At 49.0% G+C, this 131,340-nt stretch overlaps 4 protein-coding genes and 1 pseudogene across 11 annotated transcripts; 2 read left to right on the top strand and 3 right to left on the bottom strand.

Annotated features, from left to right (window-relative positions):
- The first annotated feature begins 213 nt into the window (after window positions 1-213).
- Window positions 214-67,983, top strand: Spen (spen family transcriptional repressor). Of its 4 annotated transcripts, none has more exons than XM_027399921.2 (15): window positions 214-518; window positions 15,060-15,380; window positions 19,834-20,310; window positions 40,649-40,809; window positions 41,458-41,658; window positions 44,802-44,953; window positions 47,680-47,805; window positions 48,183-48,296; window positions 50,287-50,400; window positions 52,476-52,576; window positions 56,632-64,645; window positions 65,234-65,734; window positions 65,879-66,076; window positions 66,343-66,501; window positions 66,870-67,983. In XM_027399921.2, exons 1-15 carry the CDS (start codon window positions 436-438, stop codon window positions 66,999-67,001), a joined length of 10,854 nt encoding a protein of 3,617 aa, XP_027255722.1. In that variant the 5' UTR covers window positions 214-435; the 3' UTR covers window positions 67,002-67,983. The 4 variants fall into 4 exon arrangements, with proteins under 4 accessions (XP_027255722.1, XP_027255723.1, XP_027255724.1 ...); XM_027399922.2 differs by having other exon boundaries at window positions 65,882-66,076; XM_027399923.2 differs by having other exon boundaries at window positions 40,652-40,809.
- On the bottom strand, window positions 20,533-20,973 carry LOC100751966 (annotated as a pseudogene).
- Window positions 67,984-68,852: 869 nt separating the features above from the next.
- On the bottom strand, window positions 68,853-91,069 carry Zbtb17 (zinc finger and BTB domain containing 17). 4 transcript variants are annotated; one of them, XM_027399927.2, is made up of 17 exons: window positions 90,920-91,055; window positions 88,668-88,783; window positions 88,434-88,520; window positions 74,281-74,487; window positions 73,443-73,631; window positions 72,824-72,964; window positions 72,438-72,560; window positions 71,771-72,015; window positions 71,546-71,688; window positions 71,160-71,460; window positions 70,787-70,874; window positions 70,565-70,681; window positions 70,363-70,483; window positions 69,998-70,128; window positions 69,515-69,724; window positions 69,317-69,406; window positions 68,853-69,237 (listed from the first exon to the last, which is right to left on the bottom strand). In XM_027399927.2, the coding sequence occupies exons 4-17, from the start codon at window positions 74,483-74,485 to the stop codon at window positions 68,954-68,956; spliced, it is 2,388 nt and encodes a 795-aa protein (XP_027255728.1). In that variant the 5' UTR covers window positions 74,486-74,487; window positions 88,434-88,520; window positions 88,668-88,783; window positions 90,920-91,055; the 3' UTR covers window positions 68,853-68,953. The 4 variants fall into 4 exon arrangements, with proteins under 4 accessions (XP_027255728.1, XP_027255727.1, XP_027255726.1 ...); XM_027399926.1 differs by lacking the exon at window positions 88,668-88,783 and having other exon boundaries at window positions 90,920-91,069; XM_027399925.2 differs by lacking the exons at window positions 88,434-88,520; window positions 88,668-88,783 and having other exon boundaries at window positions 90,920-91,054.
- Window positions 91,070-108,717: 17,648 nt separating this feature from the next.
- Hspb7 (heat shock protein family B (small) member 7) lies at window positions 108,718-111,999 on the bottom strand. Its single transcript, XM_027399920.2, has 3 exons — window positions 111,306-111,999; window positions 110,647-110,780; window positions 108,718-109,441 (listed from the first exon to the last, which is right to left on the bottom strand). Exons 1-3 carry the CDS (start codon window positions 111,499-111,501, stop codon window positions 109,262-109,264), a joined length of 510 nt encoding a protein of 169 aa, XP_027255721.1. The 5' UTR covers window positions 111,502-111,999; the 3' UTR covers window positions 108,718-109,261.
- Window positions 112,000-119,010: 7,011 nt separating this feature from the next.
- On the top strand, window positions 119,011-130,129 carry LOC100753750 (chloride channel protein ClC-Kb). Of its 2 annotated transcripts, XM_035438882.1 has the most exons (19): window positions 119,011-119,110; window positions 119,755-119,883; window positions 120,295-120,423; window positions 121,632-121,771; window positions 122,131-122,208; window positions 122,286-122,364; window positions 122,912-123,037; window positions 123,379-123,463; window positions 123,540-123,641; window positions 124,140-124,224; window positions 124,464-124,637; window positions 125,389-125,458; window positions 125,611-125,721; window positions 126,068-126,281; window positions 127,234-127,367; window positions 129,180-129,268; window positions 129,424-129,507; window positions 129,700-129,786; window positions 130,082-130,129. In XM_035438882.1, exons 1-19 carry the CDS (start codon window positions 119,011-119,013, stop codon window positions 130,127-130,129), a joined length of 2,064 nt encoding a protein of 687 aa, XP_035294773.1. The 2 variants fall into 2 exon arrangements, with proteins under 2 accessions (XP_035294773.1, XP_035294774.1); XM_035438883.1 differs by lacking the exon at window positions 120,295-120,423.
- Window positions 130,130-131,340: the final 1,211 nt, after the last annotated feature.

Below are 131,340 nucleotides of genomic sequence, written 5' to 3' on the forward strand. Positions count from 1 at the left end.
CGCGCCCTGCGCGCCGGCTGGGAGAATCTGCTCGTGGCGGGGACGCCGCGCGCGCCGCGGCAGCGGGGTGGCCAAGGCGGGCCCGCGCGCCGGTGGAGCGTCCGGCAGGCCACAGGCCGCTCCGTCGTAGTCGCGCCGCCGGGTCTCGCTCGCCCCTCTCCCGCTCCCCCGCCGCGCCCGCGCGCCGCATGCGCCGCCGGAGCGCGAGTCGGCTCGGGTGTGTGTGGCGCAGAGCGGAGCTGCGAGGCCCGAGAGTCAGAACCTGGGGAAAGGGATGGTCTCTGCACGGGGGGAGCCGGAGGAGCCCCGCGCTGCCGACGCCACCGCCGCAGCCGCCGCCGCCGCCGCCCCGGCGCCCGCCTCCCTGCGCTGACGGCCGCGTACGAAGCCGGCGAGGGGGAGCCAGCCACCGCGGTCGCCGGCTCGCCGCCCAGCATGGTCCGGGAAACCAGGCACCTCTGGGTGGGAAACTTACCGGAGAACGTGCGGGAAGAGAAGATCATCGAGCATTTCAAACGGTGAGTGACACGAGGCCCGGGGCCGCGCTGGGCTGGCACCTCGGGCGCCGCTCCGGCCCGTTGCTGGCCACGGGCGGAGCGGCGACGCGCGGCTGGCTCCGGCTTTCTGGGCGGGCGGGCGGCTGGCTGCCCGTGCGGCCACCGAGGGAGCGGCAGCGGTGGGTCCCGGGGTCGCGTCTTTGGCGCGCCGCTCCGCAGCATACCGCGGCTGGCCGCCCGGCCGGCCGCCGGGTCGGAGCGCCCGCCCGCCCGCCCGCAGAGCGGTCTGCGCGGACGCCGCAGCCGCAGCCGCGCCGGGGATCGTGCGGCACCGGGAGGTGGCAGGGACCGCTCTCCGGAGATTCGTGCAGCGAGCGAGCGGCAGAGGCTTCTGCCGTCGGCGCGGCTGGGTGGAGCGGGCTGCCCGGTGCCCGGCAGCGTCTAGATGGGCTGCCCGCGTCCCGGGGCTCGTGGGGAAGGGAGCGTGGACGCCAGGGCGCCGCGGATGCATTCCCGCGCCGCGCTGGTGACCGAGCGGTTTTTACAGTACATCTCCCACCTCCGAATTCGTTAATGAAATAGCCAAAAAGTGCAAGTCTTTAGCGACTAGTTGTGTGACTTTTCAGTTTCTCTAAATACTTTTTTTTTTGCGTGTGAAAGATAAAAATAAATGTTGCTTTTCATACGCGTTGGTAGCATTCAGCTCTTGTTGCTTGCTCCCAGAAACGTGTGTCCGGTAACTGGTGGAGGCCTCAGAATGCAACCCTACGTACAATGAGGATTTATTTATTCATACTTTGGCTCTGTGAGAAAGAACACAGCAAGTGTGCGATCGCCCGTGGAAATTAGTTTTTCCCGGTATCCAATACCCTGGGAGGTTCCAAGTTGGGCGTACTCTGGATTCCCACTATCCAGTGGGCGACGGGCATGAAACGAGGGGCTCATCCTTGTTGGAGTCGGCCTGGGGAACCGGGGTTGTGTCTCCGGGTCTGGAGCCTCTCCGAGGAGGCCTGGGAAGCAAGCGTGAGCGCCTTTCTTTGCGTCTGATGGAGGGCCATTGATTCTGTTGGCCGTTGCTGTTACCGGGGCATTAAATCTTCGCCTCCGGGGCGCGCGTGTGCGCGTGCCCGCGTGTGAAAAGGAGCCGGGCATAGTGAGGCCATTCATAACCTGCCGGGCTGCCCTCCGCAGGCCGGGGGGAGGTGCGCGCCGCCCGGGACTCCGGGTGTTTACTACGTGGTTCCTGAGATGCCGGAGACGGGGGGAGCCGGGGGACGCGGCTGGCCTCGGCGCCCCGGGATCAAGGGGGGCTGCAGCAGCTGGACCGCGAGCAGATGGGAACTTTCTCTGCCCCGGCTGCTCCACCCCTCCCTCCCTCGACCCGGGTCCCTGCCCTCTAAGGAGCACACCTCCCGTGTTGAGGAGAAAACACTTAGCGGGTTCTTTCGGAGTGGAAGCCCTCAGGGAAGGGCTCCCTTTAATCTCCCGGCGGATCGATCGCCTGTGGGTCTCTCTCTGCCTGGGAAATTGATAACGCGCCGACGTGCAAGCACGTGCATTGCCGCATTCGCTCCGCTCCCGTGTTGTGTGGTCAGACTTGACATTTCACATGATGCACATTTCAGAGACACTGCTGGCCCCGGGCTTGGAGTTTGACCCCCTGTGCCAGTCGAGGGGTAGCAGCGAGGAAGTGGTGGGCGCAGCTGTGGGAGGCGTGGAGGCGCGGCGCCGCGGTCCGGCTGGTGTGAATGACTCTCTAAGATGGCGGCCAGGACCCACTTTATGTGGGAATCGGCGGAGCCGCTCGGAATGCTCGAGAGCGAGGAGGAGGAGGAGGAGGAGGAGGAGGAGGAGGAGGCGCGCCGGGGGCTGTCTGGAGAGCCGGGAACGCCGCGCCGGCCAGCACACGGTTCACCCGCACTTTGCTGACCCTGCGTTTACAGCAGCGTGTACCTGATGTAGATAGGGCAAAGCAGATGCTCTTGGTAACAAGCGGGTTATTTGAAGCCTCTGCAGACGTGTGTCCCCGGAACTCTCACTGAAAAGGCTGCAGTTCTCACTTTCAAAGGGATGGGTTTTACTTGGGCAGTACACCTTTAATGGGTGCAGAGCACGGGAAGGTAACAGAAAGTAATCTCCCTCTCCCTCTTGACCCTGGAATCCCCAGTTCTCACGTTCCTCCACTTAGCCCCAAACAGGTACTCTCTGTTTCTGGTTTCTTGCTTGTCTTTCTGCCTACAAGAAATGTTGTAGGCGACACAGCTGTGGAGCTAAGTTAGCCAGCCTTTTATCAGTATCGTGGAATGTGTTCTGTTAAATGTGATCGCTGGTAGGAAGGAAATCAGAATTTGAATCATTGACTCGACAGGGATGAAAAGGTACTAAAATGATAGGAAAACTTAATGGCGTTCGACCTCTGTGCCTTGTAGACGTCAGAATGAGAAAATCCACGAGAAGCCTGTATTAAAACCGAACCGAGTGCCTGCTTCTACCCTTTTCCCTAGCTGATTGCAACATTAACTAATAACTGTTTTACAGGATTAAGAGGTGTATACTGGGAATACATTACATAAAACGCTCTGAAGATGAATGTTCTTTTAACAGTGGTTAGGCTTTTGCAGTAGGTATTTGGATTAAAAGGACAACAGAAAACCATGGAGGCTTAGTCAGACAGACATGGAGGCATAAATAAGGGTCTCCTTCTCAGTTTGTGTTTTGATCAGTGCTTTCACTGTAGAGGAGGTGGAGAGAAGGGTGCTGGTGTCCCTCCTCAGTGCCAAAGAAAGAACACAAGAGTTATTTTTGTTTTTGTTTTTTTAAAAGATTGGCCTTACCTTCTTGCGTATAATAAATCTTCTGTGTTCATTCTCTTTACAGCTCTCCGTATGCTGAGTTAAGAAAATTAAACGACTGTTTCTGAATAGGGTTTTAGTTAACAAAGATTCATTACAGGGCCACAATGGAAAGTCCTTTTCTTTGTATATTAGCGGAGTTGAAGCGTTGGAGGGAGGAATTACACAACAATTGGTTGCTGTCTTGTAGGAGAGAGGTGTGTGCAGAGGCGACTCCTTGAATTAGAATGAGCAAATGAATAGAGTCCCTTTAAGATCTAAACATTCTTTTTGCCTTATTTTCAGATTTAAGTAAGTCGCATATTTTTTTTTTTTCCTCATCCATCCACCCCCGGTCCTTTAGAGACAGGTTAAATATTATGTAGCTGTCTACTGAGGTGTTCCTTCTTTAAACGTTTTGTCAATGAATGAGGCGTTAAACAATTTTTTTTTCAATTTAGAATGTTTTAGCACAATGGTTTTTCTGTTAAAAGTCATTACGAATATTCAGGTGTCTTTTTGGTCACAGAATAAAATAATACCAGAGCATCTTCATCCTTACTTTCTAACAAGGATATTTTTAGATGCCATCATTTCTGTTCCTTTCTTTACTTGCAATCAGATGATTTCAGTGAAGTTACCTCTAGTTTTGAATATTGTGATTTTTGAGTATCTATATTCATGGTGGATTTATTTTTGCATATCTTAAAAGCTCAGGAAAATTCAGTTATCTTGAGATAGCAGTAAAATTAATATAGAATGCTTAACGTGTATTTTTATTTCTTGTAAAAAATGTGTGTGGTAGATTGGTGGAAAATACAGGGTTCCTTTCGAGGAGAATGTTGGCATTTGTCTTGGAGAAGGCGTTTTGGCCAGCCACCTTTGTTTCAGGCTCTTGGTTGCTTTGGGTTATACTGTTTAGTATGCTTATGAAGAGGTTTCAGGCTTGGTTTATGAGATATTTTTAGCCCTGTTAACTAACACTGATGCTTTGGAAATTTTTATGTAGAATGCTATAAAGATAGTAGCTGTGATGGGAGCAAAGCTTTTCTTTTTCTTTTTCTTTTTTGTTTTGTCAAGACAGGGTTTCTCTGTGTAGCTTTGGATCCTATCCTGGCTCTCGATCTGGAGACCAGGCTGTGCTACCAACGCCCGGCAGGAGCAAAGCTTTTCTAAGTGGTTTCCAACTTAGACTTTCCCTTAGTTTGAGGAATTAGTTAAATTTCATTTATTTCTGGCTTGGTTTATTTTTAACTTTAATTATTATTTTTGAGTCAGGGTCTTTCTCATATCGGCTTCCATGGTAGTCACCATTTGACTGTATAGCCCAGTTTGGCTTTACTCTGAATCTGAACCTGCCGGGTTCTGGGATTACAGGCCTGACCCATTAGACTCCATCATATTTTAAAAAGTATCTAAACTACTTCATGAAAACTTGAATGTCCAGTTGGAGATTACATATTTCTTTTCTGTTAATGTTATTTTTGCTCCCCATCTTTATCAGGAGTCTCACACAGGGCAAGTTCCTGCTATTGATCCCTGGGTTGAACCTCCAGCACCTGAAGGTGTAAAGGTGTGTAGCATTGGTTTGAGTTATAGTCAGCCTTTCCAGTGTTCAGAATGAACTATGAATATGAAACTTGAGTAGACACAAAATTGAGCTTCTAGATTTGGCTATTGGATGCTTTTTTTTTTAAATCATTTTTAAAACTGAAAAAAAAAATAACGTGTAGTGATGTTTTGCTTGCGATAAATCTGCACCACATGCATGTCTGGTGCCCACAGAGACCAGAAGAGGGTGTAGATCCCTGGGACTGAAATTAGAGAGGGTTATGATCTACCATGTGGGTGTTGGGAACCAGACTTCAGTCTTCTGGAAGAGTAGCAAGTGCTGAGCCATTTCTTGCATCCTTAGCTTGTGATTTTTTTGAGCCATACATACTGGTTTCCAGTGTGTGCTTTGCATATTTGAGATCCTTCTCCTCCCACATGTCCCTGTCCCTGTCCACTAAGTTAAAAGTTACAGTGTCAGAGCTTTGTGGTGCTGAATTCCTTTAGTCCCAGAGATCTGCAGACACAGGAAGCTGTCTGAGCTCTAGCACCCTGCCCTAAAAAAAAAAAAAAAAAAAAAAAAAGGCTGGCAGTGGTGATGACACAAACAAAAATTCACTGAATTTATGTTAGGGTTTTTGTCATTCTACTGTAGAGTATTTAGACACCCCATTTTTCTCCTTTCATTCTTTCTTCCTTTTTGTTTTTTTGAGACATGGTTTCTCTGTGTGGCCGTGACTGTTCTGGAACTTACTCTAGGTAGAGCAAGCTGTCCATGTACTTATAGAGATAGACCTGCCTATGCCTTGAGCACTGGAATTAAAGGCATGCATCACCACCGCCTGGTGCTTTTTTTTTTTAAAAATTGAGACAGGGTCTCTTTAATGTGCCCTTGGAAGACTCTGGTACTCAATGTATAGCCCAGGCTGGCCTCCAGGGCCTCGATTCACCTGCCTCTGCCTCACAATTGCTGAGATTAAGCCACCGGGTGGGGTTGCTTTCCGTTTTTGAGACAGGGTCTCCCTGTGGTCAGTGTGGCCTTGAATTTGCTAGTTTGAGGATGAGCTTGAATTTTGATCCTACCGCCTTCTACCTTCTGAGTGCTAGGGTAATAGGGTGACCTGTCGGGCCTGGTTTGCGTGGTTCTCAACATCAAACCTAAAGCTTTATGCAGGTCAGGCAAACAGTCTGTGAACAGAGCTACTTCTCTGACTTGAGTATTTGGATTCAATGAGTTATGATTTTAAGTATAGAAACTCCAATGTGTTTGCTTTTGAGATAGCCTCTCTATGTGGAACCAGGCTGGCTTTGAAAAGAGACCTTCCCCCCTTTCTTTACCCTCCCTCCTCCTGAGTGTTGGGATTACAGGTTTATCCACTGCACCCAGTTTGTGTATTTTCATATTTCAGGAAGTTAGAGCATTCTGAGATAATGCCTGAGTAAAAAGGCCTGTCTATCTCACTCTGTAGTCCTGTTGGCTTTGAACTCCCCATGAGTCCCTGCCTCAGCCTCCTGAATGCTGGAATTATAGGGACAGGCAAACATGTCCACCAGATGCTCTCTACTCATCCAGAGTCCTAGCCAGGAGTACTGCCTAGTCCTTTTTAGCTGTCTGGACTCTATAGTTTCCTTAAGTTTGGAGCAGTACACCTCCCCTTTAATGTGGCAAGCACTATTTTATCTCTGAGCTCTATTAGTCTATTCCTTTATTTCAGAGTTTTAAAGAACACAGATCTCCCTTCAGGATGACTGGGTCTCTCTGATTCTTCCTTATAACCAGATCAGGCCTTGCATCCTTGGAAAGAAAACCACAGAGGTGGTGGGTTCCTATCTTCAGAGTGGATCTGTGGGTGATAACCTGGCTCACCACTCACTGTTTTCTTTCTTTCTTTCTTTCTGTTTTGGAAGACCTATATTATGTACATAACTGTTTTGTTTGAATGTATGTGTGTGTACCTCATGCCTGGTGCCTGAGGAGTCAGAAGAGGGCATCAAGCCTCTCAGAACTGGAGTTACATATGGTTGTAAGCCATCATGTGGGTGCTAGGACTCGAAGCCAGATCCACAGGAGTGTTAATTGCTCTTAAGCGCTGAGCACTGCTCCATCTTTGTTCTCACTATGCTTTTGAGTTTGCCTGGCTAGGCCAGACATAGTGACACATGGCCTTTGATCCCTGCACTGGGGAGGCTGAGGCAGGCAGATCTCTGTGAGTTTGAGGCCCATCCATCTGATCTACAGAGGGAGTTCTAGGCGAGCCAGGGCTATCTAGAGAGACCCTGTCTTAAAACAAAACAACACAGAAAATTTGCCTAGCTAGGTTGGTTTCCGTGGTGTAGTCTCCAGTCTCCCCTGGTATCTGACAGGTACTTGGTGGGAGATACCTGGTATTTATTGCCTTGTAGGCTTTATTAAGTCATCCATCCAAGCAGCCTCAGTACTGGCCAGTAGCTCTTCCTTGGGTCCCATGCCACTGCAACTGCCTTCCTTGGGAGGATAAATTTGCACCCAGGGTGGACTCTAAGAGAGTCCCCAATACCCTCTCTTGGGGGGCGACTAGCTACTATATCCCTGTCATTCTTTTAAGTGTTTCAGGTATGGCAAAAGCTTATTTCTAATATTACTTTCTAACATCCCAGGTCTAGAAGATGCATTTTTTTTTTTTTTTTTTTTTTTTTTTTTTTTTGCTGTGGGTGTAGTTATGTAGAAATCAAACAATTTTAGATTTATTTATTTATTTATTTATTTTTTTAGGAGACATATTAACCAGTTTATTATAGGCCCGGCAGAGTAGGGAGACTTAAGAGAGAAGAGGAACATGGTTAATGGCTGATCGCCATGGCCGGTCGCCATAGAGAGGCAGAGAGAGCGTAAAGAGATGGAGAGAAGAGAAGAGCAGAAGCAGAGAGAAGAGTAGAGAGTGGAGAGAGAGAAGTGGAGAGCTAGATTTATTTTTAATTAGTTATAATGTGTATGTGTTTCTGTGTGGGTGTGTGCTTGTGAGTGTTGGTGCCTGTACAGGACACAGGCACCCGATTCTCTGGAGCTGGAGTTATTTGCCTGGTTGTGAGCTGCCTTCCATGGGCAGCTCAGATTGAACTTGGATCTTCCAGAATAGTATGTGTTCTTACCTGCTGAACCATCTCTCCATCCCTAGAAACTTAGATTGTTTTTCCTTCCCCACACAAGAGATTTATTGGGGAGAAACACAGAATGATGGCTATCTCTGAACAGGAAGAGAGACCAGCAGAAGAGATCAAGATCTTATGAGCTCCTAAATTCTGTGATTTTTTTTCCCTTTTTTGCAGAGCTGCATGTCACTTGTATATGCATGTATAATCATGAACATGCAGCTGTGTCTTAATTTCATTATTTGTGTGTGCTTACATATATTCACATCTGAGGTGGCAGGGTGTGCTAGTCAGAACACAGCTTGCAGCTCTTTCTTTCTACCATGGGAATTGAACTCCTGTTGACAGGCTTGGTAGCAAGCACCTTCACTCACTGAGTCGTCATACCTGTCTGTGTGCCATATAATTTAATGAGTTCACATATGTTTTTGTGTATGTATAGTGTGTCTGAGTGCAGGCCTGAGCTTGCTGCGGGGTGTGTGTTGTGTGTGTGTAGTATGTAGGTCAGAGGACAACTTTGGGAGGGTTGGTTCTCTTCCACTGTGAGATCCAGGGATCAAACTCAGATCACCAGGCATCCATAGTAAGCCCTTTTGCCCACTCATCTGTCTCAAGGAATGAGTTTTTAACCTCCCCTTGTCTGTATTTATAAATCTCTTCTGCAACAGTGAGAAACCTGACTCTCTTCCTTATATGTATAACTTTGCTCACTAGGTACTGTTCTTTGTATCTGATCTCCTAGTTACTCTGCCTCCTACTCCTGCCACTTCTGAGGACATGGCCTCTGGTGGCTCTTAGCAGTTCCTTGGAATTCAGCGTGATGAGGCCAACAAGGAAAAGAAGGTGGCATTGGAAGTTGGCAGTAACCTTTTTTTTTTTTCTTTTCTTTTTCTTTTTTTGGTTTTTCGAGACAGGGTTTCTCTGTGTAGCTTTGGAGCCTGTCTTGGCACTCACTCTGGAGACCAGGCTGGCCTCGAACTGGCAGAGATCCGCCTGCCTCTGCATCCCTAGTGCTGGGATTAAAGGCGTGCACCACCAACGCCTGGCGGCAGTAACCTTTAATTAAGGTGGACTTGGGAACAGCAATTTCGTGAAGTTTATCATACGGGGTATTTACAGCTCTGACCTTCGGAGAAACCCTGGTGAACCTTAGTCACCCCCCATTTCTTACCTTTCAGTAGGGTCTCATTCTGTAGCCAACAATGCTTTAGAACTCACTATGGAGTTGAACATGAACTCTTCTTGTTTTCCTTTATAACCTGCCCCTCCTTTGGAGACAGGGTCTCACTGTGGAGACCAGGCTGACCTAGAACCCAGAGATCCATTTGCCTCTGCCTCTGGATTAAAGGGACAAATCACAGCACCAAGAAAATGATACCATTTAAAAAAACATATGTGTTTTACTTTCTGTGTATGTTTTCCTGAATGTATGTACATGCACTGTGTGTGAGCCTGGTGCCCACAGAAGCCAGGAGATGGCACTGGAGCCCCCGGAACTGGAGTTAACAGATGGATGTGAACCATCACATGTAGTGCTGGGAACCGAACCCATGTCCTTTGGAAGAGCAGCAGATGCTCTTAACTGCTGAGTTCCAATAGACTCTTAACTTGGAGCAATTTTCTGTCTCAGTCTCCCTTAGTGCTGTTGGGGTTGTAGGCCCTTTTGTTCTGATTTGTTTTTGAGGCAGGGTGGCACAGTGTAAAAGCCTGTTCTCTCATAGACATCCACCTGCCTCTGCCTCCCAAGTGCTAGGAATTAAAGGTGTGCGCCACCTTGCTCAGCCATTACTTGCTTTTCACCAAGAAGCCATCACTCCAGCCCTTTCTAACTATTGTTTTGAAAAAGATCTCAGATGTCTCATTTCATCCATTAGTATTTCAGTACTTCCACAATGTAAGACTATTTAAAGATACCACAGTACTATTATCATTATAATTACACCAAAATGACTAACTCTTCCTTGTTTTCAAACACCAGTGACTGTTCAAAGCTATAATGTCTAAAGTACCCTTTTTTCTTAAAAAAAAAAAAAATCATTCTGCTGTGGTGCAGGTGCTGAAAGAGGTCAGAAGAGGGCGTCAGCCCCATGGGAGCTGGAGTTCCAGGGTGCCATTGTGAGTCACCTGATGTGGGTGTTGAGAACTGAACTTGGGTGCTTTTACCTGCTGAGCTATCTCACCAGCACCATGTGAACAGTTTTTCCCCCTCTCAAACCCAGAGCCTTGTGCTCCTTTGTTGAGCTGTGTTCCCTAGCCTTGTGATTGGTCTGATGTTGGGTGGGTCCTTTCCTGTAGACTTAGGGATTTTGCATTAAAATCAATCTTTGCTACTTTCCCCAAGGTTATACTACAGCCCAGTGATTTTTGTTTGCTTTGGCAGAGAGAGAACATACATCAACAAATATTTGTAAATCCTGTTCCCTCCTTCCTATCACTCCAAGGACAGGGATAGCTCATTGTATTCGCTTTTTCTGTAGAGAGACCAGGAGCCCAATATGTTGGCTCACACTTGTAACCCCAATACTCAGAGATAGAGGCAGGAAGATTGCTGCAAATTCAAGGCCAGCTTGTTCTCCATAGTGACTTCCAGGAAAGCCAGACCTGTCTGACCACTCTACTCCAAGGAAAAAGGATGAGGGCTTTCTGGTGGACTGTTGTGCTGCCTTTAGGGATGTTTTGTTTCTCAAGACAGGGTTTTTCTGTGTAGCCCTGGCTAGCCTAGAACTCACTCTAGTTTGAGACCAGGCTGGCCTCAAACTCAGAGATTTTCCTGCCTCTGCCTCCTGAGAGCTAGGATTAAAAAGTCATGAGCTACCACCATCTGACTGATTTTGAGTTTTTAACCATCTTCAGTGATTAAAATTTATAAATCAATTTCATATATAAATTAATTATACATTAGATTTCTTTTCTTTAATTTCTAGAGTTTTGTGGTTTTTGGTATTGTTTTTTAGAATTTTGTATTTCCTGTGTATGAGTGTTTTGCTGCATGTATGTATATGCCCCGTGTGTACCTGATGCCCATGGAGGACAGAAGAGGGCACCAGTCCCCTCGAACTGGAGTTACAGAAGATTGTGATCCACCACGTGAGAGCTGGGAACCAAAACCTGATTTTCTTCAAGAGAAACAAGTGCTCTGAGCCCTGTCTCCAGCTTCAGGATCTTGTTTGCAAAGGAGAAGTAAAGGTTTGCAGTGACTGGTGTGTGCACACCGGCACTCCAAGGCCTCAAGAGGCTGACAGTCATTAAATTGAAGCCAACTGGACTATTTTGGAAGATCTTGTTTCAAAAAATTAAGCAAATTCAAACAAACAAACAAAACCCTTTTGTATTGACAGACAAGAGGATCCATCCCACCTCTCATTAGATCGAAATAGGGTATCATGTAGCCTAGACAGGCTTAAACTATACGTAGCCAAGCGCAGAACGGCAGACCTTCCTGCACATATTTTTTGTTTTTTGAGATAGGGTCTTGTTGTTGCATTGCATGACCTCAAAATGGTGGCCCTTCCACCTTAGCTTTCTGAGAACTAGAATTAGAGGGAAGAGCCACTGTGCCTGACTATGTTGTGATTTTTAAACGTGGTGTGTATGTGTATGCTGGGATTTGAGCCCAGGACCTTGTGCATACTAGGCAAGCACTCTGTCATTGAGTTATACTCCCAGCGCCTCAGATGTGATCTTCTAGCTGTAGGCAAAGCAGGACTAGATGGGAAACTTGATTGTGTTATTTTCTCTAGTAGGGTGTAGTTCTGTTGTCTTGTTTGAAGAGTGACTCAAGGAGGATGGTTGTATGAGGCGGGAGGACCATGCAAATGAAGTTTGTGGTAGTTTGGTCTGTTGTGTATGAGACCAGCTTCTAAAGGCGGAGTTCACATTGTCATATGTTTCTGTTGGAAATCCAGCAATGAGGGAGGTGTTGAGAGAAATCATTCTCTTCTAACATACTGATGCTACTTAATTTGGCTTACTAGGGACTGAGCCCAGGGCCCTATGCCAGTGCAGCCAGCTTCCCGCCACTGCCCTACTGGTACTGTGGTGCGGGGTGGAGTGAGCGTCAGCTTTTCGTGGTTAATGTTGCTCTGGAACATTAGTTTCTTGTGGAACCGAGGAATTGGTTTTAGAGTATGAATTGTCTACTTTTTACCTAATAGGAAAATGTAATTTTAAATTCCATGAAACTAATGATTTTGGCTTTGTCCCCATGTGTATCAAGTCTCTAGAACATCAGTCACCTCTTTAAAAAACTATATTTCAGGCTAGGCGATGCCTCCAGCATTAGGGAGGCAGAGGTACATAGATTTCTGAGTTTGAGGACAGCCAGGGCCACACAGAGAAAGCTTATCTCAAAAAACAAAAAACAATTCAAAATTTAATTATGTGTGTGTGTGTGTGTGTGTGTGGGCATGTGCCCGTGAGTGAGTGCAGGTGCCTGTGGAGGCCAGCAGGGTCAGGGTCTCTGACACTGGTTCTAGGAATTGAGCTCAGGTCTGCTGGAAGAATAGTACATGCTTCAAACCACTGAGCCATCTTTCCAGCCCAATATACAGGCTCCATCCCCCACCTCCAGTCTCTCACATCTCCCTCATCTCTCTGTCATCAGAGATCCTGGAACTGGAGTTACAGCTGGTTGTGAGCTGCCATGTAGGTGCTGGGACCCAAATCCAGGTTGTTAGAAAAAGCCACCTGCCTGGTGCTCCTACCCACTGAACCATCTCTCTCTAGCCCCTAAAGATTTTATTTATTTATTTATTTATTTATTTATTATTTTTTGAGACAGGGTTTCTCTGTGTAGCTTTGTAGCCTATCCTGGCACTTGCTCTGGAGACCAGGCTGGCCTCGAACTCACAGTGATCCGCCTGCCTCTGCTTCCCGAGTGCTGGGATTAAAGGCATGCACCACCAAAGCCTGGCAGGACTGTTAATGTTTACTGTAGTCACTTTAGAATGTTGAAAGACTGAACGACGAGGAAACCTGACAGTATTTTGGGTAGTTTTTCATTCTGTCCTGAAAACTTAGATGATTAGTGATTAGTCAGCCCTCTGGATCTAGACAACTGTGGGCGAAAAATAGTGTGTGTAAACAAACCAAACCAAAACAAAAAACAACCCTCTGGAGGGCTGGAGATGGTTCAGTAGTTAAGAACACTGGCTTTTTTTTTTTTTTTTTTAAAGAATTTATTTTTACTTTATGTGCATTGGTGTGAGGGTGTCAGATCCCCTGGCACTGGAGTTAACAGACAATTGTGAGCTGCCATATAGGTGCTGGGAATTGGAACCCTGTCCTGGAAGACCAGCCAGTGCCCTCAACTGCTGAGCCATCTTTCCAGCCCAAAAGCACTTGCTTTTGAAGATACCCCAAATTTAACTCCCAGCAGCCTTCAGTAACTCCAGTTTCAGCCCATTGTAACCTCTGAAGGCACCAGACACACACATGGTACACATAATATGTGGGCAAATCACTCTGACACAAAATACAATAAACACAAAAGAAAAAGTTACCCCGGCTGGGAGAGGCGGCACATGTAGAGACCTGGAATCTTTAGTGGTCACAGGCCAGCTGGATAAGTACAGTAAAATATCAAGATTCCATCCTGTCCTCGACAACAGGTCCTCCTAGAGCTTAGGCTGGTCTCAACCTTGCGTGTAGCTAAGGGTGATCTTGAACTCCTGATTCTCCTGCCTCTACCTCCCTAGTATTGGGATTACAGGATCTAGATTATAGGTATGTGCCACCCCCCAGGAAATCTATTTTGTTCAAGCATTTTGTCTATTTAATTAGTGAGTTTAGCAATGCATGATAACAGAGGCCTTTAGTTCCAGCACTTGGGGAGGCAGAGGCAAGCAGATCTCTTGAGTTCAAGGCTAAGCCTGGTCAACACGAGGACACAGCTAGGACTACACAGGAGTTCCAGGACAGCTAGGGACTACACAGAGAAATCTTGACTCAAAAAGGGGGGGAAAAAGGCAAGCTTGTGCCTGCTTTCTCATAATCCCTATTAAAACACATAAAAGGCTGGGGCTGGGGCTTGGGCTATGTTGGTAAAGTGCTTGCTTAAGCACACAGAAGTTCCCAACTCTGTACAAACAGTTCATGGTCGTGGTTCACACACAGGTGCTGTGGAAGCAGGAGTACCCAGAGTTCAAGGTCATTCATTCTCCCGTCAGCTTGAGGCCAGTCTAGAATTCACGCTCTTCCCCCACCCCCAGGCATATGATACAGTTATTGGGATGGTGGGATGGCTGAGTGGGGAAAGAGGAAAGGGCTTAGCAAGCCTGACACTCTGGAGTGATCCTTGGGACCCACACCGTGGAAGGAGAAAGCCAACTCTGGGAGGGAAAGTTGCCCTTTGAAAGTTACACCACCTGCCCAGTGTAACACGTGCCTGCATAAGTACATAAAATAAACTGTCTCATGGTGAAACACACAGGCTGTTGTGAGTTTTAGAATCCAACATGTAGCCAGGCTGCCATAATTCTCAACCTTCTTGCCTGTCTCCCGAGTGTCAGGACTGTAATCATGTGCCACCACATCCCTCTTCAATGTTTTTGAACCACTTTGGTTTTACTTTAGGTTTGATAACCTTTGTTAACAATGTGAAGGTTACTGAGAACTTGCAAAACTTGTTTCCCGGAGTGTAAGACCTGTAAGCGTAAATGAGCTTCCAAAAATTGTGGGATACTGGGTGTGTGTTTTAAACGATGGCCACTTCAATAGCCATTTTGGGGCCTGGGGAGATAACTCAGTTTATTGGCTGGTGCTTGATCCCCAGCATTCTCAGAAAAGCTAGACACACCCCTGTAATCTCCTTACTGGTTCCCCTTCTAGCCAGATCAGGCTAGACACTCTATCTCAGAAAGTGAGGAGGTGGAGCCAGACTCCTGACATGGATCTCTGGCCTCCCCACACAGTGAGCATATGCTAGCAGATATTTCAACAACAAAAAGCCACTTTGTAGTTCATGACCCATACATAATGTAAATCACCTTAAAAGGAAACACCCTGGGAAGGTATTGATATACATAAATAACTTTACTTCATTTTTTTCCAGATATGGCCGTGTGGAAAGTGTCAAAATTCTCCCCAAGCGGGGGTCTGAAGGAGGAGTGGCTGCCTTTGTGGATTTTGTGGACATCAAAAGTGCACAGAAAGCTCACAACTCAGTCAACAAAATGGGAGATAGAGACCTACGCACGGATTATAATGAACCAGGCACTATTCCAAGTGCTGCTCGGGGATTGGATGATACAGTTTCCATAGCATCTCGTGGTAGAGAGGTTTCTGGGTTCAGAGGAAGTGGTGGGGGGCCTGCTTATGGCCCCCCACCATCACTTCATGCACGAGAAGGACGCTATGAACGGAGACTCGATGGGTAAGTTCCAAGGTTTCTGTAGGCAGGTATTTTGTATTTGATGTGGTGAGAAACAGAAACTCAAATTTAGGGGCCCCAGACGGATTTAAAGTTTTGGGCATTCTCAATGTTTCCTATTTTGGGTTGGAAACGGAAGTGATTTCTGTCCCAGTGGCTGGCACCTCACGGAATCGTAGAGGATATTTCCTGCAGCAGATTGGATATCTACTCCTGAGCTGACTTGGTGGAAGAGTTCCTGCAGCAGCATCAATTTTGGAGTTACCTGGCTTCTAGAAGGAAATATCCCTCCTTTTGGATATTATCAAGGCCTTCCTTGGATATATCCTTACTACCAGATGGAGCTATTTGGCTACTGGTTTTGTCTTCGGGCTATTTGGAATATTTCCGGAATTTCAAAGCCTACAGATCGTTTAGAAGCTGATAAGCACTTCCTGGTTTTCAGTACCCAAAGTCTACAAACATATTGGATTGTCACAAAATATTAGCAGATCACTGATTACACCATTTGGATACTACAAACAATACTTGAGCGTGGAGATGTGTGCACGGGTGAGGGAAAACAAAGGCAATGCTTGGTTTCTCCATTTTGGATATACTCAATTTCTGTGGAATTACACTCGATGCAATGGGGAAATAGAGATGATGGACGCTCATAAATGCTGGAATATAGCTGCTTCCTAACTGCTGGAATGTATGGGATGCTGTGATCTCAAGACTCCATTAGCCGAGGGGAAGAGGATTACTGTCTCCCTTCTTAAGGAGGTTGCCATCCTATTGAAGGAACTTTAGCTTTGAACACAGCACGATCAGTTGTGGATACAGCAGTCACATTGACTGGGCTGGATGTCTACAAAAGTGGACAGTTGTCAGCAACTTTGTTCCTCATTCTTTGGAATTGTAGAGAAATTTTCCTCGATGCCAGCTGCCTGATCGTATTTAGGGCTGCAGATTTTTATGAATGTGGATCAATTTATAATTGTCTACTATCTCAAGAAAGAAGTCTGGGGGTTTGAGAGTTACAGTTTGTCTGGGACTACTTGCTTCCTGTGGAATTATTTGTCTGGTCACTAAGATTTTTTTTCTTGTGGTTCATCTAAATATCATTTGACACCTTTGCCCACTAAGAAGGTGGATTACCCCTGTAAGAGGGGCCAAAATTGGGGAAGTTATGTTCACAATTCTCTCCCTAGATTTAATTGGGATTATAGGTCGTGTTTCCACAGTTGGAAAAGGTTGGTATGTCCTGACCTGTGTATATTAGCCCCTCTTCTAACCAAGTTACACCCTTCCTTTCCCCCACTAACTTTAGATCATTTAGTACTAATAGATGAACCCAAGACTAGCAGTTAGACCTCAGCTCTGCTTCTCTCATGCCTGCCTCTGTGTCTCCCTAATGGATAAGAATTGCACATACTTATGAAATACCAGCTGTAGCAGTAACTGTCTAGAACTGTTGCCTATTGCTTGTTATATCATTAATTATGGCTTTACCATTTAACATTTGGTAGCATGCAGAAATGGCCTATTATGATGTTTTCTTGTAGATCTCAAAGGAACCTTCTTGTTAGACATTGAAATATTCAAATTTTGGAATTGTAGTTAATGAAAAAGGAAAAATGATGTCATTTAATACACTTAAGAAGGAAATAGATTACTGATTCCCTCTCCCTTTGCCAGCTTAGTTTTTCATAATGCAGCAAAAGAAGCAAAAGTAGCCTATTGAAGTCCAGGAGGCGACTAAGCACCCAGAAACCTGACTCCAGATTCCCTCACACCCAGTGAAAGCCTGGCTCCAGGATGTGCCTCTGTCACCAGCACTAGGGAGCTGGAGGCAGGGGGACTCCTGGAGCTTATTGGCCAGCCAGCTAAGCTCAGTTTCTTAGCTCCGAGTTCAGTGAGAGAGACCCTGTCTCTAAAAATAAGGTGGAGGTTGATTGTGACATAAGGCCTTTAATCCCAGTACTGGAGGCAGAGGCAGGTCAACGTCTATGATTTCTAGGCCAGCCTGGTCTGTACAGTGAGTTCCAGATCAGTCAAGGCTACAAAATGAGAATGAAAGTAAGTTATAGAGTAGTCAAGGAAGACACCCAGTGTGTCCTCCACATGGCCTTGGGTATGTGCGGATAGACATGCACGAGCAGAAGTGTGCACACAACGTAGGATAGTGAGTGAAGACGGATGCTGAGGGGGGTACCAGGAATCTCTAGGAATGTTTCGAGAAAATGTTGACTCTTACAGAACTTTGAATCTAGCCTTGTTGGAGAGATTCTGGTAATCTTCTATGATTCTTTATTTCTTTTGATAGAAGATCTATAGAGGGCTCAGTGGTTACGAGCACTGACTGCTCTTTCAGAGGACCCGAGTTCAATTCCCAGCACCCACATGGCAGCTCACTACTGTCTGTAACTGCAGTTCCAGAGGCCCCAACACCCATGGAAAAACACCAATGCACATAAAATTGCAAAAATAAAATAAATTTTGGGGCTGGAGAGATGGCTCAAAGGTTAAGAGTACCAACTGCTCTTCCAGGGGACCTGGATATAATTCTCAGCACCCACACGGCAGCTAACAACTGTCTGTAACTCCAAAATCTGACACCCTCACTGAGACATACATGCAGGCAAAACACCAATGTATATAAAATAAAGAAAAAATAAAAAAATAAAAAATAAAGATCGATAGAGAATGAGATTTCAGAGAAGCTCCAGTGACTTGTGCCCATGCCTTGCAGAAATAGAGAGCTTAGAATTTCTTAAAAGAGTAGGGCTTTTCCTCCCTTTCTTTCTTTCTTTTTTTTTTTCCTTTTGTTGTTGTTTTGAGACAGGGTCTCACTGACCTATGCCTGCCTCCATAAAGGGCATGGGCTTCCATGCCTGGTGCCTGTCGTCTTATTAGTTACCAGATAACTGCATGTGCGCTGTCATACATGCAGTAAGTTCTGTACTCTTGGGCTGGTGACCATTCATGTCCTAACTAAAAACGTTAAGGGCACTGAGTGTGTAGCTCAGTGGCAGAACACTTACCCACATGTGCAAGGCTCTGGATTGGATGTCAGCATGCAGACAAAAACCAGTGTTAGTTAGGTCATTGCTAATAGCTGCTCCAGAGTAGCCCACAGGTGACAACATTGCCAGTTTCATCTCAGGCACCTTTGAATGAAGTCAAAGCCAAGAGAACCTATTTCCTCCAGTCATTGAGCCTATATATGAAGAAAATGAATCATGTATAAGTATATAAAAATTATATAGCGGTTGGGAGCACAAGGAGATAAATAAAACAACTTTCATTCGTAGGTAAAGTAATGCAAATTGTTATGCAACATCGAAGAATTTGATATCTTAATTGTTTTTAAGATTCCATTTTCATTTTTAAGTATAATTGTTTGGGCAATTTATATAACTTAGTAATTTATTCAGAGTACCCAAGCATCAAAAATTAAGGAGAGGCCTGATAGTGGTGGCATAGGCCTCATAGCCCTAATTCCTAGGAGAGTGAGGCAGGAGGATTGAAAGTTTAAGTCTAGCCTGGGCTGTATAGCAAGACCCTGTCTCCAAGGGAAGAAAAGTTCAGGAATAAGAAAATGTTGCATTTCATTTGTTTGATTTGTTTGGCAATCCTCCTGTAGAACGTGGGCTGTCACAGGCTTCAGTGTCTTCTCAAGGCAATAAGCAGATGTGATCTGAAAGAAACTGCAAGTAAATAAAGTCTAGTATATGCTTTATTCAGGTGAAACTGTAAAAAACGTTTAACATTATGCTGGGCCTGGTAGGTATGTTCCTGTAGTCCCTGCATTTGGGGGTAGAGGCAGGCAGATCTCTGAGTTTGAGGCCAGCCTAGTTTTACCTAGATCTAGGTCAGCCAGGGTTATGTAGTGAGACCTTGTCTATAAAAGGAAAAACAAACCCCAGATAAACAGGTCCAACAACAAACTTGCACATTAAAATCGGTATAAACTAGGCATTGTGCTTCGTGCCACATACCTGTAATCCTTGAGTTTAGGAGGTGGATACAGCATCAGAGTTCAAAGTCACCCTTATCTACACAGAGAGTTTGAGGTTAGCCTAAGCTATGAGACTGCCCCCCCCAAGAAAAATTGGTGTTTATAACACACACACACACACACACACACACACACACACACACACACACACACACACTCTTTCTCTCTCTTTTATACAAGTTGTATATATACATGTATTTATAAAGGGATCATCTGACACGCAGAACACTACTGAGGAAGGCCCAATATATAAGTAAAAAGATACAATACTCACTAGTGAAGTAAGTTTTGGAGTCAAGTAAAATGTTGAGCTTGTCAGTGCTTGCTTACTCTTAGGTTCATGCTGTGTAGAAGGGATAGGTGCAAAGACAGCTCTGAAGTGAATGTTTGCATGACTTGCTTTCAGTTTGGCTTGCCCCTTTCTGATTAAATATTTTCCCCTCCTAAATGCAGGGCTTCAGATAACAGGGAGCGTGCTTATGAACATAGTGCCTATGGACACCATGAACGGGGGACGGGAGCTTTTGATCGGACAAGACATTACGATCAGGATTACTATAGAGACCCTCGAGAGCGGACTTTACAACACGGGCTCTATTACACTTCTCGGAGTCGAAGTCCAAACCGCTTTGATGCTCATGACCCCCGCTACGAACCTAGGGCTCGGGAGCAGTTTACACTGCCCAGCGTGGTACACAGGGATATCTACAGGGACGACATTACCCGGGAGGTACGAGGCAGAAGGCCAGAGCGCAGTTACCAGCACAGCAGGAGTCGCTCGCCACATTCGTCCCAGTCTAGAAACCAGTCTCCACAGAGGCTGGCTAGCCAAGCGTCCAGACCCACCAGGTCCCCCAGCGGCAGCGGCTCTAGAAGTAGGTCCTCCAGCAGCGAGTCCATCAGCAGCAGCAGCAGCACCAGCACTGACAGGTAGGTTCAGTGGCTTGTTCACTGTTCAGCGCGCTCCCTCCTCATGTGTTCTCGAATGCGCAGGGGTCAGTGGTAATGGTTTTTTTGTTTGTTTTTCAAGACAGGGTTTCTCTGTGTAGCTTTGTAGACCAGGCTGGCCTCGAACTCACAGAGATCTGCCTGCCTCTGCTTCCCGAGTGCTGGGATCAAAGGCGTGTGACACATCTTTTTCTTTTTTCTTTCTTTTTTTTTTTTAAAAGAGCTCTGGTGGTTTTATTAAAGGAAGGCGTTTCTGGTTTACTACTTCTCACCAGTCGGTTCTGGCATGCCTCTAATAATATCAGAGTCACCAGGGTCAATGATAGCAAGTGTGCATACTCAGTAGTGTTTCCCACATGCTGTGCCCAATTCAATGTTATTGCACTGTAGTGATGGACCTCGGTCTTAGCCAACATGGCATAGCACTCTATTTCAGATTTCCTCAGGGCCGGGCAGTTGTTGGCGAGGATGACCAGCTTGGCTTTGCCCTGCCTGATCATCTTGAGCATCTCTTTGTAGCCCCCCACACACATACATTCCTTCTCTTCATCACCAGCTGGAGCCTGGAGTTGATGGACTCCAGGCACTTTTTCGTCTTCTTGGCGGCCACCATCTTCTTGCCTCAGGTGTGGCACAGCCCCAACCAAGCGCAGCTGCCAAGATGTCCGGGGAGCCAGAAAGCCACATCTTTATTCTTAAAGTAATCTCGAATTATATGCTTAATGAGTAACATACACTCATCAAATTAACTAGAATCTAACTGATGGTTTGCTAGTGCTGTTTTATCCTTGTATGTTTAATGTTAAAATTAAATTGCTAAAAAGTAAGAGAAAGAGTGATGGAAACCTGGTGAGGCAAATTTTGTGACAGTTGATCTCTGAGGTTCTCTCTTCTTTTTTTTGTTTTTGGTTTTGAGATAGTTTCTCTATGTAGTCCCTGCTGTTCTGAAACTTGCTTTGTAGACCAGGCTGGCTTCACACTCACAGAGATCCACCTGCCTCTGCCTCCGGAGTGCTGGGATTAAAGGCGTGCACCACCCTGCCTGGCTTATTTTTTATTTTTTAAGTGTATGGAGTCAACTTCTCATTGGGGGCCAAACATTTTCTAAAAGCTGTTTGGTTAAATGTGTTGGTGGAATACATTATTTATTGTCATCAAGTAAACCAACTTTAATTATATTTTAACACCATAGTATGCTGTACCAAATTTATGGATGCATTCTTTCACTCAGTTACCGTTTTGTGCGCCAAGGAACAGATAACAAATTCATTGTTTTTTGTTTTTTTTATGTCAAGGATTTTTATGTTAAAGACGAGCAATAATAAATTGAAGTTCATTTTAACAAGGAGACTTAGAGGTCAGGCTTTATGGGTTTTGAAATTACCGTGTTCAGCAGATGGTACATTCTCTAGGTAACATTGGATAGTTTCCTTGTGCTTTCTGGCCTCAGCTTTCTCATCGTTTATATGACCCTTACTTTAGAAGTAGGTATGGTGGCACCTGCCTATAATGGCTACTACACAGGAGGCTAAGGCAAGAGAGTCCAAACCCTGCCTACAGAGTAAGACCCTTTTTGAATCTGCCACTCCTCATAGCTAAACAACTCAAAATTCCCAGAAAACAAGTAGGAATTATTTGTCGTTTTAAATGAAAATGGCATGGGATGTGCTTAAGGCAACCTCAAATTATAAACACTCTTGGTACTAGGCAGCAGCTGTTCCTACTTGATGCTGCTGACAGACTAAAGCATTTCCTCTTCCTCTGCTAGTTAGACTGTTTAAACAGGTGCCCTACATTAAATTTAGGTGGCATATATTATAAACTTAGAGGACACAGCTTCTTTGACCTGATTAAAAAGTCTAGATTTGGGCTGGAGAGGTGGCTCAGCTGTTAAGAGCACTGGCTGCTCTTTCAAATGACCCAGGTCCAATTCCCAGCATCCATAGGGCAGCTCACGCCTGCCTGTAACTCCTGTTCCACGGGATCTGACACCCTTGTACATCTAGGAAAAACACCAATGAATGTTAAAATAATAGAATTCCAGATATTTCTTTCAATATTATGTGCTTAGATTTAAGAGAAGCAAATGGTCACAGGCTTGAGTAGCTCTCTTATGCTTCCTAAATTGCCTGATTCAGAATAATAAAGTGGAAATTTTAGCCTAATCTTCCTAATCTAGCTATGACCTAAATATTTGGGAAATTGCCATATTTTCGTGAAGTCAGAGAAGTTAGAGATGGGTTTGTTGTCTAGATGAATGGTTGGTGAAGTTAATTTCATCCTAAAAACAAATTATAAAATCTCATTGTTTCTTTCTCTTGCCTGGAGATGTTTAAAATACTCAAATTTTTATCATTTCTCTAAAATCTGCCATTAAAGGAACCCCACAGCATTTCACTGGGTTAGAGTTTTTACTGGAGAGAGAGAGAGAGAGAGAGGGAGAGGGAGAGGGAGAGAACACACTATTGGTGTCTGGGTCAGAGCCTTTACTGAAGTGTGTGTGGATACTGATTGACACGGGGTTTCTCTGTGCGATAGTCCTTGTGCTGAACTCTCTGTAGATCAGGCTGGCCATGGACTCGAAGATCCGCCTGTCTCTGCCTCTTGAGTGATGGGATTAAAGGTATATGCTGCCACTATCTGGGATAGGTTTCTCTGTGTAGCCCTGGCTGGCCTGGAACTTGATTTGTCAACTAAGCTGGCCTCAACTGCTGGTATTAAAGGCGTGTGCCACCATAGCCCAGCCCTGCTCACAGTTCCTGAGATCTGTCTTCTGACTGTCTGAACTTGAAGAAGGGAAGGATGTACCTTAGTTAGTACTAAGAACTAACACTCAGGGAGAGAGTGGGTGAGCAAGAAGATTCTGGGGATGCAGGGCACGGTGACTAGGTTTACCTGCTTCCATAGAGGTGGTGAGCTGGGGGGTCAGATGGCCATGTCTGACCAGCTGAGGAGGTTAATTTGCCTTGCTTACACAGTGTTTTTTTTTGGTTTTTTTGAGGCAGGGTTTCTCTGTGGCTTTGGAGGCTGTCCTGGAACTAGCTCTTGTAGACCAGGCTGTTCTCGAACTCACAGAGATCCGCCTGTCTCTGCCTCCTGAGTGCTGGGATTAAAGGCGCGCCACCAACGCCCAGCTTTTTTTTTTTTTTTTCCACACAGTGTTTTATATGTTTCAAGTTTAGAAGTTTGGGGCTAATTTGTGCTCCTTGTACTTTGCATTGGTAAGTCATAGCATAAAAATGAGGGCAGGGATTCAAGCCTGCTACTAGAGGATAGCTCCCCATGGGTTTGGCGAAGGGTCATTGATGATTCTTGCTCTGTCCCCACTCCCCACCACTAGGGTCTCGTATCCTAGACTGGCCTCAAACCCACTATGTAGTGGAGGAAGACCTTCCTGTTTCTTCCTCCTCCATGTTGGGATTACAAGTGTATGATACCATGCCCTGTTTTATGGGGTTCTTCAGGTTGAGCCCAGGCTTTCTGTATGCCAGGCAAGCCTGCTACCAACTGAGCTGTGTAGTAATACAGAAAACACACACACACACACACACACACACACACACACACACACACACACACACACACACACAATTTTTTTTTTCTTATTCCTGAGTAGACAGAACACAAAATTGATTGTGTTCACAATTCCCAGCTACATTTTGTTTGTTTTTCAAGACAGGGTTTCTTTGTGTAGCTATGGCTGTCCTGGAACTCTGTAGACCAGGCTGGCCTCAAACTCACAGAGATCTACCTCTGCCTCCTGAGTGCTGGGATTAAAGACCTCCTGCAGAATTCCCTTGATTGAGAGAAAGTAAGAGGATTCCAAAGGGACGTGCCCTACAGCCCTACAGCTGTATTTTCTGGACCTGTCATGTTTCAGCCTTACATATGTTGTACCTGAGCCTCACATATTAGCTTATTGATTTCCTTTTACTATTAGCTTTGTGATGACAGTTTGGTATTTATGTATAGAACAGTGGGAGAACAGAAGGGGGTTATTTGACTCGAGACCTAAAAGATAGCATTTGGTCAGGCTGTGAAGGATATGTAAAAGTTAGGAAAAGAAGAAATTTAATTTAGCATTTTAATTTAGACAGAGGATTCTGGGGACAGAGGAATGATTTAAATGTTTTTTAGACCAGCAGATTGTGTGTGTGTGTGTATATGTGTGTGTGTGTGTGTGTGTGTGTGTGAGAGAGAGAGAGAGAGAGAGAGAGAGAGAGAGAGAGAGAGAGAGACAGACACACACACACACACACACACAGAGACACAGAGAGAAAGACAGAGGGGAGGGTGTGGGGGCAGGGGAGGTGGGTGTCTCTCTGCATAGTGCTGGCTGTCCTGAAACCTCACTATAGCCAGACTGGTCTCAAACTCACTCATCCTGAGTGCTGAGATTAAAGGTGTGCACCACTGTGCTGGCTAAGACCAGAAGATAATTTAAAAATGGTTTAAACATGTCAATAATTCAGCATTATGTCCTTTTAAAATTAAAAGTTTTTTTAGATTTCATGTGTTAGTGTTTTGCCTGCATGTGTATATGTGTACCATGTGTGTTTGATTTCCACAGAAGATGGATGGTGTTGGAACTGGAGTTACAGATGGTATTATGAGCCACTGTGTGGGTGCTGGGAACTGAACCCAGGTCCTCTGTATGAGCTAGTAAGTGCCAGAGAGCCATCTCTGCAGCCCCCAGGGGTTTGTTCTTCATACAGAGACAAGCACTTAAAGGATATTAGAAGAGACTTGGCTTGTGAGATGTGTGCTTTGTGGGTTTTTTTTGGGGGGGGGGGTTGAGACTGGGTTTCTCTGCGGCCTTAGAGGCTGACCTGGAACTAGCTCTTGTAGACACCAGGCTGTTCTTGAACTCACAGAGATCCGCCTGTCTCTGCCTCCTGAGTGCTGAGATGTATGCTTTAGAAAGGCAACTGCTTGGCTCTCTTGGTAGAGTGCTTGCCTAGCAGGCATAACACACACACACACACACACACACACACACACACACACACACACACACACACACACACACACACACAACACAGCACCCCGCTACAACAAAGATCCCAAAACCCAGAAACTTTTAACTGCTTGGCTCTCTTGGTAGAGTGCTTGCCTAGCAGGCATAACACACACACACACACACACACACACACACACACACACACACACACACACACAGCACCCCGCTACAACAAAGATCCCAAAACCCAGAAACACAGCACCCCGCTACAACAAAGATCCCAAAACCCAGAAACTTTTCCATCCCACCCTCCAGAAGACCAACTAGCCAACCACACCAACCCTATCAAAACCATGGATCTTAAACCAGAATTGATAATGGTTAGGACCCCCAGAGAAGGAAAGCTAGGGCTGTGGGAGCCCCTGATTGAGGACGATGAGAGACGCAGTGTGTTAAAGAGTCAGGTTGTAGTAACTGCAAAAGTGGTGCACCCCTAGAGCTGTCCACCAGAACAGGACCAGGAGTGTTTCTCCAGGATGAGCTGAAAAACTTAGACGGGATTCTTAGTTAACCTGAAGGGGAAAGCGGAAGCAGTGCAGTTAGGTGGGAACTTTGGTCATGTGATTGGGAATGGAATTAGGTCTCGTGGTATGGAGAAGGGGCTCTTAATCTTGGGTTCCTTTACCGGATTGTTCCTTTCCTCTATAACGAAGTCACGTGAGAAGAGTGATATTTTGAAATGTTGTACAACTTTAGACTATTTCATTTTGTTTTGGAAGAAATAGGTCTTTTAATTCAGGCCTGGTGCACACATTTGTCATCTCAAGGAGGATCAGAAGTTTAAGGTCACCCTCAGTTACATAATGAATTTCACGGCCAGCTTGGAATATATGAAACCCAGTTTGTGAAACAAACAGAAGACATATGTAGTCCTTTAATTCAAGCACTGGAGAGGGAAAGGCAGAGGCAGGCTGATCTGATCTGTAGATCAAAGTTCCATGCCAGCGAGGCTACATAGTGAGACCCTGTCTCAAAAACACTGCCCAAAAAATGAAAACCAAAACTGCAAACAAACAAATTAAAATAAACAAAAAAGTCCCTCTCCCATTTTAGATGATTTTTAAATGTAATAGTCATAAAAGCTACTTAGAGCTGTTTAAAATTAACATTGTATATTGACACAGTGTAACTTGTCCATTTCTCTCTGTCACCTTGGATGACTGGGAGGCCAACCTTTGACCCACCGTGATTGACCCAGCTTTGGTGACAAGACTCTAGCAGCCCCCTGAAGTGAGTGAGCACTCGATGAGTGATTGTGGGTGTCCAAGCTTCCTGAATGAGGCATTTACTGCTTCTCATAGCTTTTCACAGCACTTAGCTGGTGAGAAACAGGACCTTTGTACAAACTCCCTATGCTTCGGGAGGTACCTTTCTTTGTCATAGCTGCCATTTAATGTGTCACTTTCTTTTTTTTTTCTTTTTCTTTTTCTTTTTTTTGTTTGTTTTTGTGTTTCCTTTTGCTTTTGGAGACCTGGTTTCTCTGTGTTGCTCTCATGTCTTGGAAGCTTTGTAAATCAGGCTGTCCTTGAACTAAAATATTCACCTCCCTCTGCCTCCTGAATGCTGAGATTAAAGGTATGCACCATTAGTTACCTCTGGCCATTTTTCCTTCAGAACACTTTACATTTGTTTTAAATTGTGTGTGTGTGTGTGTGTGTGTGTGTAGGCTGGAGGACAACTTGCAGGGTGTAGGTTGTGTCCTTTCTACCATGGGGGGTCGTCAGGTTTGGAGGCAAGTTGCTTTTAACACTCTTAGCCATCTTGCTGTCTTGGAAAAATTTTGTTTAAGGTTCTTTTCTAGGGATATTTGTAAATGTACTTATTATAGATAAAAATTTTGAGTAAATTATATTAAAAGTTGTCTGCCAGTGGGCATGGTCTTGTGTGATGTTGTAATCCCAGGACCATTCAAGGCCATCTTCACTTACATGAGACCCTGTCTGAAATGAAAACCACAGTTGTCTACAGTGCTACTAAGCTTTCCCCTAATGGTAGACAAATTGGAAATTTTATCTTACCCAAATTTGGAGTAAAATGTAAAAAGAAAAATTAAAATAATGAATAAATTCTGGATTCACCCCTCCACACCCTGCTGTTGGGGTTCAAGTGAAGACCTTGCTCTACTTCTGAGATATATTTATGGCTTCTGAATGGTTTGACCGTAGAAATAAAAAGGTTATGGAAAAAAGGACCTTTTCAATAAACAAAAGTGTTAGCATAATGTAACCCTAGTACCTTGCAGGCCATGGCAGCTTAAGGTCAAGGGCAACCTGGCCTGCAGAATGAGACATGTCCCTGTGTAGTAAGCTCTTGCTTCCTATGAGGACCAAGGCTTCACTTGGTTCTGTGCTTGCCCCTCAGTGTTCTGTGCAGATGAGAGGCGGCTTTGTAGAAGAAGCTTTAACCTTACAAGGTGCTCACTCTTGCATTTCACCGATTTAAGTGTGAAGACAGTTTTCCCTCCAGTTCAAATAGAAACACTCACAACTGCAGCCATCCTGCAGGATTTGAAAGAGTGTGAGGGAACCCTGGGGTTACATGGTTACATGGTTACATGGTCTGTGTTGGTTGACACCTGCCTTTAGCTTTTGTAAGTGTGCTTTTTTTTAGGTGTTAATTAGGAGAATGAATGCTTCTTAGAGTCTTGTGTGTGTGTGTGTGCGTGCGTGCGCGCGCGCGAGTGCGTGGCAGGTACATTCCTGTCATGATGAGCATCTGTCCTTGCCTTGCATCTTTAAGGCAAGGTCTCTTGTTCCTTACTGCTCGTGCCAAGCTAGCCAGCCTTAGTAGGTGCTGGTTTCTCTTGTCTCCACTACTCAGCCCTTAAGGATTCCAGATGCAGGCTCCCATGCGTAATGTCTAGTTCTAGGGGTGGAAGCAGAAGACCCTCAAGTTGCATGACAAGCATTTTACCCACTGAGCCATCTCCCTAACACGCCTTTTTTTTTTTTTTTTTTTTTTTTTTTTTTTTTTTTTTTTTTTTTTTCTTGCAGTGCCCCACTACCTCCTGTGTTCAGGATTTTCATAGATACATACTATTATGGTTCGTATGAGTGCTCATTGTATTACTTGGTTAGGCACTTTGCTATGATAATATATTATTTACTAGAAACTACCACAAGAGGGAGTAGCTTTCATTCGTGCATTAAGTAAAAGTCTCTTGCTGGGTGTGGTTTTGCACACCTTTAGTCCCAGCATTCTGGAGGCAGAGGCGGGCCAGCCTGTTCTACATAGTAAGACCCTATATCCAAAAAGGAAAAAAAAAAAAAAAAAGATTAAGATGATGAGTTGCTTAAATTGAAAGGTTATTTTTCTCCCTCTGTTTGAGTGGTATGGAGAAAGATGTCTGTGTTAAGAGACCACTAAAAACAGACTCTTGTCAGTTGCAAAAAGAAATATGTACATGTGAATTTGTGAAAGTCAGCAATTATATTGCTTTTTTGTAATAACAAACAAAATATGTATTTGTGGGTGTTAAAGCAGCCAATGTCAAAGATTAAAGGTGTAGGATCTGGAGTTGGGGTGGTGCTGGGTGTCGACCCCAGGGCCCTGCACATGCTGTCCCACTAAGCTCCAGCCATTAACCAGTACATACTCTTTAAGAGGACTGCTTCCTCATTTTTTTCGTGGCTCTGTTTTCACCCAGTATACAAATATTTGCCCTCTGATTTAAGCCTAAGTAAGGTGCTTATATTGCCTTATCCAAGGGTTCAAAAATGATGCCAGCCAGGCTGTGGCTGTGCTTGCTTCGACCCCAGCATGCAGGAGGCAGAAGCAGATAGATCTCTCTGAGTTCCAGGACAGCCAGGGAAACCCTGCCCCCCCCCAAAAAAAAAAAAGTGTCAAAGAAAAGCTGCTATGAGCAAAAACTGTGATCTTTCCTGTGGGCCTTTCTAGCTATTAGATGAAATTTCTAGCTTGCGGTTTCCGCTTGTTGTCTGTGATGGAATCCAGTTAAGAGTCACTAGTTAATTCTGCCTCCTTGAAGCATGGTATTGAGAGTTTTCTGGAAGTTGTCATCAGAACGGATAGTCAGTGGCCAGAGCTGAGGGACACCAAGTCTTCGTGTCCTAAAACGTCTCCCAAACCTTTTGTTGTGCCCCCCCCCCCGCAAGAATGTTTGCACATTCTCTGCTTCATGTAGTTTTCACGACTGTTTTTAAAGGTAAGGAAAGAATAGAGTTTTGTACACTCCCGACGGTGGCAGCCTGCAGAGGTCGCTGCAGAGCCCTGTTTTGCAAATGTTCCCTTTTTGGCCGCAGCCTGCTTTGTTGTTGCTTTGTGTCTTAGGGCTGTGAGCGCTAGCGCGGCCCGGCTGCGGGGTGGGGTGGGACGGAAAAAGCGCCTGCTCACCGATGGTTTTGGTGGGCCGGCCTGCCTGCCTGGTTCTGTCTGTGGGAATCTGGGAGCAGCTTTGTTTCCTAAATGGCTTCCCAGAAACGCTGTCAATACTTAAGAAAAAGTGTGACTTCTGGTGGTGCCAGGGCTAGAAGAATAGGTCTTGCATTGGGAACAGTGCTGGGCTGGCCCAGGTCTTCTCTGCCGCCGGAGAAAAAAAACCCAGTGTCGGGGTTGAGTTTTGTTTGGGTAACTAGGAACTGTTTGTGTCTAGAACCAGCCTGAACTGGAATTATCCGGTTTGAGCTGGCTTTTTGCCACCGCCTGGAGGCTTCCTTGTTTCACCAGCGTTTGCCTCCTTTGTGGCGTTGATGGGCTTAGGAGCCGAGGCTGCCACAGGCCTGGTGACCTGGGTGTGGTGTGGGTGTGCTCGCGGGGGCGGGGTCCAGCGATCCTAGAGGCGGGGCCTGCGGCCGCTGTCCCATTACAGTCCTCCCTTTGCCCCCTCTCCTCTGCTGTAGGCCTCAGTCCGGAGCCCCCCAGATGAGGTGCAAGCCGGTGACTGGCTTTTAGCTTGGTCGGGCTTTCAGTCCTTTTCCCTTGGCTTGTGCTGGAGTTGCTTTTGGTTTGTTAGGTTGAAAGGAATTAAAATAAGTTGGGGTAAATCTGTGCTTTGATATTGTGTGGATTTTAACTTTGATGTGAATTTTTTTTACCCCCCACCCCCCACCCCCCTCTCGGCCGCGCTCACTATGTAGCCCTGGCTGTCCTGGAATTTACTGTGTAGGCCAGGATGGCTTGGAACTCAGAGAGCTCCACTTGCCTCTGTCTCCCAAGTGCGGAGATTAAAGGTGCTACCATATCCAGGTCTCAAAGTAGCCTAGGTTTGCCTCCACTTTATGGAGGATGATCCAGAAATTCTGTCCCTCCTCCACTTCCTGTGTGGTGGGCTGTAGGTGTGAGAAACCTGGTTCTCACCTTTTTATTTAGTAATTCCCTGCCATTTTTTATTTTTAGTAATGGTAATGGAAGCTAAGATTTTTATGCTTCTGAGCAGGATTCTATCACCAACCTGCATCCCCAGGACTCCTCCCCCTTTACTTGAGACAGAATTTCACTCTGTATTCCAGACACGCCTGAACTCTGTGGGGGGGCTGTTTGCAGGATGCCTGGCTTGTTACATCTGTCCTGGGATCTGAACTCTGGTCCTCAGGCTAGGGCTGCTTACCACAGAGCGCCTCTCCAGCCTCCTGACCTCACTTCTGTGTCACCACACCTGGCTAAAAATTTATTTTGATATGGAGAAGAATGTTAGGTGAGGTTGTTTTAAGAGATGACTAGTGTCTTCAGTAGAGGTTTTTACCATGTGTCTGCACACGCACTGGAGCTGGGCTGGACTAGAGGGAGATAGACACCCGTGTTGCTTCAGAACCACCATCCACAGACTCAACACTGAGGTGTCCCGTGCCCCTTGCTTATTCTCAGGAAGGACAGTGCTTTTGAATGTGCTGTGTCATGGTGCTTGCAGCTGTTTTGCACTATAGCTTTGGGGGGGGGGTAAAAATTCTAAAGAACTGGCCACATTTAAAGGGAACAGTATTATGCTGATGTTTCTTATAATTTTCAGTCACTTAAAAATAAACCAGTGCCCCCCAAGCTGTAAAAACTACACTGTCTCATGGGTAATTTAGTGCCTTTCAGACCTCTTGGGCCTGACACTGCTTCCAAATACAGTTCAGAAGTAGGCAGTAGCAAGCTTCTCTCTTGTCCTGAGTAGGAAGGAGAGTCAGTGCCAAGGTTAAATTGGAAGAGGACAAAAATCTCAGCACACCGATACAGGCAACACCAGATATACCCAGCTGGGATTTCATCTGCATTGAAAAACCCCACACTTTAATGGCTATAATGACCAACACCTGGAGTCACTGCACTCAAGAGCCTAAGGGAGGAGGTGCTCATTCAAAGCCAGCTAGCTACTGGATGAGATCCTGAATTATTTTTTATTTTTTTATTTTTTTATTTTTTGGTTTTTCGAGATAGGGTTTCTCTGTGTAACTTTGGAGCCTATCCTGGAACTAGCCCTTGTAGACCAGGCTGGCCTCGAACTCACAGAGATCCGCCCTGCCTCTGCCTCCCGAGTGCTGGGGTTAAACGCCCGGCGAGATCCTGAATATTTAAAGAAGAAGAAAAAAAAAAGAGGTGGGTTGTAATTAGCACCTAAAAGGCAGAGGCTCCCCAGGATTACCTAGTGAGACTAAGTGGTTTGAATGGGAATGGTTCCCCTAGACTCATATGTCTGAGTGCTCAGTCCCCGATTAGTGCAACTGTTTGGGAAGGGTTAGGTGTGGCCGGGTTGGAGAATGTGGCACTGGGGGTGGACGTGAACATTTCAAAATCCTTCAACAGGCCTACTCTTTGCTCTTTGCTTTCTGCCTTCAGATCAGGGTGTAGTCCCACCATGTCCAAGGACTAACGCTCTGAAACTAAGCAAGCACCCAATTAAATGCATCCTTTTTAAAGTTGCCTTGGTCATGATGTTTCATCACAGCAATAAAGCAATGACTAGGACAGACTGCTGCAAAAAAAGTAAAAACAACTCCCCAAACAAAAATCTGCCCATGTCCTATTTGACCTGTGTGCTGTCCTGGTTCATGGCTTTTAAGCATTCTAGTTGATATTATACACTACACAGTGAAGTAAATAAGCAAATCCCATTATGATGCTATTGACACAACACTTTCTCATCAGACTTCTGTCAAGTCCAAAAGAAACTTCCCAGTTCCCCAAACTCCAAAAGGCTGTCCATATATTCAGAAATGAGCCGAACCTGGTCCACAGGAGGATTGCATGATGAAGCTGCTTCTCACCTACCAAAAGGAGCCATTTCCTTACCCCTGGCAGAAGGACATAAGGCTGTCCAATTAACATACACCTGTGTTGCCCTCCAGCCTATCAAGGTCATGTTAACCTCTAGGCTCCCTCAGTCTCTACTCACAAGTATTTGCTATACATCTCAAACACCCCTTAAACATACCATGGAGTGTAATGAGTCTTTCTCTGTACTGCCAGCTCTGTGGTCACACAGAGACTTAACTACTAATTATGAAAGCTTGGCCTTAGCTTAGGCTTGTCCCATTAGCTCTCTCTTTTACAACATTCTGCATCCATGTATATCTGCACACAAGAAGAGGGCACCAGATCTCATTACAGATGGTTGTGAACCACCATGTGGTTGCTGGGAATTGAACCCAGGACCTCCGAAAGAGCAGCCAGTGCTCTTAAACCTCTGAGCCATCTCTCCAGCCCCCCCCCCTCCATTAGCTCTTACAACTTTACTTAACCCATTTATATTAATCTACGTTTTGTCTCATGGCATTTTACCCTTCTTTCATTCTGAATGTCCATGTCTCGTTGGCATCTGACATGCCTAGAGTCATCCACTTCCTCTCTGCCCAGAAGTCCTGCCTATACATACCCGTTGCCTAGCTATTGGCAGTCAGCTTTTTATTACGCTAACCCCAGTGATAGATTATTCTCACACGGTGTACAAATCTCCCACAACAGTGGGACAGTCTTGTTGGCAGTCCTTTACCGTGCCCATCACATGCACCAACCTCGGCAGCCTCTAGATGTTCTAACTGCTGCCGTAAAGAAGACGTTCTTGTTCTTCAGGCATATTTGCTTTATCTATGGAGAGACCAGTTGTGTGTGACGCTTTTGTCTTTTCTTTTTCTTGACACGGGATCTTGCTGTATAGCTCAGGCTGCCCTTGGCCTTCTACATGCTGGGATTCTAGATGTGTGCCGTCCTACTGGGCATTATTAGAGCTTTTGCTTTGAAGGTTATCTGGGTAGCGGGTTTTCTGAGGAACACACACACACGCACACGCACACGCACACGCACACGCACGTACGTGATATTGGGAGGGAGGGAGCCTGGGACCTCATGCAGGCCAGGAAGGTTCTGTGCCAGGGCTCTATGCCTCTAACCTGCTTTCTGAGCTGCTAGAGGATTGCCAGCCCGTGGCAACTACCTGGACTCTCTCACTTTGCAGTTTAAACTGAAAGTGAGACAATATTAAACAGTATCTTACTTTACCCACTGCCTTTTGTACTTTGAGGCAGAATCTGAACACATGACAAAAACAAACAAAAGCCCAGCAGAACACCGAGCAGTAGTAGTACTTGGTTACAGAGCTTTTGGTAGTCCATCATTTGTAAAAAGCACTGGAAAGTAGAGACAGTGTCTATAGGGCTTTCTGGTCAGCCAGTTAAGCTGAAGTCGACTCCAAATTCATTGAGAGATTCCTGTCTTAAAAATGAGATGGAGGCACTTGGGAGATGGCTTAGGGGTTAAGGGCATTGGCTACTCTTCCAGAGGACCAGGATTCAATTCCTAACACCCTTGTGGTGGCTCCAGTTCCTGGGGATCCAACACTGTGTCTGGCTTCCTTAGATATCAGGTACACATTGCAGGCAGAATACCTATACACATTAAATAAATTGATTTTAAAAAAGGGCAGAGAGTGATTGAGGAAGACATTGATGTCAAACTCTTAACCTTACGTGTACACAAAAGGGTATATGTTCACATAAGTGAAATAAACTTCTTAGATGAGGAATTTTAGTGCCTAGAACAGCCCACCAGAAAATGTCACAGTATTCTTTTGTAGTATATTAACAAAGCCATATGCTGGTTTTTTGGAGGGTTTTTTTTTTTTTTTTTTTGCTATTACCAGAATGGTGGATTTTGAAGCTGTATTCAACGCTTTTGTGCCAGTACTTGTAACTTTTTTTTGCTTGTAGACATGTATGCTATGGTGTGTGTTTGTGTGTCTACGGAGGTCAGAGGACAACTTACAGGAGTTGATTCTCTGTACTGTAAGTATAGCCAGACTTGCTTGGACCTCTAACTTCCAAATAATGACATGAGGACTTACTAAATATGAAAGCTTGGCCTTAGCTTAGGCTTGTTCCCAACTAGCTCTTATAACTTAAATTAACCTGTTTGTATTAATATATGTTCTGCCACATGGCGCTACCTCTGCTCAGTGTCGTGCATCCCACCTCCTCCATGTCTGGTGAATCCCTCTCCTCTCAGGTTCTTACTCCAAGTTCCTTCTCTCCCTAGAAGCAATGCCTGTCTTCTCCTGCCTAGCTATTGGCCATTCAGTTGTTTATGTAACCAATCAGAAGGTGCCGTGGCAGAGACATCCTCACAGTGTATAAAAAGATGATCCCACTGCATATAAGGGCCCACAGATTGAACTCGATCATCAAGGTTGGTAGTAGGTGCATTTACCCTTTACATATGGCCCGTTACAACTTTTTTCTTTTTTAAAAAATCACCAATTCCCAATTCTTCCATCAGCCTCTAGGGATTAACATTTACCTTCTTCACACATTTTTTGACCCTGTTCTGTGCTGGGGAATCACACCTAAGGTCTCACACATGAGGCAAGCACTCTGACACTGATAGCTCTCCAGCCCTGTTGCTGAGATTTGGACCAGTGTAGGTACCCTTAGATAAACCATGCATTTATCCTTTTCACACGGCTCATTTCACTTAGCATAATGTTTCAAGAGTCATCCACCTTATTACATATCATCCCTTTGTAAGGCTGAGCAATACTTTGTTGTTGTTGTTGTCTTTGGACAAGATCTTGTTGTGTAGGCCAAATTCTTGGATTTGAAATCCTTTTGCCTCAACCACCCTAATGTTGGAATATTACAGCTGTGCCCTGTTATGAAGATGCCTTGTGCCTGATTCCACCAGCACTCTTTCTTGCTTCATTTCTTTGATTTTATTTTAGCCAGGTCTGGGGTGGGAGTCAGGGCGGGGGCAGAAGGAGCTTAAAACAGAAGAAGGTCCAGTGTTCTGACCTGCCTGGGTATATAGGAAGTTCAAGGCCAGCATAGGCAGTTTAAGAAGACTCTATCTCAAAAAGGTGTCTGCGTGTGTTCGTGTATGAGGTGAAGGCTTAGTAGTGGACTGTCCCCCTATCATGCAGCAGCCCCGAGGTCAGAGTCAGCGCTTGAGCACTTGGACAGGGGGAGCATGTTATCTTATTATCTCATGTTAACACCAGAGTCTGGACTGTTTTAGGCAGGTGCTCCATTGCTGAGCTACATTGTACTCAGCTGCTTGTGTTAGATCATCATTTATTATCTAGCACTTTGTGATGAATTATTTCTATATTTTACATAACTTCCACAGAGAACCATAAGCTTCAAAAATCTGGCTGTAGCTCTCACTGCGTTCTGAAGAATGACGTCATACTTAACCTTTCGTGAGCGATAAGTACACATTCAGTCTTAAACAGCATCATCTGCTAAAACCAGGCTTTCTTTGTTTCTTTTTTCAAGACTGAGTTTCTCTGTGTAACTCTGGCTGTCTTGGAACTCACTCTGTAGACCAGGCTGGCCTCGAAGTGCTGGAATTAAAGGCGTGCGCCACCATACCTGGCAAGGGGGGTTTGTTACACAGCCGAAGCTGACAGATACACTTCCTTGGCCCCTTAAGCGCCCCACTCCTCATCAGTCTCCGTCCTCTAAATCAGCTCCATTTTTCTCAGCTTCACCGACTGGCACTTGATGCCTCACTGGCTTGTTCCTCTCTCTGGGATTGAAGCATGTGTCACTGCCTGGCAAATCAAGCATTCTTTAAAAAGTCTTTGGTCTGGGGGTGCAGTTCAGTGGTCCATTATTTGCCTAGCACGTGTGGGGGCCCTGTGGTCTGTCCCCAGTACCCGTTAAAAACCCAAAACCTTAGAACCAATGTAATTGTTACTGTTTGTTTCTGTCAGCAGGAATTATTGCTGGGTATGTGTTTGTTTTCTGCTTCTAGCTCTTGAGTGATAGACAGCTCTGCTACTTGGTTCGTTTTTCTCTGCTAACTTAATCTTAATCTTTTTTCCAATAGCCGTTCTATCTGGTTCCCTGATAAAAACACAGCTTAGTCTTTTAATATATCGGTTTTCTCATTAAGGTCTTGAATGAGGAGTTCGACTTTAATTTCCATCACTCAGACCTTCTTGCAGTGTAGTGGCATCTTGCCTTGCCAGTGAACTTTTAGTAGTGGCCACACCCTTTGGGCATGGTTTCAGGTTTGGCCATGACCCCTTTAAGATAGAGGAGCTTTGGGTGTGAACTCTGTTGGGTCTCGGAGAGCATCGGAAGGGCAGAGACTGTATCTTTTGGAGCAGGAAGGCGGCAGAGTGACTGTGCTTTCACCCAACAAACACCTACACAAAAGGCTCCAATTCTTTACATTCCGATTGTTTGGAGCAATGCAGCCCAAGCTGGCTTTGAATTATCCACCTTCCAAGAGTTGGAGCTACACACATGGTAGCTCACACTTGTAAATCCAATCTTCGAGTGGTTGAGGCTGGAGAATTGCTGCAAGTTTGAGACCAGCATGGGTCCCACAAGTTAGTATGACCCTAATGGATCAGAGGTAACACTGACTGTGGTTTTTGTCGTCCTTTGGTTTTGGAAATAGGGTCTGGTTCTATAGTATAGACTGGCCTCGAGCTCTCTACCCAGACCCTCTGATCCTCTTTAGGTCTCCCAGGTGCCAGCAACACAGCTTCCATTACCAGTTCAATGTGCTATGTGCTTTTGATGTCCATCTCAGCGCCTCTCAGTGCTGTGAGGGCTTTTTGTGTACTTAGTTTTCATTAGTTAGAATCCTTTGGCCATTTTGGTTGTTGATGAGTTGTATCATTTTAAAATTGAAAATAACTCATTCAGAGGCTATATTAGTTAGTGTTCTGTAGAGTAACAAAACTTAGAGAATGAATCTCTCTTAAGGAAAGGGATTTATTAGAATGACTTACAGGATATAGTCCAGCTAACCCAACAGTGGTGGCTATGAATGGAAAGTCCAAGAACCCAGTAGTTGCTCAGTCCACAAGGCTGGATGTCTCCGCTGGTCTTCAGTAGATGCTGGAATCCCGAGAAAATAGGCTCTAATGCAGTGAAGGAATGGACTTGCTAGCAAGGTGAGAGCAAGCAAGCAGAGCAGAGCTTTCTTCTTCCAAGTCCTTATATAGTTGTCCAACAGAAGGTGTGGCCCAGATTAAAGGTGTGGCCCCCCTCCCCCCAAGATCTGGATTAAGCCTTTTAGTGATACACCTTTAATCCCAGCACTTGGAGGCAGAGGCAGGTTGATCTCTGAGTTCAAGGCCAGCCAGGACAACCAGGGCTACACAGAGAAACCTGTCTTGTAAAACGAAAGTGATGGTGATGATGATGATTCTTGGGTGAGGAAATAAAATCCATTACCATAAACCCCTAGTTGAGTGAAGAAAAGCTTACTGCAGAGTCCATATTAAAATGATTGGAATGGTTTTTCATTCATGTCATCTTTGTTAGCAGTGGTTACAGTGCTGTGTATTTCAATCATTGTTTGTTTCACAATTAAAAATAATGTCTTCTGCAACCTGGGTGTGGTGGTCTACACATTGGGGGTAGAGCAGAGACAGATAGATCCCTGAGTTTGAGGCCAGCCTGGTTTACAAAGTGAGTTCCAGGACAGCCATGCTACCTTGTCTTGGAAAACAAGCAAAATCAAATTTATTTGGCCTTGGTGTTGATAGAAAGAGAAACTCTGCATGTGACTTTTTTACTGTTTGCTGTAATCAACTGATGCCAGCATAATTTGAAATCGAGTTTCCACTTAGTCTGGTTTTAGAAGTTGACATTGTGGAAGGAAAACAAGGACTCCTGAAAATGTCTTGATCTCTACATACATTGTGGCATCTTTGATGTGCAGGACACACACACGATAGGACAGTGTTCCCTGCCCTTGAGATTCTGATGTGGAGAGATCATTAGTACTGTTGGGGGTCGGAAGGTTATGAAAAGGAGCAATTGGGAAAATGCCAGGTCTGGTGGCCCACATTGATATTCCCAGCACTCATGAGGTAGAGACAGAAGCTTTAGGAATTAAGTGTTTGAAGCCTGTATAGATTATAAGACCTTGTCTTCAACAACAACAAAAGCAAAATTCTTAGTTTAATACCATGAACCTGTATCCCCAGTACTTTAGCTAGCAGGGGGATCATGGATTACACTTTATCCTGCACTGTGTGAAGAAACCCTGTCTTATAAAAAAAGAGGGGAATCTGTCCTGGAGCAGTGATGAGTTCTATAGTAGACAATGATGCTCTTATACCTGAGGAAAGCACCAGGGACTGTAGCACATTTTGAATTGTCTAAGCCTGATGGAAAAATGTACTTAGTACACTTTCCCTCTGATTCAAGCTTATGAATTATATAGAAGAAATAAATTAGCTACCAGATGTGAAGTCATTAATAATTACTTATTCAGAGTTGAGCCCTGGCATATGCCTTTAATCTCAGCACATGAGTTCAAGGCCGTCTTGGTCTACATAGTGAGTTCTGGGACAACCAGGGCCACATGGAGAGACCCTGTCTTGAAAGGAAGGAAGGTGGGAGGGAGGGGAAAAATACAAATAAAATTATTGCTTCAGATTATATCTGCACCACTTGAACTCCCTTTAATGGCAGGGTCTCAGTCTGAGCCTGGAGCTGGTCTGGGACTGGCACTTGAGCCATCATGCCTGACAGATTATATCTGCTTAGGTTTTTGTTTTTTGTTTTTCTTTTTTTGAGACAGACAGGGTCTTGAGCAATATAACCTTCACTGGCAACTATCTGTGCAGATCAGGCCGGCCTCAAACCCCCAGACATCCACCTGCTTCTATCTTCCCAGTGCACACACCTTTGTGAGCTTGTGGATGTAGAGGGCAGCTTGGCAGTATTGATCCTCTCTTTCTACCATATAAACTTCCTCAGTAATGGAATTCAGGATATCAGGCAAGCACTTTTAACCTGGTGAGCCATCTCACTGGCCCCTTGTCTGTATTTCATTAATGTGGACTTGTATATAACTTGTTACCTGGCTATTTCCAAGGCCAGAGTTTAGGGTCTTGTCCATGTTTAGTAGTTGCTTTTTTTGTTTGTTTTTTCGAGACAGGATTTCTCTGTGAAACAGTCCCAGATGTCTTGGAACTCTCTCTGTAGACCAGGCTGGCCTCAAATTCACAGAGATCCACCTGACTTTGCCTCCCAAGTACGGGGACTGAAGGTGTGCGCCACCATCATCTGGCTGGTTGTTGCTTTTGTTTAAGGCAGGATCTTGCTATGTAGATCTGGCTGTGTAGATTGGGTTTTTGGAGAGAGAAGGTTTCTCTCTGTATCCTTTGCTGTCCTCGAAGTCCCTCTGTAGACCAGGCTGGCCTTGAACTCACAGAGGTCTGCCTGCCTCTGCCTCCAGAGTATGTTGATTAAAAGCCTGTGTCACTACCACCCAGCTCAAGCCTGAAATTCTTAAAAGCATTGTGTGCTGTTCATGTAGTGTGTCCTTGAAAGATGAACAGACTGTTTGACTTGAGTCTTATCTCTATGACGCTCAGTAAGAGGTCAAGTGTTTTGTTCAAGAAATATGCAGTGTTTCTGAACCAATATTTAGACTCTTATCTGTGACTCTAGCACTGACTCGCAGGGTTCTATCGTGATTGTCACTGTTTCTTTGTTTCTTGAAGGAAGGTAAGGTCTTGCTTTATGGCCCAGGCTGGTCTTGAACTCTCAAATCTTAGTGCCACATCCCCCAGGGTGTAGGATTACAGACACAGTATACCTGCTTGCTTCTCACTAGACTGACTTCACCTGGAAGAGAAGCCATAGAAGTTGAAATTTTCCATGTTGGTGAAAGAATGTTACTTTTCCCCCCTGGCCCCAGGGCAGTGTGAAACTGCCCTCTCCCTCTGAAGACTGAGTGAGAGACACACAGTGCCGACTCCAGAAGCCTCAGCCTCAGTGTGCTAATTGTTGCTGTTTGCTGTTGTTTCATGTGCTGCTTGCCCCTTTTCTGTGTGTTCTTACACGAATGGCGTGGGTTCTCTTGTGTTTCCTTTGTTGTTTTCTTGCTCTGCAGCAGTGACTCCAGCAGCACCTCAAGTGGTGACTCACCGGCCCGCTCAGTTCAGTCTGCCGCGGTCCCTGCACCCACTTCCCAGTTGCTCTCCTCTCTTGAAAAAGATGAGCCCCGCAAGAGTTTTGGGATCAAAGTTCAGAATCTTCCAGTACGCTCTACAGGTAGGTAAATGAGTGCAATTTCCTCCCAGCTATTGAGAGTGCAGCTCACTGAGGAGCTAAAATGGGTGACGTGTGGTGTTTCTATGGCTCATTAGCACTTAATGCCATGAACAAAACCAAGTGATTATTATAATTGTATGCGTTTATTTCCTAAAGCTTGAGAGCGCACAACAGGGAAGGCAAGGCACATTTTGGCATTGCCAGGACAAGGGAGAAAGAGGAGGAAGCAGGCAGGGTCGGCATGGACTGGTCTGCAAACAGCTGCATGGTTGGCAACACAGTGAGGAAACGGAGAGGCAGTTGGGGACAGCAGGCTTAGGATTTTCATGTGTGTCTCAAAAGATGGAAGGAAAAGTCGGAGTTAGAACTCAGAGAAGTAGGCATAGCTGCCCACTCGGAACTACCGAGCTGCTGGCTCTGCTCTCTAGCTTGGTTCCGTTGCACACAGAAAAGCTGTGTGTCAAATGGCAACTTATGGTCAGTACATACACATATTTGTGTGCACACGAAAACACAAGTACAGACAAAACCTGGTTTGCTTTTGAATAGATATTTTCCTCGATTAAATATTTTGATTTGGTGAAATAGTTTGCTACAGGGTTGTGGTTAACATGAGAAAAATGTCCTTATTTTCGTTTGTCTATGTAGATACAAGCCTTAAAGATGGCCTGTTCCATGAGTTTAAGAAGTTTGGCAAGGTGACTTCAGTGCAGATCCACGGGGCCTCTGAGGAGCGGTATGGCCTGGTGTTCTTTCGGCAGCAAGAGGACCAAGAAAAAGCACTGACCGCATCAAAGGGAAAACTTTTCTTTGGCATGCAGATTGAGGTGACTGCATGGATAGGGCCAGGTAAGGCTGGGAGAGGGGTGATGAAGGGTGGACACAGTTCTAGTGTTTCATTTCTTAACTTACAGTCCCAGTCTCTTAAAAGGTAGGTAGCTAAGGTCTTGGGTCACCTTAATGAAGCCCACTAAGCTGTGGTGGGCAGTGGTGGTGGTTCTGCCTCTGTAAGGGAAATGACTTACCTTAGAGTCCAGAGTGCAGCTTCAGGCCATCTGTGGAGTCAGCCTTCCCCAAAAGATGGGAGTGATTGAGATACAAGGATGATAACAAGATTTGCATTAGAAAGCAAACTCTGAATTAATATTTGAGAGATTCGTTTACATTTTTCCCAGCATAAATTAGGTCTGCTATTCTAGGTGACCAGAACTTGAATGTTGTTAAGGAGTGTGGACTGTCTTGTTACCGAGTTTTAGGATCAGAGCCTGGATCCTGGCAGCCGTAAGCTAGGCTCAGCTGACGGCGCTTGGGGTGGGGTGGTGACTGGTCATCAGTTGGACCACCCACATTTAGGGTGGTCTTCCCACCTAGAGTAACCTGAGCTAGAAAATCCTCACAGACTCATCCAGAGATTTGTTTCCACGTGAATCTAAATCCTATCAAGTTGACAATCAGGATTAAACATAACAGAATTTAAAGGAAATTCTTTTCCTAAAGAATGCCTTTTCCCCATTATCAACTGAGTTTAAGGTGTGCAGCCCCAAATTATACCCAATTAAGAACAGCTCATGAGTTCTTTTTTTGTGGTTTTCTTGAGTCAGAGTCTCACTCCGTAGCACAGGCTTTTCTAGAACTGAACTCACTGTGTAGTCCAGGTTTACCTTGAACTTAGGGCAGTCCTTCTGCCTCAGCCTTCAAAGTGCTGGGGTCACAAGTGGACATCACCACAGGTGTCAGGGGTTCTTGCTGGATTTCCTTGGGGCATGTCAGAACCGCCTGAGAACTGTTCAGTGTGCACCTAACCTTTGTAGGTCTTAAACATCAGTCAGTTGTTAATGGAGATCTAAACCAGAGTCACTGACAGGTGATAGCACTCTGGTCTTCACGCATAGAAGGATAGTTTAGGATGATGGTTATATAAGACCTTTAACCTTGTTATGTAGCACTCAGGAACAGTGGGGCTGTTACTCATTCTTTTGAGACTGAGTCTTATGTAAAGTAAACAAGGCCAACCTTAAATTCAGCATCTATTGCCTAAACCTCCCAAGTGCTGGGACATCATGTGTGTGCCTTGATGCTCAGTTCATCTCTTATTTGTTAATTTTATTTTTGTTTTAGTTTTTGAGACAGGGTTTCTCTGAGTAGTTTTAGAGACTGTCCTGGAATGAGATCTATAGACCAGCCTGGCCTTGAACTCACAAAGATCTGCCTGCCTCTGCCTCCCAAATGCTGGGACTAAAGGCACCACCACCACCCAGCAAGGTTTCGTAGAGCTCAGGCTAGCCTTGAATTTGCTGTATAGTTAAAGGCTAGCCTTAGACTCCTGTTACTCCCACCTATACCTGATGGAGTTATAGGGATGTGTCTCCCATGCCTGGCTTCATTTTGCGTGTGTGTGTTAGGATTGAGCCCAGAGCCCAGTGCATGCTACACAGAGCTCTACTTCTGAGCTGTATCCTTAGCCTGTCTGCCTATCTTTTGGATGGCTTTGTTTTACATTTTTCAAAAGTAGAGAACATGTAGTGCTGAGCTATAATTAGCATCAAAACCTTGAGTGTCTGTGTCTTAGACAGAATTAATAATTGGAGCTTTAGCAAAGGGCTGCCATTAAATTAGAAGTTAAGCCAAGACTTTTCATCATAAAAAACAGAAATCTTTTGGATGTCATTGAGGACCATATAACATCAAAAAAGAGAGAGAGACATTTTACACACAATTATTCTTGTATCTAAAAGTCTTTTTTTTTTTTTTTAAATATTTATTTATTATGTATACACTGTTCTGCCTGCATGTATCCCTGTGGGCCAGAAGAGGGAACCAGATCTCATTACAGATGGTTGTGAGCCACCAAGTGGTTGCTGGGAATTGAACTCAGGATCTCTGGAAGAGCAGTCAGTGCTCCTAAGCCGCTGAGCCATCTTTCCAGCCCTCTAAAAGTCTTTTTAAAGTAATTATTTTAGTATTGTATTTGTATGGGTGTTGTGCCTGCATATGTCTGTGCACTATGCACGTGCCTGGTATCCATGGAAGCTAGACCGTGTTAGATCCCATGGAACTGGATGGTTTGTGAGCTGCTATGGATCCTGGGAGTTGAACCTGGGTCTGATGCAAGAGCAGTAGTGCTGAGCTTTGGAGTCATCTCTCCATCCCCTAAAGTCATGATTTAGACATTTGAATTACTATTATTGTAATAAACATGAAATGTTGGACTTCATTAAGATTTGAAAGTAAATGGAACTAAACAACGTAGTGGTACTGTTTTCTGATGAGCTGTAGTTTTCCTTTTAGATTGTAGAGTATGTATGTGTTTTGTTTGTTTGGGATAGGGTTACCCTATGAAGCCCACAGTTGCCTGGAGTTCCCTTATATGGCACAGGCTGGCCTTAAACCCTCCATTCTCTTGCATTTGTCTTCTAAGTGCTAGAACTACAGGAGTGCTTCACCATGCCTAGCCAGGTAATAGTTTCATATTCTATGTTAAGACCAGAGGGTAAAAGGCACTTGTCTGATGACCCGAGTCCATCCTTGGGATCCATGTAGAGTTGAATGGACAAAGTTGTCCCTTGACCTCCACACATGCCCAAACTCAAATGTCATGCACACACACTATAATAATAAATGTCATAATGGTTTATGCCTTTAATCTTAGCACTCAGTACAACTCACTGAAGGCCAACTAGGACTGCATGGTGAAAGCCTATAAACAACAACAACAAAAACAAGCAAACAAAAATTTTCTTGTTAAATTCTTTGAGAAAGATATTCAATTTTTGCATGTCTCCTTGTTTGTCTAAGACAGTGGCTGCTGTGTAACAAGGCTGGTCTAGAGCCAGCAGTCCTGTCTCCACTGTTTCCTGAGTGCTGAGGTTACGGGCCTGTCCACCAGGCCCAGAATGACACAGTTTGTCAGACACATATTTCCCAAGTGAGTAAACTAAATACTAGAGGATGTATTAAAGGGCCCTGTTGTATTCTGTCCCATCCACTCACAGAAACAGAAAGTGAAAATGAGTTCCGGCCCTTGGATGAAAGGATAGATGAATTCCACCCCAAAGCAACAAGAACTCTTTTTATTGGCAACCTTGAAAAAACGACGACTTACCATGACCTTCGAAACATCTTTCAGCGCTTTGGAGAAATTGTGGTATGTCTGACGCCTTAGTGATAAAATGTCGTACATCTGGGTGGAAGCGTATGTGTATACGTGATATTTGAGGACAAATTAAATATTTCCCCCTTGCGCCATCCATATTCATTTTTAAAGACTGGAGTCTCATGCAGCCCAAGCTTGCCTTGAAATGATATTCTTTCCTCGACCTCCTGAGTAATGGGATTATAGGTATGGACCATTTCCTCATCCTCCAATTAACATTTTTAAAGAGACTTTCAAAAGAGAGAGAGAGAGAGGGGGGGGGGGAGTGTATGTATATGCACATTTTGCCTGAATATATGTCTGTGAGCCTTGTGTGTGCCAGGTGCCTGTGGAGGCTACAGGAGGGCAATGGTCTCCCTGGCACAGGAGTTATAGGTGATGGGAGCTGCCATGTGCATACTAGAAACTGAACTCTGTTATCTACAAGAACAGCCAGTGCTCATAAGTGAATGCCAAGTCATCTCTCATCTCTCCAGCGCCCTCTAAAACATTGGAGCCAATGTCTTGCTGTTTAGGAAGACAGGCAGATCTCTGTGAGTTCAAGGCCAGCCTTGTCTACATAGTGAGTTCCCAGGCCAGCTGGGGCTACACAGTTTTTTGGTTTGTTTGTTTTGTTTTTAATTATCATGTTTTGATGGGGGATGTCCTTCTGTATATATGTTTCTCTTATTGGTTGATGATTAAAACAGTTTGACCAATGGCCAATAGAGGCAGGAAGATACGGGGGGGACTAGGAGATGAGAATTCTTGGAAAAGTAGGCAGAGAGAGAACAGGAGGAGATGTCATGTAGCCGACAGTCTGGTAAGCCAAGACTACATGGAAATACATAGATTTATAGAAATGGGTTAATAATTAAGACAGAGCTAGCCATTAAGAAGCCCTAGCCACCAGCCAACAGCTTTATAATTAATATAGGATCCATGTGCTTATTTGGGGCTGAAGGGCAGCAGGACCTGGCAGGACAAGAAACTCCAGCTACAATGTTTAGTTACATATATGTCTCTGTGTGGATATGTCCGTGTGAGTATTAATGCCTGTTGAGGCCAGAGGTGTCAAGATACCCTAGGTTTTTTGTTTGTTTGTTTGTTTGCTTTTTGGTTTGGGTTTTGGTTTTGGTGTTTTTCAAGACAGGGTTTTTTTGGGTAGCCTTGGCTGTCCTGGAACCAGCTCTGTAGACCAGCTGCCCTGGAACTCATAGAGATCCGCCTGCCTCTGCCTCCTGAGTGCTGGGATTAAAGGCGTGGATAACCACACCTGGCTCAGGTAGTGTATTAAGGTGTTTGGCTCTACCAAAGATTTATGACAATGTCAAAGTGTAGTCAGACTTTTTTGTCAGGACCAACGACTTCCCAGTAATGACACAGAGACTTAGTAATTATGAAAGTCCAGCTGATAGCTTAGCCTTGTTTCTAACTAGCTCTTGTAACTTAAGTTAACTCATGTATATTAATTTACTTTCTGTCTTGTGGCTGTCTTGCCCATCCTACTTGCTCTGCATCTTCTGGCGGCTTCCTTTCTTCTTTCCAGTGTCCTCTCTGCCTTGAAAATCCTGCCGAGCTATTAGTCTGTCAGCTTTTTATTAAACCAATCCAAGTGACACATCTTCACTTGACAATGTTTAGTGTACAAAAACATTATTCTTTTTTTTTCATTCATTCATTCATTTAGCTTATAAATCAAGTCATGCACAATTATGATACAGAATACAGTATGTTCACAATGGCATGGCTAAATTAAACCAATTAACATGTTATATCACACATATTCATCATTTTTGTTTTGAGAACACTTAAAGTATACTATCTCACAACTTTTAAAATATAGCATATTGTTATCAACCATATTTATCATGCTCTCAGTAGACCTCAAGACTTCAGAGAGTCCATGCCTCTTGTCCAACTGCAGTTTTATATCCTTAAACCAATCGTTTCCCCATTGTTAAAAGACCCACATTGAAGCCTAATAGCCACAATTCTGCTCTCTGTTCCCATAAGTTCATCATTTCTAGGTTACACATAAAATTGAAATTGTGTGACATTTGTCTTCCAGTGTGTCACTTATTTTTTTTTTTTTGGCAAGCATATAACTTTACTACTTACTAAAGATGAAATCAAATTTGCATGCACAGGTGAGCACTCACTGAAACACCTTGGATTCATCACATATTTGAGTTTCAATTAGCATATATATATATATATATATATATATATATATATATATATTATATAAAAAGAGCAATAATGGCAATATGTTATGCATCAATAGCAGCAACAGCTTTTCCAGATTCTGTAGTCCTTTGAACAAAATTGTAGAGACATCCAGCACACTCCATTTTAAAAAAACAAAAAACAAACAAAAACAAAAAAACAACAACGACAAAAAAGCAAAAACATTATTCCACAACACCAAAGGGAATTACTTCTTAGTATTTCACTAAGTAGGCAACCTTTCCTTTGTTATGGATTTCTCTCTTTACCATGGATTTAAAATTTTAAGTTGCAGCATAGTTGCTCATCTCCAGGGACCTCACATGGGATGGCTTTCATGGTATCTGATCTTTATACCATCCATCAGTTTACAGTGTATTCAGACAGATGATCCAACTAAAGGTACTGCGAACATGACCTGTAGAAAGAAGCACTCTATGTGGACTTGGCTTCAACTGATTTACTTTCTTATTGCCATATTGCTAAGTGATATTGATTGGCCCTTTCAGGACATCGATATTAAGAAAGTGAACGGAGTTCCTCAGTATGCCTTCCTGCAGTACTGTGATATTGCCAGTGTGTGTAAGGCCATCAAGAAGATGGACGGGGAGTACCTTGGAAATAACCGCCTCAAGGTAAGCAAAGCGCATAAATCCTTATATTTGATTTGCTTTAAGGGTTTGAGGACTTTATCTTGTTATTTTAGGGTCACAGAAGGACAGTTGCTTAGTGGGAAAGCCAGGCTCTGTGCACCCATCTTGTCATTGGAGACTGCCACTCAGAGCCAGGCAGGGTTGCCCTGCTGTAAATTTTGATTGTTTTTTAATTGCATACTAACCACTTGCATGTTGTTTTGAGCTCAGTGGTAGATGATAACACACTTTACCATGTGTGAGCTCTTGGGTTCAATACACACAATTCAGTGTTTCTAGAGAAGACTAGTTTTCTAAGAATTTTTTAGTTATGTAGTAGTTGTGAACTGTGGTGATAGACTTTTCTCTTTTAATTTCAGCTGGGTTTCGGAAAGAGCATGCCCACGAACTGCGTGTGGTTAGACGGACTTTCTTCAAACGTGTCTGACCAGTATTTAACACGGCATTTCTGCCGATACGGGCCTGTGGTAAAGGTAGGTACTTGCTGTTGACTTTGTTTCTCGGTATTTCTTGTGTTCTGTCCTTTGGTCTCACTTTCTGCTGCTGTCTTTTCCATTCCTTAAATAATTTACACCTTAAAACACTCTTTGCTGGGTCTGCAGAGATGCACAGTACTTAAAACCCTTGCTACTCCTTCAGAGGGTCCAAGTTTGGTTCCCAGCACTCACACCAGGTGGTTCAGCCCTGCCTGGAACATCAGCTGAAGAAATCCAACACATTCTTCTGGACTGTGCAGAGCTTTGTAAACATTAAATTTAGATTTATGTTCAGTCTCTAGCACTGCAAAATCACCAGCAATAAAGCTATTTCCCAAATTATGTAAGATTCTGGGAAAATTTGGAACTCATATATATATATGGATTTAAAAAAAAAATATTTTGCCAGCACCTGGGAGGCAGAGGCAGGCGGAATCTCTGTGAGTTTGAGGCCAGCCTGGTCTCCGAGCAACTGCCAGGATAGGTTCCAAAGCTACACCAAGAAACCCTGTCTCAGAAAACAAAACAAAAACAAAAACAAAAACAAATATTTTGCTTACTCATGACATAGACCTTTCCACAGCCTCTGGCAGTTGTCACACACTTCAAAAATGAAAGTCTCATATAAAAATAGTTATTTATACTAGTGAGCTTTCAAATTAAATACCTAGGGCTGGAGAAAGGATGGCTTAGTGGTTAAGAGCACTGGCTACATACATGCATAAATAAAATCCAGTTTGAATTTAAAATGGTCCACCCCTTAAGCTTCCGTTTTCAAACCACACTGTGGTGCTGGACTTAGCCAAAATAAGCAAATTAAAACAATAGAGTAGCTTGCTAGATGTTTTTATCATTTTCTCACATGAAAATTAGTTCAGGGCGAGCAAGATGGCTCGGTAGGTCAATAGTTTGCCACACAATCTGGTAAATGAGTTTGATTCCCAAAACCCACATCAAGGTGGAATGAGAGAACAAAGCCCACAGAGTAGTCCTCTGATGTCGGCATGTGTTCCATGGCATTCCTGCCAGCACACATACACCATGTGTGCACACGCACACACTGATAGTAGGGGAGATTAGTCTAGAGCCAGAGAATTAGCTGAGAGTGTGAAGACCCGAGTTCAAATCCCTAGAATCCACAGAAAAGCCAGAAGCAGCATGGATGTCTGTAATCCCTGAAACTCTCTGTGGGGATGGGAGGTGTAGACAGAAAAGCCCAGGCGTTCATAGAGCAGGAGTCTGGAGTTTGTGGCAGAACAAGGACAGCCCATCTCAAACAAGTTGGAAAGCAAAGGCTGGCACCTGAATTTGTCCTTTGAACGTCATACAAATGCCAGTCTAATAGCTGGACGTGGTGGCTCATGCCTGTAATCACAGATTAAGTAGACTTAGGCAGGAGGGTGCTATGTCGTTGAGACTCTGTCTGGAATAATAACTGATGGGAGGGAGAGGGAGAGGAATTGACATTCATACCTAACTGTGATTAAGTTTTACTCATCATTGTTTTGCTAGGGATTGAACATTGGGTCATGTGTGTACGAGGCAAGTTCTCTGTCACTGAGTTGTGTCCCTAGATCTGATTTGTGTTTAATTATGAATATAATGTGTTCATACAGCAAAATTTTCATCTGACCAATATTTTAAATAGCACACCCACAAACACAGGAAAAGGATCTTGGGCCCAGTTCCATCCTCTTAATTATTTTGAGCTTCAGATAAAAGAATGGTCTCCTTGTAGTACAGTGAATATGAACAACAGTTGTCCTTGCAACACCTGACATTTGTCTACTAAGACGATGGCATGATTCCATGGTCTGCACACTGAACTTAGTGTGTTTACTAAGACAAGCCTCTTCTGGGAAAGCCAAGTTTTTCTGGAGTAATCTAAGAACAGTACTTTTTCTTAGGCACATCCTTGTGACTTAGGGTTTTTTGGGACTGACAAATAGTAGATAAAGCTCTTAATTGGTTGTTTTATTTTTTGCAGGTGGTGTTTGACCGCTTAAAAGGCATGGCTCTGGTTCTCTACAATGAGATTGAGTATGCACAAGCAGCTGTCAAGGAGACCAAGGGCAGGAAAATTGGTGGGAATAAAATTAAGGTGCGCACAGTGACTTTAACAAAAGGCAAAGACTGTGTGTCATATGACCTAATCCCAGACAGGTCCTCATAGTATAATGTGCTTCAAAAACAAAAACCAAACCAAATAAAAAACCAGAAGCCAAACAAAAGTCTATTCAGATTTCTGCCCAGAGTTGCATATATAGGTTGCCCACATAGAGAGTGGTTTACCCAACATGGTTTTATTTCTCCTCAATTTTAGGGGAAATAATAGAATTTCCATGCTTGCTATTTGTGGACACAGGTGTTAGTCATAGATCTTCCCAGCAGTCCTTTCCAAAGCACTTCTTTCCCTGGATGCCTTTCCTGTATTCTTGGTGCAGGGCCCTTCTTCCCCATTACAGTGAGTATCTGTGTGCCAGTGGCACATTCAGTCAGCTTCCAAAAGTAAGCTACCCTTGGCTGTAAGCAAAGCGTGTGTGTGTGTGTGTGTGTGTGTGTGTGTGTGTGTGTGTGTGTGTGTGTGTTCATTCCTGGTTTTGTTTGTTTAAAAACTATTCATGGTTGTTTGGCATAATTCTTAACTTAAGAACTGATGGCTAGATTAAGATAAAAAAAAAAAACACAACAAAACAAAACAGTATTTTGGAAGTAGGACATGAAGCTAGGCAGCCGGTAAATAGAACTGTGTTCTTGTGTCCTGTCATACTGGCTATTCTTACAAATTTATGTGCATCATAGATTGCCCAACAATTGGTTGCCCATTTAAATTGGCACAAGCATTTGCCAACTCAGAATTCTTGTAGGAATCTGTTTGCATTTTATTTTTCTCTTTTTTCGTTGTTTGTTTGGTTGGCAAGGGGAGAAGTTGTGGGTGTGTAAGTCTGGGTCTCACTGTGCAGCCCAGACGGGGCTAATGCCCATGATTGTGACCGTCCTGATTCAACCTCCTCAATTTGGGAATTGTCACTCCTAGATTGGGTTCTGGGACCTTAAATTGTATCTGTTAATTTGTGTAGAATTTGGGAGTTTTATATTTAAAAACAAACAAACAAACAAAACATTTCTCTTAAACTTTCCAAAATTGGCAATGCCACCATTTATTATTATTTTTCAAACGTTTATTTATTCTTTTCTCATTAATACATCCATTCCAAAGCTTCCACTCCTCACAGTTACTCCTTCTCCCCCAGACCCACCACCACTTTTTGCCCCCCCCCCCCCCCCGAAAAGAACAGGCCAAACCGGGGCATCAACAACAAGATACAGTAAGACCAGGCACAAACCGTCACATCAAGGCTGGGCAAGGCAAGCCAATAGGAAGATAAGGGTCCCAAGAGCAGCCAAAATCTTCTGCCAGGAGACCCCTTAAAGCACTAAGCCAACAACCGTAACATATACGCAGAGGATGTGCTGTAGACCCATGCAGGCTCCACAGTTGCTCCTTCAGTCTCTATGAGCTCCCAGGAGCCCTTCTTAGTTAATGGCACAGGCTGTGTTCTGCAGTGTCCCCCATCCCTCAGGGTCCCACAATTCCTTCTCCACCCTCTTCCAGAGGGTTCCCCAAGCTTGGGATGGGGCACCTGATAGAGACCGCCAACCTGGGCTCCCCCTCTCTGCCTAATGCTTGGCTGTGGGTCTCTGCATCCACTCTTATCAGCTGCCAGAGGCAGCCTTTCTGATGACAACTAAACTAGACACCAAACCCTGAGTGGAGCAGAACTTCATTCAGAATCATTTCATTGATTTGGGGGGAGGGCCAGTGTTTCCACCCTAAGTGTCTGGGCGCACAGCCTCAGTTTCCTCATCATCCAGGCAGTGTCGGCCATGGGCTCCCTCTTTTGGCGTGGGCCTCAAATAAGACCAGTCCATTGGCCTGCCATAAGGTTTCACACTTTAAACCCTGTCTATAAGAGACAGAGAGGCTGGCTGAGTTCACCGTCAGCCAGGGCTACACAGAGAAACCCTGTCTTGACAAACAACCAAGCAAAAACTTTCCAAAATTCAAATCTGAAACTTCTCTTTCTGTACAATAATCTTTTTATATATTGTTTATGTTTATATTAGATATGCATCATATAATAATGGGTTTTATTAATAATTATTTTATTTAAGGTGGACTTTGCAAATCGGGAAAGCCAGTTGGCATTTTATCACTGCATGGAGAAGTCTGGTCAAGATATCAGGGACTTCTATGAAATGTTAACAGAAAGAAGGTAGGTGGTTTATTCAGTTTTGTGCTGGACCATCAGTTTTGAAAATGGTCACCAGTACATAGTCTGTCACATTCTACTTCTGAATTACCCCCCCCCCCCCCGCGCGTGCGCCTGAGGTGTGCGCAGCGGACCTGCCAGTATGGCTTAAGTTCTAATTTTTATGGGCTTAAATTTTATTTTTCTCTTTTTCACTTCTCACTTCTCCCCAAACACATTTTTGACCTGTCATATAGAGCAGGTTTATTTTTACGAATCCAGTTTTTATGTAGTTGAAGATAGGGTGGGGATACCCCCTCTCAGTCCTCACTGAGTGCTCTTATGTTGGAAAGGATCGCGACATGTTTATTTGACTCTCAAAGTACATTAGAGCCGGGTGGTATCAGTGCACACCAGCACTCGGGAAGCAGAGGCAGGCGGATCTCTGTGAGTTTGAGGCCAGCCTGGTCTACAGAGCGAGTGCCAGGACAGCCTCCAAAGCCACAGAGAAACCCTGGAGAGGGAGAGAGAGAAGAGGGAGGGAGGGGAGGGAGGAGGGAGGGAGGGAGGGAGGGAGGGAGGAGGGAGGGAGGGAGGGAGGGAGGGAGGAGAGAGTGAGTGAGAGAGTCAGATCAGGGACAAACGTATATGACTTTGGCAGTGCAGAAGGTATGCCAGTTTTTAGTCACAGTAATGTAGTGTTAGATTTTTTTCTTCTGTTGATTAGGTAACCTATTAAAATACTCTCCACATAATCACCAGACTCTTCAATAGCTGACTGTGTTTGAAAGTAGAAACTATTGTTTCTGCTAAAGCAAGCCTTTTGCCAGATATTTCTCTATGGTGGTCTCCTGAAGTGTGACCAACTGTTCTCCCCCATACATATCAAAAGGCTTCAGGCAGTTACAACCAAGGACCACCAGAACTGGGGTGGGGGTGGGGGTGGGGTGGGGCTTCAGGCTGCCAGAGCCCATCAATGTCTCTTCACTGCCGCTGGTCCCAGTTTGTTGTGTTGAAATCACATAATATCTCTTTGAGGCATTTCCTAGCTCAGTACCCTGCTGTCTTGAACTCTTGAGCTTTTAAATAAAAACTGACCCCCACTGTCAAACTTCCAAAAGCCAAGGCTTTGATAGTTTCTCACGATTAGATCAGAGTTGAAATCAAAACACTGAAAATGTACAATTCTTCAGTTAGTGTGCCAGTGTGAGGGGCTGTTCTGTCACGTCCCCATCTGAGAGAGGGGGGGGAGGGAGGGAGGGAGGGAGGGAGGGAGGGAGAGAGAGAGAGAGAGAGAGAGAGAGAGAGAGAGAGAGAGAGAGAGAGAGAGAGAGAACAGATATTCTCAGTTCTAGTTCCCAGAGTAGCAGTTTGAAGTCATTGGCTTGGTTTTACTGTTTGTTTGTTTGTTTTGAGAGAGAGGGTCTGTGTTTGTTTTATTATAGCTGAGCTTGACCTTGAACTTGATGAGTGCTGCATTATGGGTAAATGCCACCACACCTGACTTAGGTGGTGCAGGGGATCTATCTCAGTTTTCATTTGCCAGGCAAGCACTGAGCTCCTTCCCAAGGTCACTGTCAGTACATTAGTTCTAAACAAAAATTCTACGAGAGAGGGAGGAGAGGGTGTGCTGGACTCTTCATTCTCTGCACTTAAGGCATTAACAGTTCTGTTACAGTCCCCTCTGCGCACATGAAATAGTTTTAAGATGTTTTTGGTCGTCTTGTGAGGGTTGGATGATGTAGTGAAGGAGTTGACTTTTGTGTACTGCTTAAGATTCACTAATTTTAATGATGATCTGTTTCTGGCTGTGTTCTTAGTTCACTTCCATGGTTATTTATCCCTGTCCAATGGCATTTATATCCTCATGCAGCAGGGAGGGGGTGTCAGAGGCTACTCTATGTAATGCATCCCCCAACATCAAGTTGAAGGATGTTTCCTTTGCTGTGATGTGGGGGAAGTAATACCTCTGATTGGGTGATGTCTGGTGGGAAAGGCACTTGACAGCAGTGATTCATCTCAGGCTAGAAACAGCCTGATTTCCATAGAACTCGTGTGTGTACAAGTCCTCCGCCGTGGGGTGCAGGCCCTCCCTTTTCATGGCTGAAGGTTGGGCAACTTCTGGTGACTTGTTTCCCTGCTGCTGGGCACTGAATTCAAGATAAATCTCCAACCCTCAGTGAGGTAACTTATTTTACTGCATTGCTTATGCTGGGGGAAAATCCAGGGTTCCTACTTGTTAGTAAAGGATGAATTTACATGGTCAAATAGGTCAAATTTTTCCAAACCTGACTGCCAACAGTTCTTGTTTGACATGGGGGCATCTCCTTTTCAGTGGGATGACTTCCTCCACCCTATGGACAAGTCAGGCAGCCTTCATTCTTCTATAAGGGATGCAACCACTATGCTGACTGTGTCCCAGTATTCTATTGTTCTGTTCCCTGCTGAAATTAGTGAGCTTCATGGACCCAGCAAAATAAGCTGTTGAGATAGGGAAGGAGGGTCGGTCTCTCTCTCTCTCTCTCTCTCTCTCTCTCTCTCTCTCTCTCTCTGGGTGTGGGTGTGTGTGTGTGGGTGTGTGTGGGTGTGTGGTTAACTACAGGTGCCATTCCTTAAGAGCTGTCCATCTTGATTTTTTTGAAACAAGGAGTCACTGTTGTCTGGGGCTCACACTTGCTCCTCCTGTCTCCATATTCCCAGTGCTGGGATTCTAAGCATGCTACCCCCAGCTAGATGGGTGCTGGGGATTGAACTGAGGTCCTTGTGCTTGTAGGCACTTGGCAAAGCATTTTGCTATCTGTGTTTTCTTTTTATTTTATTTATTTATTTTGGTTTTTCGAGACAAGGTTTCTCTGTGGCTTTTGAGACTCTCCTGGAACTAGCTGTTGTAGACCAGGGTGGCCTTGAACTCACAGAGATCCACCTGCCTCTGCCTCCCAAGTGCTGGGACTAAAGGTGTGTGCCGCCACTGCCTGGCTCTTTTTTCTTTCCCCCCAAGACAAGATTTTTGTGTGTAACCCTGGCTTTACATCTTTTGTTTTTAGTTCATGTTTTTCACAGTTCCAGGTAGAACTTAGGGTCTTGCACGTGTTAAGAATGTATTCTGAGCCGGGCGTTGGTGGCGCACACCTTTAATCCCAGCACTCGGGAGGCAGAGGCAGGCGGATCTCTGTGAGTTCAAGACTAGCCTGGTCTACAAGAACTAGTTCCAGAACAGCCTCCAAAGCCACAAAGTAGTAAGCAGTCTAGGTAATCATCTCTTTTCTTTGTATTAGATAGTATATAATGCCTTCGCCTTCACAGAGGGAAATGCATCCTTGCCTTATGTATTAAAATTACTCTAGTTCTGTACCTAGTTTAAAAAAAAACAACAACAAAAAAAAACACTCTTTTTTTTTGAGTGCTTACTTTGTAACCCTCACTAGTCAGGAACTTCCTGTGTAGACAAGGCTGGCTTCAGATTCCAGGGGAATTGACACTTGTGATGACACTTGAACACAAATGTTTCCTGGGCACAGTGTGATAATCTAATCTCTAGTACATGCATACAGTACAGCGCAGTGGCATTGCGGTAAGGGCAGTGGGTCTCCTTAAGTATCTGCTTTTCTTTAAGATGATTGCGTTTCTTTCATGACTCTTAAGTGCTGGGTATGCAAGGTTGTACTCAGCTTTAATCCCAGCACTCCAGAGGCAGAAGCAGGAGATAGATCTCTGTGAGTTGGAAGCCAGCCCGATCTACATAGTAACATCTACTCCAGGGCTCCAGGTAAAAACCTAGCATTTCACATTTAAATTTTATTTAGGCCTCCAGCTTTTAATTCTCAGAGCAGCATTTAGCTTAGGAGCTGCTGCTAAACACCTGCAGTTCAACAAGTGCAAAGTAATGCTAAAGGATTCCAGAGATCCTGTGTAAGGTAGATTCACTGTGTGCCTCAGGCTGGCCTTGAACTTGTGCAATTGAGGCCAGGTCTCATGAGCTGTCCTCCTCCCTCTGCCCTTTGAGTGCTGGGATTGTGGAGATGGGACTGTGAATTTTGAGAAGACAGAATGGCTAACAAAATCTTTCTGATGTTTGGCAGAGAGGAACGAAGAGGATCCTATGACTACAGCCAGGATCGGACATACTATGAAAGTGTCCGGACTCCAGGCACCTACCCTGAGGACTCTAGGAGGGACTATCCAGCCCGAGGGAGAGACTTTTACTCCGAATGGGAAACTTACCAAGGGGAGTATTATGAATCCCGATACTATGATGACCCTCGAGAATACAGAGAATATAGGAGTGATCCTTATGAACAAGATATTAGGGAATACAGCTATAGGCAGAGAGAACGGGAGAGATTTGAGTCTGACCGGGACCGGGACCATGAGAGGAGGCCCATTGAGCGAAGTCAGAGTCCCGTGCACTTGCGTCGTCCACAGAGTCCTGGAGTGTCTCCTGCACATTCAGAGAGATTGCCGAGTGACTCTGAGAGGAGGCTCTACCGCCGGTCCTCAGAGCGAAGTGGCAGCTGCAGCTCAGTGTCCCCTCCACGGTACGATAAACTGGAGAAGGTGCGGTTGGAGCGCTATACAAAAAATGAAAAGACAGATAAAGAACGGATTTTTGATCCTGAGAGAATGGAGCGGGAGAGACGAATAATTCGGAAGGAAAAAGTAGAAAAGGAAAAACCTGACAGGCAGAGACGGAAAGGAAAAGGGCATTCCCCTAGTTCTCAGTCTTCTGAAACAGAGCAAGAAAATGATGGAGAGCAGAGTCCTGAGAAAACCCGGAGTTCTACCAAACTGAGCAGAGAGAAAACGGACAAGGAAGGGCTAGCCAAGAACCGCCTGGAGCTCATGCCTTGTGTGGTTTTGACTCGAGTGAAAGAAAAGGAGGGGAAAGTTATTGACCACCCTTTGACAGAAAAGGTCAAAGCTAGGTTTGATCACGACACTGTTAAGCCTTCCGCCCTGGGTCAGAAGTCCCAGGCCTCTCAGATGGAGGCTTCCAAGTCAGACTCATCTGCAGTAGAGTCTGCTAGAGGGAAAGCACCGAGGGAAAAGGCCCTTTCAAGCCATGCAGAGGTGGTGGATAAGGAGGGCAGGCCTAAACTCAGGAAGCACCTCAAGCCCGAGCAGCCGCCTGAGGGCCTGAGTGCTCTGGACCTGGAGAAGCTGGAAGCAAGGAAAAGGCGATTTGCAGAATCCAGCTTGAAAGCAGAAAAGCAAAAACCAGAAGTCAAGAAAAGCAATCCTGAGACAGAGGACACAAGAGTGCTTCTAAAGAAGCAGCCTGACGTGCCGAGGGGAGGGGAGTCTGACAGAAAGCCTGTGAGAAAAGAGATCCTTAAAAGGGAATCAAAAAAAACTAAGCTGGACAGACTTAATTCGGCTCCCAGCCCCAAAGACTGCCAGGAGCCTGCTAGTGCCTCCTCAGGGTCTGGCTCACGGCCCAGCTCAGAGGTACACACAGGCCTGGGAGATCCAACACACGGGTCTGTGGAAAGTCAAGAAGCCCAGCCCAAAAAAGCCATCCCCTCAAAACCTCAGCTCAAACAGCTGCAGCTCCTAGACAATCAAGGGCCTGAGAAAGAGGAAGTCAGGAAAAACTACTGCCGTCTTCGTGATGAGCCATCGGAGCATAAAGCAGGCCAGGAGAAGCCACACACAGTAAATGCTGAAGAAAAACTTGGCATTGACATTGATCACACACAGAGTTACCGAAAACAGATGGAACAGAGTCGCAGGAAACAGCAGATGGAGATGGAAATAGCCAAGTCTGAGAAGTTTGGCAGTCCTAAAAACGATGTGGATGAATATGAGAGACGCAGCCTTGTCCATGAGGTGGGCAAGCCCCCTCAGGATGTCACCGACGATTCCCCCCCTAGCAAAAAGAAAAGGATGGATCACGTTGACTTCGATATTTGTACCAAAAGAGAGAGAAATTACAGAAGCTCACGCCAGATCAGTGAGGAGTCTGAAAGGACCAGCTGTTCTCCCAGTGTCCGCCATGGCTCCTTCCACGAAGACGATGACACCCTGGGTTCCCCTAGGCTGATGTCAGTAAAAGGGTCTCCTAAAGTGGATGTAGCAGTGAGAGAAGACCCCTTAAAATTTAACCCTTATGAGTCTAGCAAGAGAGAGCAGGTGGCAGACATGGCCAAGATAAAGCTATCTGTCTTGAATTCTGAAGATGAACCAAATCGTTGGGACCCCCAGATGAAACAGGACCCCAGCAGGGTTGACGTGAGTTTTCCTAACAGCATAATTAAGAGAGACAGTTTACGGAAGAGGTCTATACGTGATCTGGAACCTGGTGAGGTACCCTCCGACTCTGATGAGGATGCTGAGCACAAATCCCAGTCACCCAGGGCCTCCACCTTCTATGACAGTCCTCGGCTGTCTTTTTTATTGAGGGACAGAGACGACAAAATACGTGAGCGAGATGAAAGACTGTCTAGTTCTTTAGAAAGAAATAAATTTTATTCTTTTGCTCTGGACAAGACAATCACACCAGACACTAAAGCTTTGCTTGAAAGAGCTAAGTCTCTCTCTTCGTCCCGAGAGGAAAACTGGTCTTTCCTTGACTGGGACTCCCGCTTTGCTAATTTTCGAAACAACAAAGATAAAGAAAAGGTTGACTCTGCCCCAAGACCGATTCCATCCTGGTACATGAAAAAGAAGAAAATCAGGACTGACTCGGAGGGGAAAATGGATGATAAGAAGGATGACCACCGGGAGGAGGAGCAGGAGCGGCAGGAGCTGTTCGCCTCTAGGTTTTTACATAGCTCCATCTTTGAGCAGGACTCCAAGCGGCTGCAGCATCTTGAGAGGAAGGGGGAGGAGTCTGACTTCCCTCCCGGGAGGCTGTACAACAGACAAGCATCTGAGGGGGCCAGTAGCACAGGTGACTCGGTCCAGGAGCCAGTGGTCCTGTTCCACAGCAGATTCATGGAGCTCACACGGATGCAACAGAAGGAGAAGGAGAAGGACCAGAAACCCAAAGAGGCTGAGAAACATGAGGACCCAGAGACTGTTGCCAAGACCCCGGAACCTGCCACTGAGACTAAAGAGTTGGAGCCGAAAGCCCCCGTTTCAGTTGGGCTTCCTGTGGTCACCCCTGTGACGCCAGAACCAGCATCATCAGCACCAGAGAAGGCTGAGAAAACAGCAGAGGCTCCTTTACTGGCAGGAGAGAAGCCTGTAGAGCCAGCCCCCTTATTGGAAGAGGTGAAGTCCGCCTGTGAGCCGGTTCCTGCCCCTGTGGAACAGCCCAAGCAGGTGGACTTAACCCCAGGAGAGGGCACCAGTGAAAGCACTGCTGTGGCCCCTTTGGCTACTCGAGAAAGCTCAAGTACTGACGCCATCCCTTGTGTGGATGCTGAGCCTCTGACTCCTGGGACTGCAATTTCCAAGGCAGAAAGCAATGTAGACCCAAAACCCAGTAGTCCCCAGCCACTTTCCAAACAGGCTCAGAAGTCTGAGGAAGCCGAAGAGCCGAAAGTGGAGAAGCCAGATGCAGCTCCAGGCATTGAGCCCAGTGCCACTCAGAAAGCCGAAGTCATGCCTGAAGTTCAGCCCCCAGCCTCTGAAGATGTAGAGGCCAATCCTCCAGTTGCTGCAAGAGACAAGAAGACAAACAAAAACAAACGTTCCAAGACACCGGTCCAGGCAGCTGCCACAAGCATCGTGGAGAAGCCTGTCACCAGAAAGAGCGAGAGGATAGACCGGGAAAAGCTGAAGCGGTCCAGCTCTCCTCGAGGAGAGGCACAGAAGCTGTTAGAACTGAAGGTGGAGGCTGAGAAGATTACAAGGGCTGCATCTAAAAGCTCTGCGGGGGACCCTGAGCTCCCTGAGCCCAGCCTACCTCTCAGCCGAACCAGGCGCCGGAATGTCAGGAGCGTTTATGCCACCATGGGTGACCACGAAAGTCGCTCTCCAGCTAAAGAGCCTGCTGAGCAGCCCAGAGTGACCAGGAAGAGACTGGAGCGGGAGCTGCAGGAGGCCACAGTAGCTCCCACCACCCCTCGGCGGGGAAGGCCTCCTAAAACACGCCGGCGTGTTGAGGACGATGAAGAGCATGAGACGAAAGAGCCAGCAGAAACACCCAAGCCAGCTGAGGGCTGGAGGTCTCCGAGGTCGCAGAAGTCAGCTGCCACTGGCGGACCCCATGGGAAAAGGGGGAGAAACGATCAAAAAGCTGAGGCTGCTGCTGAAAGCAGTGCCCAGGTGAACACGAGGGAAAGTAACGCTAAGTCCAGAGGTGATAAAGAAGCAGCAAGTGATTCAAAACGTGACCGGAGAGATACCAGCACAGACAAAAATGGACCTGACCCCTTCCCAGTTGAGGCAGTGGAGAACAAGCCACCTCCCGAGAAAGGCACCAAATCAAAGAGAGGGCGGGCCCGTAACACCAGGTCAGCAATGGACAGAGCTGCACATCTGAGAAGCCTGGACATGGCCACCAGGGCTGCAGGGCAGGCTGTGGACAAGGAAGCTGGGCTTGTGGCAATCTCTCCTGAGAAAAATGAGAGCCCCCCAAAGGAAAGTGGCTCCTCATGTCAGCTGAAAAGTGACCCAGTTGATCCTAAGAAGGCAGCAGAGAAGGATGATGCGTCTACCTCCACGGTGACCCCGGAAGCCACACAGCTAGCCAAGCAGATGGAGCTGGAGCAGGCTGTGGAGAACATCGCAAAGCTCACTGAGCCCTCCTCCCGTACTGCTGACAAGGGACCAGCCACAGGGACTTCTGAAGGCCCTGCCCCGGAGGATGGCCACAAGCCTGCACACCAGGCAAGCGAAACCGAACTGGCTGCGGCCATTGGGTCCATTATCAGTGACAATTCTGGAGAGCCTGAAAACTTGTCTGCTTCTGCCTCCTTCCCCACAGGATCTCAGGCACATCCGCAGGAAGGAATGGAGCCGGGGCCCACTGGGGCCACATCTGGAGACTCAGAGGCAAATGCTGTTTCCCAGTCTTCTGGCTCACAGCTCGGTGCCTCGGTCCCTGCAGCAGGCTCTGCAGACACCAAGGAAACCAGAGAGAACAGCAGTGATGCTGTACAGGAAGCCAGGGGGTCTAAAGTGGAAGTCACTCCTCCCCGAAGAGACAAAGGGCGTCAGAAGACAACACGGTCACGCCGGAAAAGGAATACAAACAAGAAAGGAATACAAACTGCCATAGAGCCTCGTGCCTCTGAGGCTGAGCAGGCTCAAAGCGAGAGCCCTGCTGCTAACGAGGCAACGGCAGCACCCCCAGAAGCTCTCCAGGAAGAACAGCAGAGTGAAAACCTCCCGTCTACTCCTCCTCAGGAATGCACTTCTGATCCAAGCAAGACCCCACCTGCCGAGAGTCTGTGTCAGGAAAGCAGTGTTGAAGAAACGACCCCCTGCAAAGCACCCGCCCCCCCTGACCTCCCTCCTCTTTCCCAGCCATCGCTGGTGGGTGACGAACCCCAGGCCAGGTTCAAGGTGCATTCAATCATCGAAAGTGACCCGGTGACTCCACCCAGTGACTCCAGCATTCCTCCACCCACAATCCCTTTAGTGACAATAGCAAAGCTCCCACCCCCTGTCATTCCTGGGGGAGTCCCACATCAGAGTCCCCCTACTAAGGTGACAGAGTGGATCACAAGACAGGAGGAGCCTCAGACTCAGTCCACCCCATCTCCAGCTCTTCCCCCAGACACAAAGGCATCTGACGTGGATACCAGCTCCAGTACACTGAGGAAGATCCTCATGGATCCCAAATATGTATCTGCCACAGGTGTTACTTCCACAAGTGTCACCGCAGCCATCGCAGAGCCCGTGAGTGCTGCTCCTTGTCTGCATGAGGCACCGGTCCCTCCAGGTGAACCCAAACATCTTCCCTTAGAAGAAAAGTCAGCAACTCCAGTATCAAATGCTTCTGACACCCAGCCCTCAGAGGTCCCAGTAGCTGCTGACAAAGAGAAAGTAGCTCCGGTCATTGCCCCTAAAATCACATCTGTTATTAGCCGGATGCCTGTCAGCATTGACCTGGAGAATTCGCAGAAGATAACATTGGCAAAACCAGCTCCTCAGACCCTGACTGGCCTGGTGAGTGCCCTGACTGGCCTGGTGAATGTCTCTCTGGTCCCAGTGAATGCCTTAAAGGGTCCCGTGAAGGGCTCAGTGGCCACACTGAAAGGTTTAGTGAGCACCCCTGCCGGGCCTGTGAATCTCCTAAAGGGGCCCGTGAATGTCCTCACTGGGCCTGTCAATGTCCTGACCACTCCAGTTAGTGCCACAGTAGGCACAGTGAACGCTGCCCCAGGTACCGTGAATGCTGCCGCGGGTGCAGTGACTGCGGCATGTGGCGTGACTGCCACAACAGGCACAGCAGCTGTGACAGGTGCTGCCGTGACTGTGCCGCCCACGAAGGGTAAACAGAGGTCAAGTAGCAGTGAGAACAGTCGCTTCCACCCTGGGTCTATGTCTGTGATCGATGAGCGGCCAGCAGACACAGGCTCGGGTGCAGGGCTGCGTGTGAATACTTCAGAAGGAGTCGTGCTTCTGAGCTACTCAGGACAGAAGACGGAAGGCCCACAGCGGATCAGTGCCAAGATCAGCCAGATCCCTCCAGCCAGTGCGATGGACATTGAGTTTCAGCAGTCAGTATCAAAGTCCCAGGTGAAGCCAGATTCTGTCACCCCATCCCAGTCTGCACCCAAAGGCCCTCAGACCCCTTCAGCTTTTGCAAATATGGCCACCCATTCCACCCTGGTTCTGACTGCCCAGACATACAATGCCTCTCCGGTGATCTCCTCTGTGAAGGCGGACCGTCCATCCTTGGAAAAGCCTGAGCCCATTCACCTGTCAGTGTCCACGCCTGTCACGCAGGGCGGCACAGTGAAGGTTCTCACCCAGGGCATCAACACACCCCCAGTGCTGGTTCACAATCAGCTTGTTCTCACCCCAAGCATAGTCACCACTAACAAGAAACTCGCTGACCCCGTCACTCTGAAAATCGAGACCAAGGTCCTTCAGCCAGCTAACCTGGGGCCCACCCTCACTCCCCACCACCCCCCTGCCCTGCCCAGCAAACTGCCTACAGAAGTAAACCATGTTCCCTCAGGGCCCAGCACCCCGGCAGATCGAACCATCTCCCACTTGGCAGCCACGAAGCCAGACACACATAGCCCTCGACCTAGTGGGCCTGCACCAGGTCCTTTCCCAAGGGCATGCCACCCCAGCAGCACCACCTCCACAGCACTGTCCACCAATGCCACCGTCATGCTGGCTGCGGGCATCCCCGTGCCCCAGTTCATCTCTAGCATACACCCCGAGCAGTCTGTCATCATGCCGCCCCACAGCATCACGCAGACGGTGTCCCTGGGTCACCTTTCACAAGGGGAGGTGAGAATGAACACACCCACATTACCCAGCATCACCTACAGCATCCGCCCAGAGACTCTGCACTCTCCTCGGGCCCCCCTGCAGCCCCAGCAGATAGAGGCAAGGGCCCCGCAGCGTGTGGGCACACCCCAGCCTGCCACAGCTGGTGTGCCTGCTCTGGCCACCCAGCACCCTCCCGAGGAGGAAGTTCACTATCACCTCCCTGTGGCTAGAGCTGCAGCCCCCGTGCAGTCAGAAGTGCTGGTCATGCAGTCTGAGTACCGACTGCACCCGTACACTGTGCCCCGAGACGTGAGGATCATGGTGCATCCGCATGTGACCGCGGTCAGTGACCAGCCCAGGGCTGCTGAGGGGGCAGTGAAGGTGCCACCAGCCAACAAGGCTCCCCAGCAGCTGGTGAAAGAAACCGTTAAGACTTCAGATGCCAAAGCAATCCCTGTCCCTGTCCCTGCCCCCGCCCCGGCCCCGGGCCCTGTGCCTACCCCCGCCCCTACCCCTCATGGTGAAGCCCGAATCCTCACAGTCACCCCCAGCAACCAACTGCAGGGGCTGCCTCTGACCCCACCTGTGGTTGTAACCCATGGGGTGCAAATTGTGCACTCAAGCGGTGAACTGTTCCAAGAATATAGGTATGGAGACATCCGTACCTACCATGCCCCAGCTCAGCTCACACACACTCAGTTTCCTGTCGCCTCCTCCATCAGCCTACCCTCCAGGACCAAGACTTCTGCACAGGTGAGGAAGCCAGGTTTCCTCCCTACTTTTGGGCACGCACTTGGGGGCTTTGTGGTTTAGAGAGACAGGCCGGCCAGCAAGATGGCTCAGTGGGTGAAGGCGTCTGCTTAAGTGTGAGCCTGGCAACCCAAGTTTAGTCCCCAGAACCCTCCTGAGAGAGGAAGGAAAGAACTATCTCCGGGGTTGTCCTCTGACATCCACATGGACACACACGGTAGCACGCTTGTTGTGTGTCCCATCATGCACTCACACATATGCACAGTAATAAGAAATGTAAAAAAGCAACTTTTAGTAGGATTGTGAGCAAGGTACAGACAAGCTAGGCAGGCCTTGGAGGTGGAGAGAGGGGCGAGGAGTGGCTCAGATCATAACCACAGCTCTTGGATGTGGGGAGACACTCTAAGGGCTTCTGCCTGCAGGGTCAGAAGGGTCATGTTAGGTGGCCTTTGCCCTGAGACTCATTATTATTATGGCTTGTATTTCCTCTGTGGCCTGACTGAGACAAGGGTCCATTGAGTTCTTGTTTGGGAGACGGGGCTTTTGCACAGCCAATCCTGACTGTCCCTTTGTCTTTCTTCCCAACTCTAGGGCCCTCCTGAAGGTGAGCCCTTGCAGTCCACACAGCCTACACAGTCTGCCCCGGCTACGCAGGCCACGCAGCCTGCACCATCTGCCCCATCCTGCCAGCCCTCCCAGCTCAACCAGCCTTCCCAGCCACTGAGTAGCAAGATGCCCCAGGTCTCCCAAGAAGCAAAGGGGACTCAGACAGGAGGGATAGAGCAGCCTCGTCTCTCAGCTGTCCCTGCGAGCCGGCCGCCTGAGCCCCATGTTCAGGTTCAGAAGGCGCCAGTGGAAACAGGCCAGCCAGCCCACCCCTCCCCTGTGTCAGTCTCCACGAAGACAGACCTCCCAAACCCTCTTCCCTCTCAGGCTGCCCCAAAGCAGCCGTTGTTTGTCCCTGTGGCCTCGGGTGCAAGCACCCCACCTGGACTGGCTCTGCCTCACACTGAAGCCCAGTCAGCCCCCAAACAAGATTCTTCTCTACACCTGACGTCACAGAGGCCTGTGGATATGGTTCAGCTTCTGAAGGTAAGATGGGCAGAAGCTGCTCTTGACCCCCTGACTTTGTTGTGTCCTAAATGTGCCCCAATCTCCCAGTCGATAGGCTCCTGAGCTGTTTCCAGGATGGTGCTGGACATGCCATGATCCCATGTCTGCCTTGTTTCCTGTAAGCAGAAATACCCGATCGTGTGGCAGGGCCTGCTGGCCCTGAAGAACGACACAGCCGCCGTGCAGCTCCACTTCGTCTCTGGCAACAATGTCCTGGCCCACCGGTCCCTGCCTCTCTCTGAAGGTGGTCCCCCCCTGAGGATCGCCCAGAGGATGCGGCTAGAGGCCTCACAGCTGGAAGGAGTTGCCCGGAGGATGACAGTAAGACTTAGTTAGGGCCCTGCTAAATGTCCCCGAGATTCACAGGGAGGGAAGAGCACAGTAGCCTCGGTGGCTTAACTCCTGGCTTTGATAACCCTCGACACAGGCAAGGAAGGACAAACTGCTTGGGTAGAGAAATACCCCCTCGTCTCAGAAGTGACCTTGTTAGTGTGGTGTGACACGGCCATGTTAGAGGTGCCTAGCCCTTTGGTGTAGGACACATGCTGTTTAGTCGGGAGATCCCTAACCACTCGCCTCTGCTCCAGGTGGAAACAGATTACTGTCTGCTGCTGGCTCTGCCCTGTGGGCGTGACCAGGAGGATGTGGTGAGCCAGACAGAGTCCCTCAAGGCTGCCTTCATCACTTACCTGCAGGCCAAGCAGGCAGCAGGGATCATCAACGTTCCCAACCCTGGCTCCAATCAGGTTGGTCCACTGTCCCCTCACCACCCCACATTTGTGCACACAGTTAGCACCAGTTTAGGGCAGGGCAGAAGGGCTGGCCCGGCCTGGTGGCATGGATATTTCTAGTACCAACCAGAGTACCCCAGGAGTTCCCAGAGGAGGTGGGCACTACCACCTTGGGAAATGGCCACCAGTTGGTAGGGAATAGCTGAGAGGGGGGAATGTTGACCTTGGACTATACAGGCTGGTGACCCCTTGCCCTGATATGCAGCCTGACTGGGGCGGGGGTGGGGGTGGGGGTGGCTGTCAGGGCCTGCCAGCTACAAGTATGGGGGGTGTCATGGAAGACAGTGGGTCCCACTTTCTCTCTCTCTCTCTCCCTCCTCCAGCCCGCCTACGTGCTGCAGATCTTCCCGCCCTGTGAGTTCTCCGAGAGTCACCTCTCCCGCCTGGCCCCTGACCTCCTTGCCAGCATCTCCAATATCTCCCCGCACCTCATGATTGTCATTGCCTCTGTCTGAGGCTATGCTGCAAAAAGATGAACCCGGAACAGAACTGTGGACAACACAGCCAGGCAGAGGGGAAGCTGCTGAGGGGCAGACTGCCAGGCGCCACCAGCTGCCCTCGCTCTCACGCCCGCCCAGCTCCCAGCTCCCAGCTCCCAGCTCCGCGGATAGACCTCCTCCGGGGGTGGTGCTTGTATGTTTACATGAAACTCTCGCCCAGGACAGACCACCAACCATGGCCTCCCAGAAACCTTAGGGGCTGGCTTTCCTCCTTTTGGAGAAAAGGAACAGGGCAGTGGGAGGAGTCTGTGTTGGACGGAACCAGCCTTTGCACTAAATTAGTGACCTGCACAGCAAACACAGGCTGTGACGCTCTGGACATGTGTACGTGAGCACGCCTCGGACTCTCACGCAGGACTTGGGACTTGTGCTGAAGCCTTGGTGTCAAGGAACATTTCATTGGGTATTTTTGCCCCATCTCTTCCTCCTCTCTTCCCCGGCTCATCGGACATGTCATTTTTCTTAATTCTCCTGCCGCCGCCACCACCTTCAACTCATCGGATGTACAGTTTACAGTTGAGTAAAGCGAAGAGGATTCTTTCTTGGTCGGATGTGCAGAACTTGGGATGTGTATATATAAATATATAATATATATAAATATATATAATACTGACTTAAATCAAATTTCCCTGACATACATTTTTTTTAATCTGTGCCAAAAATGTGTTTTCAAAGAAAATCTTATTTTCATACTCAGACTTTGTACCGTCACCCATTTGTATAAGTGCGCTTCGTTACAGCACGGGTCCTGCTCCTGCAACATGGAAGTGTCACACAGCACCTGTACAAAAAGACCTGGCCAACTCCCTCTTCCTGTGACTTGGACCTCTCCCCGACTTCCTAACACTTATTAATTTATGAAACTGTTTTTCTCAGCGCAGTTTTGTTGTGTGTCCATTGGATTACAAACTTTATTAAAAAATACAAAACACTTTAAGTGTGAATGTGGTTGTCGCACAAGTGGGAACCACGGGGTCCCTGGCTTGCTGGAACAGTAGTTCCTACCTCGAGTCTGTGAGCAAGGTCCCTTTCAGTTCCCTAACCCTCCCAGAACCTTTCTCCTTGTGCTTGAGGCTTGAATCACATACTGGCCTGGCCCTCAGTCCTGTTCTAGGCCCTTCAGATTTCAATAATGAAATCCCTCCCCGATTCAAGCTCCTGCTCTGGGCCTCCTGCAGGATAAGGCATTCCCTTCTCTGCTCCCTGGGGCATTGTTGTTCCTTGTAGTAGCAAGGAGCCTAGTAGTCCTGGGGCTGTTAATTCTATGCCTGCTTCAAGACAAGAAAAGGCTGGGGCACCAGGAGCTGGGCTACCGACCTGGGGGCTACAGATCAGGCCTGTCCAGTTCAGTAGGGCTCCTCCATGGGAAAGATCACAGCTCTGCCCGCTGGGATCCCAACAGAAAAGCTTCTGGCTGCTCCCTTCCCTCCTCTTGCCAGCCTGGTGGTAGCCTGCAGCAAGTTAGTGTTGCCACAGGATGGTGTCGCTGTGGCCCTGGTAAAGCAGGTACTAGGCCCTATTTTATTGAGAAGCCAGCCGGTAGTCTATACACTGCTTTTGCATTGCTGCTCTGGATAAATAAAGGTCCTAGGCTGCCTGGGTCTCTGAAGCTTTGCACCCTGGTGAGTGGAGCTGCATCTCAGCCACAAGGTGCTGCCCACACCCTAAATAATTTAAGACACAGGATGGAGCTCTACTTTCCATGATGAACTGCCTGGTCCCTGAATTTAGTGTTAACTGTTCTACAGTATCAGCTGTGTAGGTGACAGTTACCCATCCACGCAAGGGGACACAGGTACCATAGGCAACATTAGAAAATAATCCAATTTATTCTCTAGGGATGGGGCAGGAGCACCTTGAGTCCCAGGGTGCCACCTACTTTAAATAAGCAGTCAGAGGCCACCTGCTCACTCTGCTGGTGGTGGGCAATCAGGAGCTGTGGGCGGAGTTTCTGCCAGTGTGGGATGGCCCTCAGCCCCATCCCTGGGACGGAAGACCAGCTCTCCAGCCTGCAGCATCTGCCCGGCTGGCCACGTGCTGCCTGGCCCATACTGCTGGTAGAAGTCCGCATCTGTCTGGAACATGACCAGTGCCTGGGCTGTGTGGATCCGAACATGCTGGGCCAGGCTGTTGGCATCCAGGAACTTGTCCCCACAGGAATCACAAGCGTAGAGGATGTGGGTGTTGGGGTCTGTGGAGGTGGGGGCTGTGGTCAGGATGGGAAGGACCTTGGGTCCACCGGCGTTCATGCCCAAGACTGCCCCGCTCACCTTCTTCCTGCACCTGCTTCACAGCCTTGCTGATCTCGGCTTTCAGCACTTCCGTCTCATCAGCTGTCACTGCAGCCCCCACTGGTACCACTGTGGGCAGAGTCAGCAGGGCCTAAGGCAGAAGCCACAGGGACCTACCCCATTGTTGCCACCAAGGCAAGGTGCCTGTGGCTACCCTCTGCTGTCTACAGTCCACACCTGTGAGCTGAGTGACCGCTGTTGCTGCCAGAGCCTCCGTAGCCAGTGTGACCATGTCGTCCACAGTGACCACGCTGACCTCACCACCCTCTTCTGGCTCCAGGATCTTGATGCCCGCCTTGCCCTGATGCACGGTCTTTACGTGAGAACGCAGGTTGTCCACCCGGTTGAAACCACGACCACACTTGTCACACAGGTAAGGCTTCTCTCCTGGTGGGGAGGCAAGTTACCCTCCTGCCACATGCAGGCCTCCCAGTGCCCAGCAGCCCCATCTTTTCCAGCAAGTTCTCTGGCAGCTGCCAGTGCTTGACAGGTGCCTCAAGAGCACCCTCCTGGAAGCCCCGAGGTAGCTGGAGTCCACATTTGAACTGAGCTTCAAGGCTGCCTGTAAGCAAGTGTGGCACAGGGCTCCCTCCCTCCACCCCTCCATCTCCTACAGAGTGGGCTGGGAAGGGAGGCCACCGGCAGGCAGCGCATGCTCACCAGTGTGGATGATTATGTGTTTGGACAGGTCCCCCACATTCACAAAGGCCTTGCTACACACGCTGCACTTATGTGGTCGGATATTGTCATGGTGGCGGATGTGATTGGCCAACTGGCTGGACTGAACGAATCTGCAGGGCCACAAGTGAGAGGCTGTGCTGACCCAAGGAGCTCGGGGGTGGGGGGGTGGGGGGTGTCGGGGTACTCGCCACTCTGGGACACAGGAGCTTTGGGGTGGGGGTGTCGAGGGTGCCCACCACTCTGGGACACAGGAGCTTTGGGGGGGGTTATTGGGGATGCCCACCACTCTGGGACACAGTCTGGGACTTGGCCTCATGCTCCCTGGGGTGGGGGCAGACTACTACCTCTTGCCACAGCGCTCACAGACGTAGGGCTTCTCCCCGGTGTGTTGGCGCACATGGGCGATGAGGGAGCTGGCTTGAGTGAAGGCTTTGCCACACATAACACACTGGCATGGCTTCTCACCTGGGGCAGAGGCACAGAGCACTAGCACCCACCCATCTCTCCGGGCCCCTTCCACAGCCCACAAAGGGCCTCCTCACCCACCCGTGTGGATCCGTACGTGCCGCTGCAGCGCGCCTGGGTCAGCAAACTGCCGCTGACAGTGGGTGCACACGTAGGGCTTCTCCCCGCTGTGGATCCGCAGGTGCCGCTTGAGGTTCCCTTTGGAGATGAAGGGCGACAGTGGTGTGCTGCGCCCTGAGGGGCTGAGGGGCTGAGGGACAAGGGTGGGGGCGGGGGGGGGGGGGCAGGGTGCTCTGGGCCTACCTGAGGTGGTGAATTGCTTCCCGCATTCCCGGCACTTGAGAGGGCCATCGGCAATGTGGATCTTCAAGTGGGCCTTCAGGTTCCCCACCTGTACCCAGACAGGGGCTCAGAAGGGTCCCCTAGGAACCTGGCTTCTGCCCAACCCCTTGAGCCAGGAAATAATGAACTTTCCGGACTCTCAAATGGGCAGAACCCCATCCCTGATGGAGGCCCAGGGTCCTAGCAGTGGAAGGGAAATGCAGCACAGCCTGCAAGTCGGCTTGCCCTTCAGAGGACCATCCTAGAGAGCCCCATCCAGACACAGTAGCTGTTCTGTGCTGACCCCAGGGAGCCCCTGAAGGCCCTACAGAGCTGGCTCAGGGAGGGCGCACACCTGGTTGAACTTCTTGTCGCAGTGTGGGCACTTGTGCTCCTTGTTGGTGTCATGAGTCTCCAGGTGGCGCATCTTGGAGGTGGGGTCCGAGAAGGAGCGGCCACAGTAGTCGCACTGGTAGGGCTTCTGGCCACTGTGCACCAGCTGGTGGCGCTTGAGGTTGCCTGAAGTGGTGAAGAGCTTGCCACAGTCCCCGCAGCCGTAGCGCGCCTCTCCCGAGTGCCGCTTCTTGTGCAGGTTCAGCAGGCTGAGGAGCCTGTAGCTCTTGCCGCACTCCTCACACCCATAGGGTTTCAGCGGGCTGTGGGTCACAGGGTGCTAGGTGGTAGGAAGGGGTCTCGCAGGGTCCAGGGAGGCCCCCAGTCTGGGGGAGGCAAGCTGGGTACCTGTGTGTCTTCTCATGGGCCTTGCATGCTGCAGGGTCTGAGAAAGCCTTGCTGCACTCCCGGCATGAGAAGGGTTTCTCACCCGTGTGGATTCGGATGTGGCGTTTGAAGTTCCCCGTGTGCGTGAACTCCTTTCCGCAGTCCTGCAGGCGCAGCAGGAAGGGGTGCGTGAGGGACTGTAGAGACCCTGGAGACACAGGGCAGGCACCGCCCACGGCCCCGCACCTCGCACTTGTGGATGATGGAGCCATAAGCCTTGGACTCGGTGCGATCCCCATAGGTGCCTGAGCGCAGGTTCCGGCCCTCCATGCTAAGCTCCTGCCCAGAGTCTGTGCCTGCAGACTCTTCATTCTCCTCAGGGGTCTCCCCGTTCTCCAGATGCATCCCCTCTTCCTTAACTGTGGCAGGCCCCGTGCCCTCTTCCTCGTGCTCCTCCTCCTCGCCTTTGCTGGCTGGCTCCACGTCCATCTCTGCAGGAAGAACAGGCACTGAGGGACTTGCCTGGGCTCAGAGTACCTTCTGGGTCTGGCTCATCTCCCTCCCCACTTCACAAACGCCTTCTTTAGGTGACCCCAGGGTCTGTAACCTAAGTATTTGCTACTTGGAGAGTGTAAGGCCTCAGGCAGATAGATGTGTGTGGCACTGTGAGCCAACAAGAGCTTGTGAGGTTGGCTGTGGGAAGCATGGCACACTTGTGTAATGCTCAGGGCTATGTCGGGTACTTCCAGTCTAAAGGGAACATGGAGGGGATGTATAACTAAGACAGCTCCAGAGTCAGGAAAGAAAAAGCTCAAGTGAATGAGGGCCAGGCAGGGCAGGCTAGAGCGAAGAGGTGACCCAACAGGGCAGTGGGGTACGTGTGGCAAGGCCAGCCCCGGCTGCGGGAGGGCACCTTGCTCTGAGCTCTCTGACAAGGCCTCAGCTTCTGCAGCAGCCATGCCACTCGTGGGGTCCGGCTTGAGCTCCACAGATGGAGGCTCCCGAGGGGCATCAGCCTTCTCCGTCTGCTCTGCACCTGAGGAGGGATGGGAGGCTGCATTGGGACTCTGTCCAGGGACCAAACAGGTCTCTTCCATGGCTGGAACAGACCTGTAGAACAAACTATGTGAACTAGACAAAAGCTAGAAGAGTACAGGAGCGCATGCCAACAACCTCCAAGCACAAAGCCTTTACTACTCTGGGCTCCAGACTGCTGGCAGGTAATGGGCAGAACCAACTTCGTGCTGTGCATTACCTCCTTCCAGGTAGCCAGCCCACGAGAACCAAATCACAACTCACCACTGGCTGTGCTTTGTGCCTGGCCACCCCGCTCCTCTTTGAGCTCTCTGCCTGGGCCTGTGTGTGGACTGCTGCTTGCTTGGTCCAGCCTGCTGAGCGGAGTAGCAGCAGCCTTCTCTTCTTTAGCTCTCTTGTCTCCTCCTGGAGACAGAACAGGACAGACTTGTCATTTTCCATCAAGTGGCCACTGCCAGAGGGATGCGGTGGCCTCTCTAAGTCCCTCTGTGGACTTCTAGGTACTTCACTGGTTTGTTCACAACCACTGAAGCTGTGACAGAACCGCAAGTCTCCCGGGCAGTAGTCTTGGTGTCTGAGTCCTCAGCAGGAGGGGGACATGACCCTTTGATTGTAGACAGTAAAGGACCTTGTCCTTGATGGGAGTCTGCAGGCTTCCAGGACACCCAGCGACCCAGGTGTGGCTCTTGCTCTCTGCTGCTCAAGGGTAGGAAAGGGCAAGCGTGGAGACCCTTTCCAGGAGTGCATGGCCAACCCTTGCCAGCACCCCACAGTGATGGCAAGGTAGATGAGGACTCAGTGAGGTGACCCAAAATCTGGCAGGGCCTCCATAAGAAGCCAAGTTCCTTGCCACTTTTCAGGAACAGCTTGCCAGTGCCCTTACCTTCCACAGCTGAGACCTCTGTGTCTTCCCCAGTGCTGCTGCTCGGCTCAGCAAGTGACTTGAGTGCATGGCAGGCTGTGATGATATCCTGCATCTGGAGGAAGCTGGCCACAGCCAGCACATCATCCACATTCTCAGGGCTAAGGCTCAGCTTAGCCGTGTACATGAACTCCAGCACCTGGCCCAGGCCTGTCAAGGACAAGACAGCCATCACAGGCCCACTTCAGGGCCTACCAATGGTTTCTCCACCCAGTGGTGGAGTCAGATTTTGGAAAATTGAGTGGTAAGCCTCCACCACCTGTCTGCTGGGTGCTGGGCTAGGGACAGCTTCTAAAAAGATAAACTGGGCCTAGGACACCCCACCCCTCTGACAGCACTGTCTACCAAACCTCCAGTCATCTGACGCTTGTGTGTCTGCTGCCACATCTATAAAGTAAGAGAGTGCCTTGTCCTAACCATCTCAAAAACAGGTCAAGGGCTCTGCATACAAGTACAGACCTAGAATTGGTCCATCGTTCCTCAATCCCAGGCCCCAGCTAGCCTCTCATCATTCTTGACACAGCCTGGCTATGGTCCCCAGGACTGGATCTGGCCTCAGAAAGGGATAAGGAGGGTCTAAGGCCAGCCTTGCTCTATCCCTGCTAACAAGGCTGGTCCCACTCTCTCTGCCCTGACTGTACTGTGAACCTGTGTCCCTGGTCACTTCACACCTAGTCAGAAGAGATGGAATAAACTTGGTGCCCGTAGGGTCAGAGCTCAAATTCAGGCAGGACATAGCCTGCTGGCCCTGCCCTAAAGGGGCCCTGCATGACATGAGGCTCTGACCCCAACAGGGTACCTGCCGCATTACTGATGTCCAGATGTACCACGTCCTTCTGGTCCACAAAGAGCATCTTGAAGTATTCACTGCAAGCTGCCAGCACCGCCTTGTGAGCCTTGAAGTCAACACCATCCACCACAAAGGTGCAGTCACAGAGAAGGCCCAGTTGCCGCTGCTGGTTCAGCTGCTCCAAGACACGCTGGCTGTGCTGGGGGAAATCCATGGCTGCAGAAAGCCACAGCCTCCTGTCAGCACTGAGACAGGATGCCAACTGCCAAGCCCCAGGTGAGACTCACAGAGGAACCAGGGAGCATTAACAAAGGGAGAGGCTTTTCTACCACCAAAGGGCAGGTGATTCCAGACACTTGCTGCAGGCCAAGGGGGCCCAGTTGCTCCCAAAGCTTACTCAACAGGGCAAGTTCCCCAAACCAAAAAGTATCAAGGTAGCCCTCATGACTTGCCCCCAAAGCAGAATACACACAAAGTAATGAGCTAAGGAGCCAAATGGCACACACACAAAACAATTAATTACTGTCTCACAAAACAGCTTAACACATATTACAAAAAGAACACATACACTATTAGAATAAAATGCAAACATTCAGCTTTGGGGCTCTAAGTTCAGGCAGCTCTTTCATCATCAGACGCAGAACTCCCTGTCCTGCAGCTCCCACAGGCTCCAGGCAAGTTCTTTGTCCACCACAAGGCTGGGTTCTTTTTTTTGAGGGGGGGAGGGTTGAAACAGGGTTTCTCTGTGTAGCTTTGGAGCCTATCTGGCACTCACTCTGAAGACCAGGCTGGCCTCGAACTCACAGAGATCCGCCTGCCTCTGCCTTCCGAGTGCTGGGATTAAAGGCATGCGCCACCAACGCCCAGCTTAAGGCTGGGTTCTTTAGGGTGGAGATCTTACTAGGTCTCAGTTTCTCTTTCTCTCTCTCTCTCTCTCTCTCTCTCTCTCTCTCTCTCTCTCTCTCTCTCTCGGCATTCCCACCCCACCCTTGCTTAGTCCTTCCCTCTCTCAGACTTATGGAGCTACATAAAGCAGTTATATCTGCTGCCTCCAAAAACCTCTGAGCAGTGACTCTCTCAGGAGAGAGAAGTGACTCCAATCCTGATCCACGAGCTGCCAGGGCTGGCTTCTCTGTTAAGGGCCTCACTTAATGCCTGGAAATCCCACAGCTATCCCAAGGGAGTGCGCCTGGAGAAGGTCCTGGCCTGGTGCCCAATTATGAACTACACAGACAAAGCTGAGATGATATCCAAGTAGTCCCTGCCTGTCCAGAGCCACTACAAAGCCTTCTCCAGGTCAGCAATCTTCTAGTGAAACAATGGGCTTTTCTGTATAGAAAAATAAGGTGTTTCAGAACATTGCAAAATAAAACCCGGCACCCACTGTGTGAGGCCCAAGTACACAGAGCTGGCTGCATTGCTTGACCCAAACCCCAGCAACAACCAGCTGCTCCAGAATCAGGTTGTCCTGGGCAGGAAAGTGACTGGGGGGACTCTGCCCCAATACAGTCATACTGGCTGCTCCTGATACTGGGCTGTCACTGGCCTACAGCCTAGAGCTGCAATGACCCTGTGAAGCTGGCCATCTGAGGAGAGCCAACAGAAGTCACGCCCCTTCATGCCAGCACACCCCAGGGTTCCTGTAAACTTCTGAGTATGTGCCGGCAATCTCAGCACTCAGTAAGCTGAGGCAGGAGGATGACAAATTCCAAGCCAGCCAGGGTCACATATTGAGTTAGGACATTTTGTTTATCATCTAACAATAAAGCTTGCCTGAAGATCAGAGTGCAGAGCCAGCCACACTAGTTAGCCACAGAGGCCAGACAGTGGTGGCACATGCCTTTATTCCCAGCACTTGGGAGACAGAGGCAGATGGATCTCTTGATAGTTCAAGACCACCCTGGGCTATACGAAATTGATCCAGCCTAAAAGAGAAACAGAGCCAAGTGCTGGTGGCTCACACCTTTAATCCCAGCCTTTGGAGTCACACCCCTTTAATCCCAGCACTAAGGAGGTGGAGACAGGAAGGGATATGGCTCAGAGCGAGGACTATAAAGCAGGAGGAGACAGGAGGTCACTGCAGTCTGAGCAGTCAGTCTGAGGACAGGATCGCCCTTTGGCCCGAGCATTAGTAGAGGTAAGAACTCCAGGGCTGGCCGCTCTGCTCTGATCTTCAGCTTCCCCTCCTCTAATAGCTGACTCTTTGAGTTTTTATTAAGACCAAAGAGAATTGGTGCTGCAATGAGTCACTGTCTCAGAGAACAAGAAAATATGGGGGGACAGGTGTACTTGCTGAGCTAATGGGGAAGGAGCAGTGGTATCACTGGAGACCCAGTCCTGTTCCCTCCCCGAGGTCCACGCAGGGATACTCTTCTGGGCCTGGCAGTGCTGACATCTATAGCTAGAAGGCAGCCTGCAGCAAGAGTTAGGCACTGGACACCCATGGCAAAGCCACTGCAAATCAGGATGCCTTCCTTGTATCTCTAAGTCAGTGGTTCTCAACCTTCCTGATGCTGTGACCCTTTAATACAGTTGCTCATGTGGTGACCCCAACCATAACATTATTTTCATTGTACTTTATAACTCTAGTTTTGCTACTGTTATGAATCATATCTGTATTTTCCAATGGCCTTAGGTGACCCCTATGAAAGAAAGGGTCATTCACCCCTAACCCCAGAAGGGTTGAGACCCACAGGCTGAGAACTGCCACTCTAAGTCCTCAAACCCCAGAAAGAGCAAACTCCCACTGTGACCAGAAGGGATGAAAGGGAGACTCTCAGTGTTGTTCAGAGCACAAAACACTGGGAGGAAGCCATGTCCAGGCCTGGGACTAGGAGCCCTTTCTGAGATGCCCAGGAGCTGATAGGTGCACACACCAAGGCACCAAGCAGGAGGTGACCTAGAGCTAGAGCTGTCTTCTAAGGTGGAAAAGCTGTGGGCAGCCAAGAGTCCTAGTCACCTTCTCCACAGCCATAGTGAACCCTTCTGCGTGCAGAAAAGAGCCAACACTCATGTTTGCTTTGCACACATGGGACCTGCTGGTCTTGGCGGAGCCTGGTGTCCTTCCTGTGTCCCAGATTGTCCACACCACCACCTAGCTGTTTTTTGTATAGCATTATTATGATTATTATTATTTTGAGAAAGGGTCTCACTGTGTAGCCCTGGTTGGCTTAGAACTCAAAAGATCCACCTGCCTTTGCCTCCCAAGTGCTATATTAAAAGTGTGCACCAACACACCCAGCAAGTTCAAAGTTTCGAATAAAACAAACAAATAGGAAGTCACATAGACCCCCAGCAAAGCTCGTCACTCTGCAAGGGTTCCTAAGGCCCTGGGGAAGTGGCAGGGCAGTGAGCCTCAGTGGAGGTAATAGCCTGACAAGGGCACATATAGGTGGGACCCAGGAGGACTGGTGTATCTCCTCAGTCCAAACCATTCAGGATCCGAGATCCACTCTGCTCAACTCAACAAGTTCCCCCAACAATGAAGAAACACCTCCTGTAGTAGTTCAGTACTTATCACCATCATTGGTGTGGACATTGGGAGCCCATTCCACATAGGGGAAAACTCCCTGAGCCAAGACACACGGGGGTGGGCCTAGGCCCTATCCCAAAGGATACGATAGACTCTGATGACACCCTATGGAAGGCCTCACCCTCCAGGGGAGCAGAAAGGATATGTGATAGGTAGGGTTTTAGCTGGGGGTGGTGGTGGTAGGGGAGGACAGGAGGGAGAGGGAACTGGGATTGTCATGTAAAACAATCTTGTTTCTAATTCAAATAAAAAAATCTGCCAAAAAACAAAACAAAACAAAACAAAAAAACAAAAAAAAACCCAACAACAAAACAAGTTCCCCCAACAATGAAGAAACAGCATTTAGAGTTGTTTCAACCTGACAGGTGTCACAGAGCCAGAACACCACACTCTGGTCACCTGCAAACAAGCACACAGACACCCTGGGCACCAAGGACTAGGGAGGAATTCTCCAGACCTGAATCCAGGGTTTACCACTGGCTGCCAGGGGGCCAGAGTCTCTCTAGTGGTAGAGCAGCTCACACATTCTTTACAGGGTTAGTTACATCAACTCAAATAGGCCAGAGGCACACACCTCCAGCACCCAGCAGCCATGTGTTAGCTGGAAGCAGATAGACATAGTCACATGGTCTCCACAGCCTTTTCCTGGGCACTCTGGATGTGACTAGACCCACCAATCATAACCCGTCATCCCATCTCAATGTCATCTGGAAAATTACTGTAACACAATGGGGAGGTGGGGTTAGCACACATCAAAGTGGGGGCATGCTGAGCACAGAGCTCCTGGGGTGGATTTTCTCTGCTGAGAGGCACTTTATACCAAGGGACCCCACTGTTAAACCCTGAGGTGCTCTTGTATGTGTGTGCGCTACCTGTCTGAACTACCAGGAGACCTGAACTGCATAGCTTTCTCCCAAAGCCAAATGGGCTCTTATTACACACTGAAACATGACCCTAGATACTTGCAGGCACTGACTAGCATGAGGAATGGTGCCACATCTTAGGCCAGAAAAAAAAAACAAAAAAAACAAAAAACAAGTTTAGCAGACATGCTAAACTTGGCTGGCTTGGATTCCCAGAATCCCAGAATGGACTGGCCTGTTCCAGCTTCCATACAAACAAGTCACCACTGAGTGCCACTCACCTTTCCTGATCATCCAGAAATACAAGTGCCTCACAGACATACATATACACAGGCCAAGGAAATAGAAGTTCACATCAGGGAAAGCTATGCACCCAACCTCACTACCAACTTGTCTCTTCAGGTACAACCTGGCAGAGAAATCAATGACCTGCCCTGTTAGCACAGTGCTCCTTGTCCAACAAATGCTCGCCTTGTAGCGAGACGGCTTCTTCCATTTTTTAGCAGTTTCTCTTGATGTGTAAAGATGTGCACACACACACACACACACACACACCCCTATCTAGAAAGATACTACTTCTGTGACGAGAGGGGACAGTGGTAGGGATCAAATCCAGGGCCTTGTACAAACTTGGTAACCAACTGCTCTACCACTGAGCTGTGAGCTGTGTTCCCAGCTCTCCCTCTTCTAAATGATATCCAAGCCTACCTGGAACCATTCCGGATTTGGCCACCTCATCCTCTATTGACATTGTTACCCTGACTGAGGACAGTCCTGGATCCATAGTGGTTTTTGTAATTTGTATTTCATTATTTGTTCTTGTTTTTTCAAGATAGGGTTTCTCTGTGTAGCCCTGACTGTCCTTGGAACTCATCCTGTAGACCAGGCTGGCCTCAAACTCACATAGATCTATCTGCTTGTGCCTCATGAGTGCTAGGATTAAAGGCCACACCACTGCCCAGCTTGATTGGTTTTATATATTGGCCTGTTTTTTGTTTTGTTTTGTTTTTTTGTTTTTGTTTTTGAGCCAACACAGACTGGCCTCAGACTCACCTTGTAGTACAGGCTAACCATGACTCCACCCTTCTGCCCACCTCCCAAGTGCTGGGATTGCAGGTGTGCACCACCAGGGCAGGCTTTGTTTTTTATTCTTACTTGTCCTCTGATACCCATCATGCCAGAGTACAACACATAGGCCTGAAGCACATGCTGACACCTTTTGTTCGCGTTTGGTTTTTGAGAAACAGACCGTAGGCTGACATTGAACTTGTGATGTAGCCAAAGCTGACCTTGAACTCCTGGTCTCCCCACCTCCCAAGCAGAGAAGCTAGCATCTTGATATTGTATGTCCCAGCCCCTAGAACTATGAGAAACACACCTGTTTATAACTTGCCCAGCCCATGGTACTCTGTTATAGCAACACTGAACATACTAAGACTAAGATGAGCATTTGAGAAGCATCCATGACCCTGGATGGACAATCTCCCCAGGACTCAGAAGATCGGCAGACTAGTGCAGCTACTTAACACCTGTAGTTGTGACACCTGGTGACCCAACAGCTCATAACCCTGACTAGGAACAGAAAAGAGCACTACGTTTCGCAGCCCCTCTCTACCCATGTGAGGTAAAGCATAGCAGCGATGGGTCTCTGAGAAGAAGGCTTACAACTGCTAGCACAGGTAACACAGCATTAAGTGCTGTGGAGAGAGACTAGAACTGACCATAGTCAAGAAAGGGAATGAGGACCTCTCTGAGGAGGCAGATTATTATTATTATTATTATTATTATTATTATTATTATTATTAGTTTTTTGAAACAGGGTTTTTCTGTATTGCTTTGGAGGTTGTCCTAGAACTTGCTCTACTGTAGACCAGGCTGGCCTCGAACTCACAGAGATCTGTCTGCCTCTGCCTTCCGAGTGCTGGGATTAAAGGTGTGCGCCACCACTGCCCCAGCAAGGAGGCAGAATTTAAGCAAAGACCTAAAAGTGCAAGAGAGCTGTGCCATTGTCACCCAGGGGCCATTAGCCTGTGGGCCCAAGAGCAAGTGCAATGCTCTTTTTTTGAAAAAGACCTGTGTGAAAGTCACAGCAGGTGGCTGGGCTGCAGGAGAAGCTGTCACCCAGGGTCTCAGGGAAAGCTAGACTTTAGAATCAAAGTCTCAGTCTCTCTCTCTCTCTCTCTCTCTCTCTCTCTCTCTCTCTCTCTCTCTGTGTGTGTGTGTGTGTGTATGTGTCTCTGTCTCTCTCTCTCTCTCCCTCCCTCCCTCTCCTTCTCTCCTCTTTCTCCCCTCCTGAGGTCCCATAAATCTTGTGTGGGCTCAACTCTGTTATGTACCAGTAGATGAACTTGCTGCCCCCACCCTGCAAATGCTGGTGTGCCACCACACAAGGTTTATGTGGCAATGGAACCAGGGCTTCTTCATGCATGGAAGGCAAGAACTTTACCATCAAGCTACACACACTTCTTTAAAAGCCTTGGGAGAGGGAGGGAGAGAGAACTGAGATTGGCATGTAAAAGAAGCTTGTTTCTAATTTAAATAAATAAATAGAAAAATAAAATAAAAGTCTTGGGAGAACTGAAGACAGGCAGTACTCTGAAAGGACCACTTAGCAGTTAAGTGACTGCAAGGAAGCAAGAGTAGAGCAGGAAGGCCAGGCGGCCTCTGCAGGGAGGGCCATTTCAGACTCAGGTGACCTCAAAAGCTGGCAGCAGTACTCCGATTGCCAGCTTGTGCTGACTGGGCGTGGTGCACACGCTTTTAATCCTGGCACTCAGAAAGCAGAGGCAGGAGGATCCAGGAGGATCGCTGAATTCAAGGCCAGGCTGGTCTGCCAAGTGAGTTCCAGGACAGGGCGCTCTGTGTGTGTGTGTGTGTGTGTGTGTGTGTGTGTGTGTGTGTGTGTGTGTGAGAGAGAGAGAGAGAGAGAGAGAGAGAGAGAGAGAGAGAGAGAGAGAGAGACAGAGAGAGAGACAGAGAGACAGAGACAGAGAATTGGAGCTGACATAACTAGCTGTTAAAGCAGACTGGGCTGTGACAGGGAGAAGGGGTTGGGGGAAGCAGAGGGTGACATGAAAGTTGTCCTGAGAAACTGGCACGGCAGAACCATTCCTTGAGAAGAGGAAGAACAAGAGCCAATGGAAAACCAAACACTCTGTTCTTACCAACTAGAGACAAGACGACGGCAATAAAGTGAGGATACACTGGACACAAAAAGACGCAGGGCCGACGTGATGACCTGAGTTCCATCCCTGCAACTCACAAGGCAGACAGAACCAACTCCTGCCCATTACCCTCTGACCTTCACATGCATGTCATGGCACATGCACACACATAAACACAAAATAAATACACAAATGTAATTTTTTTCTAAAGAGAGAACAAATGAGGGAAGAGTTGCCGGAAATGAACCTGTATGGACAGACTAGGGCCATGACAGTGCCCCAGTCTGAAGAGCAGCCAGCAGAGACGAGAAACTGATCAATTGCTGGGTGGAGACCGTCAGCTGGCAGCTCGCTTGCTTAGTGTATGCAGGGCTCCGGGTCCAATCCCCGGCAATGTAAAAACTTGGGAGTGTTGGCACACACCCCCCCCCCCAGATACTCAGCTACATAGAGCTTGAGGCAAGCCTGCGCAACATAAGGCCCTGCCTCATAAATGAATAAAGCTGACAAAGTTAATACGTTCTCAATTGGACCATTGGGACCTAAAAAAAATGTTACTGTCCCCCTTTGGCACTGGAAGGGTTTAGTCTCTGGGCTTCTCCCTTGAGGGGCTCAAGGCCCCAGTGACATTCAGCACAGTCCTCAGCACTGCCATGCTGAGTCACAAGGAGACTGACTCATGCTTCAGAGAGATACCCACATCCTGCAGGGCATGTGCAACAACAGTAAAGGGGCTCCTCTTTCTCAGAAGGGCACTCGGGGGCAGTCGTTACCCACAACCTTTCTGTTTTACCACTCACAAATAATAGCCATTAAATATTAAAACAGAGGAAGGGAGGAAGTTGAATTGAGAGGAAGATATTTCACTCAGGCCAGAGGCTTCTTTTCCATCATAAAAGCTTTAAGGTATCTCTAGCTAGCTGTGGTGGAATGCCCTGTGACCCCTGCATCAGGAGGCAGAGGCTGGAGGATTGCTGCTAGTTCAAGGCCAGCCTGAGCTACTTTTTGAGACTCAAAATAACAATACAAGACAATTTCTACTTTCTTCAAGACCTAGTGACTAAAAACTTCTCAAGAAAAAAACATTTCATAAGGGAAATGGAAAATTACATTTTTTTTTCCTACAAAGAATGTGTTAGGAAAATTCTGGGAACAGAAATCCCTGAAGGGGACCCCTAGAGCAGTGGCACCCCCAGCTTCAGGCACAGATGCAGCCCTGATGCTGTGACGAGCTGCCTGCCATTGCTGAGACCACAGCTCCTAGGCCTCGCTACAGCCTGGGGCGTGAAACTGAGCAGAGCTGGTCCTCGGGCAGCAGGAACCTCACTTCCTTTCCCTAAACCCGGGGTAACAGTGGAGGCTTCTACTTTGTGAAGCTGCTGTTGGGCGCCATCGTTATTACACGTAAAAACATGCTGCAGTGACAGCCAGGAGACCAAGGGAGCCACTGTCCCACAACAGTGACAGCCAGGAGACCAGGGGGGCCACTGTTAGAGGCTCACTTTCCTCAACTAGATGCAACCCAAGGCCTCAGTGCTTGAGACTCAATAGCAGCGCCACCACCTTTCTACAAGCCACACGGCCTGCACAAGCAAACAGGCTTCACTGACAAAGGCCACAGTATGACCGTCCCACAGAGAAAGAGACTAGCTGTCTGTGCTCTAGGAAGGAGTTCATTGTCCTTTAGAGCCAGGCAGCATCTATCACACACACACAATCACTGCTGTTCCTGCCCAGTCAAACGACACGGTCAGACCCCATTGCTGAAGACAGCACCTGCTCTGGCTGCAGGACAGGAGAATTGAGATAAAGCTTTCTCCCTGCTGGCTAGCCCTCATGGTGCCAGAAGGTGCTACGTAGACTGCTGGGGGAGGACTGTTAGTAGCAGCCCTACTCAGCCTGTCTCTATGGAGTACACCTCTCACTGACCAGACGAGAAGTGCCTGCTGGTGAGGTGGGAGGTCCTTCAGTACGTTGCGAATATGTGTTGCTTTTATTGGTGATGAATAAAGCTGCTTTGGCCTATGGCAGGGCAGAATATAGCTAGGTTGGGAATCCAAGCAGAGATATAGGGTTAAAGAAGGCAGAGTCAAGGGAGATGCCAGCAGCCACCAGAGGAGTGAGATGCCAGAGCATTACCACTAAACCACAGCCATGTGGCGATACACAGATTAGTAGAAATGGTTAATTTAAAGGTAAGAGCTAGCCAGTAATAAGCCTGAGCCATCAGCCAAACAATTATAGTTAATATTAGCCTCTGAGTGACTATTTTATAAGCAGCTGCAGGACTGGTGGGCGAGACAGTAAAGCTCTGGCTACACACTGGTGTAACAGTGCTGAGTCTGTTAAGGGGTAACCAAAAGCTTCCTGAATGACTTGAGTGATACTCCACAGAAGGGAACTAACTCATGCTTGGCACTGTCAACCTGGTCAAAGCTTGTGTCTAGAAAGGTCAGGCCCTAGCAGGGAGGCTGCAGCTGTCGTTTTTCTAAGTGGACATGACATGCCCATGGAATTGCCTTCTGAATAATTATGCTAATGTGCAGAGATCAATGCTGCCGTCAGTGCTGGCCAGAGAAGTTTCTGTTGTGATTGGGCAGCTGTGACCACAGAGGCTCATAATTTGTCAATCAGTCAGCCATAAACAGGAGAGCTATACAGATGCTGGGGAACATCACACCAGGGGAGCAGAGAAGGGACAGTATTGGGGAACAGCATGGGGAGGCCGGCAGTGGGAGGGTGTGAGTGAGTGAGTGCTGAGAACCACCACATGGCCCGGGATCAACGCCTGCACGCCCAGCAGCCGTGAGGACCTACACAAGACTGGACCCATCAACACCCTGAGATGCAGCCAGGGACTCAGGAGGTGCCACCCCTCCCCGAGGATCTACAAGGAGCTAATGGCTCCTAGGGAAGGAAAAAAGCACCATGTTCTTGTAAGCAACCCTAATTAAACTGGGGGGGGGGGGAAGAGGTGTGAAAATAGAGAGAAGACTCACTGGGAACAGGATTGGGAGTGTTGAGAATGTGCTGGGGGAAACATGATCAAGTATAATATGTACATGTATCAAGTGCAGCAATGAAATCATTATTACATATGATTAACGTGATAAAACATTAAAATTACTCAAAAGAAGGACGTTTATGCTGAGTATACGGTGCACACCTGTACTCTCAGCTCACGTGAGGGTGAAGACAGGAAAATCAGAAGTTCAAGGTCAATTCAGCTACCAGCAAGCCTGTCTCAAAAGAAAAAGAACAGAAAGACTTGGTGGACCTTAGTATGGCACGTGTCCTCATATGCTGACCTTTCCTGGAGTCCCCCACTAGGACTGAGTAAAAAGTCCCTGCTAGGGTTAAGATTCAACACATGTGAAATGAAGGAGTCAGCTCATGAGCCAGAAGATAGATCTCCATGACACGCGCCCAGAGACAGACAGAACCCAGAGTGACGGACAAGATGAGGTATTCTACTAGCAGTTAGCAGGCTGCTTTTTAAACTTTAAATCTTCATACAGCATTGTCTTAGGATTTCCAACAGTCCCAGGCCATGGTGATGTACCTGTGTAATCCCAGTGCTTGAGGTGCTGAGGCAGGAGGACTAAATTCAAGGACAGTCTGGTCTCTGCAGCAAAATCCTGACTCAAAAACAAAAACCAGGAGCCGGGCAGTGGTGGTTCACACCTTTAATCCCAGCACTACAGAGACAGAGGCAGCTGGATCCCTGAGTTTGAGGTCAGCCTGGTCTACAGAGTGAGTGCCAGGATAGGCTCCAAAGCTACACAGAGAAACCCTGTCTCCAAAAAAGCAAACAAACAAAACAAAAACAAAAACAAACAAACAAAAAAATGGGCTGGAAAGTTAAGAGCACTGACTGCTCTTTCAGAAGACCTGGGTTCAATTCCCAGCACCCACATGGCAGCTCAGAACTGTCTATAACTCCATTTCCAGGGGACCTGACACCCATGGCAAAGCACTAATGCATATAAAATAAAAATTAATAAATTTAAAAAAACAAATAATAACAACAAAACCAGGGACTGGAGAGAAGGTGCCACAGTTAAGAGTCCTTGCTCCTCTTATGGAGGACCCGAGTTCAATTCCCAGCACCCACATGGCAACTTACAACCATCTATAACTCCAGTCCTAGGGAATCCAATGCCCTCTGGCCTCTATAGGCACAGATATGCACGCAGGGAAAGCACCCATACACATGAAATAAAAATAAAAAACAATATAAACCAAAACCAGCCAGGGATAGTGGTACACACCTGCAACCCTGGATTTGTGAGGCAGAGGGAAGAAATAGAACTGAAGCCAGGGAATCCAAAACCCATCTCAGCAAGTGTATCTCCATGGGTAGAAAGCAAGCTCAAAGCAATTCTAAGGAGATCGCAACAATTTAAAACTCTACATATTTATTAACTTTATATCTCTGTGTGTGTGTCTGTCAGAAGACAACCTGTGGGAGTTAGTTCTCTTCCCACCATTGGATTCCAGGGGTCACACTCAGGCTGTAAGGCTTCTTGCCAGCCCCTCCCCCTTTTCTTTGAGACAGAGTCTCAGGCGGCCCTTGAACTTAATATATAACCAAGGATGATCCTGAACTTCTGATTCTCCTGCCTGCACCTCACAAATGCTGCATGCCCAGTTTATGCAGAATTGGAGATCAAACCAGGGTCTCTGTAAATGCTAGGAGACACAGTACCAAGTGAGCTACAGCCCAGCCCATCTCAACAGTGTTTACATCCTGAAATGAAGATGGGACCAGGCCTTAAAGATACCAAGAGTGGCCATCACACCACAGAAACTCAAGTTAGTGTGGTGGCACAGACAACAAAGACACAGGGATAAGCCCACAGCAGTCACATATCTGTAGGCACTGAATATATGGCCACAGTTACTATGACATTACACACGAAAGAAGTAATGTTTGATAAGTTTGATAAGTTTTGACAAGTGACACTGAGGCAAGGTGGTATGCTTACTAAAAATGAGAAAGCAGACCTTAAAAGAAACTGTTGCTGGGCGTTGGTGGCGCACGCCTTTAATCCCAGCACTCGGGAGGCAGAGGCAGGCAGATCTCTGTGAGTTCGAGGCAAGCCTGGTCTACAGAGCAAGTGCCAGGATAGGCTCCAAAGCTACACAGAACCCTGTCTTGAAAAACAAAATAAGTAAATAATTTCTTTTCATCACAAAGGTGGAAGGCATCCCGGTGTAAAAAGGCAGGTAGGTTCTCGACTTGTTCTTTGCTCCAGACTCAGGATGGCCCAGGTACCACATTATAAAAATGCACCATTCTAAACATCAGGACCTTACAGGTGAGTAAGAGGTCCCTGCTCTCTCTCCCTTTTTGAGAGACAGAGTTCATATATGATGGCAGGACCTGAGGGAGCCAGCTTGGGCCATTAGATGGATGTCAGTGCTGAAGCAAAAACAACATGGTCAAAGAAATCCTGTTCCAGATGCAACTCATGGGACACTGTGGCCTCCTGATCAACAGCTTCTAGAACGAGTATTTTTAGATTGTTAAGGAGTAAAGAAAGAAAGCTAGTTTACATTAGCCACTGTATCTCGGGCTGCTTTGTCAGACATTTTATTTCATTGATTTACAACAAAGAGATTCAAACCCAGGGCCTTAAACAGGCTAGGCTAGCAATCTTCTACGGAGTCCTAGAGGAAAACTTTAGATTTCACCTAATTAAAATAAGGTAAAATCTGGGTGTGGTGATGCACACTTTTAGACCCAGCACCCAGGAAGTGCCACAGTGTGAAGCCAGCCAGGTCTACTAAACAAGAACCAGGATAGCCATGGGTAGAGAGACCCTGTCTCAAAGAAAAAAAGCAAGCAAGCATATCTGCAGATAGATTTCTCACTACACATACCCAGTAATTATTCCATTTTAGTTTTGACAAATGTAAGGTGGTGGTGATCTCAGAGTTCCAGGCCAGCCTGATCTACAGGAGCTAGTTCCAGGACAGCTAGGGCTGTTACACAGAGAAACCCTCTCTCAAAACCTGCCTTCCCCCCACTCCCCAAAAGTAGATCAGGCATGATAATAGCTCATGCCTATAATCCTAGAACTTGGGATGCAGGGTTAGGAGGATCACTGAGTTCAAAGCCAGCCTAAGTGACAGACGCTATTGAAAAAAGAAAACAAAGTTTTATCCACAATTTCACACAATAAAACTATAACAAGGTTTTGTTTTTTTCCACTAGATTTTTTGAAACAGAGTCTTGCTATGTAACCCTAGCTGGCTTCAAAGTCAGAGATCCACCTGCCTCTGAATCCCCAAGTGCTAGAACCAAAGGTGTGTACCACTACACTGACTTTATTATTACGTTTAAAGAAAAAAGTCTTGAAACAGTGATCTGAACCAAGCTGAGTGTAGATGAGGACTAAAAACAAGCATTCTCAGCCGGGCAGTGGTGGCACACGTCTTTATTCTCAGCACTCAGGAGGCAGAGGCAGGTGGATCTCTATGAGTTTGAGGCCAGCCTGATCAGGTGACACAGAGAAGCCCTGCCTAGAAAACAAAACAAAACAAACAAAAAAGCTGTCTTCTGCAGACAGCTTCCACCCTTCAGTATTACAGACATACCTCAGATCTCCAAGAAGCCGGGGGCTCTCTTTTCAGACAGTGTGCCTGTAGGAACTCCAGCTCGACTCCCCTCCTCCAGCACATCACCTGAATCAAAGATACCCAAGTACAAGTTCCAATGAGGACATGAGACCACTGGCTCTCCAGGGCTAGCTCCTCCTCTCACCCATCAGTCAGGCAAGTGCAGAGCAAACTACAGAGCCTGGCAAAATGGTAAAATGAATTACTGTTGACCTGCTATAGAAGACTGTGTTGGTCCAGGGAAGCAAGATGAATGACCAGGGTCCCAGGCTCCACACTCAGGAACTCCTTCCGGAGACACGCCCAGCCAGTGCTGACGATCTGCCCAGCTGAGTGTAGCATAGACTTTCCTGAGAGGTTCACAACACTGATTCTCATCCCATACATACCCTCACCTAGGAGACTTTCTGTGAATGACAGTGGTAAAGTCACCACCAGACAGGGTCTCACTCCATAGCTCAGGCTGACCGGAAACTTGCAATATAGCACAGGCTATATGGTGAGTTGAACTGTCGAGATTCCGTCCCTAATGCTGGGATTCTAGGCATGCTCCACCATCCCAGGCTTACTTGACTGTTCCTTGGGCACATATTTCCAACTCATTTAAAACTAAAATCCTTCCTCTTGTTAAATGTGTTCCTTGTCCTGCTTCCTACCACACCCAGCAATGCCAACATCCACCAGCCAAGGACAGGGGACAGCACCAGGGACTTGGCTTAGCAGGCAAAAGTGCTTGCTTTGTTGGGTAAGCCTGACAACCTGAGTTTGATTACCCAGAAGCCACAATGCAGTGGGACACAGCTGTAACCTCAGCTCTCCCAGGGAGAGAGGACAGGATGCTTGGGTAGCTAGCCTATAATAAACTATACAGCAGAAACAAGAGAGAGCCTGACTTAATGAGTTGCAGAATGAGAACCAAATCAACTCTTGACACATTGTCCTCTGACCCCAAACACACACAATTTTAGGAAGAAAGGGGGCAATCCTGTGCCTTCTCCTTGGAGTTATCACCAGGTTTTATCAATTTTTTTGTTTTTGGTTTTTCGAGACAGGGTTTCTCTGTGTAGCTCTGGAACCTATCCTGGCACTCACTCTGGAGACCAAGCTGGCCTCAAACTCAGAGATCCGTCTGCCTCTGCCTCCCGAGTGCTGGGATTAAAGGCGTGCGCCACCAACGCCCGGCTGGTTTTACCAATTCTATCCCCAGAATTATCTGTCCCCAACAAAGCCACCCTTACAACTCACTTAGCTTGGCAAAGTCTTGTTTGTTTGTTTGTTTGTTTGTTTGAGACAGGGTTTGTCTCTGTAGCTTTGGGGTGTTTCCTGGAACTCTGCTCTGTAGACAAGGCTGGCCTTGAACTCTGAGATCTGCCTGCCTCTGCCTCCCAAGTGCCCAGATTTAAAGGCTTGTGCCAGCACAGCCCGGCAGTCTGGCAATCTCGTGACTTCAGTCTCACTCTTCAACTTGCTCAGAGATCTTTCCCGGGTTCTTAAATGCCTTCCCATTAACCTAAAAGTTAAAAGTGCTCAACTTTGCAACATCCCAAGACTTTTAGGCAGAGGCTCTTACTGAACGTGTCTGCTAGAGGAAGAGGAGTGTGAGCATTGTCCCAGGCAACACCTTCCACTAAGGACATACCACCCTTCTGCCTCACTCCCCTAAGTATCCTTTAGACTCCGCTTCCTGGGAGAACGGGACTCCTGTCCTGCAGCGCAGTGACATCGGAAAAGCCTGTTTCTCTCTCCCACGTGAGTCTTGGCTCTCTGAATGGCGATGACACAAATTAACAGCAGGGGACTTTCTGGCCACTCACTCTCTAACCGTAGGCACACACACACACACCCGGACACCTACTGCCTCATGTAACCTATCACACAACCTTAGGAGACAGGTTTTATTACAAGCCCTGCTTTAAGGATGAGGAAACTGAGGTAGCGTCTCCGCTTGGTCCCACTAGCGGACCGAGTCTGTCCTCCGATCTGTCTGTCAGGGGCGGAGAGGGGGAGGGAGACGGGGTGGACGGCTGGACGGCTGCGGGAATGAATGAATGGCCTACGGTGGGGGCGGTGCCCGCCCTCTCCCGCAGCGCAGCTCGCCCCGGCCGCCGCCGCCGCCGCCGCCCCGCGCCGCCCCGCACTTCGCCCCACGCGGCCGCAGCACGCCCACCCGCCGCGGCCGGCCGGCGCGCGGGGTCAAGGGGCGGTGACAGCCCGGCGGCGGGGGCGGAGATGCCACCAGCCGCGGTGTCACCCGGTCCCGGAGGCGACTCGCGCCCCCTCGGCAGCGCGGGTGCACGGTCACCGCTCCGGGCCGCTCCTGTCGCTCCCGGCCCCGCGGCGCCCTCCGCCCGGGCCTCCCCTCCCCCACACAACCGTCCCGGCATCTCCCGAGTCCCCGCCCGCCCGCTGCCGCCTCCGTCCCGCCTCCGGGGACGCCGCGGCCGCCGGCGCTGGCCCAGCCTCACCTGCCATGTCCCGAAGCCCACCACAGAGGGAGGTGCATCACGGCCGCGAGAAGGCCCGGGACAGCGCTTCCCAGCAGACAAAGGGCGCCGCCATGTTAGAGCCGGGCGGAACCGACCTCGCTGGCTTCCCGGCTGTGACTTCCGTCGCTTGCCCAGCGCTCGCACTACGTGCGCGACCGCCAACGGGCGCATGCGCCTGGCCGGCCCGAAAGTTCGTTAGTGTACTTCTGGGACTGTCCCCATTTAAACTCTTGTCTTGGTTTTTCCGCTCCCAGTAGATCCGCAGCTGCACTTCCTGCGGTCCAGACACCGTGTTTATGGTCTCGCTCGTTCCTCACACCGTAAAGCCGTGTTATTTCTCCTCTTTTTTTGAAGAGTGAAAACTTGGGGTGCAAAGAGGGTGAAGTAAACTGCACATACTCGCTCGCACATCTTCGTGACAGAGCAGAGATGGGAACCAAGTTGTGGCTCCCATTATGGTTTTGGTAATATTTTTGCAGTACTGGGGATCAGCAGCAATTTGGACCGGGTAGGTGACTCTAGGCATGCACATGGTGACTGCACAGAGGTACCAGTACACGAAATACTCATCCACATAAAATAAGTAGAGCTTAATAATAATAATAATAATAATAATAATAATAATAATATCATCTAGGCATGGTGTTAATCCCACTGATCGAGAATAAGACCACTACCACGGTTAAAAGACAAATTTGAACTAAGCTTTAAATACTGGCCAGGTGGATGGACTCCGGCCAAGTTCATAGCCAGGTTCCTGGGAAATGGCCCAGAATTAAGTATGGCAAGGGCTTAGCAAGGAAACCCCATAATTCATTGCATCGCCCATCAGGTTCAAACAGGAGCAAGCATACATCCTGACATATTTCCTGTCTGCTTACCTCCTGCCCACAGTGATCAAGCCCATCTGGTGCAGACGGGTCAAACAAACTTGTTTAGGGGAGTGGCTTGTTATCGCCCATAACAGCCTCCAGCATTTCAGGAGCTATCTGTCTTTGGGCAAGTGACTTGCAGATCAAAGGCATTTTTGTTTCCTGGATCTCTATGGCATAATAATTAAAACTTAAAATGTAACTTTGGGCCCCGGCGTTGGTGGGGCATGCCTTTAATCCCAGCACTTGGGAGGCAGACTGGGCAGGCAGATCTCTGAGTTCGAGACCAGCCTGGTCTCCAGAGGGAGTGCCAGGATAGGCTCCAAAGCTACACAGGTCTCGAAAAACCAAAAAAAAAAAAAAAAAAAAAAAAACTTTGGCTCTCACATGCCCCCCCCACCCCCGCCGCTCCTTTGACTCTGTAATGTGTACCTCTTTATATTGGGATCTAAGAACCATCAGCTTAATGGTAACCAGACAGGAATTATCGCTTAGTTAGGCATCAAAGATGCAAGAGCCTATGGCAATTAGCAGAAACAGAAGGTCCAAAGGCCCTGTGATCGCTGAAGGAACCAGAAAATGAGAATGGGGACAGGTATTTACTTAATCTGAGGTCAGCTTTTTTCTTCTTTTTTTTTTTTTTGCAATGATTTTTTTTAGTACAGCCAAGTTATTTCTAATGATTCATTAAAGCTACACAATAACCTTTGTGTTTTACAAAGAACAGATTGAGTGCCCTATCACATACTACAGAACTGTTTCAGCTAATGAGTCTTCTGTTGGTAGATCTGGTTCTACTTGGCTTTAACTGGTACCTTTCCCAGCATGCCAATAGGCATTATAAGTAGCTATTTTGTCCTCTATGCCAGGGATTTCCTTTTGATCTAACATTACAGCCCATTGCGGGACAAGGTGTCAGAAGCCAGCCTTGGCAACCCCCCATGCCTAACTAGCCTCCAGCTAGTGTAGCAATCCACCCCTCAGGTTCCGGGGACCTGGCCAGAGAAGCAACTAACACCTATTCCTTCCCCCACTTTCTTAGTGCTTGAGATAAACACAGGAGATTCCGTATACCTGCCTGAGAGCAATTAACACTCATTCCTCCCCCCACCTCCTTTTTTCTCTACTTCCTCCTTTCTCTTTTAAAAAACCCTTGTAATAATCAATAAAAGGACCTTGACAAGAAAACCTGCTTGGTCCCGCTCTTTCATTCCCGCCCATTATTTTCAGGCTGATCACCTTGGACTCACGGAGTACCAGAGCCCCGAGTGCCGGGGCAACAAGGGGCACTACACTCTCTTCTATAAGTACTTTAAGCTGAAACTAGGACTCTGTTGTCAGGGCCCAGGGAGGCTGGAATGTTAGGCAAAGGCAAGGAGGGAATTCAGCTACTGGGGCCTCCATCAGAAGCATCTGGTTCACTACCCAGCTGAAGAGACCGGGAGCAATGGCATGGACTAGGCAGGTCCCCATCAGCTTTCAGCAAGTGCAGGGCTACCAGCTGTTTGGAGCAGGTTGTAGTCAGCAGCTGATGCTTAGATGTGTCTGCGGGTCAAATGGGAAGCTGCTGAGACAGATGTAGACTGGGGACAGAAGTTAAAATTTAGAAACTTAAAGGAAAATATTGTATTTGGAAATTTCAGGCCCATAGTCTTAGTAATTAGGGAAGGGGAGGAGTCCCAAGACCAGGAGAGAGAGAAATACCACTCTTACTCAGGAATAGACAGGCAGGGAAACTTGGACTGTGTTTGTCTGGAGTCCTTTTGACCTGTGAGAAGCAGATCTATTTCTTAGTTTAAAAAATGACATAAAAGCTTTAGATGTATTAGCATTGCCAATCTGTACTGAAATCTACACTGTAGAAAAAGCAGGTAACATGTGACTGTAAAACAGTTGGGGTAGACTCACTCCTTTAGTTCTAGCAAAAGCTATAGATTTGTGTTAAATGCATGAACCTGTTTCCTCTATCCAGAGAGCCAGATATAGATGGGACAGAAATGTCTTTAGCCCAGTGAGAAACATGTTTAAATCTATACCTAGAAGACAACCAAAAGAAATGTAAAATCTTGAGCTTCTGACTGAACAGTAGCTTATCAGAGCTCCACTGATCAATGTTAAAACTTTGAACTTTTGGGTGTTTTTGGTTTTTTTTTTTAAAGATTTTATTATGTATGCAACATTCTGCTTCCATGTATATCTGCACACCAGAAGAGGGCACCAGATTTCATAACAGATGGTTGTGAACCACTATGTGGTTGCTGGGAATTGAACTCAGGATCTCTGGAAGAGCAGTCAGTGCTCTTAACCTCTGAGTCATCTCTCCATCCCAACTTTGAACTTTCGAAATCTTAGTGTAACAACAGCATAGAAAGGGAAAGAAATACAAAATATTTTGCATTTTCATATACCTTAAGTCATTTACTTATAACTTTACAACTTAAATCATTTTCTGAGACCCTCAGAAGGAACTTAAGCTTTGACATCCTCAGATCTTTATATCTTAGAACCTCAGAACTTACATAAACTTTTTATTTTTTGGTTTTTCGAGATGGGGTTTCTCTGTGTAACAGTCCTGGCTGTCCTAAAACTCACTTTGTAGACCAGGCTGGCCTTGAACTCACAGAGCTCTGCCTCCCAAGTGCTGGGATTAAGGGTGAGTACCAGTACTGCCAGACACACAAACTCTCATATCCTCACACCTTTACATACCTTAGAATGCTTTCTTATACCCTCAAACTTTGCATAGACTTTAGCATTCTTTCTTTCCATTCAAGCATTTACCATCTAATCATTTACTAACCAGAGACACAAGCAGTTATTACCAAGAACAGTCATTTCAAATCATGTTCCTTTAGTAGAAAGTTGTACCTGAAACCTGTTTATCTTTTAATATGAAACTTGTTGGCAAGGCAAACCTGTCTACATTTCCTCAACAGGAGACCTAGTAACTCTAGAAAAAGCAAGCCTTGATTTTTAAATATGAAATGAGCCAACAATTTGGCTGCCTTGGGGAAGAACCTGGTTGTTTACTGCTGCTGCTGCTAGGCTGACAAAGCTGTAACTATCCTAGCCATCAATACCATCAGAGATCTGTGAAGGATAAATTATAGCATGAAGTATAATCCAAATGGCCTATGTATCAATTAAAATGGCAGAGACTAGTCCATTACCTGGGTGGTTATCTCAGGCTCCTGTGGTCTCCATGGTCTTGGGGGCAGAGGTACCAAGACAGCATCAGTCTTCAGTTACCAGGTCCAGAAGGTGACAGACTTTCCTGTGGAAAAGGAACATGGGGGAGACTGACCTTACTTTGTCTAGGCAAAGTGGGGCAATCGATTCTCCAGTGTCCTGCTTGTCCACAGTTTGGGCTAGGTACTGGTGATAGGGGATGCCCCATGGGGGCAGCCTTACCCAGTGATTAGTGTTACCGCAATCCAAGTGGAGACACCGTTGTGCCCCATCTTCTTCTTTGGAGAGCTCATGGTGAAAGATTTTAGTTTGCTGAGAGAAAAAGTTTTGAAAGATTTTAGTTCACAGAGAGAAAAAGTTTCCCACAGGCCTTGGCCCAGGACAAGGAAACTGGCCCCAACACGAGGGCAGACAAACAATCCTTTTTGGGTCAAACCTGGCCCACAGACAATCGAGGACTTTTCAGGGTATATTCTGTGGTTTTTCCTTTGTAGAAAAGCACGTCACACCTGGGTGACCACTCTAACATGAGATCATACTTTGTAATCAATCACTTTGTGCCCCTTGCCTGTATGCTGATCTGTGGTTTTTTCCTATATAAGGAGCTTGCACCCCATGCTGGGGTGTGCAGCTTTCCCGATATTGCTGACACCCGAATGCACATTCGTTCAATAAACCCTCTTGCTTTTGCAGCTCTTGGTCTGGTTTCTGAGTCTCGGGGGCTCCTCGGGATCCTGAGGCCCTTAGGGGTCTGGGGGTCTTTCATTGGTCTCGGCTGGGATCTGGGAGTCAGTCTCTGTCCATCGTAGTAAGCTTTCTCCATTAAACATTTTAAATGCCATAGTCATCAGATCTCTGACAAGTTTGAGGACCATTATCTATTAAGTATATCTGAGCTAAACAATTCTAGGCTTAACCTTGAAAGCATATCTAACATGACTATAAGTTTGATCCCACCTGCCTCTGCCTCCTGAGTGCTGTGACCAAAGGCATGCACTGCTATTACCAGGCTGACACCCGTCAATTTTATAAGTCTGTTTGGACTGTATAACCTAACTGTTATGAGGACTCTGCAGCCAACAAGATTCATCATGTCTCATCCAGTCTTGAAGCTGTTCTCAACTAGAGGGATCAGCATCCATGTCACCTGTCCTATAGTCTTTCCTAGCTTCCTCCCTCATGTCTGCAGCCAAGATCCTCAGGAGGTTCCCCCCAGGCAATTCTGATCTTTATTCATTTTGAAGGAATCCATAGCTTTTCGTTTTCCCCAATGCAACACATTTCCCAGCTTCCATTCTGAAGCCAAGACATCTCTAAACTATACAGGCTGGTTTAATTCAGCAGTCCCTTCCACAATCCAATGTCTCTCAGCAGCTGCTGTTCACTCAACATTTAATAAAATACCCTATTTTTACTTCAAGAGGGAAGATATAGGGCACAGCCACAGTCTGCATAACACAAAACCAAGCTCCAACCAAGCAAACAATCCAAAGCTCAAGATCTGGGATTCATTCACAATCCTTTATGTTTTCCCAAGAGGCTTACATCCCATCCTTGGTCCCACCCTCAGGAGCATATACATCTAGCTGCCTTCTAGATCCCAGCCTGCTCTATTTCACTGTGGCTGATGCTTTTGGTCCTTATCACACGCACTGGTATTTCCAAAACTGCTAATGTCCACGTCCACAGTTGCAACTGAGCTCTCTTTAGGAACTCTAGCCCTGCCACACATTTGCAAACCTCAGCTGTTTCCATGATGCTTTCCTGTCTTTAAAACCATTATCGCCTTTGTTTTTTCAAGACAGAGTTTCTCTGTGGCTTTGGAGGCTGTCCTGGAACTAGCTCCTGTAGACCAGGCTGGTCTCAAACTCACAGAGATCCACCTGCCTCTGCCTCCCAAGTGCTGAGACTAAAGACGTGTGCCATCACCACCTGGCTCTGATGGGAAATTCTGAAGCTTCCCAGAGATGGACCTGGCCAGAACCCATCCACCTGGCCAGTATTTAATTAAAACTTGCTTCAAATTTGGCTTTTCTCCATTGGTGGGATGAATAGCCCCTGAGTTTGGACACTAGGAGACCTTTCAGAGGCCTGAGGCCATTCTTGGTGTGGCCATCAATAAAAAGGGACCCAAAACTTTTTTTGAGGGGGAGGGATTTGAGATAGGGTTTCTCTGTGTAGCTTTGGAGCCAGTCCTGGAACTTGCACTGTAGACCAGGCTGGCCTTGAACTCACAGAGATCTGCCTGCCTCTGCCTTCCTAGTACTGGTATTAAAGGTGTGTGCCACCACTGCCTGCTGGGACTCAGAACTTTTTTTTTTTTTTTTTGGTTTTTCAAGACAGGGTTTCTCTGTGGCTTTGGAGGCTGTCCTGGAACTAGCTCTTGTAGATCAGGCTGGTCTCGAACTCACAGAGATCCTCCTGCCTCTGCCTCCTGAGTGCTGGGATTAAAGGCGTGCGCCACCAACGCCCAGCGGGACTCAGAACTTTTAATTGGCTTAATCAGTATGGTTGTCCATAACTATTTCATGTGAATCATTTCACACTCCTGAGCTTTCGTTTAAAATTACCTCATTAAAATTGATTGCTAAATTTTGTAATAACATTAACAATGCTAAGATTAAAATATATGGAGAATGGGGGCCTGGAGAGATGGCTCAGAGGCTAAGAGCATGGCCTGCTCTTGCTGAGGACCTAACTCCAGGCACTCACTTGGTGGCTCTTGGCCATCTGTGACTCCAGTTCCAGGGAATCTAATGCCATCTTCAGGCTTCCACAAGCACTGCAGATACATGGTACACAGGCAAAATTAATGACCTGACATATAAAATTAAAAACAAAAATGTCGTGAATGGTATTTAAAAATAAATATGTTTGTAACTAAAATATAAAGGACATATTTTTTAAATAAATCCAGTATCCTGAGATAAAATTGTTTAAATTTCTATCACAGTATTTCCTTAAGTATTGTTTTTTTCTTAGTATCCTTTTACTAAATGGACATTTAAAAACCTATGATTAAGTATATTTTATTAGACAAAGCCTTTGCTTTTCAAATAGTCCTTGCCTTAAGCATATAAAATTCATTTAGAGAATGATGCCTACATAAAATATTTCTACTAAATTGCATAGTGATTGTTTTTGTTTTTCAAGACAGGGTTTCTCTGTATACCTTTGGAGCCTGTCCTGGAACTAGCTCATGTAGACCAGGCTGGTCTTGAACTCAAGAGAGATCCTACTGCCTCTGCATCCTGACTGCTGGGATTAAAGGTGTCACCACCTGGCAGAAGTTCTGTTCTTTAATGGCCTTTACCAGCCAGTTCCTCTCTCCTGAAGACTGCTGTCCAGCCCACTACTCAACAGAATTCTTGGTTCCCAGTGCACAAAATGCAGTGGTTGGCCAGCAAGAGGAACTGTGAATGGCAACTCCGGAAGAAAGAGCTCCATAAGCAGAGCCTGGTGGATTAGAATCTCAAGGTTGAGGAGAGGTTGGAATGTGTGGGCCCAGAGGCTAATTATCTTATCACTGGGCTAAATTCTCACCCTCTGGAATTTTACCCTGTGAGGGTAAATTCTTGTGACAATAGGGAAAATCCTTTTAGAATCTATTGACTTAGCAGACCACTAGCTTCCACCAATCCAAAACAAAATGTCATCAGATAGCATCTTGAGCCAATAGGAAAGCTTCCCCATCTCTCTGACAACCTGAAACTGAAGTGGCCGGTTGATGACTGAAATTGGGGGGTGGGGGGGCGATGAGTCCTGATTGGGAAGCTTCCAGAGAACTATCCTGGGTCAGGAAGCAGCTAGACTGGGAAAAGAAAGTGCTTGCTTGGTAGGAAGCCTGTCTCTCCACACCCAACAATTTGTTGATTCAGATTTGGAAGTCAATGAAATCCCCTAGGCTAGTTCCTGAGGCGCCCTCGTGACTGTGAAAGGTTTGGCCCAGGGTGGAGGGCTATTCAAGGTTCTGGGAGATGTGTCCAAGGACATTCTCTAACAGGTACCGTGGCAGCATGGCTCCCTCAAATGACCCCACAGGACTGGAGAGCCAGCCTCAAGAGTTCAGCCTGGAGATGAACTCTGGTAAGATGTGGCACAGGCTACCTCAGCTCTAGGAAAAAGATCAGCTGACAGGAAGTGGGCAGGCAAGGGGCTGATGGCTGGGTTGTATGGCTGTGTGGACTTCACACAGCCCCTGAATCAATCAGCAAACCAGAGCATAATCGTCCTGTGAACCAGGCAAAGATTACTCGTGTGTGTACACATGCGGGCACATGCGTGGTGTCAGACAGCAGATTCAGAGCTGGTCTTATTCTACCATCATGTGAGATTACACTCAGGTCATCGGGGCACAGCAAGCGATTTTTGCCTTCTGAGCCGTCTCAAAGACTTAGTCGTGTGTATGTGTTGTAGGGGAAGTGATTTTGCGCACCATGGTGGCACATTCCTTTGTCCCGGCACCCTGGAGGCAGAGGCAGGCAGATATCTGAGTTTGAGGCCAGCATGGTCTACAGATTGAGTACCAGGACAGCCGGGGCTATACAGAGAACCCCTGTGTGTGTGTGTGTGTGTGTGTGTGTGTGTGTGTGTGTGTGTGTGTGTGAGAGAGAGAGAGAGAGAGAGAGAGAGAGAGAGAGAGAGAGAGAGAGAGAGAGAGAACATAATGTGGGCTGGCATAGCATCTAATTCAATCATTTTCTACTTTAACTTTTTTGATTATTTGTTTTTCAAGACAGGGTGTTTCTCTGAGGAACTCTAGCTGCCCTGGAACTTGCTCTGTAGACCAGGCTGACCCTCAACTCGGAGATCCATCTGCCTCTGCCTCCTGAGTGCTGGGATTAAAGGCGTGTGCCATTTTAGCCCAGCTATTTAAATTTTTTTTTTTTTTAGCATTCTTCATTTTATTTTATATAGGGGCATTTTGCCTGCTTCTATGTATGTGTACTGTGTGTCTGGTGTCCATGGGAGTCAGAAGAGGACATCATATTCCCTGCAACTGATGTTAACGGATGGTTGTGAGTCACCATGTGCGTGCTGGGAACTGAACCGAGTCCTCCATCTCCCCACCGCCTCTGCACCATACTCTTTGAGACAGGGTCTCACACCGAACCTGGAGCTCACTGATTTGGCTAGGCCAACCATCAAGCTCCAGGCATCTGTCTATCTCTACTACCCACTCTCAGCACGGGGGCTGTAGACCTGTGCCACCTGGGGTTTCATATGGATGCTGTGGATCTAGGCTCATGCTTGTACTGAAATTATTTTATTACCGGAGTCCTCTCCCCAGCCCCCAGCCTCACCCCTGCAGCTCTAATGTAAAGACACTTCCTGGGCAGTTCATAAGCAAGATAGAGTTGAGACACAATTGTAGTGATATGTTACTTATGATTTATTAAAGCTTGACTGAGGATTCAGAAAAGCAAAGTCAGCCTCAAGCTATGAGATCAGGCAATGGTGATACACACCTTTAATCCCAGCAGCCAGAGCTAGGAGGTGGTGGTACACATCTTTAATCCTAGGACTCAGGATTAAGACAGATGTATTCTCTCTGAGTTCATGCCCACCCAGATCTACACAAGAGTGAATCAGTCAGAAAGAGAATTATAGCTCATACCTTTAATACCAACATTAGGGAAGTATATAAGACAGAAGCAAGATCTCAGTAGAGACATTCATTCTTCAGCCACACTGAAGATGGGAGCATTTAGTCTCCAGTCACACTGAAGAGAGGTTATAATCTGAGTGTTGGTGAACCTGAGCTTCTTCGAGGATCAGCCCTTTCAGCCTGAGCTAGAGGTGACAGCTAGAGGCTGGGTACTTTGCTTATCTGATATTCAGTTTGAAGCTTGAACCCCAATATCTGTCTCTGGATCATTTATTCATGTTACAAATTGGGGCCCCAACCCATGACCCTGAGATTAAGAGTCTCATGCTGACACTGGGCAATGGCGGGACACGTCTTTAATCCCAGCACTCGGGTGACAGAGGCAGGCAAATCTCTGTGAGTCGAGGCATCTAAAAGCTACACAGAGAAACCCAGTCTCAGAAAAAAAAAAAGTTCTACCAACTGAGCTAGCCGGCACATCAGGGGCTAAGCTTGAAGTTCCCAGGAACCGGTGAGAATACAGTTTAAAATTAGGTTTTGGGTGCTTGCTGTTAAGTCTGACCTGTGTTCAATCCCCTAGACCCACATGGTAGAAGGAAGACTAGACTCCACAAGTTGTCCTCTGACAACTTGGCACATGTGTGCCTACACACAATATAAATAAGTAGACAAACTTGATTGGCTGTGCTAACCCAAACTTCTGACCCTTCCCTTCCTTTTAGGTATACCACCGTCAGCCTGCCCAAACAGGGCTATCCCTACAGCTCACATCACTTACGTTATTGACTGTACCACTGGAAAGCAAATCTCTCTGGATGTACCCCCAGTGCCACCCCAAGTGTCAAGACCCAGCCAGGGACTCGTCACTCTGCCAATGAAGACTTTTGCTATGTTCTGTGGAGAAAACACGCAGCAAGGGACTCGGGACTCTTCAATCAATTGCAGACCTCTTGTCCGGACCAAGGATACATTGCCATCCTACAGACGACTTGTGGCTCTAGCTTCCCTCCCTGCCCGCCCACCATGTCCCCAGGATGACCCTAAAGCCGAGAGGAGCTCCTTGAAGGCTGGAGCTACTAGAAAGCATTCAAGCATGGGGGCAGTTAAGCGCTCATTGAAGGCTCTCTTTTCCTGTTTCTGTGTGCAGGTCGAGTAGCTTGGCGGGGGTGGGGGTGGGGGGGCGGGGAGAGTCTGGGAATTCAGCAATCTTTGGAGTCTGAACCCAGAAAGGCACTGATGGACATAAGAGCGAGTCACTGTCTTCTCCCCTATCCTCTGCCAGGCTCTCAGCTGAGGCCAGGCATGGTACCGACCAAACACCTTCTACCTATCCTACAGGGTGCTGCTGATGACATCATGGTTTTCTTGACCCTTGGGAAGGGAGAAGGTTGGAATAAGTGACCACATAAATAAAGATGATGGTTTTGAGCAATGCTGAGCACATCTGTGACATGGTGTGGAAGTGTCTTTCCTGCTGCAGGGCTTAGGGAAGGGCTGGTTGTACAGGTAAACACAGTATGATCTGAAAAACAGAAAGACAACCCTAGGGAGTTTTTCCTCCTTATGGAAACCCACCCGCCCCACATAGATAAGCTGAGGAGGGCTCAGGGGTGTTCCCTGTGTGATGGTCAGGGCCAGTTATTGGTTGCTGTCACTTTGGCTCAGGTGCAGTCCTAGAGGTGACTGGAAGGACATGGGACAGTAAGGGAGAAATACTAGGCTCCAGAGACTCCATCCTCAAAGAAGGGAGATTGGGCTGGGGTACAGCTCAGTCTGCTTGTCTGGTACGTAGGACTCATTGGGTTTAATCCCCAGTATCAAATAAACCAGGCATGGTGGCACACAGCTGTAAACTCAGCACCTTCGGAGTGACAGCAGAATCAGAAGTACAAGGTCAACCAGGCAGTGGTGGTGGCCCATGCCTTTAATCCTGGTTCTTGGGGGCAGAGGCAGGTGGATTTCTGAGTTTGAGGCCAGCCTGGTCTACAGAGTGACAGGACATCCAGAGCTATATAGAGAAATCCTGTCTTGAAAACAAAACAAGTAAAAACAAAAAGAGAGAAAAGGACAGAATCCTGTCCTCCAGACTACAGACCACGGTCAAGCAGGCAGGGAGGAAGCTAGGGGCTGCACATTCACTCAGACCAGGGAGAGAGATGGTTTCCACTAGGCGCGGAGTAAAATATAAGGCTCCTATCCACTGGGAAAGTGGATTACACTCTTCCTGCTGCATGCTCATCCCCAAGTTAGTGTAAAAGAGGTTGATTAGAGAGGGACCCTTGGAAGAGGCCTGTGGCTGCACGGCTCCTGTCCACCAGCAGGTGTCACCCTATCACCAGCTGGAGTTTGCTTTCTAGAAGTAAGGCTACTCACTCCACTTTGTGTGAGGATAATGAGTGTTTATGCCAAGCATGGTGACTTTTCTGAATTTAGCCGTTTGGTGAAGGTTTGGGGCTCGGGAACTGTTCAGTACAAGCAGCAGTCATTGAGGCTACTGGCTAGCGGCCACGTGGGTGGCATGCCACATCAGATCGCGGGTGGCATGCCACATCAGATCGCGCTGGTTCAGTCTGTGCATAGATGTGATTTTTACTGCCATTTTACAAATGAGGAAATTAAGGCCAGAGGGGTGAAACTCTTTGCCCATGTCACTGATTATTAAGGGGGGATGGAAGGGCAGAATGGGGAAGAGAAGGGGGGAGGAGGAAGGAGGACCAGAAAGGGAGGGAGGGAAGAGGGAAACGAGTCAGTTTGTAGCCCTTCCCTCACCCTTCTGGCTGGGGGGTGGGAGGGAAGGCATCCCAGAAGACCCTAACCCTTTCCATAGCTCCCAGACTCCCACAGACTGTTCCTAGTTCTGAGCTGTGCCAGCTGCAGCCAGGGTGCTCAGGAGCTTACTTGTTGGACTGTGGCCACCATCCTCAGGGACAGAGGCCCTGTCCTTGGGTTCAGTCCAACAAACACAACCCATTGAGCTCCTAAGACATCTTTGGTCTCAGAATAGATCCTGGGTGTAGATGGATTTTTCTGCCCCGACAGCCAGGTCCCAAATAACCGCACAGAGACTTGTTTTTGTTTTGTTTGTTTGTTTGTTTTTCAAGACAGGGTTCCTCTGTGTAGCTTTGGAGCCTGTCCTGGAACTTGGTTCCGTCCACAGCTCCTTGGCATCGTCTCATAGTATTGGCATCTCCAAAATGCTGGGGGTCTCTGCTGGAGTTTGGTGGTGCCTTCACCTCTCTTGGGCTCTCTTCAGGGACTCCAACTCTGTTACACAGTGCCAGGCCTCAGCTGCTCTCCGTCACCCCTCCATGCCTTCGAAATCAGTACCACACTGGGATAGTCTTACACATTACGCTCTGGCTGACAGCACAGGTAGAGCCATGGTCCCTCTGGATCACAGCTTCTGTGTTCTGACCCCAGAAAATTTCACCTCCATGGAGCTGGTCCCTTCTTAATCACAGCCAATCTGCCAGCCCCAGCTGGCCACTAGCCCCAGCTGGCCAGTATTTTCTTTTTTTTTTTTTTATTCCGAGACAGGGTTTTTCTGTATTGCTTTGGAGCCTGTCCTGGAACTCGCTCTGTACACTGGGATGGTCTTGAACTTGCAGTGATCCAACTGCCTCTGTCTCCCAAGTGCTAGAATTTAAAGTGTGCACCATCACACCCAGCATTTTTAAAAATTTATTTATTTACTATGTATACAGTGTTCTGCCTGCATATATATCTACACACCAGAAGAGGGCACCAGATCTCATTACAGATCGTTGTGAGCTACCATGTGGGTGCTGGGAATTGAACTCAGGACCTCTGAAAGAGCAGCCCGTGCTCTTAACATCTGAGACATCTACCTATCCCCACACCCAGCATTTTAGTGGTTCTTAATTCAAAATATCTAACAACCTTGACAGGGTCTTTAAGGGACTCTGGAAATGTTCCTCTTGAAGCAGCACAAGCCAGGCCTCCATTGTGCGTCGCCCACCGTCTGATTACTCTTGACATCTTGGAAGCTCCCACACAACAGTCCACTGAGTGCTCAGCGGTCAACAGCTCTCCCAGCCCAAACTTCAAGAGAAACCATAGTCCTCCCCAAAAATACGAAATCAGGTTCGCCACAGCAGATGTGGTACCAATTTTTGTCTTACTTGGGATTTATGAAGTAACTTGGAGAGTGTCTTAGGTACGGTTTTTATTGCTCCAAAGAGACACCATGCCCACTGCAACTCTTATAAAGAAGTATGTAGCAGGGTGTTGGTGGTGCACGCCTTTAATCCCAGCACTCGGAGGCAGAGGCAGGCGGGTCTCTGTGCGTTCCAGACCAGCCTGGTCTACAGAGTGAGTTCTAGGACAGCCTCCAAAGCCACAGAGAAACCCCGTCTCGAGGGAAAAAAAAAAAAGAAAAAAAAAGGTATTTAATTGAGGGTGGCTCGCTGACAGCTTCAGAGGTTCAGCGCATTATGACCATGAAGCCGAGCATGGCAGCGTGCAGGCAGATGTGCTGCAGCTGAGAGTCTTTCAGGTAACAGGAAGTGGCCGACTGTCACAATGAGGTTAGGAGTCACCTAAGACCATCAGAAAACACAGATGTTTACATGACAATTCATAACAGTAGCAGAATATGATTCATAATAGTAGCAAAGTTACAGTTATGAAGAAATAATGCAGCAGAAATAATGTCATGGTTGGGTTTCACCTCAGCATGAGGAACTGTATTAACTGTATTATTAAAGGGGCGCAGCTTACTGAAGGTTGAGAACCACTGCTAACCGCTGCTTTAGAGCTCTCCCCCTCACCGTGCCAGGTGGCTGACTTCCATGATGGCTTAACTCAGACAGCTTGGTTTTTTGTTGTTGTTGTTTTTTTTTTTTTTTCCTGCCCCTCCATTCTCCTACTGCTGAGATTGACAGCTGCCTGCCCTGGGGTTTTTCTTTTAAACTCTAATAAAATTGTCCTCTATGCATAGACTCTGGCTTTGCCTGACTTTCAAACTTTTCCTGCCTTTCAATTCTCTGTTGGGGCAAACAGATCCATTCTTGCATGCCGCAGATGGTGTCAAGCTCACTGAAGGCCCCTGCTTTCTACTCAAGAGAGAACTAAGGCTTTTAGAGGCTCCCTGCCTCCACCCTAGGGCTTGGAATGCATCCTCTCAGAGGGGCTGCAGGGGTGCCGTGGAGGGGGGTGCAGTGCAGGGGTTAAGCTCCACCCCTCAGTTGCTTTTCCCTGGAGGGGAGGACCAGCCCAAGTACAAGTCCTTCTGTGCCAGGGACACTGTGGTTATAGGAGGCACACAGGGGTTAATGTGTGTGCACAATGGCAAATAGCTTCGGGACAGTGGAGTCAAGATTTGGCCCTAGGTGGTCTGACTCCCGGGGACCCTCCCCTCTTTTCTGAGGCTCCTTTGATGTTTTCTGTGCTGGGTTTGGGAGCAAGAGGGACAGTCTGGGGAGCAAGCAGAGAGCACCTAAGGGTGCTGGTCTGGGAGAAGAGAGCTGGACTACGGTGAGAGTTCAGGGATTCCACATTTATTACTGAACTTTTGAACACTGTTAGTGAGTGACTCTGGGTGAGGCCCAGCCCTCTGAGCCTGGACCTCACCATCATATGAAGAGTTTGAACCAAATCCCTGAGACGTAGCCTGGCCAAGCAATGGATGGGCCAGCTTCCAAATAGCACTGGCACGTACTATTTGCATAGTCGAAACACCCCTGCAAACAATCTTGAAGGGGATGCACACGCCTCAGGCTTGGGACTCGACTTTTGTTGTTGTTTTGTTTTGTTTCGTTTTGTTTTGTTTTAGTCAGGCTCTAATGTAGCCAAAGGCTAGCCTAAAACCACGCAGCCAAGGATCACATTGAATTTCTGATCCCAGAGCTCTGGGATTTCAGACGTGCACCCCCAGATTCCAGAATTTGCTAGGCAGGAAGTCTATCAAGCTACAGCCAGCCTGGACTCCGATTTTGAGACTAAACTTATGGGTCTGTGTGGCTGTGGAAGGAAGGAGCCCTTGGAAGCTGGAAGCCTTGTGGTACTCTCATCCCGATTCCTGGGGCAGCACCTGGCTTGGATTCTCCGGAGGTCCCTGGCCTCTGAGGGCTACATCTTTTCAGCTTCTCCTGGCTGGTATACAACAGATCTTTCCCTCAAAGTTACAAGGCGTAGGACTCCTCCTCTCCTCCACTCTGCAGAAGTAGGGGCTTCCATGTCTGGGGGACAGGGAGCATGTTGATCCGGGCTGACACGGCAGAGTTTTCCTGAGCCCCAGGTAAAGATTCCAGCAACGACACTTCCACGCTGGATAACTTTGGATCACTTGCTTGACCGTATGAACCTCCACATCCATCTGTGTGAGAGGATAATGGCACCCTAGTCACAGTATTATTGGGGTGCCTGGCAATACTGGGCACTCAGTGAATGGGGTTCCCAGAACTAAGCTCCACCAATGGGGGAGGGGTGGAGGGCCTGCAGCCAGGCCTATATTTAGTCTAGAAAGGGTGGGCCAGCCTGGTGCCCCAGCAGGCGGAGCTGAGCAGAGACTCCTGGATGACCGCCCCCACATTCCCACCCTCCCGGTCAGCAGGGTCACCTTGGCTGGAGTGACAGCCCAGGGCTCCCTTAGACCAGAAGAACCTGGTTTCCAGCGGCAGGAAGCTGCCTGTGCAGGGGTGGCGACCTGTGATGGGAGGCACCCCACCCCACCCCACCCCACCCCACCGCTGGGGACAGTCCCCCTTCCAGCGCTGGCTCTCCCGCTGGCTGCCGTGGTCCTCTCGCCAAGGTGAACCTGACCTCGGGTGGGGGGCGAGTGGGGAAGGTTGTCAGCCCCGCCCCACGCCCCAGCCCCGCGCCGATGAGTGCTGGGGCTGCAAATAGCGCAGCGGAATCCGTGACTCACGAGGCTGGAAATACTGCACCCCCACCTCCCCTCCCTGCTCCGACCGACCGCAGTCGCCAGCGGAGCGGCTCTGGGGAGCAGCCGGCGACTCTGATTTCAGTAGCTCCTGGGGGGTATGAGGAGAGAGGAGAAACCCCTGCCCCCCCCCCAACACTCCAGGCGTAGGCGATCCAGCGCCTCACCCTGCGTTTGGTTGGCCCTACCCCAACTGGCTGTGTCTTCGGAGCTCTGTGACCTTAGGCCATTCTCTTAGCTTCTCTGGGCCTCAGAAGCCCCATCGAGGGGAAGGACTTCAAGAAGGGACATTGTGACCCTCGGTTTGGGACAGCGTAGAACACAGCGCTGGTACCAAGTCCAGCTCAGACATTCCTCTTGAACTAAAGAATGAATACAGAGGGAAGGGCAGGCAGCCCGGAGACAGGATGCTATAAGCGGTTCAAGCCTTAGGCTGCTTTCCCCAGTCCGGATGTCCTGCCCACCCACTCAGTCCCTGCTCCCAGGTAGAACTCCAGGTGGGATCTCACAAGTCTGTTATACTGTCCTTTTATTGTGTATAGGGTGTAGAGGCCAGACTCCCATAAACCCCCACCCTCCCTGTCCCCAGGGTCCCCAGACAGCAGGAGTCAGAGGTCCCAGGGACCCCAACTAACTGAGAACTTCCCCCTCTCACACCTGCTTCGACCGACCGTGTGAGTCTGAGAGCCAGGGTCAAAGCCCTGGTCCCCCAGGGTTAAGACTGACAAGTGTCTTTGCCCTGGACTTGGAGGGCAGAAAGGGTCTGGGTCGGGGCTCTTCCTGTGGCCACCTTGTGCAGTGAGACAGTGAGACAGGGCAAGTGGCTCTAGAGAGTTCGAGTCAGGGGAACGCTCCCAGTGCCCAGAGGTGAGAGGCTGAGGGCCTCCGAGGCAGTGCTGTGTGCAGAGCCAACCTTCAGCCACAAAACCGAGCATCCAACTGGCTCAGAGACTCAGCGTCCCCACTGATGAAAATAGAGATGCTCAATCTGATTCTAGAACATTCTGAATCAGGCTTTAACCAATGGGAATGAGTGTTTAAGGGGCAGGGCAATGGCGACGTCTGTGTGGGAAGATTGGTGCATTAGCAGGCCTGTGACTGCTCTTGCTCTCACTTCCTAAGGGGGACTCTCCCTGCAGGGCGGGGGGGGGGGGAAGGCACCCAGGAGCTTAGGGCACCAGCAGCTGGAGATGGGAGCCTCATGCTATTTTAATAAACCCCACCTGGGTACAGGTGTCCCTGCCTGGCATAAGTAGCTGACTGGGGCCCAGGGTGACAGGTAGCCCTGGTTTGGAGACTTGCAGCCCTGGGGAGGTGACAATCATGGTTATCTCTCTGGCTTGCCTGAGGCAGTCCACCTAGGCCAGCAGCCCTGCTTGTGGCCAGCTCCTATATTCCACTTGCCAGGAGGGTCGTCCCTGGTCCCCTGCCCTGCAGAGATGTTTCTCTGTCCACTGATCATTTGCTTAGCCCTCAACTTTCTCCCCAAGTCCATCCTTCAACCCCTCTCTTGTGAACTAAGACAGGGAGATCCTATCTGAGAGAGAACAAGAGGGTCTTGGGACTGCTCCTGGGTGGAGAGGAGGGCCCTAGTTTGGGGGGAGGTTGACCCACCTGGGGCCTAAGAGTGTGTGGAGTGACTGGACCGGGCTGAGATGTTCTGGGGGCCATCGTCAGGGGTCAGGATGACCTCACCAGCAGGCCAGTAGAGGAGATTCGGGGAGGGGAGGGTAAGGGTGGGGAGACCCTCAGATTTTTATCTCCGTCCGGAAGGTCTGCTGGACGTGTTCTGTGTGGGGGTGGCGCCGTGCCCGGATGGTGAGGCTGCCATCCTCTCGAAGGGCCGAGGTCACCGATGTAGGGTCCACATCGTCTGGCAGTTGGCACTTGTGAGCAAAGGTGTTCATGACCGTGCCATCAGCTGCCAGCTGGGGGAGGGATGACAGGTCAGGAGTGGCTGTCCCAGCCCTTGCCCCATCCTGGGTCCTGGTCATGCCCAAATCAAGCCAGAGTCTCTGCTTTGCTCTCTGTCCTGTTACCCCACTGCTATCAGATGTGAAAGAGCTGGCCAGAGGTGTGCGGTGGCCAGGAGCCAAGGGCTCTGCAGAGGGGCTCCAGAGGTCCCAAGGGGAGCTGTGTGTAAGATGGGTTAGGTGGGGCTCTGTAAGGGTTGAACTTGCACAGGAGTAGCTGGAAGTCTGGGACTCTTGAGCCGTGGTGGGTAGATGACACAGCTGTGCCCTCTGGATCCCCAGACACCCTGAGTGTCCACCACCAGGGCCACCGCCCTCCCCCGAAGCCCAGCCAGCACATAGTGTCCATCGGAGTCTTCTGGCTGAGTCACCCTTGAGACGTGGGGCTGGCACGTGCAGCCAGTGGCCCTCAGTCCTCGAACCCCTAGCGGGGCTTCCTAGTATCCTGCCCTAATTAGGGGAGCTAGCCAAGCTTGGGAGGTGGTCAGGGAGGCCTTGGCAAATGTCCTCTAAGAATCAGCATGGTCCTAAGGACTGCAGCAGCCACTGTCTCGGCTGGCCATGCATTCTCTGATGATCTAGCTACCCTGAGACTCTGACTAAGGTACGTGGGGTTCAGGGTGGGTGTGACTCTGAGCTCCGTGGCTCCTGCTCAGCCTCAGGCCCAGTGTGGAGGTACCACAACAGGGCCCACGCTTCTGGCCCTGGGCTGAAAGAAGGGTGGAGGGTGCCATGAGTGGACTGTGCTGCCCAAGTTGGATCAGCCACTGCCACCTTCTTCTACCTTCTGCCAAAGAGCTGTCCTTACTCCACCATGGTCACTTCCCTTCTCTCCTCACCCACTCATGTCTCAACCGCTCAGGGTCCCTTCTGCTCACATCCCAAGATCCCTCTGTCATCCCTGGAGGATCCCCAGGTGCCATGACATGGGCTCCAAAAGACAGGTTCTATGAACCTTAGGTTGGAGAGGGCCATGAAGGTCCGTGGCCTGTGAGCCCACCAGGAATGGGCTGCAGTTTGTCCCGGAGGCGTGCAGACAGGGAAGGAAACAGTGGTCAGTGGAGAAGACGGGTGAAACTAGGGGACACAGAGCCAGCTAGACCAGGCAGAGTTCCGGGGAAGGTGGGGACCCTGGGGGGGGGGGCAGGACCAAGACTTACCTTCTCAGCCCGCACCTCAATATGGTTGTTGGAGGTGGTGACAATAATATCTTCAGGGGAAAAGTCTCTCATGTCCACCGTAAACTCATAGGCGTCGCCAAGGGTCTTGACACTGCCTTGTCCCCCAGGTCGGGCTGTGGACAGAACTGCTATAAGCTGGGCACCTAGCAAGCCCCGAACCTGAAAACCTGGTCTCTGCTCTTCCCTTGGGGAAATGAATGGCTCTCCTAGACAAGAGCCCCTCTCCTCACTCCTGCAGCTTACCTTGAGGGAGTTGGGGGTGGGTGCGAGCCTCACTCTATTTAATCTGTAATCTATACATGCAGATCTCTCCTTTATCCAAGGCCTGGAAGCTCTGGGGGGCCAGCCACCCCTCAATCTCAGCTATCCCTCTAGGGCTCCCATTAGGACATGGGCTGTGTGGGACTACTGGATTCACATCTCACCCCTAAGGTCACCATTGTCCCCAGGAGGCCCACCTGTATCTTAACCATATATATCTGTCTTGGTGGCCAGGTCTGTCTTGGCAGCCACATGTACCTAGAACCCATGCAGCACCTATTCCTGGCAGGTGGGGTGGCCACAGCCTGCTCAGGGAGGCCCTGGAGCAGACGCTCCTATCTGTGTCTCTCCCCTCCCCTCAGAGCCCCAGCACTTGCCTGGGAAGGCCAGGGGCTCCGAGTGGGGCCTCATGAAACTGCCAAAATCCTCTGAAAACATGCTCAAAGCCTTCTCCATGGGTGGGTCCTGAGCTGGGAGAGCCCGGGAGGCTGAAGAAGAAGAAGAGGAGGAGGAGGAGGAGGAAGAATGGAAGCTTCTCTCCGCTCTGAAGGCGGAGGAGGTCCGGTGGCTCATCCACAGGCAGCAGGGACCCTGTCCAGGCAGGGGCTGGGCTGGAGAAGCGTGTGGGTGCAGGCCTCCAGGGAAGCATGCCGGGGCCCTGACTGCCAGCGCTTTATAAGGCCTGACTGTCCCTGGGCCCAAGGCCAGCCCCTTGTCTGCTCGCTAAATTTAGGCCTCTTCATGGCCCAGAGGGGCCTGGAAATCTTCTTGGGAGAAATGGCCCTGCTGACAGCCTGACACACAAGGGCCGGGTTGGAGGGCTGAGCTCATCGCCTGGTACTCCAAGCCCAGAGCTCCAGCCCCAAGGGCCTCTGTAGTGGCCAGGGCAAGGGCAAGTCTTGCTCTATGCCTGCCCCAGGACTTTGTGGTTTGCTGTTTCCCTCCCTAGCCAGGGACCTGACTCTCCTCTCAGACTGGTTCTCAGGGCCTGTGCCTCCCTAATGAGACTCCTGAGGAGAGGGCATGTACAAGAGCCCTGCTGACTCTCTGTGAGACACCTGCAGCTCCAGGTTCAGCTATCTCCTCAGAAAGGTTGAGACAGCCCAGGGGGCGGGGCTAGAACACATAGGTGGCCCCTGTCAACTCCCACAGGAACCCCAAATCTACCCCTCCCTCCCGTCTCAGGTCTAAGAATCTGTTGTAGCAGAATAGAAGAAAGCTGGCAGCTGGAGGTGGGGCTGGCGGGGTGGGGGTGAGGGGATTGGGCCCAGCTTCAGGGAAGGGGCAGATAATTTGATAATTATCCTAAAAGGTCTAGGAGGCTAAATTGCTAGCAATAGTCCCTCCACCTCAGGCTCAGGGGAGTTGCCTGCCCAGGATCGTAGTAGTCACAGGTCAAAGAGAACACTAGGGACTCCCAGGGTGTCCCTGGGTGTTGCTGTCCCTTCCCAGCAAAGCCCTTTTCCATCTTCCATGGCTCAAAAAGAGGAGTTTTTAGGTCAGTTTCTAGACCAGGAAATGGAGCCTGTCCAGAAGGGAAAGACTGGGCCTGAGCACGTTAGAATGGTTGGGGTTCCACCCGAGATGTGCCCGACCCTTGTGTCCAAGAAGCCCCTTTCTTTTCACTGACTACTAAGTAGAACTCCAGACTCTCTGATGCTGGGTAGGAGGCAGAAGCCAGGAGAGACACTTTCAGGGGGCAGGTGGCCCACCAGTCCATCAAGCAGTTTTGGAACACAAATCTTGTGCTTTCTCCCCATATAATCACCCAATCCTCTCTCCCGTGGAAATCTCCAGTTGCTGCAGCCTACAGGGGCTCCTTGTGTCCTGAGTCCCCAATACTTGACAGTGTGACATAGTCTTTGTGCGTTCTGACACCTCTCTTGGTACCCCCTCATCCCCGCTCCTGGGTCAGGATCACCTGTCTCTCCCCCACTAACCCAGAGTCCCTGGAGGTGAGGGCTGTGCCTCTTGTTTCTGGGTTCACAGAGCTAACTAAGACTGGATCTGGTGCTATGGGAAGTCAGGACAGGACAGGGCAGAGCTGGGGGGTCAGAGTGATGGCTGGAGCTAAAGGTGGCGTGTGGAGGCATGTGGCATGTGTCACCCCTAGACATCTCCTGGAACTGGAGTTACGAATAACGGTGAATTACTCATGTGGGGGCTGGGAACCGAACCGGGGCCTATCCTGGGTGATGGGCAGTTGGCAAGGCTTCAGAGAGTCACTGGTATTGAGGAGAGAGGAAAAGAGGTAGGGTCGGGTGGGGAGCCCCCCAGAGCAGCCTGCCAGGGAAACAAGAGCCAACAGCTAAATGCAGACACGCTGTCACTGTCACGGTGCTGAGGGCCTGAGTCACTGCTGCTGGGTGTCAGCTCCCTTCACTCCCCACACCCGCCCACCGTCCCCCTCCTTTCCCCCACGTCCCTGAGGAGTCATCCATATAAATATTGAACCCTCTGGCTTCAGTGGCCAGGCAGGACCTCAAAAGGTCATGGAGGTCATTCTCTGACTCCAGGCAAGGTTCTGTCAGATCACAGAGACAGGAATCCAGTCCCTAGATGGGTGTGGTGACGCATGCCTGTCATACCAGGAGGATCAGGAGTTCAAGGCCCGTCTCGGCTTCATAGGAAGTTGGAGGTCATTATTTCTGAGATCCTGTTTGAAAAGAAACAAAAACAAAAACAATGGTCCCCAAAGGTCTCTCCAAAGCCCAGGGAACATCACAGGAGAGGGACAGAAGGGCAGTGGGAGTGGAAGGACGGGGAGGGAGGCATGTGATGGCGTGTGGAGGCGTGTGACGGCGTGTGGAGGCGTGTGGTGGCGTGTGGAGGGCATGTGGTGGGCGTGTGGAGGCGTGTGGAGGCGTGTGGAGGCGTGTGGAGGCGTGTGGAGGCGTGTGGAGGCGTGTGTGGCGTGTGGCGTGTGTGGGCGTGTGTGGGCGGTGGTGGCGTGGGGTGTGGCGTGTGGAGGCTGTGGTGCGGTGCGTGTGGGAGGCGTGTGGCGGCGTGTGTGGGCGGCGTGTGTGGAGCGTCGTGGCGTGTGGAGGCGTGTGGCTGTGCGGCGTGTTGCGGCGTGTGGCGCGTGTGCGGCGTGTGGCGGCGTGTGCGGCGTGTGGCGGCGTGTGGCGGCGTGTGGCGTGTGAGGCGTGTGGTGGCGTGTGGAGGCGTGGAGGCGTGTGGAGGCGTGTGGTGGCGTGTGGTGGCGTGTGGAGGCGTGTGGAGGCGTGTGGTGGCGTGTGGAGGCGTGTGGAGGCGTGTGTTGGGGCACTGTCACCTGGGTATGACCTGGCCTTGCTAACAAGAGCACACAGCAGCTGTGGCTGTCTGCCTGGGGCCTGGGAACAGAGGGACATTTGCATAGAGAGGGGGAACAGTGATGGAGTGGATGAGATGAGAGGGCGGCAGGGTGTGGTGAGGGTGAGCTGAGTGTACACAAGTTAAGAGCACTGGATGCGCCCGGCATTAGTGGCGCACACCTTTAATCCCAGCACTCAGGAGGCAGAGGCAGGCAGATCTCTGTGAGTTCAAGGCAAGCCTGGTCTCCAGAGCGAGTGCCAGGACAGGCTCCAAAGCTACACAGAGAAACCCTATCTCGAAAAAAAAAAAAAAAACAAAATAAAAAAGAGCACCAACTGCTCTTCCAGAGGACCAGGGTTCAATTCCCAGCCCCCACATGGTGACTCACAACCCTCTGTATCTCCAGGTTCAGGGGATCCAATCCCCTCTCTGGCTTCTACAAGGAACACCAGGCATGTATGTGGCACACAGACACACAGATGGGCATACACTTATACACATAGAATAATAAAGTATATTTTTTTAAAAAGTCAAACTGGGCTGTGGTTGTGGACACGCCTTTAATTCCAGCACTCAGGAGGCAGAGGCAGGTGAATCTCTGTGTGTTTGAGGCCAGCCTGGTCTACAGAGCGAGTTCCAGGATGGCCAAGGCTACACAGAGAAGCCCTGTCTCAACCCCCCCCCCCAAAAAGCCAAGAACTCCAAAAAAGATGGTAGCCCAGTCTCTTGACTTTGGGGCATCTTCCTCCCTGGGAGCATTTTCACAAACACAGGTGCACCTCAGCACACGGATCTGAGGGGCTGGAGAGATGACTCAGCACACGGATCTGAGGGGCTGGAGAGATGACTCAGCACACCGCTTTTGCAGAGGACCTAAGTTTGGTTCCCAGCACCCACAGTAGGCGGCTTATAACCACCTATAACTTCAGCTCCAGGGGATGCTACACCTGCCTCTGACCTCTGTGGGCAGTCCACTAATGCACCCACACACAGACACATAATTAAAAATGAAATAAAACTTTTGCGTCTTTATTCAATTTTTTCATCTTTTAATTTTATGTGTGTTTTGTCTGCATGTACACATGTGTACCACGTGAACACTCTGTGCCCATGTTGGATCCCTGGAACTGGAGTTACAGATGATTGTGAATTACCCATGTGGGGGCTGGGAACCAAGCCGGGGTCCTCTTCAAGAAAAAGTGCTGGGGCTGGAGAGATGGCTCAGAGGTTAGGAGCACTGGATGCTCTTCCAGAGGAGGTCCTGGGTTCAAGTCCCAGCAACCACATGGTGGCTCCCATGGGATCTGGTGCCCTCTTCTGGTATAAAGGGGTGCATACAGATCAAGCACTCATATGTACAAATAAATAAATAAATCTTAAAAAAAAAAAAAGAACAAGTGCTCTTAGCTGCTGAACCATCTTTCTGGCCCAAAACAAACTTGATGATTTAATAATACAATCAATCAATAACGTGATTCTGATGTGGGGTTCTGAGGACCAGGAATTCTTTCCCCTCAGCTCTCTGCACAGCCAGCCTGAAGGCCAGAGTAGGAATCCGTTTACAAAATGCCTCCTGGGCGAGGTTTAGGCCTGGGAGACTTGGATGAATAAAATACAGGCAGGCCCATGCTGCAGGGTTCACATGACAAGAGCGAGTAAGGCTCCAGACAAGGAAGGAGTCAGGTGGCATGTATGCTCTGGCTTCAGACCTGTTCTGACAGGACAGCAGCCCCTGTTCCTCAGGCACTTAGGACGTAGGAGGAAAACCTTAGGGGTAGGGGGACTGGCAGTTAGGGTTAGTGCATTGGGAGGGACTTACCCTGAGCACAGGAACCCCTGACAACCCTGTCTCAGTTTCCTGGTGCTCACAGTGGGGTGTGGACGCATGAGGGTTAGCTCTGGCACCAGTGCCAGCTAGCTGCCAAGACGAGAGACATGTTTGGGTTGTCAACAGAACAACTAACCATCTGTTGACAGCTGGGTAAGGGGAGGGTGCCCCTGGCTGCGCAGAACGGCAGGCTCCTGCCCCCTCTACACCACAGAAAACATACCTGCTCCTATTTTGAAGTAACTAGGGCTACAGGCCATTAAGTCTTGGATTTTAATCGGTCACCGGAGGAACAGGATTTTCAGAGTGGTGGCTTTGACAGGGTGGCAAGGGGAGAGGGCGAATTACCCCTTGCCTAGATTTTTCTTTCCCCTCTTCATGTCCACGTCCTCCTCCTCCTCTTCCTCCTCCCCCTCCTCCTCCTCCCCCCTCCTCCTCCTCTTTCTCCCCCTCCTCCTCCTCCTTCTCAATACAGTTCTCATGTAGCACAGGCTGTGCTCCAGTTTGCTATGTAGAGGAAGAGGACCATGAATTTCTCATCTGACCTCCCAAGAACCAGGATTGCAGGCATGTGCCACCACCCTGGGCAGGGCCTCATGCATGCTAGGCAGGCACTAACTGGGATGCATTAACATCCCCGAAATCTTCTAAAGGAGCCCCAGGCACAAACTCTTTATATTGTGTTCATTTCCTTGGGAGCTTGAAGATGGGACACAGTCTGGGCCCAAGCTCAGCCTCTGTTGTGTGACCATCAGTAAGTGACACATTTCTCCGACGACTTTCATCAAGCATCTCCAAACTGCTGTCATTATTCCAACCCACAAGGGTGTGGACGCCACTGAACAGCAGAGCAGTGCTGCCAACACACACACACAGAGACACACACACGTATACATACCCACAGATGCATTCACACACACAGACACACACACACACAGAGACACACACAGACACAGACACAGACACAGACACAGACACAGACACACACACACACACACACACACACACACACGTATACATACCCACAGATGCATTCACACACACACACACACACACAGACACACACACAGACACACACACACAGACACACACACGTATACATACTCACAGATGCATTCGCACACATAGATACATATGCACACACATACATGTGTATGCATATACAATGCACATACGTATTCACACACATACACACATGCATACACGCATACACATACACTCATATGTACGCATACATACACCCCCAGATACAAGCACACAGACACACAAGTAACACATAAATGTGTACATATATGCACAAGCACTCTCTCTCTCTCTCTCTCTCTCTCTCTCTCTCTCTCTCTCTCTCTCTCTCTCTCCTTTGCTATCTCCCTGTGACATTTTCTCAGAGGGCCCAGCCAGACCCACAGCTCCTAGGGAGAAGGGCAGTTTTCTAAGATTTGGGGACTGGGTGAAAAGTTCACTCATTCCCTTGCCTTGTGACCTCCAGCCCTCCCAGGTCACCACTCTCATCGTCCTCCCCACCCCTGAACAAGATGGGACTGTTGCCAGGGCGTTGGTGTCACACGCCTTTAATCCCAGCATTCGGGAGGCGGAGGCAGGCGGATCTCTGTGAGTTAAAGGAACAGACCAAGTTCCAGGACAGACTCCAAAACACTACAGAGAAACCCTGTCTCAAACCCCTTTCCCCCCCAAAAAAAGATGTGACTGTCAAAGTGAGCCCCCAGAAGAGTGTGCATGCTTAGGTGTCAGGCAAACCATGGCAGGAATCCTGCTTCTGCCCCTCAGCCTCTAGGGTCCCTGAGGTGGTGGTATTGGGTACATGCCACCACTCTGTCTGGCCTCTGTGATCTCAGACAAGAAGCCTCACAGTTCTGAGATGCCGTTATGGGCCATCTCCCTGGATTGGGGAGAACTCAGTCATTTGGGGCAGTTCTGAGTATAGTGGGACCCGCCATGGTGACCCCATTGCCCCTCTACCCATGTGCCTACTGCTCCTCTCCTCCCCTCCCTCTTATACTTTGACACCCCTTTCTGTGTTCAGCTGAGAGCCCAGACCCCAAGGCTCAGCTACAGTACAGGACCCTCACTATCCTGCATGTTCAGAGGCTCCTGTTCCCAGGCCCAGACCCCAGGAGGCCCCAGGGACCTACAGCATGGGCACATGCTCCATCCGCTTCCGCCGAGCTCTCTAGCTGAGACAATCTGCCCCTCCCAACTCCTCAGTAGCTTCCTGGCCAGTCAGTCTGGTGAGTTCGGACCAGTTTCTCAAGGACATTCTTAATGGCTTCCTTAACCCCAGGAGGGGAGGGGAGGGTGTTGATTGGTGGAGGGCACACCTGTCCAGGTGCACAGGTGCCACAAACAAAGAAGCTGTGTCGGAGGGAGGTCCTGTCTGGGCTTCAGCAGGACGCAGTGGCAGGTGAGGGTCAGCTGGGTGCTGAGTTGGGCAGGGACTTGGACTTGGACAGCATCTTCGGGGGCCATGCAAACATGGAGAGGACGGGTGTGGGACCTTGAGGGGTTTCCTTCAAGAATCTCCTTCAGGACTTAGAGGGGGGTCTTCTGTCTTCTGGCCTCCAGAGAATGGCCATGGGACGTCACAGGTGCCCATGGGGACCCCACAGAGACAGGCTATCCCTGGGCAAAATGACCACTCTGTGAAGTAGAAAGAGTCTAGTGTCTCAGGGGTTAGCAGTGGGAGTTAGAACAGGGAGTTGGTTCTGACTGGGGCTTCTGGACGAAGGACATATCAGAATGACCACCTTGCATCTAAACAGAACCTTCCGGATCAGACATGCACACACAATCCCTCTGGGTCATGTGGGAGCGTGCACAGGCACGGAACACACAGCTTTCTCTTTTGCTTAAAAACCAGAGAACATTGGAATAGCCTAGAAGCGGGCACAGGTGCACAGCGGCTCACCAAGAACTGTCCACCTGTTGTCAGAGAAACAATGGAGGAATTAGTGGGGCTTCGTGAGGGCTCCTCTGGGAAGCTAGTGACTCTGCAAGAACTGTGGACTCCGTGTCCTCGAATCCGCAGAAGCATCCAGGGTGAGAACAAGGGTCCCCTCCCTCTCAGAGTCCCCACAGAACAACACTCACCCTAGGCCCAAGATGATCCCCCCTGCCCCTGTTGCTTCTGTTTGCTCCCAGATGACACACCCAGTCTCTTGGGTGGCAAGGGGAAAGGGTCTGTATGTTCGCTTTGAATCTGTCTTTGTAGCCAGAGGGCAGAGAAAACAGGGACCCTAGAAAAAGGCAGAGTAGAGGCCCAGGCATTGGTGGCCACAGCCAGAGAGGGTGAGCGTCAAGGTGGGGCTGGCAGCTGGTGACTAGGGGTATCGCCGGGCACCCCTCCCCACAGAGCTCTCTGGGATGTAAACCCTATGCAAATACTGACTAGAGCTGCAATGTCAGGCTTTCCCGATCCTGCTGCCCCCTTTTGAACTGTTCCTCCAGTTCCCAGTGTGGGAGGAGACGCAGGGGGTCAAAGGTCTACCCTGGGATACAGGCATACCACTCACGGTGCCATCACACACTTGCCATAAATCATGCTGGGTCCGTGTGTGAGGTAGAGTACCTCTTCATCATTTGGACTTTGTCCCTGGGGTTCCTACCCTTTCCTGCCTGGCCCTCCCTGTCCAACGCCTGAGCAGCCCGCAGGGAAAGAGCTGTGACCCCAGTGCCCTGCCCAGGGGCCCTGGAGTGGCTGAAAGAGCGGCTGTTCCGCGTGGGTGAGGACTGGTATTTCCTGATGGCCCTCGGGGTGCTCATGGCTTTGATCAGCTATGCCATGAACTTCGCTATCGGGAGTGTGGTCAGAGGTAAGGCCTCCTCCGCATGCACACACCTTCAGAGCGATGGGATTCCTACACATGCTTGGGCTACCAGCTGGACCACCGGAGCAGTGGGGTGGGAACAAATCTGTGACTGGCCATGCCTGGAATTGAGCCTTGCTTGGCTCTTGACTTGCTGTGTGTCTATGGGCAGGTTCTGTGCCCTACTGGCCTCCGTCACCTCATCTACACAGAGAGCATGGAGCCTCTCTCATTTGAGCTTGGCCACCCCTGTTCTTTCTCTCTTACCTTGCTCTCAATTCAATGACCCTCAGGCCTCAGGCCTGAAGTAGACCCTCCTTTACTTCTCATTGGGCAGCCCTGTGAGTGGGCGCCACAGTCTGACCCCCCAGGGCTGTAGAGGCTCTGGAGGGCTCCCAGACTGCTTGGCATTTCCAGCACACAAGTGGCTGTACAGAGAGATTGGGGACAGCCACCTGCTCCGATATCTCTCCTGGACTGTGTACCCTGTGGCCCTCCTGTCCTTCTCCTCTGGCTTCTCACAGAGCATCACGCCGTCCTCTGGAGGTGAGTCATGGTCACCTGGTTTCTGTCCAGCCTGCCTTGTCCTGCAGTCCCCATGGGTCAGTAGTGACCCCATGTAAGTGCTGAGGAAGCAGGCTTGGAAGAGCCAGGCCATTTATCCAAAGTCACACAGGGAGAGGGGTCAGCAGGGGACCCAGAACATCAGCTCTGTCTGACTTCCCCGGGGCTCCTCCAGGACAAGAAGGAAGATTGGTTCCCATATAGGACTGTAGCCAATGTAGATCCCCTAGGCCTCTGGAGCCACCTCCAGCTACAGGCTGGGTAGAATCTTGAGGGTACATCTGACCCCTAATTTCTTCTTCTGGCAACTGTTATGAATCCTACTCATGGAGAGTATGAGGCTGTTTTTGAGTTTTCCTGGGGAGACACAAACGTGTGCTCATCCCATGTAGAGAACCAACAACAGACCAAAGCAATGACTCCACATTAAGGAAGTCATGCGTTGAGGCTGGAGAGATGGTTCAGAGGTTAAGAGCACTGGCTGCTCTTCCAGAGGTCCTGAGTTCAATTCCCAGCACCCACATGGTGGCTCACAACTATTTGTAATGAGATCTGGTGCCCTCTTCTGGCATGTAGATATACATGCACACAGAACACTGTATGCATAATAAATAAATCTTAAAAAAAAAAGGAAGTACTTACAGAGAGAGTATGGGTGAGGGGTTAGCTATAGGAGCTTAGATGCTTAGATGATTCAGAGGCATCTGCATCACCAAAAAGCCCACCTCAGCTTGGGTGGCAACTGATAAAAAGTGGGCCTTGTAGGCAGTTCAACCAACTGTCAGAACATTGCCTCTCCCCTGAAATTGTTCCTGCTGATGCAACCTTGGAGGGAGGAGCTTTGTGAATCCTGTATGTTTCAGGAGTTTCCTGTGCCTTGTGAGTTTCTTGAAAAAAAATTAAAGTCAGGGTCTTATTACCTAGCTCTATATGGCCTGCAATTTGATACATATATCAGGCTGACCTGGAGGTCCGCCTGCCTCTGCTTCCTGATTTCTGGGATCAAAGGCGTGCGCCACCACAGCCAGCTTATTTCTTGAATCTTAACCAGCCTCTTTCCCTTGATTCAGAAGGAACAGCTACTCAAGAGAGGCTCTGTAGGAAAGGGCCCCAAGAGTGCTGTGTACACAGGGTGCTGAAAGAATTAATGCAGACCCTTCCTTCCTCTGTCCTCTACCTATCTGAACCAGGGTCGGGGATCCCAGAGGTGAAAACCATCTTGTCTGGTGTGATCTTGGAGGATTACCTAGACATCAAGAACTTTGGGGCCAAGGTGACGGGCCTCTCCTGCACCTTGGCAACAGGCAGCACCTCCTTCCTGGGAAAACTGGTACAGATGCGGAGGGCCCACTCGCCATCCTGTTGTCCAGCCCTGACAGCCATGTTCCATACTACAGCCAGCCCAGTCTTGGGGGAGCACATCCAGGTCCCCAAATGTGACAAAAACCAATTAGGGTAGCAGAGGGCTGGATCAAGGATGTGATGCTAGTCCATTGCTGGACAAGGCTTGTGCCTTTCTTCCCTAGGCCCTAAGGAGGAAGAAGAAAGAGGAGGTGGTGGTGGAGAAAAGGAGGGGGAGGAGGAGGAAAAAAGAAGAGGAGAGGAAGAAGGGGGCAGGGAGCACAGGAAGGGTGGGGAGGTGGGGTCCAGCTTTCCCAGCAACAGTCGGGCACTATCCTCACCGTGCAGGGCCCCTTTGTGCATCTGAGCGTGATTACTGCTGCTTATCTGGGCCGTGTGCGCACCAAAATCATCGGGGAATCTGAGGTGAGATGCTCGCTCCGGGTTGGGCCTCCTCAGGGAAGGGGCGGAGAGAGCAGAGCTCAGGGTACTGTTCTTCCCAGAACAAGACCAAGGAAATGGAGATGCTGGCCTCGGGAGCCGCGGTGGGTGTGGCCACAGTCTTCGCAGCCCCCTTCAGTGGTGAGAGCTCCTACACACACGCGCACACACACACACACACACACACACACGCGCGCGCGCGCGCGCGCACACACACGCGCACACACACTCACACACACACGCGCACACGCACACACACACACACTCACGCAACGCGCACACGCGCACACGCACACGCACACTCACACACGCACGCACGCACGCACACACGCACACGCACACACACACACTCACGCACACGCGCACACGCGCACACGCACACGCACACGCACACGCACACACGCACGCACGCGCACACACACGCACACGCACACACACACACTCACGCACACGCGCACACGCGCACACGCACACGCACACTCACACACGCACGCACGCACACACACACTCACGCACACGCGCACACACACACGCGCACACACACGCATGCACGCACGCACGCACGCGCACACACACACACGCACACACACACACACGCGCACGCACGCACGCACGCACACACACACACACACACACACACAGTGTCCTGCAACTGTGTGAGGCCCTTCTGTGCTGTGTGCCCCCCCAGGGGTCCTGTTCAGCATCGAGGTCATGTCCTCACATTTCTCTGTCTGGAATTACTGGAGGGGCTTCTTCGCTGCCACCTGTGGGGCCTTCATGTTCCGCCTCCTGGCGGTCTTCAACAGTGAGCAGGGTGAGCCCCATGGGGGGGGGCTCGTCTCTGCCCTTCCTCTTCTGCGACTCCTCCCTCCTGTTTCTCTCTGTTTCTGCTCCTGCTCCCTTCCCTCCACTCCTCCTTCCTGTCCTTCTAAGAGAACACAGGGTCTGATCTGTGTTAACACAGGGGCAGGGGCGGGGTGGGTCGAGATCCCTAAGGGAGGAGGTGTTGGACTACCTGGGAGACTAGCCAGGTGACTAGAATTGCAGGGAAATTCGAGAGTTGGGTCTGATGCTGCGCCCACCCTTAAGTGAATTGTTCTGAGACTGGTTGAGTGGAGAAGGCTGGCATTGGATACCACTTTCTTCCTTTTCCAGAGACCATCACCTCCATCTACAAGACCAACTTTCGGGTGGACATACCTTTTGATTTACCAGAGATCTTCTTTTTTGTGGCCCTGGGGTGAGTAGAGCCCCAAACCCTGAAAGCCATACTCAACCTAGGATGGTTCTGGCCTCACCCCCACCTCCACGTCCAGGGCCATCTGTGGAATTCTGAGCTGTGGGTACATCTTCTGCCAGCGAATGGTCTTAATCTTCCTCAAGGCCAATGGGTTCATGTCCAAACTGCTAGCCACCAGGTAGGCTGGGCCCTTCAGGGAGTGGCCCACTTCCAGCCTTCTGTAAAGAGCCACCCCTTCCACTGAACCCTTCTTTCCATCAACCCTCCAAAGCTCCTCCTAGCTCATGCCTCACTTATGGTACCCAGACACTGCCCCACTTAAGTGAAAATCAAGCCCCTCCTCGAGTCTGTCTGGTCCCTGAATTCCACCCCCCACCCCCGTCAGCCTCTCACATACGTACCTGCCTTTAGCATTCCTTATGCCCTAGGCCAGCAAGGCCAACCCCATCCTGGCCTGCTAGTCCTGCATCCCAGTCCCTTTATGTCCCCAAAGCTCCTCCAGCCCCTCCCTGTCTCACATCAGGTGTCCTGGTCCCAGTCCATCTCTTTCTTCTTGGGGGATGGGGTGGGGAGGGCGTCTGGAAGTTTCCCCTTCTCCTCCGTAGTCCTTTCTTCAGGGTGCATGCCAAGGCTGTGGGGAAGGGGAGGAGGCAAAGTAGAACCCTTGTCTCCACAGCAAGCCCTTGTACTCAGCTCTGGCCGCCCTGATCCTGGCCTCCGTCACCTATCCACCTGGCCTGGGCCGCTTCATGGCTTCCCGGGTAAGGGGCACTGAATTTGGCGGTGGCAATGGAAAACCCTCATTTGTTGTGCCTTCCTTGTGTAGTTTTGCACCCAGTCCCCTCGAAACCTACTAAGGAAAATGTCTACAGGCCATTTTTCAGATGACAATGTTGTGGCTCAGCAATGCAGAGCCATCTTCAGGGGAAGGGGTACAGTAGGTGAGGCCCGGTAGGGATGGATGGGGACACGCTGACCTATACCACTGCCTCTGCCCCAGCTGTCCATGGAAGAGCACTTGAAGACACTGTTTGACAACAACTCATGGGCTTTGATGACCAAGAACTCGTCCCCACCCTGGCCAGCGGAGCCAGATCCCCAGAACCTATGGCTGGAATGGTGCCACCCACAGTTTACTGTCTTTGGGACACTAGTCTTCTTCCTGGTCATGAAGGTGATGGTCAGTCCTGGGTGAGGGGCTGCTTCCTGAGCTGAAGCCTGGAGCCCTGCCTCCTACATCCAGGTCTCTGATCTGACCCTGGCCCACTGTGAGCCTCAGAAATTCTCCCAGCCTCAACTCCTCCCCTTTCTCTTCTTCCTCCTCCTTCATTTGAAGGGTGTAGTCTCACTAGGTAGCCCAGGCTTGTAACCTGTTCTCCTCCTGCCTCAGCCTCCCAGGTGCTGGGTGACAGTCATGACCCATGGTAACTAGATCAGTTCCCTTATCTTTACAAAAATGCACGTGCATGCATGCGTGTGTGTGTGTGTGTGTGTGTGTGTGTGTGTGTGTGTGCATGAGTGTGTGCATTCGAGTATGTGCCAGCACGCCATAGTGCAGTGTGGCGATCAGGGGACAACTTAAAGAAGTCAGTTTTCTCCTTCCACCAAGGGATTCCAGAGGCCAGGCTCAGTGGCAAGAGCAGTCACACACAAACCCTGGCCCCCGGTATTCTTTGAGATGGAATAGTTGCCTTTTCCTAAAGTCAGCCTGAGAGAGAAGAGGAACAAACCTAGCATGTGCTCGCACACAGTGGATGCTTTACTGAGGCTTGCTTAGTTCCTTCCCTTGGTTGGTGTCATCTCTAGTGCCAGAAGCTTCGGTGGGCCCTGGCCTGGGCATCTTTTCTCTAGGAGCCTCCCACCCCCCTTGTCTGAGCCCTACTGTTTGCTCTAACTCCTGCCATGTGGGTACCACTTCCCTACAGTTCTGGATGCTGATCCTGGCCACTACCATCCCCATCCCCGCTGGGTACTTCATGCCCATATTTATCTATGGTAAGACTGGGATCTCAGAGGGTTCAGGGGCACCAGAGACATGGCTTCCCCACACCACCTTCCTCCCAAGGTGGTGTTGGGGACGGGGCAGGGTTTGAGAAGCTTAGGATCAGGTCAGCATGGTTGTGTCCTTCACCACGAGTCTGTGGCAGGAGCTGTCATCGGGCGCCTCTTGGGAGAGGGTTTGTCTGTCACCTTCCCGGAGGGCATCGTGGCTGGAGGTGAGGTTAATCCCATCACGCCTGGGGCCTATGCTCTGGCAGGTGAGTGGACTTAGGACCAGCAGGTGGGCAGATCTCATGGGTTGGACTGAAACAGGGGACATGCATGAACTAGCCACTGAACCTTCCATTGTGTCCCTCATTCCTCAGTAGGCCTGTTCACTCCCTGAGTCGTTCCATCCCCCAAGCCTCCCTTCTTTTTTTCTATTGCTTTTTTCCCCCCATCCTCCACCTGCTCTGAATCTCTTTCCTCTTGCCATGACCAGGTACTCCCGATAGTACTCTCTAAGCACTGCTGAGCCTAACCGTGGTCACACTATGCCCACCTTGCCCTCTGGGTGAGCCTGGCTGCTGGCCTGAGTCACCCACCGTGGCTCTGTCCCTGCAGGTGCTGCTGCCTTCTCCGGGGCGGTGACCCACACCATCTCCACGGCACTGCTGGCCTTTGAGCTGACCGGACAGATTGTTCATGCACTGCCTGTGCTGATGGCGGTGCTGGTGGCCAATGCCATCACTCAAAGCTGCCAGCCTTCCTTCTACGATGGCACCATCATCGTCAAGAAACTGCCATACCTGCCATGGATTCGTGGCCGCAAAATTGGGTGAGCCTCAGGCTGGCTGATGGAGTGATGATGCCCAGAGTGGTCTGGGGTGGAGGGACCCCTGGAAAACACCAGCACAGCTAACTCTGAACTTTAGGGGTTAGGGCTGATACATAACCGCCCTCTGGTCCTCAACATCCCCAGAGCCCCATGTGCTGGTTGAGAACCTGGGTCTCTATCAGGTGAGGCTGATAGGGAATGAGCACCAGGTGGGGGAAGTCCTTCTCCTCCCCATCCCTGCTCTGATGGCCTTTGTGGGTGGTTGGCATGCAAGTGGGCTCTGAGGACATTCCAGTTTGTGCTCTAGCTTCTTCGGTCCCCAAGTGGTGTATCTCAAAGGCTTCAAGAGTCACTGAATCCAAGACCCAGCTCCAAATAAACCTCAGTTTCCCAGCCTTTAACATAGTGTGGGTCTAGCTGGGTGGTGGTGTCACATGCCTTTTAATCCCAACCCTTGGGAGGCAGGCAGATTTCTGTAAGTTCGAGGCCAACCAGCTCTGCAGAGCTAGTTCCAGGACTAAGGCTGTTACACAGAGAAACCCTATCTCAACAAACCAAAAATTATGGTTGGGAGTCACTGCAACACGAGGGACTGTTTTTTTTTTTTTTTTTTTCTTTTCTTTTCAAGACAGGGTTTCTCTGTGGCTTTAGAGCCTGTCCTGGAACTAGCTCTTGTAGACCAGGCTGGTCTAGAACTCACATAGATCCGCCTGCCTGCCTCCTGAGTGCTGGGATTAAAGGTGTGAGCCACCAACGCCCGACCAGGAACTGTTTTAAAGGGTCGAAGCATTAGGGCAGTTGAGAGCGCTGGTCTAGAACCTATGGGCCCCCCAAACCCATCCTTGAGAAACATAGGTCTTCTCTCCGAAAGGCGTCTCGGGATGACCCTGCCTTGCCCAGGGCTGGTATCTCCCTATCCCAGGGCCTGACCGGTGCCTCCCTCTGCTCACAGCTCCTACCCTGTGTCTGTGGAACACTTCATGAACAGCACCCTTACCACGCTGGCCAAGGACATGCCCCTGGAGGAGGTGACCAAGGTCGTGCTCTCCACAGACGTGAACCAGTACCCCCTGGTGGAGACTACACGTAAGTAGCAGCTTCGAGGAGAAGGTGGCTGCCTGGGAGGAGGGGTTGGCCTTCCCTTGGCTTTCCCCTAAGGCTCCCAGTGTCAGGCAAGCAAGGGCAATCGTGGTGTCAGATCTGCTCCTTAACCCAGGCTCTCCAATTGGGTGGCTGTGTGAGTTGGGGCCAGTGCCTTAATTTCTCTGAGTTTCATTTCTTCGTGGAGAAAATGGACCTAGAAACCACTTCTGGAGAACGTAGGGTCATATAAAGATAAGGGGTGTTTGTAAGATGACCCAGGACTGGTTCTTTAGATTCTGGGGACCAAGACTCCTGGGGCTACTACTAAGGTCTTCTAGAAGCTTCTCTCTGCATCCCTGAATGCCCCACCCACCCCTTTCAGTTGCCAAGAAGAATACATCCTTTTAAAGACAGATGAATGGTGTCCAGTCTTAGGGAGGAATCTAACCCGAGCACCCTCTCCAGCTCATAAAGCATAGTACCCAAGTGGGGGAGCTAACCGAGGTAGGGGAGGAGCTGCCTGAACCTCAGCAGAGCACTTATCCATCCATGCGTCCCCTCTCTGCAGATAAGGTGAGGTGCACACTTGGCAGGGGTAGCACTGGTGCCCATTTTCCCGTGAGCAGGCCCCTTGAGCGGTGAGCAACAGGCACAACCTTTGTCACTTATATGCCCACACCAAGAAGAATAAAGTCGCCGGGCGGTGGTGGCGCACACCTTTAACCCCAGCACCCAGGAGGCAGAGGCAGGCAGATCTCTGTGAGTTCGAGACCAGCCTGGTCTATAAGAGCTAGTTCCAGGACAGCCTCCAAAGCCACAGAGAAACCCTGCCTCGAACCACCCCCCGCCCTCCCAAAAAGAAGAATAAAGTCAGTCACCAGCAAGAGAAAGAATGCTGGCTATACCTCTTGGGGTCCATGAACTGCAGTATTCTTGTATGGAAAACATGGAGGGTCACCATAGGCTCCCCGCCAACATTAAGGATGGCCCTGCCAAGAGGCTTCACTTCCTAGAATTGGTTTTGGTCACAGAACTCCCAACAAGACAGGCCTTGGCTCTGGATCCCCACAGCCCACCCAGGAAATAGATGGTTTCGAAAATGAGGGAAGGCACTTCTATTGTATTATCCAGTTGCCTAGTCTGTTTGTGGTATTAGGGACTGAATCTAGGGCCCGGGGCATGCTAAGCAAACCTCCTGCCACTGAGCCACAGCCATGTCTAGTCCTAGGGTTTTTATTTACTGGAGAAAAGAGAAAATACCAAGCTGTATCCTTGGTGAAGAACGCCTACCAACTCTTGGGATGCCTGTAAACTCCCATCATGTATCCAGGCTAGTCAGGCTGGCTTAGCCTCAGCACTTAGTAGGACCAGCACTCAGTAGGAGCTCAGGTTATAGTGAGCCTCAGGGCTCACTCTTCCACTGACTTGACTCAGATTTTAAACAACTAGATGGAACACAGAGGAGAAAACCCAGCTGTGACACCCAAATGCCAAGAGGCTAATGTCCCCAGCTTTCCCCTCCTAAAATGGGAGGTTCGGGTATCAGAACATCTGCTAGCCCACTGGCAGCCTTGCCTGGCTGCCCTCAGCTGCCGTGTCCATGTGGGAGCGGAATGGTGTAGGGCAACAATTAACCCACCAAAGCCTGTTTTCTCTTCTGTAAACTGTGTGATCAGCATCCTTAAAAGACCGCACACAAGCTTATGCTAAGTTTCCTTAGACATGAGAGCACACAGCATTTTCTCGTCACATAGTAGGTGCTCAGCAAATGTGACTCCCATGTTCGTGACGTGTCCCTCCTTCTGTACCGTCTAGAGTCTCAGACCTTAGTGGGGGTTGTAAAAAGGGCCCACTTGGTGCAAGCGCTTCAGACTGAGCCATCGTCCTGGGCTCCAGGCAAACAGGTGGGTCCCCCTGCCAGGTGTGGGGACAGGATGGGGCTGGTGAGCTGGGCTGTGAAGGGAGGAGATGGCTAACCTCTTAGGGAGAGGAATTTGGAGAGCAGCATCTAGAAGCTGGTGGCTGGCCAGGGCCCCCATGGTCCTTTCCCCATCCCCAGCCCTGTCTCCAGGATATCTTGGCTAATGGCTGCCCCACCCAACCAGTGACACTGCAGTTATCCCCAGAGGCCACCCTGCATGAGGTAAAGGGAGAGTTAGAGCATGGGGAGGCCTGATGGGGAAGTTCCTTCCGGCTGAGGGTTCACTCAGCAATTCATGTGGACTCTGGCTACCCCTAGTGGTCAGATTGCACATTGCAGTCTGCTCACCAGACTCTGAGGAAGGTGTGTGTGTGGGCAGAGGGATGTCAGCCTTTCCTCTCAATCCCCCTCCAGACACACAACCTCTTTGAGCTGTTGAACCTTCAGTTGCTGTTCGTGACGTCATGGGGCAGAGCTGTGGGCTCTGTGACCTGGGTGGAGGTACTAGGAACTTGAGGGTGTGGCAAAGCTGAGGATGTGGGAGCATCAAATTTCTTCCTGCCCAAGCTTAAGGACTCTTATGTAACCCGCTTTCCGGATGACAGTGCCCCCTGGGCCTGGGACCCCAATCAACACACTGGCACTCTCCGGGTTCATTGACTCTGTCTATGCATGGGGCAGGACCCTGCTCTAAATCTTCCCTAGGGAAGGAAGCCACCAGTTCCTAAGCCCCTGAGTGCGGAGGTCCTCACCTCCTTTAACTGTTTCTCCTCCCTATCCTCTACTTCTCTGTTAGTTGAAGAAAGCAATTTCAACCCTGACCAATCCGCCTACCCACAAGTGAGTCGTCTTATGGGGGGCAGCCGGGTTGGGGAGCAGCCTGGTAGGGTGGTAGAGGGGTGTGGTTGTCAGGAACCTAGGGACAGCAGTGGGGACAGCAGTGGGGGCAGCAGTGGGGGGGCAGCAGCCTGGAGAGTGGGGGAATCAGCCTGGAGAGTGGGGGGACAGCAGCCTGGGGAGTGGGGGGAATTAGCCTGGGGAGTGGGGGGAATTAGCCTGGAGAGTGGGGGGGCAGCAGCCTGGAGAGTGGGTGGGGGAATCAGCCTGGTGCCCAGACCCTCAGCTGCTGCATGGCTCCGTTTCTCGGCATGGCAGGGCATCTCCATTCAGCCAAGAAGAGAGCCCCATATTCACGTCTCCCCATCCTGATGGAGCTGAGAGTAAATGAAGACATCGATGTGTACTGTCACCAAGGGTGACTCTTGTGCCTTCTGGGATTGTCTGCTGCCAATCAAGAGCTTCTGAGAGAATAAAGCTGATGTCTAGAGTCACTGTCTCCCCTCCTCTGCCTTCAGGGTGTGCTGAGTGAGGCACAGGGCTTCTGGCTCACATAGGCCTCCCTTAGTGGCCCTTCTACACCATGCGATCAAGGACGTCCCTTGTTATTTTGTCTGTCCAGACAATGGTCACAGGGTGATCTGGGTCCCCTAAAAACCAAGCTTCATGCTACAGACTCGGCCTGTGCCTTCCCCACCCCCAACCCTCAGGTACAGGGAATCAGTCTTACAACACTCATCCTCTTCAAGTGACAGCTCCAACCTGACCACTGGGCACTCCAGCCCTTCCACTCAGTCAGTGACAGCCTCAACATGAGTCCACGGTACCCCAATACCTCAAACCACCCCATTATCTGTACCCCAATCCATACATCTACTCACAACCCTGAGTATTGGATGCTCACACAGCCCACCATCGATGGATACCTTGTCTACCGTACCACACTGTGCCCTTGTGCTCCCTACGTTTTGTGGCCCCAATTCACTTAGATTCCATGCCTACTTTATCCCCCCACCATGTCCTATTCCCAGGGGACATTCCTGTCCATGGGGACTTTGTCCTCAGAAAAAACACACCTTTCATTTCCATTCTTGCCTGGTTCCCACCCCCACCCCACCCCCAGCTTATGACTCTACAGTTCTAAAAGGGGGTAAAAAAAAAGAGTACAGAAAAGAAAGAAGGGAAGGAAGAGAGAGAGGAAGGCAGGGAGGAAGATCA

This window comes from Cricetulus griseus, chromosome 2, assembly GCF_003668045.3.
Source record: "Cricetulus griseus strain 17A/GY chromosome 2, alternate assembly CriGri-PICRH-1.0, whole genome shotgun sequence".
Lineage (NCBI taxonomy): Eukaryota > Metazoa > Chordata > Mammalia > Rodentia > Cricetidae > Cricetulus > Cricetulus griseus.

Coding starts and splice junctions, on each gene's coding strand:
- LOC100753750 (XM_035438882.1), top strand. CDS start 119,011: ATGGAGGAATTAGTGGGGCTTCGTGAGGGCTCCTCTGGGAAGCTAGTG. Junction 119,111..119,754: donor AATCCGCAGAAGCATCCAGG/GTGAGAACAAGG, acceptor TGCCCTGCCCAG/GGGCCCTGGAGTGGCTGAAA. Junction 129,787..130,081: donor GCTCTGTGACCTGGGTGGAG/GTACTAGGAACT, acceptor CTTCTCTGTTAG/TTGAAGAAAGCAATTTCAAC.
- Spen (XM_027399921.2), top strand. CDS start 436: ATGGTCCGGGAAACCAGGCACCTCTGGGTGGGAAACTTACCGGAGAAC. Junction 20,311..40,648: donor AGCAGCACCAGCACTGACAG/GTAGGTTCAGTG, acceptor CTTGCTCTGCAG/CAGTGACTCCAGCAGCACCT. Junction 47,806..48,182: donor TTGGAAATAACCGCCTCAAG/GTAAGCAAAGCG, acceptor TTTTAATTTCAG/CTGGGTTTCGGAAAGAGCAT.
- Hspb7 (XM_027399920.2), bottom strand. CDS start 111,501: ATGAGCCACCGGACCTCCTCCGCCTTCAGAGCGGAGAGAAGCTTCCAT. Junction 110,781..111,305: donor GGAGCCCCTGGCCTTCCCAG/GCAAGTGCTGGG, acceptor TTCTGTCCACAG/CCCGACCTGGGGGACAAGGC. Junction 109,442..110,646: donor TTGAGGTGCGGGCTGAGAAG/GTAAGTCTTGGT, acceptor TCCCTCCCCCAG/CTGGCAGCTGATGGCACGGT.
- Zbtb17 (XM_027399925.2), bottom strand. Junction 71,689..71,770: donor CCATCATCCACAAGTGCGAG/GTGCGGGGCCGT, acceptor CTGCGCCTGCAG/GACTGCGGAAAGGAGTTCAC. Junction 71,461..71,545: donor GCCCATGAGAAGACACACAG/GTACCCAGCTTG, acceptor TGTGACCCACAG/CCCGCTGAAACCCTATGGGT.